The 126,230-nt window shown below is 38.7% G+C and overlaps 6 protein-coding genes, 2 long non-coding RNA genes and 2 pseudogenes across 11 annotated transcripts in view; 5 read left to right on the top strand and 5 right to left on the bottom strand.

Moving 5' to 3' along the window:
• The window catches only part of LOC143885076 (uncharacterized protein At2g24330-like), an 11,396-nt gene extending 7,840 nt beyond the window's left edge, over positions 1–3,556 (top strand). Inside the window, 4 exon segments of the mRNA XM_077389046.1 lie at positions 1,392–1,501; positions 2,372–2,443; positions 2,446–2,797; positions 3,127–3,556. Of these exon segments, the coding sequence (XP_077245161.1) occupies positions 1,392–1,501; positions 2,372–2,443; positions 2,446–2,797; positions 3,127–3,362 (770 nt within the window). The 3' untranslated portion in view covers positions 3,363–3,556.
• Positions 3,557–9,687: 6,131 nt separating this feature from the next.
• Positions 9,688–11,101, top strand: LOC143883538 (AP2/ERF and B3 domain-containing transcription factor RAV1 pseudogene; annotated as a pseudogene).
• An 8,716-nt stretch (positions 11,102–19,817) lies between these two features.
• On the bottom strand, positions 19,818–21,179 carry LOC143885077 (AP2/ERF and B3 domain-containing transcription factor RAV1 pseudogene; annotated as a pseudogene).
• Positions 21,180–24,549: 3,370 nt separating this feature from the next.
• LOC143885078 (uncharacterized) lies at positions 24,550–25,584 on the bottom strand. Its single transcript, XR_013253135.1, has 2 exons — positions 25,204–25,584; positions 24,550–25,124 (listed from the first exon to the last, which is right to left on the bottom strand). It is a non-coding gene; the product is annotated as an uncharacterized LOC143885078 (long non-coding RNA).
• A 16,826-nt stretch (positions 25,585–42,410) lies between these two features.
• Positions 42,411–70,066, top strand: LOC143885079 (uncharacterized). Of its 3 annotated transcripts, XM_077389049.1 has the most exons (10): positions 42,411–42,593; positions 47,483–47,656; positions 52,467–52,628; positions 52,743–52,869; positions 53,358–53,632; positions 53,867–53,935; positions 54,051–54,107; positions 67,451–67,503; positions 67,641–67,716; positions 68,808–70,066. In XM_077389049.1, exons 1-10 carry the CDS (start codon positions 42,550–42,552, stop codon positions 69,826–69,828), a joined length of 2,058 nt encoding a protein of 685 aa, XP_077245164.1. In that variant the 5' UTR covers positions 42,411–42,549; the 3' UTR covers positions 69,829–70,066. The 3 variants fall into 3 exon arrangements, with proteins under 3 accessions (XP_077245164.1, XP_077245162.1, XP_077245163.1); XM_077389047.1 differs by having other exon boundaries at positions 42,412–42,593; positions 52,467–52,869; XM_077389048.1 differs by having other exon boundaries at positions 42,414–42,593; positions 52,467–52,869; positions 68,811–70,066.
• Positions 70,067–83,540: 13,474 nt separating this feature from the next.
• LOC143882861 (uncharacterized) lies at positions 83,541–84,450 on the bottom strand. Its single transcript, XM_077386257.1, has 3 exons — positions 83,982–84,450; positions 83,689–83,861; positions 83,541–83,576 (listed from the first exon to the last, which is right to left on the bottom strand). The coding sequence occupies exons 1-3, from the start codon at positions 84,448–84,450 to the stop codon at positions 83,541–83,543; spliced, it is 678 nt and encodes a 225-aa protein (XP_077242372.1).
• Positions 84,451–91,395: 6,945 nt separating this feature from the next.
• LOC143885080 (Leucine-rich repeat protein kinase family protein) lies at positions 91,396–98,546 on the bottom strand. Its single transcript, XM_077389050.1, has 3 exons — positions 96,846–98,546; positions 93,064–93,715; positions 91,396–92,012 (listed from the first exon to the last, which is right to left on the bottom strand). The coding sequence occupies exons 1-3, from the start codon at positions 98,341–98,343 to the stop codon at positions 91,835–91,837; spliced, it is 2,328 nt and encodes a 775-aa protein (XP_077245165.1). The 5' UTR covers positions 98,344–98,546; the 3' UTR covers positions 91,396–91,834.
• Positions 98,547–107,575: 9,029 nt separating this feature from the next.
• On the bottom strand, positions 107,576–119,695 carry LOC143885084 (uncharacterized). Its single transcript, XR_013253136.1, has 2 exons — positions 119,618–119,695; positions 107,576–108,213 (listed from the first exon to the last, which is right to left on the bottom strand). It is a non-coding gene; the product is annotated as an uncharacterized LOC143885084 (long non-coding RNA).
• Positions 114,109–116,290, top strand: LOC143885083 (Tetratricopeptide repeat (TPR)-like superfamily protein). The gene has a single exon (XM_077389053.1). The coding sequence runs from the start codon at positions 114,171–114,173 to the stop codon at positions 116,139–116,141; it is 1,971 nt and encodes a 656-aa protein (XP_077245168.1). The 5' UTR covers positions 114,109–114,170; the 3' UTR covers positions 116,142–116,290.
• A 4,888-nt stretch (positions 119,696–124,583) lies between the features above and the next one.
• BGAL8 (beta-galactosidase 8) overlaps positions 124,584–126,230 on the top strand; it is a 50,052-nt gene continuing 48,405 nt past the window's right edge. Inside the window, exons 1-6 of one of the 2 annotated variants that reach the window (XM_077389051.1) lie at positions 124,584–124,720; positions 124,913–124,985; positions 125,078–125,173; positions 125,692–125,804; positions 125,907–125,973; positions 126,085–126,177. In XM_077389051.1, the coding sequence (XP_077245166.1) occupies positions 124,599–124,720; positions 124,913–124,985; positions 125,078–125,173; positions 125,692–125,804; positions 125,907–125,973; positions 126,085–126,177 (564 nt within the window). In that variant the 5' untranslated portion in view covers positions 124,584–124,598. Of the gene's footprint in view, positions 124,721–124,814; positions 124,986–125,077; positions 125,174–125,691; positions 125,805–125,906; positions 125,974–126,084; positions 126,178–126,230 lie in introns of those variants that run through there. The other variant, XM_077389052.1, reaches the window with a different exon arrangement.

Raw genomic sequence — 126,230 nt, forward strand, 5'->3', positions numbered from 1 at the left:
CTCTAGCTATTTTGGAAGCCACTGGACTAGCCACTAGATGATGGTAGAACGATTTGATGGTAAAATCCTCAGACGTATCCCAGATCCATACCCTCTTATCATCCCCATCCTGCTTGATATGTTTCTGATAGAATCTCCAACAACCTTGCAATGGATGAAGGCTCCCCATCGAAGAAATTCCTTTGAAACTGCATAGTCCACACCACTTTAGAAACCTTTCACAATTTGATATGCCAAGAACCTCTTTACTCATGTTAGATCTTATGGTACTTTAGAAACCCGGGTTGACTGAAAAAACTGAAAACCTTGTTTTTTTTAGTCATTGAGTTTGACTTGCAGGGACATAGCAAGATCTGTTAGATAAGAATTGATTTTGCTATGAATGCAGCTTGTATTGATCAAATATTTTTTACATCCATACAGACTAATATTGAATATATGAAATGCAATATTTGCAATATCAGATTTGCCTAATTTTGCAGTCTACTTTGTGAACTATGATGCAATTAACATCTTTTTTTTCTAAATGCTGCAATTAATATCTTTCTGCATACACATGTCCAAATATTTTTGTTCTTTAATATTTAATTGCATGATGATGGTCATATGGTCTCATCCAAAGACGGATCAGGACTAACAGCTCCTATTTTTTTTAGTGTGTGTCTGACTGTCTGTCCGCGTGTCTGCGCGCGCCCGCGCGTGACTCAACGGACCTACCCCTGGAAATATGGAAAGGGGCATAAGAACATGAAAGAACCAGGGATAGTGCGTGAAAAAGGAAACTCCCGAACTACTTTAGTGAAGCCCCGTCCAAGATCAATATCTTTCAATTTGAAGATCATGTTCGAGTTAATGTCAATGGGGTCCCAGTCATGAGTCATTCTCGGCAAGGTAGACTCTTTAGTTGAGTGCGTGGTACTGGTTTTCTCATCTCATTATAATTTCTCTGTGGAGAGCAGTTTATTATGATCCAGTTACATATGGTTTGGTTTGTGAACTGTAAGATGTAGCGGACCAACTTCATGCTGTTGTATACATATGAAGTGCCAGTTTCTAATTCGAAGCAACGAGATCCCACTATTATATGGTGTTTTTTTTTTTTTTGAGTGGCACAAAGAAATATAGAAAAAATGGCTCAAGCAGCCGCAAAAACTAGCCCACTATTATCTGTTCACATATGTGACATTGATTATTGGTTTTTGACATCTGCAAAGGAATATATTATATTTTGGTGTAATGCTATATATTGTTTGTGTCTAACATTTTTCATGTTCATCTATATCTGCAGAGATATGTTAAAACTCAATATGATGTGAGCCACATGTTACTTTGTAGTATGATGTGAAACTCTGCACATTAAAACTCAATATTGTTTATTTTTATCTCTATAGGTGATCGCAAGGACCAGAAAACACTTGAAAGATTGCGCGATGAAAGGCAAGCAAAAATCGACGAGCTTAAAGAGAGAAGAAACTACTATATAACACAACAGCTTATTCAGGTTTAAAAGGATGCCTTTAATTTTGTTTTGTACTATAGATTTTACCAATCTGGCTTGCTCTTCTGGTAGTGTCCAAGCTGGTATCTTGTATTTACCATTGAACTCCTCTATACTGCTACTGGTGATTTGGTTCCATGCATGCATGGGTCATGTTCCTGCAAGCTCATGCACAAAGGTGCAAGCTATGTCACAAATATCGTTCTCGGGAATTTCTTGGCAAGGGAATATCTCGGGATAAATTTTTTTTTTTAAATTTTTCGGGTTTATATAGGGAAAAAAATGATAAAATAAAATTATCGCCAGGTCAATATAGTAGTTCAACGGTTCGGGAGGCGGGATTTGTGCCCACTTCTCCATGGCTCGGTCCCAACCAAACCTTACTTGATAGTGGAGGTGACTAACAACTGGCCACTCTGGTTTTACCCGGATGCTGCTTGCTCCTGCATCAATGCCCATGCTTCTGCCATGTCTAGGTAGTACCTCCACCCAAATGATCTACCTACCTCACTGGAGCCCAGTGAGTTCTGACTCGTTTTGATGGATATTTCTTCCTTCCGGATATACTGTTGGACCGGCTCTGCAGGCAGGAGATCGTGATATTATCGCCGTAAAATTATATAAATATACATAAATTAAGAAAAATTTTAAAATAAAAAATATCGTAAAAACATCGTGATATTATCGCCATAAATGAAAATATCGCTATATTCTTTTAATTCTCAGGATTATTTTGGGATTTTGCCGTTTTATCAAAATATCGTGATAAAATCGCTATATTTTGAAAATATCAATGATATTTGTGACATAGGTTGCAAGTGCATGCATATGTGTGCATGCATGTCGTACTGATTGCCGGTGTGTCATGTACAGAGATATGACCCAGATCCTGCTGCAAAGGTGGGTGCCGCAAGTGTCCTGGCATCAAAGTTGGGTGCCTATTCAGGGTTGGGTTGAAAATATATTTAGGAGATGAGCCTAAACACAATATGCCCCTCGGGAAAAGCAACGATGTTGAACTGGTGCTATCTAATGGGCTCCGGAATCGGAAACAATTTCAAACCAGAAATAGTAGTACAGGTAGTGGCACAATGCACCAACTCGTTGAGGAAATGCCACAGGATTACGGCCTTGACAACCCAGAAGTTCCAACACAGAATATGGCAGTTATTGTCGAACACCATAAAGGATCAGCTGCTAATGATGGAGGATGGATTGCTCGTATTGCGGCCATGCTTGTGGGTGAGGATCCGACACAGTGCTATGCACTCATATGCGGCAATTGCCATATGCACAATGGTGAGTGTTTGTTTCTTTTTCCCCTGGTCCCTACTCCCTACCATAGATCTTTTACATTAATTGTAGATAATATGATTTAGCTATCTACATTTTAAAATAACCAAGGCACCTCTTTCTTGTCATTCTATCTTTAACTGCTATGCAGAGTGCTCAATCACATCTTTTGTAGGGTAGTTGCTTTGGCTCCATTTCTTTCAACATAAAATGGGTGTCAAGCAAATTTTACACCCATTTTTTCACTTAAAAATGAGCGTAAAATTTATTTTACGCCCAATTTACATCTAAAAAAACAGAGCCTTTAAGAAAATAAACAATTTTTTTGTATGCAGGACTCGCAAGGAAAGAGGATTTTGCATATATAACTTACTACTGCCCGCACTGCCGTGCACTGAATGGTTCACAGCCATCAGAAGGCCTTGGTTCAAGTGCCATTTCTAGCAAGCCAAGCTCTCCAATTTCAGCCAATAGTGATGGGAAGATCACTCCCAATAGTTCTGAGGTCACAACTGCTTCGGCAACCGTTATGGAGACGGCGGGGAAAGATACTGCTGCGCCAGCTAATTAGAATTTTGTCTAATTACTTTTAATTTAAACTTTGTTTGCCTTGTGTAAGCCTTGTGTGTTGGGAAGAGAATAGTTTTTTTTTTTCTTTGTTTGGATTTTGTAACAAAACATGACTGTACCTTTTGTTTAAAATTCTGTTTTCCTTGTGCAAGCCTTGTGTGTTGGGAAAAGAACAGTTTGACTTCTTTGTTTGAATTTGTAACAAAACATGAATGTACCGTCTTCAAAACAAAGGAAAAAGGAATAATAACTATTATAGAGTATGCAACCGCAACTGTGTTTTTATTATTGTTATGCAAGGGATTTGGTAGAATGGCTAGACTCTGGTTGTTTTTTTTTACTCAAAAGTAAATGTATGATGAGGTGGACATCAAGGTGGACATGGGGGATTGGGCGAGATCGAATGATCCCACATCTCCCTATTAATCGGCAGACTTATTCGAAATTCGTTGGAGATTATTTGGGATAGAGAAGGTTAATACCCGCCCTGCTCCCCAGTGGAAGCCCCCCGCCTTCGGGTTGGCTAAAATTCAACTTTGATTGTAGCACCAATGGGAAACCAGGTCCTGTAGGGATTGGAGGGCTGATTCGTGATTCAGAAGGAAAGATTTGGATGTCCTTTTCCGACCCAATCACTGTTTGTGATTCTAATGAGGCGGAGGCCAAAGCCCTGTCATGGGGGCTCAAGTGGTCCGCATAACATCTTTCTTATCCCTTGATAGTGGGGGTTATTCTGTTAGAGTTACTGCCCTAAAAGCCAATTTATTTTGTATTTCCTTTGACTTAAGTATCAATAAAAGTTTTTTTTCATGACATATATTGGGTTTTATACATTTAAATGTGTGTGTTGTGCTTGTTTTATGACTTATACTCATAATCTACTTGAGAGAGATAGAGACTTAATTTAAGCATTCATTGTGCAAGCCCCAAAGGGAGGAAATGCAATCTTCAATATTTGTGAGCTATCATTGTAACGTGGAAAGGGCACTGTACTTAAAATCCCTTGGAGACATTGTAAGGCGGTCTCAGGTCCTTGAGCGGATTTGAATAGTGGAAGCCCTTAAGGAGAACTTGAGAAGAGTGGATGTAGGCCCTTGGGATTAAGAGACCGAACCACTATATATCGGTGTACACTTTTCTCTCTTATCTCTTTCCTTTATTTTCATTTTTGTTGTTTTTGGATTTCATCTTTTATTTACTATGCTAACCACATACGCAAGATTACTAACAAGTGAATTAGGTTAAAAGTAGTTATCAAGTTTTAAATTTTTAATCACCAACCAATTCACCCCCTCTTGGCTTTTCTAGTCTAGATTTCAACAATGAAGAAAATGACAACAGTAGAGTCCGTCCGAATCCACTTCGATAAAAAACTTAGCCGAACTAGATATGATGCAATGAAGAAAATGACGAAAGTTGAGTTCGTCCAAATCCACTTTGGTCAAAAGCTTAGCCGAACTGGATATGACGCAATGAAGAAAATGACAAAAGTTGAGTTCATCTAAATCCACTTCGGTCACAAACTTAGCTAAACTGGATATGACGCAATGAAGAAAATGACAAAAGTCGAGTTCATCCAAATCCGCCTCAGCCAAGGATCAAATCGAACGGGATGCGATGTAATATAGAAAGCCGTAGATTATCAGTTCGGTAAAATCCACCTCGGGATTCCTCTCAGCCGACCATAGCACGGCCAAGTAATTCATGAAGAAGACAGCGCAAAAGCAGACCACAGACAATTAGCTCGTCACTACCCCCCTCTTCTACTTCTTGCTCAGCTTAAAATCGACCTAAGGAAGTAGGGGGCAACTGATGGGGGCAAAAATGATAGCCTAATCACAAGCTGACATGTGTCCTAGGATAATTAAATAATCTTAACCAATTTGGAAGGTTCTAGAGTGGACCCTTGCCCAATTGCAGGGTGACACCTATCCATGGGTATTAGAGTAATCTCATCCCTAATGCCTCCTAAGCCTACAACTGTAAATAACCCCCTCAAGCTCAAAGGTAGAGTTTCAATTCCCAAAATTTACTATTCATAGTGAAAAGCTTATTATCTGACTTAAGCATCGAAGGGCCTTCCCGGAGAATCTACTCCAGATAGGTCACCTGACCGTTTGTTCCCATGTGCAGGCAGATCTCATCTCTTCCAAAGCCACCTCAGTAGATCACCAATTTTTGCCGCAATACGTATTATTTATGTTACAGATGGCGAACATTAGACTTTATTCCGCGGGATTGGGGAGTGAGATGGATTGGCATTAGGATTATGCTACTGTTACTGAGTTATCCAGTTAGAGGCAATAACAGACACTCAGTTATTTATTTAATTATTCTTCTTGTCTCGATTGGACATCAGATTAAATTTCACATTAGACCTCTATTACATGTAAGGGTGGCAACGGTTTGGTTTCAGTTCTGTTTGACCCCAAACCGAACCACCGAACATGCTTACCTCCAAACCGAAACCGAACCGAACCAAAACTGAAACCGAACCAATGAAAAGGGGCGCATTTATCATTTTCCTATGAAAAGGGGCGCATTTATCATTGTCCAAACCGAACTAAACCGAAAGCAAACCGAAACCGAACCGATCATTGGCTTTGTTCTACCGAACCGAAATTTGAATCGGTTTGGTTTAACCAAACCGAAACCGAATTTTCGGTTTGGTTTCAGTTCGGTTTCGGTTCGGTTCAGATGATTTTGCCACCCCTAATTACATGACAGATTTATTAGAGTATTTATTTCATTTAGATCTGCTCTGTTTATTACTGAATTGATGAGATACCTTGTATGTCTATGGGCTGAGGCTTGTGGTTGTACGGTGCTGTCACATGTCTGGTGCTTGGGTCGGGTGCTTGGTTCTGGGCATGACATTAAGCTTTTTGAGTAATTGGTTATTTCACTAATAAGGATTATACTATAATCCAAAATAACTCTTGGAGGAGAGTGAGGGAATAGTTAGGGATGCAAGAGAGAGAAGTAATATGTTAGAATCGATAACGACGTTGAAACAAGGCACCGTGCCTGTCCCTCCCTTGTTTCAAACCTCTGCAGTAGAGTTGGCCGGACAGTGCCACCAATATTAGTATGGAATATAAAATCTGATATGAAGAATCATTACAAAGTATGGAAAATGGAAATATGTCAAAAAAAGCAAAAGATCTCATGCCTTTGCTTTTAAAGTTGGGCACTGCCACCAGCAAAAGCATGGGTGACTGGTAAAAAAGAAGAAAAAAAAGATATAATGATGCATAGAATATAAAATCTGATATGAAGAATGAATAGAAAGTATGGAACCATACCAAAAAAAGAGAAATACTGATCCTATCTCTCATTATCTACGTAGGCTTTCAAAACACTGTCATGTCATGGACAACTACTTGGGATAAAACCCAGATAGTGATACTTATTATAGGAAATTGAGCCAAATCAAATTTATTCATCGACATAGTTGTAGAAGATAAAGAAAGGTGAGTTCGACCCATTAATGTTATCCCCACCTTGATCATATGGATTGCTTAGCCTCTTGATCTATTCTGCCTTGTTTAGAGTTTTGCTAAGGCCCTGTATGTTTTGGATTTTATGAACCCACTGTCAGACCCAACTGGTTATTGGATTTTATAAGTACAGTAATCAGTTTTGGACCCGCAACCAGTTCTGAAAATCCAAAACAAACTGGATCAAAGAGAATCTAAAACATTGATTTTCCTAGGCCTTAATCTCATGGATGGATACCCATTCATCATGGGACGGTCCATATATGCCACAGTGCATATCATAAAGGCACATAAAAAAGGAATGGTGTGCACTGTTTTCTGGAAATATGTTTTGTGATGATCATTGTATTCCTTGGAAAACAAGCATCTTTTGGATGAAGAAGTTTACCACGTGTACAATGATTTAGCCCAAAGATACTATTGGCCATTACAAATTTGGCCTATTACCCTTTATTGCACTCTAATTGGATGATTCTAGAACTTTAAAATGTCTTTAAACATTGATTTTTGCATGCCTCAATCCTTTTTGCTACATTGATAACTGCACACCATGCCACATAGTGATAGCATATCCTTTCTAGAAAAGCATATCCTTTCTAGAAAACAGCCCCACAAAACCACTAATTGAAAATTTGAAAAATGTTGCTATCCACAAAGTATGCATAAGAGTGGTCATTAGTGCCACAAATTACCTATATAATTAAATAATGAGATGGATCACCTTATCTTTAAAAAGAATTCTCTCTTTTTGGCACTTTCTTGCTCTTTCCCATTAGAAAATCGAAACATAACCATATTAATGGATATGAAAATAGAGTTAAACTTTCCTTTGATTCTATATAAAACAAATGCATGTCTATCCCTGTCACTCTCTCCATATCAGTATAAAACAAGGCTAAATAACAACATTTTCAACTTTTCCCATACACACACACACTACCATGTTTTGCTAATTGAACTAAATCATCTTGTCTTTTATTATTCGAGCAGTTGTAAAAGGTTATTACAGTTCCAAAAAAGATCTCAAGACCCCAATTTAAAAATAAGGGGTTTTTGCAAAAGAAGTTTGCTACTTCTTTTTATTTGCAAAAAGAGTCTTCTTGTTCGACATTTTACAAATAGAGTCGTAACGTTTGAGAGAACTTTGCAAATCAGGTCATGTGATTGGTTTGTGACCAAAATGCCCATTGTAGATTTCTTTACTCATAAAAAGACCAAAATGTCATTGTATTTAAAAAGACAAACTACCATATAAAAAGACAAAAATTCCTTCTGTAGATACTAGCATTCTTATACATGAAACGACAAAATTACGGGCCCTATTATATGAATGGGCTCGAGTGGAGATTGTGGGACCTACCCAATCATAGCATTCTTGGCCTATGCTATGCATAGGTGTAAAAACAATGAGCCCACCCTATAACAACATATGATGTAAAATTGTGAGCCCTACTCTATACATAGGCTCTACCCCATAACTCCATAAGAACATAAGGGAAATTGGTGGACCCCACCTGATGCATGGGTTTGAGTTGATTTGGTGTGACCTGCCCTATCAAAACATATCCGTGAGCATCATGGGTATTTTGGTCTTTTTAAAAGATAATTCCATCTTAGATGTAAGGACATTTTGGGCTTGTTAAGAGTTAAAAAAATAATTTACGACGGGTATTTTGGTCATAAATTGATGGCATGACGTGATTTGCAAAATCCACATAAAAGTGATGACTCTATTTGCAAATTGTGGAACTAGAAGACTCTTTTTGCAAATAAAGCAAAGTAGAAGACTTCATTTGCAAAAATCCCTAAAAATAAAACACAAGATGAATTTGTTCAACTATCAAAACATGGTAGTAGCCTGTATATATACTTGACTTGGTTTATATATTTGGGGTTTTTGCAAATGAAGTCTTCTACTTCGGTTTACATATTGGACAGACTTATTTGGTGTGTCATATTTTTTAAGGGTGTCTACATTAGTTAACCCCATACATGGGTTCTTATTGGCTGGTTGTTGGTGACAACCAATAACGCATCAAATTATTGAATTGCAACAAGAAAAAAAAGGAGTGGCGATAAAGAAAAAAGAACCCACGCGGAAAATATCAATGCCAAAACCACGCGGTTTGAGCCCCTAGATTCAACGGGGTTTTAGCAAAGTTTAGAGGCTTCCTCAGAGAAGAAAAGGGGGCTGGTCGTACGGTGATCTGGTCTCTCACTCTCCCTTCTATTATAACTACAAGTTGTACTTATTGAAGACTTTGAACACATAGAATAAGACAAACCCACAAGTGGGGAGCTGACCAATGCACAAATTCCACGTAAGTTCTAAGGCAAATTCATATTGGATGAGCCAGTTCGAGTTTATCTCCTCTCCACCTACTTCCAAACAAAGTTTATAAAACCAAAGGCCCCACGGGCCCACCTCCCGTCTCTTGATATAGAACATCTTTTAATTGGCGCATTAAAGCCTCCAAAAATAATAGAGGTCGACTAGATTTTTTTTTTTTTTTTTTTTATAAGTGAGCTGGGGGTCGACTAGATTTTTGATTCGTGATAAGATACTCAGAAAATCAGTAAATAGAATAAGAAAAAAATTAGAAAAAGAAGCCAAGAAAGATAGAATTAGCAAGAGCCCACATAAGCTAAAGTCAGCAGCATAGCTGAGGGGGGTATGAACTTACAAGCACACATACACGGTCCATAGTCATGTGAATTCCATCAACTTGCTTCATGTACACCATCCACGTACACAAAATTTTCTCGTACATACTCTATATTATATACTGTATAGATAGAGGGATCTATCCATGAATCTTCCCACCGTTTATTGAGTTGACCCACCTCAACAAAAAGAAAGAAATTAAAAAAAAAATTAAAAAAAATTAGAAATTTAAGTATAGTATAAATATTCCATACAAATCTCTCCTGTCTTGCTATTACAAACCCATCTCTTCTACAAAAGAAAGAAACAGTCTTTTGTGGTGGCCGTGGTGATAGTTATCTCAAAGGAAATTAAGATGGAGTGTAGTTCCATAGATGAGAGCTCGAGTAATTCCATCTCGGCCTCACCGCCTCCGCGGTTGGAGAAGAGGTGTTCCGACATTGGAGGAAGCATAGTGAGTGTGGTGTTGGACTCAGAGAACGGAGTCGAGGGTGAATCTCGAAAGCTCCCTTCTTCTAAGTACAAAGGGGTGATCCCCCAGCCAAATGGGCGGTGGGGCGCCCAAATCTACGAGAAGCACCAGCGCGTCTGGCTCGGAACATTTATTGACGAGTATGATGCTGCTAAGGCCTATGACATAGCCGCCCAGAAGTTTCGCGGCCAAGATGTTGTCACCAACTTCAAGCCCTCCTCCTCCGATGCTGGAGACCATGTTGTGATCATCAACTTTCTCAATACCCACTCCAAAGCCGAGATTGTGGACATGCTCCGAAAGCACACTTATGAAGATGAGCTCCAACAGAGCAAGCGAAATAATGGGTATGAGGGTGAGAGAAAGAGAATTGTGGATTTGGATTGTGAGAAACAGAGAGAGCAGCTTTTTGACAAGGCAGTGACACCGAGCGATGTGGGGAAGCTTAACCGGTTGGTGATACCGAAACAACACGCGGAGAGACACTTTCCTTTGCAGATTGGGACTGCTTGTAATGGGGTGTTGTTGAATTTCGAAGACTCGGATGGGAAGGTTTGGAGATTTAGGTACTCTTATTGGAATAGTAGCCAAAGTTATGTTCTTACTAAAGGGTGGAGTCGGTTTGTGAAGGAGAAGGGACTCATGCCAGGAGATGTGGTTAGCTTTCAACGGTCGATCGGCCCTGAAAAGCAGCTCTACATTGATTGGAAGCCTCGGAGCATAATCAGCTCTACTTGTGGGGTGGGTGGTGGTGGGGCCTATTTGGCCGAGCAACGGGTTCAAGTGGTTCGGCTCTTTGGGGTTAACATAATAGAAGTCCAGGAAGTGAATGCAGTCGTTGTTGTGGAATGCAAAAGTAAGAGAGAAGGGGAATTCTTTCCATACCAGTCTTGTAAGAAACAATGCATACGAACTTCGTAGGAGGCGCTTATTTTTGTTCTTGTTTTTATTTCTTTCTCTTGTAAAGATAAGCAAAAAGAAAGATAGAAAAAATCCTTAATTGGGTGCTTTTGCTAATTTACAAATGTGATGGGTATATCACAGTTATTAAGTATGAGCTATGTTACCTCTGTTTTAAAATAAAAATAATCTCTCTCTCTCTCTCATTTCTTCACCTGTCATTTTAAACTTCATGTGGACTTCATCTTTCTCCTCTTGATTGGGTAGAGGTTGTAATTATTGTTGTGGATGTTGGGATCGCTCCAATCCCATGAAGCGATTTCATAAATCTACTGTGGATTCAAATTCGCTTAAGCCACGTTTGGATACCTCATGCTTTGTATTTGAATTTGGACATCACATTTGCAAGTCAGCAAAACCATCCCTAACAAAACTCATACTTAATAACAAGGATATACACATCACATTTGCAAGTCAGCAAAACCATCCAGTTCAGGATTTTTCTCTATTTCCTTTTTGCTTTCCTTCACAGGTGGAAAAAATTGAAACACGAACACAAAAAGGCAGATGCAAAAAATGACGCAACTGTTGGAAATCTCTTATACATCGCTTCTTACAAGACTGGTATGGAAAGAATATGGAAACTCCGACAATTCTCAATCTCCGATAGCCCAGAATGGGCTCCGGGTGTATCAATAAAAGCTGATATTATCATTGATTGGAGAATCGTCCAATCTAAGTAACTATCGGTCTAATACCATTGAAAGTCGGTGTGGGAAGAACTACGTGGCAGAAGCTTTGAGTAGGTGAAAACGAAAATTTTTCTTCCCATCGGACTTTAACCAAGACCATAGTTACTAGATTCTACTGGTGATGAATTTAAATTCTGGAATTAAAGAAAACTTTACCATAGATTATCGAAAGATAATCACTGATCGATCCACTCCTCGCTTGGTGATCGACGTTTCTCAAACCCGAGTACTCAAGAAGTCGAAGTAGTGACTCCACATTGCACGTATTGAGGAGAACAACTTCTAAGATCCAATCCCAGACTAGAACCTAATTCCTTTTCGGCTTCTTACTTAAAGAACTAGAAGAGAGAGAGAGAGAATTTGAGAGAGAGAGAGAGAGAATTTGAGAGGGGGGAGAGAGGTTGGACGTTCAAGGATTAAGAGAGTAAAAAAATCCCATATAGAGGAATTCGTTTCCTCCTAGAACTCCAATAGGCTTGGGAAACCTTTTTTAAATAAAATTCTTTTATTTTGAAATTTGCAAAAAACGAATTTCCTATCTTTGTAGAAAACAATTTTTCCTTATTGTTCTTTTGAAAATTAGAAACCTTTTCTAATTTAAATCTCTCTTCCTTTTAATTCCAACCAATAGGAATCAAGATAAAAAAACTAGCCAATAGGACTCCACATAACTCCCATCCAATAGGAATTACGCATTAATTATGCACATGTCAATTAAACATGCACCCACCATAAGAATGGTGTATCTCCTCTAATAAAACAGTACACACCAACGACCTAAACGGGTCAAGCAAGTCATGAGTGGGATCGATGCAGGGATCCGAAGGTTGATCCTACAAGACCTACAATGAGCCCCACTACGATCTCATGCAAGCAAGGTTTTAAATTTCGGTTTCGGGAGTGATCTAATTTTCAGCCGAAATCCCAAAATTTCGGGTGATATCCACAAAATAAAATAAAACAATATTTTATTCTTGAGAAAATTTCGGACGAAATCCCTGAAATTTCGGTAATTTAGGCTGAAATTTCGGGAAAGTATTATTTAAGAATAAAGAAACTTCTTTTTCCGTGAAATCCCTTAAATTTCGGGGGAAATGAAATTTTATACCATTTTGGGTATACCTGATTTCGGTTTCGTTCTCGTCCAACTACGATCGCATTAGGCTGTGGCCCCACTAGGACATTATCTTGAAGATAACCATCAGATCCATATACCGCCAATCACATCCAATGTGTAAGTCCTTCCTCCAATCCTCATTTAGCGGGTTGGGTTCTGCTATGGGTGGATATCTATTACCCCCTGAAATCACCCAATGGTATATCTTTCAATCTATCAACTCGAGCCCGCAAATGCACTTGCAAACACCATTGAAAACAACCATTGCTTTTCGAAAAACCTTTTGATAAACAATTTATCAAATTGGCTAGGCAGCCATTGTTTAAAGGTCTGGCTAAGATCAAAATCATAAATGGCTTTCCTCTGCAAGAGAGATGGCAGATTCCTTGTTGGGCGTCACTATTGATCCCATGAGTTATCCAATGACCCAACACTACCCGTAAGCAATCTCGGTCCGAGGACTACTCTAAGATAGAACAAAGCCATAAGGCGTGCCCACATACTAAAACAACCCCTCGGGTCTAAGGACATGTTTAAAGGGTTCTGATTGATAGAATAACTCTATTCATATCCTCGTTTACATGCTATTTTGTAAAGTGATCCGTTCAGTGCATGTTCATCACACCCATTCTACCTGCGTAGGGTCTACTACCCCAGTGACCGAGATAAGCCACCCCAATGAGTGTATGGAGGCAAATGATGCTAGTTGTGTACACCTGTGAGTTGTCCAATCTGAACCCCACTAGGAACTTCTAGATCTGTGAATAATCGGAAGGTTGTATCTCCCCACCATATAAGATCCATGTGTATGACCAATCCTACGATGCTACCTAAGGACAAACATGTGCCAAAAACCACATCAGGCAACATGCTTTTAGGGCATACACTCTAACAATGAGGTTTCTGATAGATAAAGTTGTGAGGGTGTGTACGGTGAGAGAGAGAGAGAGAGAGAGAGAGAGAGAGAGAGAGAGAGAGAGCCGGTTGTGGGCTTCACAACCATGTTAAAAGGGGAAGGGGGATGAATTTATCCTAGTATGGGGTGAATTTATTGTTAGAGTCAAGCAAGGTTGCTTGAAGCATTACACCCTATGTATCTAGTTTGGAATACCAAGTTTGTTGCCTACAGCCCCTATATATAGAGAAACACTAGGGTTATTGACTGGTTAATGGACTCTAGCTCATATAGGCCCACTACACCGGTCCATTATCTTGTTGGGCTTATATTAGAACATACATGGGTTATATCATATACCCAACAATCTCCTTCTATGTTCTACATATAGCAAAATCCAATAGATAGATAATGTGATGTTCAAACAAAATATTGAATCATCCATATCACCATATCAAAAAAGATATGTAATCTAACTGAAAACAAGAATACTTTTAAGAATAACCAAGAGTTTTAGAAATAATCTAAACTCAAACAAAAACAGTTTTACATGTAAGTAAACTATTTATTCAACTGAAAAGAAAATAACAGTTTCCTCATAGCTCTATAAGGATTCACTCATCAAGTAAGTCATCATCATCAAAATCCAAATCGAGGCTAGCTCCTCCACTTTCGCCAATTTCTGTAAATTACCAAATATGAATTTTATTAAAAATGAATCCAATCATTTGTGTAAATTACTAAAAGTATCTAGTTCTACGAAAAGAACTTAGTACAATTTCATAATGGCTAAAAAGCAAATAACAATATCAATAAGCATCAACGTCAAGTTTCAAGAACAAGACCTAAATAGTTTCTTTTGCAAAGAACCATTCCATGTTTTTATTTAAAATGTTACAGCCATTATATCAAAATTGAGTTAAGTTGTATTATCAAGTTTGGAATGAAACAACCTTCCCAAGAAAGACATATCTTCAAATGTGGAATGATATAAAGACAATTGAAAACATCATTAAAACATATCAAGTGCTTATCTTGGCCAAGATAGGGAGATTCAAAAAATTCAAAATAACATAGATGTAAGTTAAGACATGTCTACACAGTCTTTAACCCCATCTCCCCCACAGTTTTGAATATTCGATCTTTGTTCAGTCCTTTCGTAAAAGCATCGGCCATATTATCCTTCGATCTCACATCAACCAAAGTGATAATACCTTGTTCTATAAGATAATTCAGCGTGGCATGTTTCAGCCTGACATGTGTCCTCTTACCATTAAAGAGTGAGTTTTTTACAATCGTAATTGTAGCTTGCTTATCACATAACAAACTTAAAGAGTTAATCTTTAAACGGGTCAATGAAATGTCCATGATCAGATTCCTTATCCACTCTACTTCATCGTTTGCAGAAGCTAGAGCATAAAGTTCTGATTCCATAGATGACAGAGCAATGCAAGTCTGTCTCTTTGACTTCCATGCAACAGCTACTCCACTCAGTGTAAATATATAACCACTGGTAGATTTATTGTCTCATAATTTTGAGCCCCACGATGCATCAGAATATCCTTCCAGATAACATAGTGCATAACCTTGAGTACCCTTAAGGTATCTCATCAGCCTCATAAGGGCATCCCAGTGCTCATGGCCAGGATTACTAGTGAAACGACTCAGTATGCCAACTGTAAAGGCTATGTCTGGTCTAGTGCAACTCATCGCATACATGAGACGACCGATCAGTTTAGAATAATCCAACTGATTCATGATTGCTCCTTTATTTGGTCTCACAGCTTTTTGGTATAATCAAACAATGTCTCAATCAGTTTACACTCACTGTATCCCCATGTAGAAAGTAATTTCTCAATTTAATGGGCTTGGCTAAGAGGGATCCCTTGCCTATCAAAACTGACTTTCATACTAAGAATGGTGTCTACCACACCAAGATTTTTCATGTCGAATTCATTGATTTCACGTCACTCACTACAGAGAGATCGGAACCAAGAATCAACATGTCGTCTACATACAAGCAAATAATTGCAACCTTATTCGACATAGAACGGAAGTAAAAGGCATTTATCTGAGTAATTGATCTGAAAACCAAAGCTCTTTACTACCTTGTCAAATTTTTATGCCACATTTTAGGTGCTTGTTTAAGACCATACAATGATTTGTTTAACTTACAAACTATGTGCTCAAAACCTTATATGACAAACCTTTCAGGTTGGTTCATGTAGATTTTCTTTGTGAGGTCTCCATTAAGGAAAGTCATCTTGACATCCATTTGATGCACAACATACTACTAAATAGATGCCAAAGCAAGAAGAATTCTTATCGTTGACAAATGACAGACCGCTGAGTAAACATCAAAGTAGTCTACCCCACTGATTTGAGTATAGCCCTTAGCTACTAAACATGCGTTATACCGAGCTATGGATCTGTCAGGATTAAGTTTCTTTTTTAAAATCCACTTACAGCCCACAGTTTGAGCCCCTTTTGGCAAATCGACTAGCTGCCAAGTTTGATTTTGTAACAGAGAGCTCATTTCATCATCAATAACTTCTGCCCATAACAAAGAGTCACTAGATCTCATCGCTTCCTTATAGGTTGATGGATCATTCTCTAAATGGTAGGTCACAAATTCCTCACCAAAGTTCTTGGGTACTCGATCTCTTGTAGATATTCTTAAAAGTTCTGAATTAGAAATCAGTGTGGGACAGGTGTCAGAAATATTATGTTCAGACTCTACATGCGATTCTGTAACCATCTCAATATCGCCAGGTATGGTCAAACCATCATATCTGAGAAATTTATTCTCAATGAACACTACATCTCTAGATTCTATAACCATATTGGTAGATAGATCCAAAAACCGATCAGCAATACTATCTTCTGCACCACCTAGATAAACACAAGTGTTGGTTCTAGGTCCTACTTTAGGTCTCCGAGGGTCTTGTATAATCACATAAGCAATACAACCCCAAGTCTTAAGAGTGTCATATCTACAAGGATGTTTATGCCATAACTCATAAGGAGTAGAGGTCAATTTAGAGTGTGGTACTCTATTCAGGATGTGATTCGCAGTTAAAACTGCTTCTCCCCAATAGCTAGTAGGCATGTTAGCTGTCAATAACATAGAGTTTAACATTTCAGTTAACATCCTATTCTTACGTGACTGAAAGATAGTCTTTTTGGCCTCCAACTTGGGTTCACTTGTAGGTGACTGGGATTTTCGAGGAAATTTCTTGGGATTTTTTACCGCGTTAGCAGCAGACTGCTGTTGTCTAACTATCTCCAAGTTATTCCTTGCTCGATTCTCATCTTCGATTCAAATGAATCATTTGAGATCATCTAGTCTCACTTGCACATTTTTCCTATACATTTCAGTTTTAAAAGAGTGCCATGCAGATGGTAACTTATATATGATTACACCCACAAGAAACAAATCACATATAACAAATTTCCCATTGTTTAATTTAGATCTCAAGTTCTCAAGATCAGTCACTTGAGGGGTGATTTCTTCATCTCTTGAAAATAAGTCTCTAAAAACCGTCCAGCAATAAAAGGGTCAGCAGTGTGAAGTGTGTCAATATAAAAAAACAACAAATCCGTGGCGAAATCTTCCAATTGCAATGAACAAAAGCAAAAACAAAACATCCCCACCAGCAAGAAAGGCAACACGAGCCCATGAATTCAACGGCGAGGATAACTGGGTTTTCTCGAATTGAATCACTCCTTCTAATGGAATGTCTTTTTCTTCGACTAAAACTGTCTCTTCATTGCCAAAAGGTTGGGGAGATGCCAGATCGAAATAAACCCACAAATTTCAGCCACCAAAGCAGGAGAGATGGATTGCCCACATCCAAATCATTTTTTTAAAGAAAGGCAGACGCCAACGCCCAAATCGGTTTCTTGGGGAGAAGTTAACCAAACGCCCTAATCGAAAACGATGGAGTTAGAGAAAAGCCATGTCGAAAAACGATCCAAGAATTAGGATTTTTCTTAATGCTTCAAGATTGTTAGAGTCAAGCAAGGTTGCTTGAAGCATTACACCCTATGTATCTAGTTTGGAATACCAAGTTTGTTGCCTCCAGCCTCTATATATAGAGATACACTAGGGTTATTGACTGGTTAATGGACTCTATCACATGTAGGCCCACTACACCTGTCCATTATCTTATTGGGCTTATATTAGAACATACATGGGTTATATCATATACCCAACATTTATCACCACCCAAAATTCAATTGTATATCTTAAAAGAATAGGTGGTTATTTAAGACTACGCCATTGGATTGGTTCTTTTCTAAAAACCCTTTTAATTATTTATGGATAATTGTGAGCAACCTGGGATGAGAGCATCCTCAATGAAAATATCTAATCAAAGGAAAAACAAATAATAAAAAATTGCAGCAAACGTGATAAGGTTGATGAGATAACAAATGACTCTTAATAAAAGTATGCTTCTCAAGTGTGCCTTTTCATTATCCTCAAGAGACTTTCAATCAATCACCTACAGTAAGCCTAACTTTCTAGTCTCTATCTCCTCACCTCCCACTTTAATATACAAATGCCAAACGTGGAGGTCGACCACTTTCGACTTTTATCTTCAAACGTTCTTCATAGCTAAAGACAATTCAGTCCCACTTCCACTCTCACTCGCTGCAAATAGACTCGCAACTCATGCCCACTATATTTGCATATATTTCGAATGAAAATGATATTTCCACACCATTTTAACCCCTTCTTTTCGGGAAGTGATATTTACGGCCCTTTTGATCATTAGAGACACCCACCGTCAGTGTATCTATGGCAAAAAGGGGCTAATGTAATCCAGCGGCTTTGATTGCAAAGTACACTGGAAAATGGGTGTCCTGGTGATAAAAGGGGTGTAAATATCACTTCCCTTCTTTTCGTGTTTTCCTAATAATCAGGCCTAAAATTGCAGCTTGAGTAAAATATCTGCCTAGAAAACGGGAGTTTGGAAACTCTGAAAATATTTTGGGGAGAAAGACACATAGGAGGTCGATTTAAGATATTTGGGGGTCGATTTATCACTCCCCTTTTTTGTCTGAAATCCATGAGAATCAAATTTCCAAGGTCTAGTGACCCATTTTTTATGAAATTTTTTTTCTAGTAAACATTTTCATCAAAAGTCTAGTGGCTTTGTACATAGCCAATCCGAAAATTGGTAACTCTTGTATGATTTTATAATTCAATGAACATTTTGGTTTACCTAAATAGAATACTTTCTCCTTTCTATTTAGGACAAAAAGAAGAAACAAACGAATAAGGAAGGAAAAACATTAAAGTACAGATTCCTAATATCTTCACAAGTATTGATTTTTTACTAATTAATAATCAAATGTTACTTTTTACTGTTATTGGCCTTTGCTTTCTTACCCCTACAACTACCATGCTATCTGTACAAAAACAAAACTGATATTATGAGGACCCACTAAAAAGGGAAGAACAAGTAGAGGAATGAAACAAAAGAAACAATTAAGAGAACAGAAGGTACGACGACAAAAGGGAAAGCAAGTTGCTGATATTTCCTCCATAATGATTTCTTACTTTCCACTTGGTTCCCACTCTTTACAATGTATCATATTTTCACCTTTCCTTTTTACTCCTCTACTTTCTCACCTCCTTTGTCTTCAGACATTTAAGAAAATTTGAGAAAAAATTGAACACTGAATAGGATGCACTTCGGATCGATCGACCTATGTCATGGTCACGATCCGTTTGGATCCCTTATCGGTCGATCCTTTTCAAAGCATTTTTCGGACCCTACTTTGTGAGTCTGGGTCATGATCCATTTCGGATCAGACCGTCCATCCGTGTCATAGGGTTATGGAAGGGAAGGGAAGGAAGAAAGTCGAGAGAGGTCAATTCTCCAATATTGGATTGTGTCTGTGTCTTTCTCATGATCAAATGTAATTTCAAACCTTAGGATATGGATCCAATGGACATGGTCTGGGATCCATTTTTTGTGCCCAAATCTTTTCCATTAATGTTGGGATCCTTTGGATTAATTATCTGACTATCTAAGTCCATTGAGAACCCTACTAGCAGACAGTAAAAGTCAAAGAAAGAAACTTAACCCTAAAATAACTCATACTTATAATATTAACAACAAGGATAAACACAAAACATTTGCAAGTCGGCAAAAACATCCAATTCAGGATTTTCCTCTATTTTCCTATTGCTTAACTTTACAAGGGAAAAAGATAAAAACAAGAAACCAAAAAAACCAAGATGGAAAACAAAACAAAACAAAAATTACAAAGCTCCTATGCATTGCTTCTTACAAGACTGGTATGGAAAGAATTCTACTTCCCTCGACCTCTTGCTTTCAACAACAACAGCATTTACAGCCTCTACTTTTAAAATGTTGAACCCAAATAGCCGAACCACTCGAACCGGGTGCTCGGCCACGAACCCATCACCACAAGCATTAGTAAAATTGTTGTTTATGTTTCGGGGCTTCCAATCTATATAGAGCTGCTTTTCTGGAGTGGTCGACCGTTGAAAGCTAACCACATCTCCTGCTTTTAGCCCCTTCTCTTTCACAAACCGACTCCACCCTTTAGTAAGAACATAGCTTTGACTACTATTCCAATACGAGTACCGAAACCTCCATACTTTCCCACCACCATCTTCAAAATTCAACAACACCCCTTTACAAGCAGTCCCAATCTGCAAAGGAAAGTGCCTCTCCGCGTGTTGTTTGGGTATCACCAACCGGTTAAGCTTCCCCACATCGCTCGGGGTCACTGCCTTGTCAAAAAGCTGCTCTCTCTGTTTCTCACAACCCAAATCCACTATTCTCTTTCTCTCACCCTCATACCCGTAATTATTTTGCTTGCTCTGTTGGAGCTCATCTTCGTAAGTGTGCTTTCGGAGCATGTCCACAATCTCCGCTTTCGAGTGGGAATTGAGGAAATGATGAGTGTCAATATCAGTTGTCAAGAGCTTGAAGTTTGTGACCGCATCACGGCCGCGGAACTTTTGTGCGGCCACATCATAGGCCTTGGCCGCATCGGATTCCTCATTGAACGTACCGAGCCACACCCGCTGGTGCTTCTCGTAGATTTGGGAGCCCCATCGGCCGTTCGGTTGGGGGACGACTCCTTTGTACTTAGACGAAGGGAGCTTTCGTGATTCCGCCTCTACTCCTCCATTATCCAAGTCCAACACCACACTAGTTCCGCTTCCGACTCCGATCTCCGAAGGCCGAGGCCGAGAGACTGAGATGGAATTACTCGAGCTCCCATCTATACAACTACTCTCCATTTTCTCTTCTTTCAGGGGGGGAAAAAAAAAAAAACTACCACCCCGCCTACCAAAAAAGACTGTTTCTTTCTTTTAGTGCCAAGTCGTGGCTAAGGAGAAGAGATTGGTTTGTAATAGCAAGAGAGGGGAGATTTGTGTGGAATATATATATAGTATAATTAATCATCTAATATTTAGTGATTTTCTTTCTTTTCTAGAAGTGGGTCAACCCAAGAGATGGGAAGATTCATGGGTAGCTCTCTTTCTGTCTTAGACTATGTACGTGACAATTTCTTTAAGTGTATGTGGGTGGGGTCCATGAAGCAAGTGGATAGAATTCACATGACTAAGGACGTGTGTGTGTAAGTTCATCCCCCCTGAGCTATGCTGCTGCTTCACTAGGAGCATGGCCTCTCTGCTCATTCTATCTTCCTTGCCTTACTTTCTCTAATTGTTTTTTGGGAAATGATATCAGCACTACCCTGTTTTTATATTTCCACTAAAGCATCTTGTCTTTTAGTATTTAAAGAGTTCCCAAAAAGCCCTGAAGGTGATTAAAATAGAAAAGACAAGTGGGACGTGCAACTATTAAAATATGATTGTGCTCATATCAATTCCTTTTCTTTTCCTTTTCTTTTGGGAAATGTTATCAGCACAACCATATTTGATATTTGCACAGACCCATTCATCTTTTTTTCTTTAATCGGCTTGTGAGAGCTTTTGGGGAAATATAATCACCTTTTTGACAGCTTTTTAAATACTAAAAGACGAGATTTTATATAGTGTAAGGGCTTACAACAATACGGTAAGGGTACGGCCTTGATGTTTGATCCACCAGCAGCTCACTTTTTGAGGAGTTGCTGTTGGATCAGATATCAAGGACGGTACTTACACCGTAAAAAGGCCTTATCGTTGTAAGCTCTTCCACCATATAATTTTGCCTAAAAGACAATATGGTTTGTGAAAATATCAAAGTATGGTTGTGCTTATATCATTTCCCTCTCTTTTTTGTGTATTAATTAATTCATAGAAATATCGATTATCTTATCACCAAATCCGAAATCTCATCCTCCTCTACTATCTTAGGTGGCTTTAATGCCCAAATTAAAGGGTCTTCTCTAGAAAGAAATGGGAGGTGGACCCCAGGGTCTTTGGTTTTCCAAACTCGTTTGGAAGAGGGTGGGGGGAATGAGATAGACTCGAACCAGCTCGTCCAATATAAAATTTACACGGCAGTTTTTCATTGGTAGTCTCCCCACTTGTGGGTTTGTCTTATTGGCTGACTACCCCCAAAGTCTTCAATGACTATATACTTTAATACAAGGGGGAGATAATGACCAGATCTATTCATATTAATTACTAAATAATAAGGATTCAGGCGAGACCAAATCATCGTACGGACCTGAATCTGGGTGCTCAAAACGCGTGGTTTGGGCTATGTTGCTTTTAGCGTCGGTCACATTTCCTTCATTTGATAATGTCACTCCTCTTCCTCTTCAATTCAACCTCACTAATTTGATGTGCTATATATATAGGTTTGTTACAACTCCCCCATAAGATTTTGTCCTCTATCTAAAATGTAAATCGAAACCAAGTAAAACAAACAAACATAGTGCTGCAGACCTACTGCATTTAAGTGAAGTAGGAACATAGAGGGATAAATAACAACATTTTCCACGTTCCCCCACCTTTATGGAGTGGAAAATGCAAAGACAGTTCAAGCTAAAATAAGACATATTTAAATATAAATTGATTTGCTAGGCAATTTTGCGGAAAGCCATTTTGCTGCTCACTTTTGCATAAGAAAACAGCCACAAATTTTAGCAGATTTTGTCTTATTCATTTAATTCATCCGAGGAGCTGTTATCTACTGCAAATGTGAGCTGCTTACTGGCTTTCCCTGAAATCAATTGATAATTATATATATATATATATATATATATATATATATATATATGAGGAAAGTGTTTCTAGTCCGGCCGACTAGAGATCATTCTCTAGTCCACCACCCAAAAACACATGGGTCCCACATATTTTGTGGTGATCTAAAGCATTCGCCGGACTAGAAACACTTTCCTCTATATATATATATATATATATATATATATATATATATATATATATATATATATATATATATATATATATAGAGAGAGAGAGAGAGAGAGAGAGAGAGAGAGAGAGAGAGAGAGAGGGAGTTGCAGTTTTTAATTGTATCAAGGGAAAGGTTATATCTATTTTTGTATCCATTGAAATTTAGATGGTTATGTTTCTATTTTCAAGTGGGAAAGAGCAAGAAAAGTGTCAAAAAGATAGAATTCTTTCGTACAGCTAGCTAGGTCATCCATTTCAATACTTAATTATTTGTGCGGGTTGTGGCGGTAATAAATAAACTTGTTCTAGTGACGACCACCATTATCCAGGAGTTTTTTGATAACATGTTTTTAAATTTAAATTAGGGCCCGTTTGGATGCCGAGAAGATTTTGATTTGGAATTCTCACATTTGCAGCCCTTTTTGCATTGACATTTGGATCCCGATCAAATCCTTGAATTTCCAATTCAGCGACTCACAGTGAAAAAAAATCAGATTTGTCCCGAAATACCCAAAATACCCCCATGTAAGATTTGTCCCTTCTTGCTTTAATGGGAGTTTTTGTCCATGCATTAATTTTAGATTTAGAGTTTCCTAAAACAAGTATAAATACGTAAGTGGGTTGATTTCTGTAGAAACATACCATTCAGACATTCGAGGACATACTGAGGTTATTTGCCATTGATATGAAGCAGTTTTGGGATGATCACCTACCTATGGTAGAGTTCACCTATAACAATAGTTATCAGGCAAGTATCCATATGGTATCTAATGTGGCCTTGTATGGGAGGAGGTGTAGATCATTGATTTGCTGGGATGATGTTGGAGAAACGAAGATTTTAGGTCCCGATATTGTGCAACAGACAGTTGAAAATGTTCATTTGATTAGAGAGCGGCTTTAAACAACTCAAAGCCGACATAAGAGTTATGCAGTTGTCAGGAGAAGGGAACTGAAATTTCAAGAAGGTGAACATGTCGTTTTTAGAGTATCTCCCACTAAGGGTGTCACGAGATTTGGAATTCGGGGGAAACATAGCCCTCTGTAGTTGGACCTTCTGAGATCCTCGAGATGGGAGCTTCAAACCCGTCATCTGAACTCTCATTCGGTGATTCATTTTGGGATACGTACTTGGTGAGGTCGTCTATTATAGAATCATTAAGGGTTAGACCCATCCTCCGATATACCAACTTTTTATTTTACTAAGTAATGTGCCAACTAGGCAAAGGGAAAGTCCGACCATGCAGGGTCAATATCCAGCACTGTATTGACTATGGAGGGCCTTCGACGTGTGGTATGCTACCCATGCTCTAGAAGGAAAGCCTCTTTTTACAAGACTGAAGACCAAAATGGGACATTAAAAAGATTTGTCAGATTGCCATGCTTCTATTACCATGCTTCCTAAGCTCTATGTGTGTATGGAGCTGATCTTAATTGATACAAGCCATTTATGTGGCGACCTCACATTAAATATTTTAATTCTGAAAAATCATTATGAGTTGATTATAAGTATCCAATCAAGAACCGTAGAAAGAACACTACAAAATATAAATTTATAATACCCCAAATTGGGCTACCTATAAAGCCATTGAGGAGATTGGTTAAAATGGTTCTAAGGTAGAACCTATCATGTAAATGGTTCATCTCCATTACTGGTGCAACTTGGACTGGGCCAGCCCCCAACCTGACGAGTTTAATTACCTGATTTTCAGCTCAGATTGGCTTGGCCTTCCCGCTGGTTGATTGGGTTAGCGTTAGGAAAGGTCAACCCAATTTAATTAGGGATCACGGTCGAGGCCTTGGGCAGCCTGACCTGAACCCGACATCCTCCTCATAATTTTATTGAAACCCGAACCCAAACCCAATATCCATTTTTTGTATTTTTTTCAGTTTTTGCGTCAGGCCGACCTGAACCCAAGCCAAACACATCCCAATCCTTTTTTGCATGCTCTGTGGATGTGAATTAGACCATTACCGAAGCCACTGCATAACTAGTATAGGGCTCCTCTGCTTTTTAGGAAGAATTTCATTTGTTTATGATAGTTCAACCAAAATAAATAAATCCATCCAAGTGAGGGATGAGATTGAGGGTGTCATTCTCTACCTGTCATGGGAGTTAGTCCAATTCAACCAACGATCAACGAATGCGAAGAACAAGTACAAAAGCACGTAGGAAATCTCACCTATGCTTCTTCTAGCGAAAAGAAAGATGCTTCCATGTAAGGTACTGGTCTTGCCAAAATTGGCCGACATCGATCGTTGCATTTGGGCAGTCTATTGTAACTGCAGATCGGACGGCTTTGGATATGGTATTGATCTTTCCATGTTGCACCCTTTCTCACTTCGTTCACATGTATCTTTGACCTTCCAGATATGATTTCTTTGGTCAAAAAATGAGGTCTTGATAATTGATTATAGAGATTTGATTAGATATCTTAAGATTTGACCAAAGTTTACATGGCAATCAAAAACTGAGTTGTAGGGCCTCTCTAGATACCTCTGAAAATTATTTGCATATACAATAATCTTACATGCAATTACCCATCAAAAAAAAAAAGAAAAAATCTTACATGCAAAAGGGTTTTAAAGTTGAATGTGGGTATTAACAAATGATGTTTATAATAGTTTTAGAAATGATATTTTCAGGACCTTAATATCTTGCATATAATATTAAACTAAAATAATCATATTTTTAAATAAAGGCAAATTTTGGTGGCATCCAAATACCATGACCAGTGGGAGTGGGTTAAGTAAACATCAATAACATAGATATTTATTATATTAAATATTATAAAAAATAATAATAAGAAACTAAAAGTATATGGTGTTCTGGAAGCTATGACTTATCACCTAAGAATCATGGACTTGACTAGATAGACTTTGACAAAAAAAAAACCTATTTTGTAAGGCTAAGGGTCTAGATCATCTGATCAAGGTGTTCTCAACCATGGTTTTAAATTTCGACCGAAATCATAAATTTCGGTTGAGACCGACACCGAAATCAATCAAAACCGAAACGGTCATTTATTTCAATAGAAATTTCAGAATTTCGGTCGAAATTTTGATTTTTCAGAAATTTGACCCAAAAATCTGTTTTTTTAATTAAATTAATATTTCACGGAAAATTCGACCGAAATTTAATATTGAATAAAATATTGTTTCAGTTTTTGTACCAGATTTCGACCGAAATTTTGGAATTTCATGGGTCTGAAACCGGAATCGAAACCGAAATTTTAAACCTTGTTCTCAACAGGATTGAAAAGAGGCATAAGTGAGGCCCAATAGGAGCCCTTCTGTTTGGAAATACACAATGGACCCCACTCTATTAACATGAAGCCTCGTATTTTGTAAGTGGGCTAGTGAGTAGTACTGTGTTTCTAGAAAGTCATTGATTTTGTCCTTTTGATTATACCATTCTCCTTCAATAAAACTCACTAACAAATAACAAAACCCATTTTTCCAATTTCTTTGGGGAATCAATTTGAAGACCTTTCTCCACACTCTATTGATTGATTCAAATTAATTTCTTTCCTCGTGCTTTAATATTTCTAACCTATAGAGGGCCAACCAACTAGAATTCAATGTCGACATGAGGCTCCCACAAAAGCCATAATTCGCCCATCCCACTTGCCACTTTTGCACATATGACTTACACTATGATTTCTTCTGTTTTGGATGACCTCCCTCTCTTAATTTCTTACTACTTTTTGTCAGACACGCCAGATAATAATAATTATAATAAAAAAAACAAAAAAAACAAATGAAATTGGGCAGTGATAAATCGACTCCCCAAATGGATAAATAGACTCCCCATGTGTCTTTCTCTCTCCTCGAAAGGGCAGTGATAAATCGACTCCCCAAATGGATAAATCGACTCCCCATGAAATTTTGTATTTAAATTTCAATCGGAGAAAGCCATGGACTTGCCATATATTTCGAGGTCAAGCAAGTCAACAAATATATATAGATTGAGTTAGAATTCTATACTAATATAGCATATGATTGGTAATAATTTATACTATTTTGGTCTAAGTTTTTCTAAAGTAATGAATAAATTCTGGCGTAACTGTCACTGTTTGTACAATGTAAAAATATTATTTTGCTTCGTCATTTCAGTCTGCATAGTGTGAATAGGAGAGAATGGTAGGCTGTTCTGGAAAGTCTACATTTCTTCCCCCCTTCTAGTCTTGACTTGAGTATTACTCTAGAAATATGAGACTTCATTGTAGTCTTTGTAGAACAATAAAGTGCACCCACTTCTACATATTGGAAGAATTAAATTAAATTATGATGATGATTTCAGCACCTCTTATTTTGATTAATGACAAAAAAAAAAAAAAAAACACTTGAGAAATGATATAGGCCCTGTTTTGATAACGGCACTGCCCCTTTGCTAAACACTTTTCTAATTGTTTGTTGATAGTTTTTTTTTTTTTTTTTTTTTTTTTTTTTTTTGAATTATTCTAATTTTCAACGATAGGCCTAGGAAATTAAATTGAATAGAGTAGCATTAGTAAAATATGGGAGTGTGGATATCATCTCCAAAATATATTAGGTATGTTATTAAGGACGCGTGTTACTCTGTAAAGCTTTTTTTTTATTGGTAAGCTGGGATTAGGAGAGATCTCGACCAGATATATTAAATACATAAGGGAAAAGTCTTAACAGCTAATTAGAAAAGACTTTAAAGTTCTTAAAGCTCTTAACAGCTAATTAGAAAAGTCTTTATTAGTGAAAGGGGTGCCATTATCAAAACAATAGAGTGACGATTTCATTTTCCCTATTATTTTGGCAAATGCAACTTTGCCTGTGTGTAGTTTTTGACCATTCATCCTCTTCAAAGTCCCATTTGGCCAAAGGATGGGACTCATTATATAATAGAGAAGGTATCTTACCTTATTATAGTGCTTTTAGCCTTGGCCTAAAAAGTCTCTGATGAAGTGAAGTGAAAAAAGAATAGTCAACTCGGATTTGGTGGTGCCGTTTTATGAATAATTTATTTCACTAGTTCGAATGACTTTCTATTCAATGGTCATAGTGAAGACCAACTTAACACAAGGTGGTGAGAAATTATTGTAGACCCCCCAAGTGCTTGTTTTTGTTAGGCGTTTGGTTTGTAATGAGAAGGAAACAAACAAAATGGAAACATTCTTTTTCTTTATTCAAACTTAGTAAACTGTTGTCAAGCATCGATCTAAGGGTGTGATGGCAATAAATAGAGTTAATGAAGAAATTTAATGGAATTGACGAATTCAAATGAGCTATAGATTGAAATGATGTAAATTCTAAATGACCCATACGATTAGTTAGGTGGAAATTACAATATGTCACGTTTTTCTTAATTAGTGGAGAAGGAAAGGAGGGTATGCCTGTGTATTAGAAGAAGAAGGATATAGACCTGGCAAAAGTGACCCGTGCCCGCGGGTCGACCCGGCCCACCCGCAAATTTGCGGGCACGGGTCTAAGTTTCCGTGACCCGTCAAAAACCAACCCGCGGGTGACCCAACCCGCAAAAACACGGGTCGGGTCGGGTCAACCCGCGGGCACCAGCATTTTTACAGTATTTTTTAATCTTTTTGAGAATGTTATCATCACTGGTGTTTGTTTTTTATGAGTAACTCCTCACTTTATAAAAAGTACGGTATGTCCTGCACCGTAGGATTATCCAAAGTTCCAAACCGTCCATTAGATGGACCATACCCTAAATAGGTTATGCCCCAAAATTATTTCCATCGGTTGATTCTAACCCTCCGATCTATAGAGGGTTAGGATCAACCCTCTAACATTCAGATTGGAGGGATAGGATCATCCTATGGAAATGATTTTTGGAGCATAACCTATTTAGGCTATGGCCCAACTAATGGATGGTTTAGATCATCCTATGGTGTGGGCCATCCATAAAGTGAGAGTGCCCAGTAGTGTTGATAACATTTAAATGTGGTTTTTATTTTATTAGAATTTGCTATCAAGCTTCTCCTTTGGCAATTTCTCGGCAAGTGGCATTTGTGTATGCAAAGATGCGCGCATCCGAATGTTGCTAAAATGTTCCTAGAAAGTAATCATTACACCACAAAAAGTAAATTAGCTAAATTATAAAGTTTTGAATGAAAAATTACCTAGAAAAGGTTATAAAATTTTAAAATTACGAAAAAAATACCAAATCATATATAGGAGGTTATGACAATTACGGGAAAAATAGAGGCTGTAAAATCAAAATAATTATTACAATCCCATATTTGGGGCATATTTGCGGGTGACCCGCACGTAAATTTTGACCCGCCAAAATGTGGGTCATTTTCTCACCCGACCCGTGGACCCGCACCCGCATCACCCGCGGGTTGACCCGGCCCGACCCACCCGTTTGCCAGGTCTAGAAGGATATGACAGTTGGTTTTTAAATGGAAAATAGTGTTAGAATATGTGAGATCCACCGTTGGATTAGGTGTAGATCTCACTGTTAGATCTTCTTGTGGGAGATTAGGCAAGTTGGTTAATGAGGCAACCCACTAGAATACGCAGCTAGATTTAATTAGTAAGTAGATTAGATTAGAATATTCCATCATTATCTCTTTCCATAGTCTGCTTGATCTCTTTCTATGTTTATCATGTATGTGCTCAATATAAGCACACCTGGACCTCTATTGTAAATCATCCAAGATTAGTGAAAGTCTCCAAAATTCTTCAAATAGATTGTATCTTTAAATACGAAATAGAAGATGATTATGGATGGATTAAATACAGGTGAATTTGGCGAGTAGTAATTCATGTAAGTATTACTTTGTAATTTCCAATGGCTTATGCTAATGAATAGTGTATGAAATTCAATAAAGCCCCATCTCTTTAATTTGTACATAATTAATTATCCCATTAATATATACAATCAAATAATAATTCGCACTAGATTTTTCCCTGCTTGTTTTGGATTTTGCATGAGACCCGGCTGTGAGCCCAAAACTGATATTGGGCTCAGAATCGGTTGTCAAAATCCAATACAAACTGGTTAAGTGTACTCTAATGCTGAATAATAGGAGTCCTTTGTTAAGTTTATCTAGAAACCATCTTGTTTGATATTCACCAATTTTGTTTTGGTAATTTTTTTCCAAGAACAAAGGTTGTCGTGGACAGATAGTCAACTCAAAAAACAGCTTATCTAGGGATTTCTATCCTCTTGATGTCTGTAGAAAAAACTGACGCGGAAAAAAGGATTGGATCACAGGAAAAGTAATACAAAAGAAACAAATCACAAGTATAGACAGACCAATATTTTACATAGTTCGGCCAGGATGCCTCCATCTACGGGCCAGAGCACGATCTTCCACAATGAGAAAACAATAAAACGGGAGTACAATGGTTTTATCCCAAAACTGCAAACAACGACGACTCTTCCCCATCTTCTTCATCCTAGGCTGTTCACAAAAAACAGAGAGGAAAAAAAGAGAGTTCCTCTCAATTTCTCACCACAACAGAAATACCCAAGAAGAATTCTATATAGAATTTCTTCAATCCCAAGACCTAGTTCTAGTCTAACTGGGAGGCCATAGACCAACTCTCTCCTTTCTCTCTTAGTCTACGTCATATGCTCCACAACAAGCTTAGTTACACCGGGTTCGAAACACAAAAACAGCCTCTCTACAAAGTAGGGGTAAGGCTGCGTACGGTCGAATTGAATTGGCCGCATCTGCCTTCCCACTTAAGGAATCTCTAAGGGGTCTAATTAATCCAATCTCTCAATCGTCTGTGCATTAACATCGATTTCTTCTTTTTCAAAAACCTGATCTACGACCACCCTAGTTTTTCTCTTCTCGAGGAGTGGCTAGCTCATTTCTTCATCCACCATTGAATTGGAAGTTGTGGAATCACCCATGACATCTAGCCCTCCCCAGACCCCGCAATGGCGGGAGCCTCATACTAGACCGCCCTTTTCTTGTCTCCTTCCCTTTCCTTTTCTAGCACAAGAAGACACTCACGTAGAGTACAAAATAAGACAAAAACCAAACAATATCTCCCTTGACTAACCATAAGATTTTCCATGGGGTCACACTATGCTCCATAACAATCTTAGTTTTACTAGGTAACTGACAATAGGAAAAAACTCACGTAGAGTGGAAAATATGACAAAAATCCCACAATCTCCACCTTGGCTAAATTGAAGATTTTTCATGCGGTTACCACCGGTCATCTGCCATCGCAAACCACCGTTGGCCTTTGGAAAGACCGCTACACCATTCCATCCTAGATCTTATTCCACCTGATTTGATCAACATAGCCAATCATGAATAATTGCATCGAGTGGACTCACCTAGTTGACTCTGGAGAGGGACCTAAATTCGTCCTTCATAGCAATGGAAATTAATTTCTCCCCGTTGTCTGCAACTTGGAAAAATCTGCCTTTGCACTAATTGCGAAAGAGACCTTACGTGTGAACACGCCAATCAGTTTCCAACTTACCATCCAAATCAAATGAAAACTTTTAGAAAACGTATTCCTTAGGAAATGATAGTCTTCAACACTTAGCTCCTTTAATCAAAACTATACAGTCGCATGTAATTTTCATGGGTCCACTTATGGTTGATTATCTGCAACCTTTGGAGTCCAAGTAGCCAAGAGACACTAGATTCTTTTGCATATTTAGGGTGTGTTTGGCGTGCCGTTTGAAATAGCGTTTAAAACGCTGTTTTGCAAAATGGCGTTTTCATATTTGGTTGGCCAGATCAAAACGGCGTTTTAAACGGCAAACGAAGGTATTGTGTGTTTGGTTGCAAATGCCCCAAAACGGAGTTTTAGTGGTAAAATGACCAAAAAGGACATTGTTTGGTTGGCCTAAATGTAACTCAACTACTCTCTCATTAGGCCCAATATTAAAAGGTCATTAAGATCTCATTCAAACACTATTAAAATTAAACATCATTGCCAAAACAAAAAAAGGCTATACCTTTGGGGTTCTTCTCCTTCTTCTTCTCAACGGCCGGATTTGAAGGATTTGACAGACGAGTGGAGGCGCTGAGGCAGTGAGGCGTGAGAGGGTTTACAACTTTGCAAAGTAGATGAAGAAACTAGGGTTTCTTTTAATTCTTTTCTCTTTAAAAAATCAAAATTAAGAGATCATATAATGATATCAGCAGCCCCTTGTTTTGAATCAAATATTAACAATTTAACAAATTTGTGTCCTCAAGAATGATATTAACACCCCCACTTTTTTGGTATTTGACGTAACGCATAAAATCGCACGCATATACGTAAAAATGGATTTTTGGTAAGGGCAAACATGTAAAAACCCACAGCCCAAAAACTCCGTTCAAAACGGCGTTTTGCAAACGGACCTCCCCCCCTCCGTTTGCAAAACGCCGTTTTGAGGGTTCAAAACGGTGTTTCAAACAGCGTTTCAAACGATGGCTGAGCACCCAAACACTCCCAAACGGCCGTTTGGCTCCAAAACGGTGTTTCAAACGCCAAACGGTGTTTTAAACGGTACGCCAAACACACACTTAGTACATATGCCACACCACTCAACGTACAAACAACTTCTTGAACATCTTGATCTTCATTGTCCCAATTCTCGTAACATCACAGGTGGATCCATCATCCAAGAGCACAAGACCTACCATTATCTCTTGGAAAATATCAAAATAATCTCTTCAAGAGCATATATTAACGGAGCACCGTGACTCCATAATCCACTCATCATGGGTAGTGTGAACGTGAGTCACCACCGACTCTAGAGAGTCCTTTTTGGTTTTGAATTGTAGCTAGTAGCTATTAGCTTTAGAGTTTGATTTTATCAAAATTAGGCAGTGACGTTTATCTTTATTATTTTATTATTGTTTAGAAAGAAGAATTTGTGTGAAACTTGGTTGTTGTTGCCAAGTCGAATAAGCTATTGATGTCTATAAAGTTTGAACGTGAATAAAGTTAGAGTGGTGCTTTCATGTTTTACACAGTGCATTGACGTTCCAAATTTTCCTTGTGTATCTCATAGCATATTTCTTTCTCTTGTTAATTCCAAGAGTTTGTTTTCTTCTTCTAAGATAACCAAAGAAGTTTACAAGTGGTATCAGAGCAGGTGTTCGATCTGAATACCGGTTTGTTCTTGGATTTGCTTCGAGATGATATCAAGGTTGGAAGAAGAGATGGCAGAAAGTGTTGGTACGTTGGCAGGGATTGAAACGCTCAACAATACCAATTACATCTATTGGAAGTCGTGCTTGGAGTCGCATCTTCGAGGCCAGGATCTATGGGAGATAGCGAATGGCAACGACACCGAGGCACCAGAAGAGGGAGCGGATACGTTACAGAAGTGGAAGATCCGTGCCGGAAAAGCGTTGTACGTATTGAAGGCGTCAATACAGAAGGAGTTGATTGAGCATATTAGAGATGTGAAAACTCTGAAAGAAGCGTGGGAGACACTCTCATCTCTCTTTTCACGGGCGAACGATGCACGATTGCAGTTCTTGGAGAACGAGATCAGCTCATTAACACAAGGTAATTTATCTGTTTTTGATTATTTTATGAAGACGAGGAGTCTAAGATTAGTGAAATTCGGATGCAGAGAATGATTATCCGCGGCTTGAGGCCTAAGTTTAGCCGTTTTATAACTGCTATTCGTGGTTGGCCAACGCAATCGTCTCTCCTGGAGTTGGAGAATCTCTTGATTAATCAAAAGATGTTGACAAGGCAGATGGCCGGATTATCTGTGAAACAAAGTGAGGAAGCGCTTGCAGTGAATAGCAAGCGGAAGTGGCAGAAAAATAAAAAGCCGAAGGATGGTTATAAGAGAGATGATCGGGCTAATAACAATAAAAAATCACAAGAAAAACGTGACTTTTATTGTTATCAATGTGGCAAGCTTGGTCATATTAGAAGAAATTGTCGGGCTAAGACTTAGACCGATGATGGGAATTTTATCGTCGAATCCAAAGATAAGGAGGATGATGACCATGGTGAATGGGATATGCAAACTTCTTTTGCTTATGATGTGGCAGTGGAAGAGATTGCTACGGATTATGACTTTGAGGGGGAGGTTTGCTTTGCACTGAATGTTGCAGAATCTCCTATTGTGAAGAGTCATGATTGTGAAACAAATTTGGTTGGTGATCAAGAGACACTTACAGAATAGTGTAATGTCTCAGAAGATCATGAGGTGGAAGAGGCGCTTACGGTAGATTGTAATGTCTTAGAAAGCCGACTTCTTTTGAAGAGGCAAAATACATCAATGAGTGGCAAATCGCTATGGGCGAGGAGATTATTGTCTTGAGGAAGGATGAAACGTGGGATCTTGTCCCACCTCTACCGAATGTAAAGCCTATTTCTTGTAGATGGGTATTCAAGGTGAAGGAAAAGGCGGATGGTTCAATTGATCGAGATTTTTCCCAACAATACGAAATTGACTTTGATGAGACGTTTAGTCGTGTGTGGATTGCATTGGCGGCAAGCAAAGGATGGAAATTGTGGCAGATGGATGTAAAGAATGTATTCTTACATGGTGAATTGGATCGAGAAATTTTCATTGAGCAACCTAGGGGGTTCGAGAGTAGCAAGAATTTGCAATACGTGTGCAAGTTGTGGAAGGAGGCTCCGAGAGAGTGGAACGGTGAGAGATTGAAGTTTCATGATACTTTTGAAGGGTTGAGCTATAAGAAGTTTGTGAAGTTTCGAGAGGAACTTGGCGTGACTAGTAGAGAGTCGGCGCTGAAGGGGAGTGCTAGAGTCACTAATGATTCATGCATGGCGTCGGAGGGACTGGGCTGACGAGGTTAATTCATAACGAATTTGAGTAGTTTGGCGAGTCGGTGTTGAGGGGGAGAATTGTGCACGTGAGTCACCACCAACTCTAATGAGTCATTTTTTGGTTTTGAATTATAGCTAGCAGCTATTAGCTTTAGAGTTTGATTTTATCAAAATTAGGCAGTGAAGTTTATCTTTATTATTTTATTATTGTTTAGAAAGAAGAATTGGTGTGAAACTTGGTTGCTGTTGCCAAGTCGAATAAGCTATTGATGTATATATAGAGTTTGAACGTGAATAAAGTTAGAGTGTTGCTTTCATGTTTTACTCAGTGCATTGACGTTCCAAATTTTCCTTGTGTATCTCATAGCATATTTCTCTCTTGTTAATTCCAATAGTTTGTTTTCTTCTTCTAAGATAACCAAAGAAGTTTAAAGGGAGAAGTTTGATTACATGTAGAGACTGTGAGAATAACTCAACTCTATTTGTAGCATCAATGTCTGACTTGTCAGATCGCTTCAAAAAATCTCTCTTGATGTGATCGTATCTTTGCAACAATATCATTGTACGCCTTTACCACTGACTCAAGATCTTGACCTGCCTTTTTTTGGGTCTCCTGTCAGACATCTTTCTTTTCAATTCTCCACACCAACAATCAAATCAAGTTCTTAACCAACATCTTCATCAGGCCCCCTCCTAATCTCATATGATAATAGCGTTGTCGTGACTTCTTCCAACTTCACAACTCTTTCATCTTTTCTTAAACTTTACAAATCTGATCCACAAGGCCCTTGAACACAATTATGTGTTCCAAAAGATTCTTGCATTCTTGCTTCTTCAGCCTGTACAACTGTCGATTTAGATACAGTCATTTGGCCAAATTTTTTGACATATAAAGCTTTTCAACTTCTACCATAATACAGGCACTAATTCTTCTTCCAAAATGTCATCCTCGAGACACAGTTGAATTGTGCTGACCCCCTTCAATTAAATGTCTTCCGCACTCAACAACTATTAGCCAAGCCTTGTAAACAAGGATATCTTTCACTCTTCTCTGCCAAAGAGTGAATCTCCCATTTCCATTAAATTTTCAATCTCAAATTTGGATGTTAAGCCGAGATGAGCCTTAAATGCCCAACTATAGTTAGCAAAACGTGATTCGGCAAAAAAACGGGACGGTAAAAATTCGAGTTTAATACGGCATTGATTAAAAAAATGTATTAAAAAACGGAAATTCAAGAAAATGAGTTCAGAATTTTGTCATTTACAAAATATGGCGGGGGTAAAATTGGATGTCGGCCAAAAAGCTTGTTTAAAACATTTAAAACGCGTTTTGAACATGTTTAAAACGTTTGCCAAAAAAACGGAGTTTCATTTGTTGTAAAAGTTTCAAACGGAGTTTTAAGTGGCGCACCAATAAAACACATTTTTTTTCAAAAAAAATAAATGCCGTTAAAGGAGAGTTTTGCCAACTATGGCCCAACAAAGCTTACAAGGTTTTTATTATTATTATTTTTTTTTTGTGTGTGTACTGGCTTCCAAATTCATTCATTTCAGGTCACAGGGAATGCAATTGGAGAATTTCACCACCCTCATTGGGTTGGTAGGCTCCTTCCACTTTGTATGCATTTGTGATGGAACGGTTTGTTTATGGGCACCTAATGCTTCTCCCTCGTGCTCATGGGATACGACAAGAGGGGTTTGTTTCATTCTTTTAGGAGTCGACCCTGGTTCTCTATCTGAAAATGGACATTTAAGGCCATGTTTGGCAACCATGGATTTTCTTTGCATCGAATATTAGTTTGTGAGATATATAGGGTGCGCGGAAGATGAAAACTATTCAAAAAAAGGGGTGGGTGTGGGACGTGAAGAGTGTTGAGATTGCATGACTAGGGTGAAGGTGAGTGGCTAAAAAGAAGGAGAAAATAAAATTATATTTTGATTAGAGTTTTTTTGTTCCTTTTTCAGCCTCCTCTCACGCACTCCTCACTTGTACTCCCTCTAGTCTCTCCTCCCACCCTCCCTAGCCCTCTCTCACCAGTTGATAAACTAGAATTACATTGAAAAAATTTCCAGGGCAGCCAAACATGGCCTTAGCTTATGGAAACTGACAATCGTCTGATTGGCAGCTTTAGTAGTCGACCCTGGTCCATGAAATGTGACATTTGTTGTTCTCAAGCAACAATCTTAGCTAAGGTTAAACATTTAGGCTGTCCACCCGAGAGGCATAACTTACATCGACTCCCACCAAAAATTACATTACCCAAACAATCTCCACGGACCGTCACAATTACCCTTGGCCCACGACATTATGTTGGAAGGATCACCTTCCACTTCAAGACTAACCTCCATCTAGCATAAGAAGATGATCAATCCCGGTGAAAGGCGCAAACCTTTGCCTCAAAAGAATCAGTTTGACTGATCAGGCAAGCGAAAAAAAATCGTTCCCCAATTCCTAACAATTATATTAACAGATTAGCCCAAGAATGATTTGTGTTGCAATGCACATGTCACCATTGTGAACATGATTTTCCACGCTAACTATCTAGAGAGGGAACTCTTCGAAAATTGAAGATAAGGAGCCTCTCAGATCAAGAGTAGTGTCCAGACTCGACAATCAGGTTGAACCTGAGAAATGAAACTGTCTTGCAAGCTGCACAGGATAGTAAAATATAAATTTTTGGGGTCTTTGAGATTCCTATAGAACTCTTGACTCCCAAACCAAAACACTCATAGACTCTGGCATCTTTTTTCCCTGCAATCCTAAAAAGGCTCGGGAAGACATAAGAGATGAGACACCTAACCATACGATTCCAACCCATCCCCATCTTTTTTCCTTTCAATCCTAAAAAGGCTCCAGAAGACATAAGAGATAAGACAAAGGAACACCTAACCATATCATTCCAACCCATCCCTTGTTTCCCCACACCTGCTTTAATGACTTTTCTACACAAAGTGTCTTTCACTTTTCAAAAATGACACAACCACTTCCCCAAGAGAGCTTTGCTCCTTCTAACTACATTTCCAATACCTAAACCTTCTTCCCCTCTTTGAGAGGGATACACGCTATTTACCTTCCCATCAGAAGTCCCTTTTGATGTTTTTCTAGCTTTATTGCCACAGTTTCCAAAATCTTAAACAGTGACATAAAATACACAGTAAGATTGGGAAGGGCAGCTTTAATTAGGGTAATACAGCCACGAAAGAAAGGACTTCTTCCAACCCACAAGCTTATTTTCCATCCTCTCATTAATCAAGTGATACACATACCTAACAGCATACCAAGGTAGAGAATCGGAAAGGAGAACGTCAAACATCCCATCATTTTAAACCAGCTCTGCACATAATTGTGATCCATATTACAACATACGAGAAAGCTTTTGTCCAGGTTAACATTCAAACCATCCCAAATGGCATGAAGATTGTGAATCTGATTCGACTGGCTTTACTTTCTCTTTTGGGACAACACCTTTCAACTCCTTCACCAATTCCTAAGAATTATCTTAACAAAGTAGCCCAAAAATGACTAGTGTTGCAAGGCACATGTCACCACTGTCAACCTGATTTTCCATGCCAACCATCTAGGGAGGGAACTCCTTGAAAATCAGAGTCCAGTCCCAACGATCAGGTCGGACCTAAGAGATGAAAGTATCTTGCAAGCTGCAAAGAAGGATCAGGAAGGCATGAGACAAAGGAACACAACCATTTTAAGACGATCAACTATGACATTTGGCAAGAATCTAGTACATATTGCTAACGAGATTGATAGGTCTAAAACCTTTCACCTCCTTGCCCTCCACCTTGGGAACAAGGTTTAAAATTTCAGTTTCGGTTTCGATTTCGGTCGGCAAGAAACAGAAACATTTCAATTTTGGTGGAAATCTGGTTAAATCGCGGAGTATGGAAACATATGCAAATGATGAAATGTATGGAAACATAAGCACAAATACATACTTAGAAACCATCACGTAAGCATCAATACCGTCCAATATGGCTTAATGACATCGAACACCTAGTGACATGAGTTGTTGCACATATCTAGAACAGTAAAGTTAATAAAGAAGTACAATGCAATAAAGTATAAGAAAGTATGATGACTATTCTCCCCTCTAAGGATCCGAACTCTATGTCAATACCACATAGAGTTACGAGTATAATTGGTCCCGTGCCGATATGGCATCCCATGCATAAGATACGGTTACTTTGTTGTGTGGTTCAATGATGTTGTCTACCAAATATCATTCTTTACATTAATGGAATGAAATTAAATGCAAATAATAACATCTTTCTATTATTCTATCGTTCCGACCATTTCGGTTGAATTTTGGAAATTTCGGTCTAATTTTGGAGATTTCTGTCAAATTTTGATAATTTCGGTCAAAATTTTGGGGAAAACATGTAGATTTCGTTTTGTTGGGGATGGAAATGGAAATATTTTGGTCGTTTCGGGAAAATCTTAAACGATGCTTGGAAATAAAAGAGATAAAGTGGCCTTTAAGCTTTGAATTTGTTTTCACCTCCTATGAAATTCATCAAGCACCATCATAATTTTCACTTTCAAACTCTTCTACATCTCTTGGAAAAAGCCAGAGTGAAGTCATCTGGCCCAAGCACTTTGTTTCGTCCAGGGACAGAGCCAGGAATTTGGTAAAGCGTGGGGATGGGGGGAGGGGGCGCAGTGATTGGTTGTTATATTAGCCAATCTCCACAAACCCATGTCTAAGGTGGGACCCAATATTTGCTACTCATATTTTGGAGTTTCTATATGGTTTATGCGTGTATGGTCATTGTTTTTCCAAAAGTACTGTACAGCCGACACAATAAAATGATCGAAACCATCCATTTGATGGTCCACAACGTAAATAGGTTGTGCCAAAAAAAGTCATTTCCATAGCAGGATCCCAGCCCTCCAATCTACCGGGGAGCTGAATATCATGGAAACATCTATAGATTGGAGGGTTGGGATCATCCTATGGAAATGATTATGTTGTGGCCCACGGTTTGGATCATCTATGGTGTGGGCCGTACAGTGCTTACTAGAAAAATGCTCAACTACAGGGACCTACATCATATAAAATCTTCATATTTTGTTGGAGCCGCACATTAGTTTATTCAACAGGGGAGTGATTTCGGTTGCTTGTATGTAGGGGTGCAAGTTTGGCCATGTCCACCATGACCCGCCCTGAGCCCGAACAGGGTCTGGGCTAGATTTTCCAACCCTGAGCGCGGGTCAGCGCTCATTTTTTAGGCTCTGACTCAGGGTCGGGTAGGGTCGGGTTCATGGTTAATACCTCGGGTCAGCCCGCCCCGCCCCGACCATAAGTTTTCTATTATATAATTGAACCATCTGAGCATGTTTCTTTTGCTAATGTTTTCTATTATCTTGGATTAATGTTTCTTTAGATTATTATTATTAATTGTCCCTGCTGCCCGTTATGTTGTTGAATTCATATTGTCTTATTTGTTCCCTTTCTCTGTTTATTAATCATTTTGTTCTATATGATATGTGGTTGCTTTATTTTTGGCACTCTTAACAGGTATTTGCACTAGGTCAATCAGGGCCAGCCTGGCCCGGCCCGACCAAATTAGGGCCAATCAGGGCGGGTCAGGGCCGCGCCGAGCCCTGTAGGCTGGGCAATGGATTGAGGTTTTTCGGCCCTGACTCAAGATCAGGGCGGGTTAGGGCCGAGATAATGGGATCCAGGGTTGGGATAGGGTTTTGAAAAACCCGACCCAACCCAACCCTGTTGCAGCCCTTCTTGTATGAGAGGTTAAATGGCAAATCAAGTGGGGCAAGGCTGGCAATTTTTATTTTCAGGGAGACAAGTTGTATACAGCAAGTCAGGGGATTAATTTTAGTTGCTTGTATGAGAGGGTAAATGGCAAATCAAGGGGGCCAAGAGGGGCAGTTTCTAGTTTCAGGGGGACAAATACTATACGGGGAGACGGGGGAGTCAGGGACATTAAGAAAATCTAATTGTGAGAGGCTCCGTCACTTGTCCTGTCCATAGCAAAAACTGTTTTCTAAGCTTCCTCTTTGTCTAATACTTCTTCTAATCTCGAATGTTATCAGTTCCGGTAAATAGACCAATTATAAAGTGCCTACTGTCAAGTCCCATGTGGGCGGTACATCAAAAGCACGGCCCTTGATATTTGAACCAAAAGCAGCCCCTTAGAAAGTGGGCTGGGCTGCTGTTGGATCAAATATCAAGGGCGGTACTGCACCCATACAGGACTTGACCGTCGGCGTACTGTGTAAAAGGTCATGATTACATATCGGAACCCATTGACCAAAATATATGCAAGCATCCATTTTGTACTTGTTCTAGTAATAGCTATAAAACCCATACTATATCAGGGATTTGCTAGGGACCATTGTAGAAGGCATTTCGCAGGCTGTCTGTTGCATGAGAGAGCAGTCATGTAGGCTGACTTTTCAACAGATTTTGTCTAATTCATTTAATTCATCTGAGGTGGCTGCCAACTCATGCAAGATTTTGTCTAGTTCATTTAATTCATCTGAGGTGGCTGCCCACTCGTACAACCACTGGCCTGGGAAATGCCTTTTGTGATGGTCTCTAACAAATTCATTATTATTATTGATTTGCTAGTTAGGGACCATCCCAAAAGGCATTTGGCGGACCGGCTGTTGCAGGAGAGCAGGCACCTCAGATGAATTACTTAAACAGTACAAAATCTGAGCCTTTGTAGCTGCTCTATCATGCAACAACGTGTCTGCAAAATACCTTCAGCGATGTCCCTAACACATCCCTTGTTATTGTTATTGTTGTTGTTGTTGTTGTTGTTATTAGAGGAAAGTCTTCCTGGGCTCCAGCTCAGATGAGCTTATCAGAGCTCGAGCTCAAAATCACATGTGGCCTCACATTTTTTTGGTGATCCAAAGCATTCATTTGGAAGGCCCTTCCATGGGTATGATGTATACCAAAAATCAATAGGATCTTCCTATCACAATCAAAGGTGGAGGGGAAAATGGACAGACATTGTGTGTCCATGTTTCTGCCTATTTTTTCCCTCCACAAATAACAGGATTAGGATGATCCTATAAGACTGATTTTTGGTACACACCCTATCCATTGAATGACCTTCCAAATGAATGCTTTTGGATCACCCCAAAAATGTGGGGCCACATGTAATTTTGAGCTCGAGCTTAGGAACACTTTCCTCTTATCTGAGCTCGAGCTAAGGAACACTTTCCTCTTATTATTATCATTAGAGAGATGATTTTTTACGTCAAATCATGTAGAAAATGGGGGCGAAAAAATCATCGCCCTTATTATTATGGGATTTGCTACAATCCATTGCAAAAGGCATTTCGTGGCTGGTCTGTCGAGTGTCAAAAAAAAAATTGCTAGCAAAAAAAGGATCAATACAATCAGGCAATGTGAAACATTCGATCAATGAACAAATCTAGACCATCGAGTGCCTTTGTTCCTAATTGTACATATATGGGCCACCCAATTGGACAGCATCCATATAGGGCCCACTAGCTACAGCCAATCACACACAGCCACAAGTAGACTGTGAAAACAATCCCCAGCCCAAAAGAATGAGTGAACCGACTAAAGTACGCACAATAATAGACTTGAGATAGACTTCTGGGGAAACGAATATCAACCACTAACGGCATTATTCGTGAGCCAGAAAAGAAAGCCTTGACCCTTTACGTGGCAAACACGCAAAAGGCCTCTCTTTTATCTTTTCCCCCCCTCAATCAACCCTTGTGTCTCCTTTGCCCTGTTCCGCTTTTTATTCCCTTCCCTCACTTTCTTTTAATTTCCCATGAGCCTATGATGCAGAGATTCGTTGATAATATTCTCGCCATCACCAAAGAGTATGTCAGATTTTCTTCTTAAGTTATTAACCAAGCTTCTCTTTTGTTTCTGCTTTTTTAGTTAGTTTTTTTTTTTTTTTTGAATGGTTTTTTTAGTTTGTTCTTCAAGATTAGAATTCTTGTACATCAATCATCTGGGTTGGATGAAATACATTCTATTTCGTGAATAAGAAAGGCGTTTTTCGATTTTTCTGAAATGGGATTGTTGGGTTGGCTTGAATTATTATTATTATTAGTATTATGATAATTGATAGGGTTTGGAATTCAGTCTAGCATTTGATTGATTGTATTCCATGCTTCAATCTTTGACTAGAAGTTTGAATTGTTATGTAACAGCCCAATCTGTAATTATCTAAGGTTATTATGGATTGTCTTGAACCTTGTTTGAGTTGCTATTTATGGAGCGATTAGTCGCATAAGGTAGCTTTTGTAAGTCTCGTTTTACTTCCAATGTATGTTTAATAGTTGACTTACTTTTATTGGGTGCTCTTTGAGCGTCCCAATTTAGTTATCAGATGATCCCCTGTACATTCTCTTGGTATTCCAACATTGGGTTATCTGTGATTTTCCATATTTTCTTCTTCCTATGTCTTCACCATCATACATAGTCTTGGCTTTATTCTTTCTCCAAGAAGGCATCGATTGGATCTTGTGTCTCCTTTATTAACTAAATAGGGCAAGAAACTTCATCATGCCGTCGTCCTATCTTGGGCATTTATCTCTTTCATGTATTCTTTAAAAAATTGGCTCATTTTCTGATTGATGTTATATGGAGCCAAGACATCGGGAAATTAAGGAGAAAGTAGACGTCTGTCTTCAATCAAATGTGTTGTGGCATAGGAGAAATGGTTTTGCTATTCTTGAACCATGAAGTTGGGTCGTCACTACCATTATGATAGAATATTTGTTGAAAACCGAGATATTTCTAATCTTTCAAAATCAACTACAAGATGAGAGTAATACTGTTTCGATTAGGGTTACACTTTCAAAAGCAATAAAATACAAGATTTATGTAGTTCGAGAGTGTGCCCGCGTCCCACGTCCTCAGGAGAAGCGAATAATACTATTTCGATTAGGGTTACACATTCTCTTTTATTCGTATCATCTCAACCAATAAATGCCCAATAAACTCACCCATAGCTCTAATATGTGGCTTATATATTGATGCCACTACATCAAGAATTACCAAATACCCTTATAATGCAAACCGAATAGTTAAATTTTCCTTTCGAGGCGCTGCCCTCCTGTATCCAACGAGTTGACAGTGCAACTCGACCTGCATATGCGTCACACACATTAGTCTGCCAGAGTAATGAATCATTGTCAGAATACAAGACATCTGGATAACAATTCTAGTGAGGAAGATGGAATGCCTAGACTAACAATGGAGAATTACCATTTCAACTATTCTAAACACACTTAACTGATCCTTACCAATTTCCATGGCCACACCCTACAAAATTCTTTATAATCTACCATTATTGAGCAAGAATATTACTGCATTATTTTCTATTCCTTTTCTTCCACAGGGGGTTCTAGAATATAGGAAGGGATAAGTGTGAAAACGAAGGGTGATGAATGCCGGTTCAATATTCTTTTTAACTTTTCACATTTTCCATGCCAATGTCAGGAAGGTGATACACTGCTCGTTAGGGGAGTCCCTTTACAAATTTCAGCTCAAAACTTATTGGAGATATTCATTTTATTCTCAAGAAAGAAGAGTGGAAGCTCTGTCGATTTGATGCTATGTTGCAGGGCACAAGAACAATTTAAGGCAAGTGAGCAGCAATTGATGGTATGGGACCTTATTTTCAATATCAGCTCCTAATTAAGTGGACTATTGTCAAAGAAATGCCATCGACAATTCCAAAATATGAGCAAATTCCCATGTCCCAAATGCAATGAGCAAATTCCCATGTCCCAAATGCACTTGGATTTGCGAGTTTTCGTCGAATCAGATATAAACTGTCATGTACCTAAATGCCAAATGGAATGAAGTTCAAAGTAGCTTTTTAGTAGATCGTTACTACGAACTTTTGACATTTCTGTAATCTGCAATTTGGAGGTGTTTAATAAGTTGATTTAGAAAAGAAACTAGATGGTGCCGGTAGACGGGATAAAAAAGGTGTTGTACAAGATCATTCCCTTCAATCAGTCTGCTATCATTCAAGGTCTGCAAGTCATGAATGGAGCTTTGATAGCTAATGAGGTGGTGGAATATTACTCAAAAATTTGCGTAAGAACATTGTGTGTAAAGTGGAAATGGAAATGGCATATGATAGAGTAGACTTGAATTGCTTAGACTTACCGAATGGGACAGATGGGATTCAAATCTATATGGCGATCATGGATAAATAGATGTGTATCATGAGCTTGGTTTTCCATCCTAGTCAATGGTTCTCCAAATGAATTGTTCAAACCCTCTAGGGATATGCGACAGAGCGATCCATTTTCTCATTTCTATTTACTATAATGGCTGAAACCCTATGTAAAATTCTTGATAAGGGAAGGAGTTACTTTCTAATTGAAGGATTTAAAGCGGGATCCCTGGTGTGGAAATCATTCACCTTCAGTATGCTATGTTGGTGACACGTTGATTTTTAGTGAGGCATAGGAGAGTTTTGAAATTGAAAGTCATCCTTCGATGCTATGAGGTTGCATCTGGGAAAATAACCAATTTTGGAAAATTAAAGTTAGAGGACATTCACCTCTTTGATGAAGAGACAGATGCAGAATTACCTGGGCGTTTCGTGGACCACTTTCCTTCCAAATATTTAGGCCTCCCTCTATGAGAGGGTGGACCAAAAAGTGTTTTTTTTTTGGGTGAAATGGACTAATGCTTATTAGCATGGAAACGAAATCTCATCTCTCTTGGGGGCAGGATTACTCTCATCTCTCTTTGGATTTGATTATCGAAAAAACTGGACAAATTCTTATTGGTGTGGAACTGAAATCTTATCTCTCTTTGGGGTAGGATTACTCTCATTAAGGCAGTTTTTGCCACCCTCCCTATTTTCTATTTCTCATTGTTCAGGTGCCCGATTGGAGTTATAAAGCGCATTGAAAAGCTTTAGAGAAACTTTCTTTAGGGTGACACAATTGTGAAGAAAGAGGTTTCATTTGGTTAAGTGGGACGATGTGTGTAAACCCAAGTCAGTATAATGGATTAGGTTTTTGCAATCTCGAAGTTATGAATAAATATTTGCTTGGAAAGTGGCTTACGAGATTTTGGGAGGAGAGAAACCACATGTGTTTGTTGATGATGAGCAAAAGTATGGGGCCAACCATGGTAGATGGATGCCAGATGATAAGTATAGAAACAACAGTGTGACGGTGTGGAGAGATATACTAAAATAGAAGATTAAGTTCGTGGAAGGAATTAGATACAGAGCATACAAGGGAGACAGAATTAAGTTCTGGAAAGATAGATGATGCTGGGAGATATCTCTTATGTAAATCTTTTATTTTCCTGTCCAAATCAAACTATGTTTCATTTCCTCTCAAGCACCATGATTCACCTTCTCTGGAGTTGAGTGTTTGGAGCTACTAAGTCTGTCATATTTGATAGAAGTAGAGAGTTGGGCTAGTTATGTATTTCTCCTTCTCTTTCTCCTACTATATTTCTTTCTTTTTTCCCTCTGAACCAGCGCCTCCATTGGTGCACCCTCAGTTTTCCAGGTAGACAAATGCTCTGTAACCTCCCTTTCCATGCCTTCAAATGAAAGCCCTAAGAATTGGCACGCGTGCAGCACAATGTCCCCCACCCACTGAGATATTATTGATACTCTCTGTATGTAGCAATCTAACTCACTGATGTGACCTCTTTCATCATTGTTTCTGATCACAGAGATCAACTTTATTTGGGGCGGACCTTCTCCTTTGTTCTTTGCAACAATCTAATCTCCCACTTAGGCACTTACTGGCACTAGCCACCCCTCTACTTCTTTTATTTTCATTTCTTTAAGATGGCTCTCACCGAGGTCTCAACTCACTTCGCCTCGTCTTCATACCTATGCTTTTACTGGTTACCACATACATCTTACGTATCATTGGGCGCTAAGGAAAACCTTATCTGGCTGGTTTGGGAGTATCACCCATTCGTTCAAGTCCCTTTTTAATCATTGCCTACACCTGTTCAGCTTGGACACCACATCCTTCATCTTTGCATTTCTTCTGGATTTGCACCTGTGAGTTTTTGCTTTGATATTTCCACCCACTGCTTCTAATTATCTTTCTCTCCCTCTGGTGCAAACTGTTTAGTCCTTTTGGTTCTTGATCCATTAATCAGTTATGCACTCCAGTCCCTATTCAGTTACAAGCCTTAGCTCATGCATTGGCATGCTCCCACTTCGAAATTTTATGCTTTCTCTTCTTGGTACAATGTCCAACCTTATCTGATTCGAAGGCTTTTTCTCCCCTTAAAACTGTTCTGCAAGGGATTTTGAAGACCTGTCTCATGTAGGTATGAAAGTGTCACAGCTCTTTCCCAAAATATGAACACTTTTACCATTCCATTTAAATTCTTTTTATGGTCGTACCATGCCCAGCCCAGCTTTTCTTCCCCCCTGACCACTTGTGTCGCCTAGTTTGTGCCTTTGTGGTCTTCAACTGCATGAACTTTTATTGTCGTGTCCTACTCTGTGTAGAAGAATGTTCCGAATTTATGCATCTTTATTATGATTTTTTTTGTACTTGAGAGTATGGGAATCATCAGCCATCAATTTTTTTAAATTTTCATATTGTATTCTTTCATAAATTTTATTTTGTGACCCTAGCAATATATACCTTGGATGCATACAATTGTTTCTCACTTTTGATTTCTTCTAGATATTGTTTGAATAATTAGTGCATATCCAATGACACCAAGTGGACCATATTGTTATGTGCAGGTCCGTTAAGACAGTCACTTATGAGTCATTGAACAACATTACGAGGGTCATAAATGGCTTGTCAGCACTTGTTTTGGCTGTATTGCCAGGAAAGACCACCATTCTTGAGGGCATTCATGGCTGGGAGCTCAGACCCACATTCCGTGGACCTCGCCTTCCTCGTTGGATGGAGAAGTAAGTTTGATGACTGATATTTTATTTTTATTAAAATATTTTATATTCAACATTTATCTATGTTATTATTTTTCATGTAAAATGACTTTTCAGATGATAGGTATGGCATTTACATGCCCTCCACTGAGTAATGAAATGAGCTGGATATAATATATGCGTGCAAACAAAAAGATTTAAGCCCTAACAAGCAAAATACTACCTAATGAATTCCTAGTTGACCGTTCGTAAGAACCGTTCTAAAGATAGGCTGACCTTATTGGGAAATATATTTTCTCTTTTCATGTTTGATCCTATATGTAAATTGGTTATATAGTGTAAAAATTAAAATCTTTCCTCTGTATAAATTGACCTCATGGGTTCTACCCAAGTAGACCACTAATCTTATTGGGATGTGCACTTTCATTGGGAACATTTGGAAGGAAAAAAGTCAAGAGGGAAATCCAAGCCAATAGGTGTGTTAAAAAGTATATTTTTTAGCTTCATCATACAAACTCTTCTCGGGCACTTCTCGACTGGATTTCCACCCCCTTGCGATTATAATCGCCTTAGTGTGGCTGATCTCAATTATCCTTCCCCTTGTTGCCGCCCTCATCAAGAAGGCAAGGTTTTAAATATGGGTTTCTAAGTCGCTACGGAAACAAGAACTTTGCAGATTCAGTTGGAACCCTCATCAAGAAGGCAAGGTTTTAAATATGGGTTTCTGAGTCGCCGCGGAAACAAGAACTTTGCAGATTCAGTTGGAAATTTTGGTGGAAATCTTATAAAATCACGGGAACATATGCAAATGATAGAATTTAAAATGCACACAGGAAGGTCAACAGGATATGTGTCGCAATGATTAATAGATTGATATGTTATCGGAGGGATTAAGAATAAACCCTCTGTCCGTGGATTGAAATATTTGATCTAGCTTCGTTAAACTTTATGGGGTGTGACGAAGGTGGGGTGGGAGAGCCCTATATTAGTAAAGGACCTTGGTTTCTCAGTGTCATTCATTGGCCTCTCGGATATCTACGTGGGTGGGGCTCCAAAGGTGTTAAAATCATTTAAACACTCTTATAAGATTTCACTTAACCATTGTATACAACACAAATTTCGAATTGTCCAGCTAGTTAAGGCTGGTGATTACCTATTGAGCTTTCTGGATCACTTAGCATTTACCTTGTTTTGAAGTCATGAGGTTTAGTTTTGAAGCCCCCCAACTTATTTCCCCTCTCTTCTTGTTCTCTATTTGCCCTCTCTTCTTGTTCTCTTCCCCTTCTCTCCTTTCTATACATTTTGGTTTGGTACTTCATTGTAGTTTGTTTTTCTTTTATATTAACATGAGTGTTATGTGGTGGGTCCTTGAAAGGAAAAAAAGTGCATACTAAATATGTTGACGTGATTAAGCATTTGTACGATGGAACAATAACTAGTGTCAGAACCATGGATGGCACGTCTAGTGAGTTTCCAGTTACAATAGGACTGCACCAAGGATCAGCTCTACGCCCTTATCTTTTTACCCTAGTTATGGATGAGCTTATGGAGGGTATCCAGGATGAGGTGTTGTGGTGTATGTTATTTGCAGATGACATAGTATTAATCGACGAAACCAAAGCAAGAGTAAATGCTAAGTTAGAGTTATGGAGAACTACTTTGGATTCCAAAGGTTTTAGACCGAGTAGGACTAAGACAGAATATATGGAATGCAAGTTTAGTAATGTAAAGGAGGCGGGACGAGGATGTAGTAAATCTGACTGGACAGGAGGTGGCGAAGAGAGATATCTTTCGCTATCTTGGTTCAATTCTACATAAGGAAGGAGGGATTAAAGAGGGTGTTAACTATAGAATAAGAGCAGGTTGGTTGAAGTGGAAGCTTGCCTCAGGAGTTCTGTGTGACCGTAAAATCCCTACCAAGTTGAAGGGAAAGTTTTATAAGACAGCTGTGAGGCCAGCCATGTTGTACGGCTCAGAATGTTGGGCCACCAAGAAGCAGCATGTGCATAAGATAGTGTAGCGGAGATGCGAATGCTTAGATGGATGTGCGGCCACACAAGGTTAGATAGAATTACAAATGAAGACATTCGTAAAAAGGTGGGGGTGGCACCAATTGAGGAGAAGATGTGAGAGCACCACTTAAGATGGTTTGGACATATCCAACGTAGGCCTTTGGATGCTCTGGTGAAAAGAGGATACTCGTGCCAAATTGATGGAGTAAAAAGAGGTAGGGGCAGACCGAAAACAACTTGGGTAGAAACAGTGAGGAAAGACTTGATAGCTAGGAACATAACAGAGAACATGACCTTGGATATGATAGAATGGAAGAAAATGATCCACGTAGAAGAACCCAACTAGAGCCAGGATTAGAGCTAAATGAAATTTTTCTAAAGGATTCATTTAGTCGTTCCCAACTAGTTTGGGACAAAGGCTTTGTTGAGTTGAGTTGAGTAACAGTAGATAAACTCCTCCAAAATTTTAAAGCTTAACTTTGACAGGTCCAGCCTTGGAATTGGAAATCCGGGTCAAAAAATTGGAGGTGTCCTAAAGGACGAGACGGGGTTAGTGAAATGGGCTTTCTCGGGTCCCGTAGGGGTTACATACTCCAGTGAGGCGGAGGTACACGCAGTCCACCAGAGCATCAAACTAATGGAGAGGGACAAAATGGATAAAGTGGTGGTGGAGGGTGACTCATTAATTGTCATCCGCTGGCTAAGGGGCTCTCATGCTTACCCATGAAGATTTGCCCCGTACTTTGATGAGACACAAGATCGAGTGGGAGGTTCCATTGTCTCTTTCCAGCATGTTAGAAGGTTCGCCAATGGGGAGGCTGATAGGCTAGTTAGAGCCGAGGTTTCTAAGGAGGGATTAGAGTTGTTTGATATCCTCCCGCCTTGACTTGCTATTCTTCCTTTGGGAGGATGGCTCCACTTCTCTGTTTTTTCTTTTTTATTTTTTTCTTCATTTGCCGTATTGACCATCTCTATCTTCTTTTCTTCCTTTTCTTTCTAATAAAGCTTGCTGCCATTCAAAAAAAATCTCCAAAATTTTTCATATTAAATTTGACGAATGTTGTTTAAGAAATTTGTGGCGACGAGGGCAGGAGGGAAGGGTGGGGGTGGAAGCTTTTAGGAATGATAAAGGGGAAGTCGTGAAGCTCAATTCCATGACAATTGGGAAAAAAATCTGGAGGGGCCGGTGTGGAAGGGTGGGGGGTGTAAGCTCTTAGGAATGACAAGGGGGAAGTCATGAAGGTCGAGTCCATGACAATTGGCGAAAAAAAGGAAGGAGTTACAACTTATCTTTGAGATTTTTTGTGTTGGTCATGCCATTTTAACACCCCTATTTTCTATCTTATTTGGAACCAAATTTCAAATCGACTTACCCTCAGGAAATCCGCAAATTAGAGTTCGAGTTTCAAGTCATTAAGCCTTACTATATTGAAAAACTATTTCATATAACAGATGCACCCAGTGCATTAAAGCTGGAAATTGTCCTACCATTAAGTCCTTGAGCTCCATTGGGAACTAATAGTAATTCCTCTTATAATTGACTTGATGATAACACCATTTTTCTCTCTTAATTATTGTTTTTTTTAATAGGTAAGCTGGGGTTCGGCGGGGACCCCTACTGGTTTATTAGAATAAGATTCTCAAAGACGATACACTCAGCGCACAAACACTAACCCTATCACAAGAATAGGGATACATACCAAGAGAACAACGACAAGACCTATCCTTAGAAGCAGTATCTAAGGAAAAGAGGAAACACAAAGAATCTCGAGAACCCTAATAACCAAGGGCCTCTATCATCCTCGTACTCAACTTCCTAGCTCTCTGTCTCTTCCGCAAATTCTGGCAGTTCTTTTTACTTGCCTCCTGCCTCTCTTCATTTTCATGGGGTTTTTGTGCTGGAGTTATACTCGGGGAGATGGATGGTGCCTTCTTTTGCAGTGAGGCTCCACTTCTGATTGAGGGTCTTCTTCCTTTTCTTCATTTTCATTAGGAGAAGTGTTTTCTTCTTCTTGAAAATTTGCTGGGATCACATTGTTCTGATCGAGTTGGAAAGTATATGTGATGGGTCTGACTTCTTCTTGATCAACATAATCTAGAATGCTGAAAGGATTGTTTGTGAGGACTTCAAGAGTGTCTTCTTTCTGTTTCTGATTGATTTCTCTTTGTCTTTCATCAACCTTTAGTTCATTCCCGAGGTCCTCCTCGTCCAGAAAACCATTCGGCTTTTTTCTAACTTGAACCCATTCTTGTCTAGTAAACTTGTGACCAGCTCTCACTTGATTTTTGTTTGTGACCGGGCATCTTTCACTGGTGTGGCTGAAATCTTTTCAGATTCTTAATTATTGTTATTCGTTCATTATAACTTTAATTTTAGTCTTCTTTAGTATGCAAACAAATGACTGATATTTTCATCTTTTCATCTTGTATGTCTCTGGTTTTCCATTTCCAGCATAGTAATATTTGATTTTAGTGCTCATTATGTTTGGAAAGCTAAATGATATTTTAATCTTTCACAAATCTCTATTTCTGTCTCTCACCATAATAATATCTGAAACACGTTGTACCTGATATTTTAATCTTTCATCAATCTCTATTCCCATGTCACACCAATACACCATAACAATGTCTAAAACACGATATACATGTATTCTTATGATAGGAGCATCAAGTTGCATCATTAATTCTCAGTTTTATAGTTCGATTGTATGAAATCCATGTCTATTTCAATTCGTAACATCATCTTTTCGTTAAGTATATGTTTCTTAGTACATATGCCAGTTTTTTTCTCTAACATTTCCACCTTGTTTTGGTGATGATAGTGGTGTTTCTTCTTTCAACCAATTCATTCATGAATTTTCTGTGGACTCTGGTACTTCCTCGAGTGAAGATTATTTATCCGGAGAAGAAGATAATGATGAAAAATTACCTTCAACTCCATCATCTCAAGCTTCACGCTTCTCGCGGACAATCAGCTTTAGCAAGTATGACAAACATCAGAGGGACTGGATCAATTGTTTGTTTACATGGATTTTGTTGCCTGTGACATTTCTTTTGGGAATACCATTTCGTATTTATAGTTCATCTGGGTTTTCAAGGTCAGCAACAACCCTTGGTAGTTCGGAGAACCTCCAATCTTCAAATTTACATCCTACCAAGAAATCAACCATCATGAAGGACCACGTTGTTCACTGCACCACTGACAGGAGGCGTGGGGTAGTCGAGGTTGTGACAAGGACTTATCTTTGGAAACTCTATGCATATAGTGATATTACTCATTTAGGGCACATTTGGCTACCATGAATTTGTTTTCATGATAAATTGGTTTCTCCAAGTGGAGATGAGGTGCAAAAAATCAGGAAACCAAATCCAGGAAACTAGTGTCTCTGGCAATTAGATGTGGCTAAAAATTGGGAAAAGGTCAATCCGATTTTGAGTAATTTTGAGTATGAGTTTTTTGTTTCCTGATTTTTAGCCACATCTAATCGCCGGAGACACTAGTTTCCTGGATTTGGTTTCGTGATTTTTAGCGACTTCATCCTCATCTCTAAAAACCGATCTATCATGAAAACAAATTCATGGTAACCAAACATGCCCTTATTGTCTACCCATGTAATATCATGTTTTTTTTTTCTTGTTTCCTTATCTGTCTTGCTAATGTTTCTTCAAAAGAAAAATCTTATCGTCCCATACATGAATGCCATGTTAACCAGGACCTCCAGCTAGCAATTGAGATATTCATAGAAGCCGCTTTTGACATTGTTCACAAGGGAGCACATTATCTTCTTTCCCCATTAGAAGTTGGCAGAATATTGTTTAGATGGTTTTCCGCTCATGAAAGTGGTGACAAAGACATCTCTTCCAATGTATCTGTTCCCACAGCTGCGCTTGGAGATACAGATCCTACTCCAAGAGAAAGGCACTCCAATTTCCATCAGTCCTTGAACACAGACGCTCGGACATGCCGGGATGTAATAACAGAGCTTGGGTAATGTCAAACTACTTGTTCGTCGTCAGTGGATAATTCTAGTTATCTATCTAGCTTTTGTTGGCATCCTCTTGTCATGAATTAGATTGCTAGTTCAGTATTCATGGAAAGCCAATTATATTTCTTCTGCTCCAGTTGTCCCTTTAATAGATTTATTTATTGAGTTCCATTTATTATAATATTCAATTTATCTGTGAAACTCTGATTGAGAGCATTAACTTTCCCCTATTTCAGGTATCCATATGAAGCTATTCATGTGGTTACTTCTGATGGATATGTTCTTCTTCTTGAAAGGATCCCAAGGTATAAATTGAAGTTCTTTAATTCTCTCATGTTAAACCTTTAAAATCGTGACAACAAAATCACTCAATACATATAGGCATGATACATGTAGCAGCGTGTTCTTGGTGTTTTGCAGGCATGATGCGCAGAAGGTCGTCTATCTACAACATGGAATATTGGATTCATCCATGGGGTGAGTTTCCTTGTCATTTCAAGTTTTCTAAATGCACCGTGGTTTTAAATGGTGCTAGTTTTTTGATATTTTACCTTTAGATTTGCAAAACTAATGTTGATGCAGTATGTCCATTTTAAACTGATGCATATCTAACATTCCATTCTCTCTGGCCTGTCCTCTTTACTACTGGCATTTTGGATACATCTGCGAATCTCTTTAAAGTGACAAAAAGCTATTAGAATTTCCTTATTCTTCTAAAGAAGTTTTGCTGCATGATCTTAAGTTGCACTTTTTTACTGTCAAGGGCTGCGAATTTCTTATATTATTTTCTAATGTTTGAATTAATTTTATTAAAATAAAAGAAACAAAAAATACCATGGAGAAGATACTGGTACCAAGAACTGGATTTGACGTCTGCAATAAGATGAACCATTTTGGCAGGCCTCTGGGCTCTGTTACCTTTTTGTGATATAAGGTTGAATTGGTGCTTGGTTGACCTACCTGTCTCTCTTACAACATTATTTGTGGGGTCACTATTATGAATTAGTTCATCGAGGTATGAAATCCCATACTTAGAACCCTGTGGTGAGGATTTGGGGGTTGCATTGGTTATTCACAATGAAGTCCTAATCAAAGCTGCATAGTAGAGACACCAATTGGATCCCAAACACAGTGATTGATTGGGTGGAAATGATTTGGAATATTGCACAATGAGTTCGTACAGCGCAGAAAAACCAAAGGATTATCTTGTGTTGTGTGTGAGAAATGAGTTGCTGTTAGTTAAGCATAGATTGCTTTGAACCAATACGAATACACTATAATGCAAGTCCATCTTTTCGCTATCTTGAAACTCCACATGCCAAGACCTATGAAGCACAGAATTTACAAGACAATGTATAGCCAAGACTGCCAACTGCTGTAAAAATTTTACCAGAAGCTATGGGTTTTATACATGTAGTGATGACTTATCTTTCACAATTTGCTTCTAGAGAATTAGACCTAGAATAGTCTAATGTGATTAGGCAAACCACCATAGCTTCTGCAGAAATTGTGGATTTTACACATGGGGCGATGACTTATCTCTTGCAACCTTTCTATAGTGGATTAAAAACCTAGAATATTCTGTCTCAAAACACAAAACCTATCATGTTGTTCTCTTCGTCCTGAAATTTGCAGGGATGATAATTTCTCTATTCATTTGATTTGATGTCTGCATTAAGGCTTGACTGACAATAATTGAATTAAGTATGAAAAAACATGGGAACGGAAGTATTCCATCTTCAGTTCGCAAATGACACCCTTGTTTTTAGCGAGGTAACTTCTAAGAAAGTGTTGAATTTGAAAGCTGTTTTGCTGTGGTATGAAGTGGTGACTGGGCAGAGATCCAACTTTCACAAGTCTAGACTGTTGTGCATCCGTACTTCTGACATTGAGACAAAGATCTTAGTAGGTATCCTTGGGTGCCTGACTGATCAATTTCTGATTACATATCTTGGGCTTCCGCTCAGAGAAGGAAGGCCTAAGCGAGTGATACAGGACAATACCTAATTTAGGAAAAATATACTCCTAGTGGGATTAAGACTTTAGGACAATTTAGGGCTTTCGCGGAAAACTAAAAGAACACTTAACAACTTACTTAGGGCCTAATTAACGCCTAATTAATCTATGGGCAGCAGCAATAATGAGACTTAAATAGCATAAATAATTGTAAAGATTGTAACTAAGCATGAACTAAACCTTATACAAATCAATCAAATCGATAAGGATTTGTTAGATTAATTGATAATAGAAAGATTAGTCCGAAAATAGGCCTACGCATGCAAGCAATTAAAAGAACTAAAAGCTAATGCAAGTACCAATGAAATAGATGTCACACAAGCATGAAAATAATAATATCCAATGAAGAAAAACAAAAAAATGTCCAGCAGCAGTAAAAGGCTCAAAACAGTTCAGTTTTGAGTTGTAGAAGTATTTTGGTAATTTGGCTGATCTGGGATTTCGGCTTAATATTGTTATCCAAATCTTAGGTTAAGATTTAGAGGGTAAAAGAAAAGTTAATCTATGGTTTAGGCTTTGATTTGGTGGTAGGTTTAGGCCAGGGTTTACTAAAACTAATTTTAGGGCTTGAAAATGGGTGAAAATTGCACTGAGGTTAAAACGGGGTTTAAAGTTAGGGTTCTTAGGTATTTAGGCTGAGGTTTAATCATTAAAACAATCCCTCAAAATCTCGTGACAAGATCTTGGAGAACAAGGGAGATCTATAGATTTTGGATTTTCTAGTTTTAGGGTTCAAGAACAAAGAAAATAGAAAATCTGATTTACTAGCCTTGTTTGTGTTGATTTGTTTAAAGAAATAGAAGATAATTGATGAGAGGAGATGAGAGAAGAATGGCTCCAAGCCACCAAGAGGAGAAGAGAAGAAGAAGTCCAAGCCACAATAGTCTCACAAAAATTCTCAATTCTATTCAATATTCCAAAGTCCCTTACATTGCTTTCATAAGATGTATTTATAAGAAAAAAAATCCTAGAAGATAACCTAAAGTTAAAAACTAATCTCAACCATTCATCTAACCTAAAGCAAAGCTAAATAAAAATAAAAACTTACCTAAAATTGTAATCCCGTAATAGACTTATACCACTTTATAAAAGCACTCATAACTTGCTCTAAACACATCCAAATCATGTGATCTTGGGCCTGTTAGATAAGTAATTGAAAAATCTTTCTAATAGTACAAAAAACACGCCAAACGGATGAGATTTGATGCCTAAAAAGTAGGCTACAATAAAATGACGACAATAGAAAGTAAATAATAAAAAAAGACGTCGATGGTTGTGACCCATGCTAGAGTCCCCGCTATCAGTCTCGTCCGCGTCTACGCTCTTAAACCTTGAATCCATGCCCATTGTTGATGTCCCCGTCATTTCTCCCCGGCTTGGAAATATTCACCTCCGGTGAATTAAACTGCTCGTACTGCTCTAACAAATCTGGATCAAGCTCCTGAAGCTCATCAACTGTAATCCAGGAATCGTCGCTATCTGGTTGTCCTTGCCATCTAACTAAGAACTTCCTAATTCATCCAGTGTGATTGGAGACAATCTTCTCATCTAAGATGTCTTCTACTACTTTTCTTTTCTCAAATCTGGGTATTGGTGGGGTAGAAGGTAGTACTGGAATGGGTGGAGATTGGGCATATTTGGGGTTATCAAATGCATAAAAAGGTTCATGATATGGTGAAGGGTCTTCAACATTGAAAGTGTTACTAATTCCCATGTCAGGTGGTAAATCTAAAACATAGGCATTAGCACTAATCTTTTTAATTATTTTAAATGCTCCTGCGCCACGAGCATGTAGTTTGCTAACTACACGTTTACCATAACGTTCAGGCCTAATTCTTACCATTACCATGTCACCTTCTTTGAATTCTTGAAACCTTCGATGTACATCTACATAAGATTTATATGATTCATTGCTAATTATTATCTTTCTTCTTATTTCTGCATGTAAGTCTAGAATATGCTGCGCAAAAGACTCTGCAGACTCGGAAACTCTAGAACTGGCACTAGCTACAGCAGGAATAAGGTCGACTGGTTTCCTAGGGGAATAGCCTGTGATAATCTGAAAAGGGGAAAGACCTGTACTACGGTTCACAGAACTATTATAGGCAAACTCAACTTGGGGTAGAACTCTATCCCAACTAGAAAGGTTGTCACCAACAAGATACCTAAGGAGATTCCCTAGACTCCTATTATTGACCTCTGTCTGACAATCTGTTTGTGGGTGGTACGCACTAGAAAATTTCAACTCGGTTCCCAATATTTTCTGAGTTAAGATATCTGAGAGCTTGATGGTATGAGTATAACACAAACTCTTGTGGTAGCAGATAGTGTCTCCAATGGCGTAATGCTTGGACTACTGCATAAAATTCCTTTTTGTAAGTGATATACTTTTGCCTAGCCTCATTAAATTTCTTGTTAAAATAGGCAACTAGGTGTCCTTCCTTACTTAGAACACCACCAATTCCGACACTTGAGGCATCACATGCAACCTCAAATACCTTAGAAAAGTCTGCATGCTCTGGCAGTGTCTCATTAGTCACTAAACTCTCTGGCTTTACATCGTCCACATCGTCCATCTCTGATTCTGCCATCATGGACTCCGTATCTGACATAAGCTCGGGCTTAACGTCGATAACGGTCTCATCAACATTAGCATCTGGCTCCTCAATAGTGTTAGCAACTTCCTTGTCCCCTTCTTAAGAGATAATATCATCAACAAGTGGTACGGTTTGAATCTTGTTACTAACGGCTTGTAACTGTCGATTGTGGGCTTCACGATCCATTCTGCTAAGTCGTATCTCTTCGCGGAGAAGATTCAGATCCGCCCTACTGTCTCTAATGAATTGAGCTAACTCATCATTAGATACTGGATTGCTAGAAGTCATCGTGTGGTAATCTTTACCACTTCTTGTGGGCATGCAAAGGGAAACTAAACACAAATTTGGACTCTTTTTTTTTTTTTACTCTACACCCTAAAAGGTTTCCTAAAAAAAATAACTCTGTGCTCTGATACCAAGTTGATGCAGGACAATACCTAATTTAGGGAAAATCCTACACTCCTAATGGGATTAAGACTTTAGGACAATTTAGGGCTTATGCGGAAAACTAAAAGAACACTTAACAACTTACCTAGGGCCGAATTAACGCCTAATAAAACATGGTAGCAGCAATAATGAGACTTAAATCGTATAAATAATTTTATAGATTGTAATTAAGCATGAACTAAACCTTATACAAATCAATCAAAGCGATAAGGATTTGTTAGATTAATTGATAATAGAAAGATTAGTCTGAAACTAGGCCTACGCATGCATCCAATTAAAAGAACTAAAAGCTAATGCAAGTACCAATGAAATATATGTCTCACAAGCATGAAAATAGTAATATCCAATGAAGAAAAACAAAAAAAATGTCCAGCAGCAGTAAAAGGCTCAAACGGTTCAATTTTGGGTTGTAGGGGTATTTTGGTAATTTGGCAGATCTGGGATTTTGGCTTAAGACTGCTGTCCAAATCTTAGGTTAAGGTTTAAAAGGTAAAAGAAAAGTTAATTTATGGTTTAGACTCTGATTTGCTTGTAGGTTTCGGCTAGGGTTCACTAAAACTAATTTTAGGGCTTGAAAAGGGGTGGAAATTGCAGAGGTTAAAACGTGATTTAAAGTTAGGGTTATTGGGTGTTTAGGCTGAGGTTTAATCATAAAAATAATCTCTCAAAATCTCATGACAAGATCTTGGAGAACAAGGGAGATCTATGTATTTTGGGTTTTCTAGTTTTAGGGTTCAAGAACAAAGAAAATAGAAAATCTGATTTACTAACCTTATTTGTGTTGATTTGATTGAAGAAATAGAAGAAACCCTAGAAGATAACCTAAAGTTAAAAACTAGAAGATAGCTCTCACAAAAATTCTCAATTCTATTCAATATTCCAAAGTCCCTTAGATTGCTTTTATAAGATGTATTCATAAGCAATGTAAGGGACTTTGGAATATTGAATAGAATTGAGAATTTTTGTGAGAGCTATTTTCTAGTTTTTAAGATGTATTCATAAGATATTGTTCCAGGTGGACCAGAAAATGCTAGAAAGACTTGTCCCTCATTTGAAATACCCCACCCATCTTGACAGGGCCAAAAGTCCATTAAGCATTGGGTAGGCTTACAACCATCGCCTTATTAAAAAAAAGAAGATGTATTCATAAGAAAAGAAACCCTAGAAGATAACCTAAAGTTAAAAATTAATCTCAACCATTCATCTAACCTAAAACAAAGCTAAATAAAGATAAAAATTTACCTAAAATAGTAATCCTGTAATAGACATATACTACTTCCTAAAAACACTCATAACTTGCTCAAAGCACATCCAAATCATGTGATCTTTGGCCTGTTAGATAGGTAATTGAAAAACGTTTCTAATAGTACCAAAAACATGCCAAACAGATGAGATTCGATGCCGAAAAAGTAGGCTACAAATAAATGACGAAAATAAAAAGTAAATAATAAAAAAAAAGTCGCCAATGTCTGTGACCCATGCTAGAGTCCCCGCCATCAGTCTCGTCCACGTCTACGCTTGTAAACCTTGAATCGCCCATTGTTGATGTCCCCATCAACGAGGTTTGGTATCTTTGGGAGGAAGAATCACTCAGGTTAAGGTGGTTCTTTCTAATATATCCCTATTTATTTTCTGTCGGTCTTGAGATGCCCTATTAGTTGGATTAACTGGATTGAACAGATTCAGAGGAACTTCCTATGGGGCGGAAACGATGTAATAAAGATCCATTTTGTTAACTGGGGAGATATGTGCAAACCGATCAAGGATGGAGGTTTGAGTATTCAAGTATGAACAATTCTCTTTTGGGAAATGGATTTGGAGATTTGGGGAGGAAAGCAATCATCTGTGGGCCAGGATTATCGAGAGCAAATATGGTGTCCTCCCTGGCAACTGGATATGAGACGATCGCTTCAAATATCGTGGTTTGATGGCTTGGAGTGATATATTGAAGATAAAACACAAATTTGAAGAGGGGATTGGATTCAGAGTTTACTCAAGGGATCGAATCAAGCTCTGGCACGATAAATTGTGTGAAGAAGGGATAGTTCTGTCGGTATTATTTCCTAATCTTTATGCGATGGCCTCAGATAAGAACGCTTTTGTCATGGGATGTTTCTAGTGGGAGTACGACATGCTATCTTGGACAAAAAGTTTAGAAGCAATTTCATTGACTGGGAGATTGATGGCATGGCTTGGTTTTTTAACCTTTTGGGATCTCTCTATATCAAAAGGTCAGGAAAAAACAAGAGGGTTTTGGATCTGGAGTTCGCTTGTGGCTTTCTTATTAAATCCTTTTTCCAAAATCTTGTCCATAATATCTCTACTTCTCAATTGGCCAGAGTATGGAGCATTCTAGCTCCTCCTAGAGTCTGTTTGTTTGGTTGGACAGCTCTCCAAAACAAGATTCTGACAGTGGATTTCCTTCGGAATCGATAGATGTTAATCATTGATCATTGCCCATGCGTTAGGTAGATGAGTCAGTTGACCATTTTTTTATCCATGGTAGGGTGGCCTGTGAGATCTGGTGTCGTATTCTTGCGAGATTAGGCATTCGGGTCTTTTCAGCTCGCTTGATCGACCTCCTTGATTGTTGGTCCTTCAATCCGTGAAGGATCAGTGAGATAATTTTGTGGTAAGTAGTCGTGGTGGCATCGTGCACCGAGCCTTGACGCAACGGTAAGGTTGCTCCATTGTGACCTAGTGGTCACAGGTTCGAGTCACGGAAACAGCCTCTCTGCAAAGCAGGGGTCAGCTACGTACGTCTAGCCCTTCCCAAAAGTCCGCATTATTTGTTTATGAAAGTCATCTCCCTCTCCATAGCCTCAGTCAAAATTCTTCCTCGTTTCAGATTTATTTCTAAGATTGACTCATAGAGGTGCTACTTGAGATTTGTACTAGCGGCGTCAAGAAGGAGCTTGCCTGCCCCCTATGGACTCCTTATCAAGGCCTGTTAAAATTCAATTTTGATGGTTTCTAGTTTGGGTAATCTAGGGTCAATCAGGGTTGGAGGAGTCGGATTGGGAGATGACTAGGTGAGCTTATTCTAGGTAGATTGGGATTGCATATTTTAATGAAGTAGAATTAAGAGCGGTCTTAGAATGTATCAAAATCTCAGAGGTGAGTGTCCTAAGAAGCTTGATCGTCGAGGGAAACTTGCTTAATGTGATTTCGTGGATGGATGGTAGCCATCCCCATCTTTGGAGATTCGACGATTTGAGCAAGGAGATTTAGGAGAGAATGAATCGAGGGCTTCCATGTTAAGTGTCACCATGTGAAAAGATCATCAATTGGTGATCCGGATAGCCTTTCCAAGCAGGTGTAGGAAAGGCTGCTTTGTAGATCTTTGATTTCTTGCCTCCCTGTTAGCCAATGCTCTTTTCTTTTACTGTATCTGTTTTTCATGTAGCTTTCACCATCTCGGTCGTGAGCCTTTACTATTTTCTCTAATAAAACTTCTATTCTCCATTCAAAAAAAAAAAAATGAAAAAACATAGTAATATATTAGAATCACTGTTTATACCAAGGTTGCCAAGGCGGGAATCGAAAGCGGGATTCGATTCGGGATTCGAAAGCGGGAATCGAAGGCTCCTGGGATGGTTGGAAGCGAGAATCGTGGGTTTGCCAGAGAGTCGATGGAGATTCGTCGGGGATTCGCCGAGGAATCGCTGAGAGTCGCTGGGGAGTTGGGATTCGCTAGAGATTCGCAGGAAATCGCCTGGGAATCAGGGTTCCTATAAAGTGGGAATCGGGGTTTTCATAAATTGGGAATCGGGGTTCCCCAGAATCGGGGATTCGAATCGAATCACGGTTCGGATTCGCAAATCCCCAACTCCAGGTACGAACCCTGCTTCTCTGGTTTATACGTCAAATCTTTTTATGTTGGCTTGGAGCAAGCACAGAGGCAAATTCTCAGAAGGCATGAAGAAAGAGGGCATGAAAATGAAGACGGTTAGAAATTACTACTTTTGATGTACTTTACTTTTGAAAGATTTATATGAAGATAGTTAAAAATTACTATTTTTTATGTACTTGAATTTTGAAAGACATATGATGAAAATATTATATCAACGCTCCCACGGCGCTCCCAACCTTAGACTAGACCCCCATGCTTCCCCGCCCCCGCCCCCGCACCCGCTTCATGCTTCTATGGTTAGGGCTGAAAAGAATGTTAGGGTTAGGGTTGAAGGAATGGGAATGGGGACGGTGTTTTGTTAGAAATGGAAGAGTTGGTTAGGGTTTGGGATTTGGGAATGGAGAATGGAGAATGAGATTTGGGGATGGATTTTTGTTAGAAATGGAGGAGTGAGTTAGGGTTTGGGATTTGGGGATGGAGAATGGGATTTGGGGATGGATTTTTGTTAGGTGAGAAACTAGAGTGGAGGAAAAATAGGTGGGGTGGGTTTTGCACAAGATGGGTTATGGCAAGGAGGTTGCGCAATAGGTGGGGTGGGTTTTGGAGATTGCGCAAGGTGGAGAGATGGGTTGTTGTGTTACGGATTGGTGGGTGGCGGGAGTGGTAATGTTCTCCAAGGTTGGTCCCTAAGGCATCGGAAACCCTAGGGCTCTGATACCATGTTGCGTGGAAGATCGGAGAAGAGAATAGAGAAAATGACAGTGAAAGCCATCTCCCCCTCACTAATATATATATATATATATATATGAGGAAAATGATTGTGAGCTTGAAGCTCATATTGCTTATATGAGCTTGAGGGCCCAAACACATGTGGGCACACATTGTTAGGATGATCTAAAGCATTCATTTGAAAGGCCCTTACATAGATAGCATGTGTACAAAAAATCAGCTCCATAGGATCATCCTAACCCATCCAAAAGTGGAGGGCAAAATGGACAGACAATGTTTGCCACAAATCTGCCCATTTTTGCCCTCTGCTTTTGGACGGGTTAGGATGATCCAATGGAGCTGATTTTTGGTACACACCCTATCTATGATGGGGCCTTGCAAATGGATGGTTTGGATCACCACAAAAAACGTGGGACCCATGTGTTTTGGCCCTCAAGCTCATATAAGCTATATGAGCTTCAAGCTCACAATCATTTTCCTCTCTCTCTCTCTCTCTCTCTCTCTCTTTCTATATATATATATATATATATATATATATATATATATATATATATATATATATATATATATATATATATATAGAAAGAGAGAGAGAGAGAGAGAGAGAGAGAGAGGAAACTGTTGGTGCGCTTAAGCTCACCAAGCTTATGGTGCGCTTAAGCGCCCAATCACATGGGGGCCCACTTTGTTAGGATGATCCAAAGCATTCATTTGAAAGGCCCTTACATAGATGGGGGGTGTACCAAAAATCAGCTCCATAGAATCATCCTAACCCATCCATTTGTGGATGTCAAAATGGACAGACCTTGTTTGTCCACAAATGGAGGGTTAGGATGATCCTATGGAGCTGATTTTTGGTACACCCCCTATCTACGATACGGCCTTGCAAATGAATGGTTTGGATCACCACAGAAAATGTGGGACCCATGTGATTGGGCGCTTAAGCGCACCATAAGGTTGGTGAGCTTAAGCGCACCAATAGTTTCCTCACATATATATATATATATATATATATATATAGAGAGAGAGAGAGAGAGAGAGAGAGAAAACGGTTTCTACACACATGTGTAGATAAGTTATCTACACACTAGCTTAAAATATAGTGGAGGGCATATTGTTTGGGTAATCCAAACCATTCATTTGATTGGCCCTCACATAGATAGGGTGTCCATAAAAAATCAGCTCCATTGGATCATCCCAACCCTACGATTTGTGGAGGTAAAATGGACGTGTATAAACCTTCACAAATTTGTCCATTTTTTACCTCCACAAATCATAGGGTTGGGATGATCCTATGGAGCTGATTTTTTGTAGACACCCTATCTATGTGAGGGCCAATCAAATGAATGGTTTGGATCACCCAAACAATGTGGGCCTCCACTGTATTTTAAGCTAGTGTGTAGATAACTTATCTACACATGTGTGTAGAAACCATTTTCTCATATATATATATATATATATATATATATATGAGGAAAGTGAAGCTACAACGCCGGCTTAAAATACAATGGGCCCACATTGTTTTGGTGATCCAAAACATTCATTTGATAAGCCCTCACATTGATAGGGTGTGCCCCAAAAATCAGCTAGGTAGGATCATCCCAACCCTACGATTTGTGGAGGCAAAAATGACCATTCTATTTTAAGCCGGTGGTGTAGCTTCACTTTCCTCTATATATATATATATATATATATATATATATAGAGAGAGAGAGCTCCCTGCGCTTTAGTGGCTTATAAAGCCTCCCATTCATCCTTTTTGTGGACCCGCAAAGGTGGACCCACTATACGAACCAATGTGAGGCTTTATAAGCCACTAAAGCGCAGGGAAGCTCCCTGCGCTGCAGCGCAGGAACGCTTTTCTCTCTCTCACACACACACACGTGCGTGCGTGTGAATACAATGACTAAAATACCCTTTAGTACATACACTGTATCTAACAAACATGACAGTCATAGCCCTCTGTAAATGTGGCTGTGTTTGGTGAAGGAGTGTGTTGATTTGATGTGCTGCTACCATGTAGCATAATGGTTTTACGTCCATGCCGAACGCTGATCCTGTCCAGAAGATCAAGGCATGCAAATAATCAATATTAAATTTCTACATAGGACATCATTACCATTGGCCTCGATCAAGGGGCTAGGGTCATTTGATCACTGTGGAACAAGTGGCAACGGGTCGGACTTATGATGGCCCGCAAGATGAGCAAATCTGATCAGCGTACACTTGCCATTGGGCTGTACCCATACACTGCGTGCCTAAATTAATTATGATGGCACTGCTTTCATCTTAAATCTTTCCAAGAGGAAAAAATGGATTTTGGATATATCACAAGTAATTTATGTTTCGAGTCCTTTCCAATGGACATCAAAAGAATGTACATGCGACTGGATTTAAAGCCCGTTACAATCCCTGTAAATTCAGTTTTCCGTTGTAAACTGTTCCAAAAGCGCTTAATTTTTAAGGGGAAGGGCCGTAAACTAAATTCGGCGTTTTCGATGGCAATTCATTTCCAAAAAGTATCACGATTAGGTCTTGCAAGCATTCCCTCATCCCCATCTATTTCTCTTGTCCTTTCCATCTCACCCTTTTCTCCTCTCTCCCTCGTCCGTTGGCTACACGACGTTGCAGTAGAAGAGGGAAACCTCATCTCTTATGCCCCCGCCGCTCTTTCCACATCGTCTCTCTCTGTGTGGGAATCTTCTGTCTTCTTCAGTCGATATCTAGGGTTTCTCCTTCTGTCTGAGCTTTTGCTACTGGTGCTGCCATGGGGAAAGGCGGTCGGCAGTGAGATCGTTGCTGCTGTTGAGAGAGAGGGAGAGAAAAAATCCATGGATGCATACAAGATGTTGCGGCACCCGCAATGGAGCCCAAAGAATTTGTCATCAGCTGTTCCTGTCCTCGATGTGGATGGGCTTGTTCTGCTCTTAAAGATGTTGTAATACTGGCCTTCAGAATGGATCTCTACAAAGAAATCCATGGAGCACCCGTACATTGATGAACAAGATTCTCTCTGAAAAATGACATCCCTTGATGATACCTTAGTGGTCTCGTTCTCGTTTTCTTCTCCGCGAAAGTGCTTCCCTCAAGAAATTTGGGTCTCTTTGGATGCTGTATAACATTTTGTGATCGAGGATGTTTACTTAACAAGATTTTCGATTCAAGCAAACAGGACTTAAAAGTTTCTGATCTTCAAATTGCTCCTTCCTCAAATGCACGCAAATGTCATGTTCACTAACATTTGATTTGAGTGGATAAGTTTTGGAGGTAGTGGATAGGAAGATTGGAGGGGGATTTAGTGGTTGAGGAGGTGGAGATGTTGTTGGGGTTGTTGATGAAAGATGTGCAATATCTGGATGGAAACGTGATAGTGCAGAGTTGATGGGAATTTTTAATTTTTAATTTTCTCTTTTGGAACTTGCATTTATGGTGGATATGATGTGGGGTGTAGCATCTTGTTTGTTTGTCTTTACAAACCGTTCTGGACTCAAAATCTGATTTTCAAAATCCAAAACAAGCAGGGTCTTATAAGTTCCTGTCTATTTAGATGTGCTTCGTCTATACAGTGTTTTGGCTAGTCATCCATCTCCAAATCTCTATAACTCTCTTTCAAGCAAAGAGTATTCATTAATTTCAGATTCTTGGTTGAACCCAATCCCCTACTTATCTTTATAATTGCTCTATAGAGGCTATACTTCAGTGATTTCATGTTCTTCCATTGATGTCATTCTCATCATTGGAGGAGATAAGCCTTGTCAATACAGCGCATAATATGTATGCATAATCTACACCATTCATTAAGTTGTCCCCAACATGGATACACCATGACCCGATAATCTTTTAGAAAAGATGATCCTAGCCCACTGATTTAATGGCCTTAAAAATTGATGGCTCAGGGAAGTTTGAGTTTCAAGCCGTTAAATATGGGTCATTGGATCAACTGAAAAGAAAAACTTTACATTAGAAAAGTTTACACTGTAATAGTTTTACTTGGAAAGTTTTACGGCTGTTTACTGCGATTGGAACGGACCCGTCAGAAATCAATATATGCCTTGAAATTTTGATTTAGTGGATATCTTCATCTTACTCATTTAATGCTTGACTTGTGGCTCTAATGTCATGGGTGTTTGGTATTGTTGCCTACATTTGGTATTCTGATATATTGATTTCCTAACCAGTTGGGTGTCCAATGGAGTTGTTGGTTCACCAGCATTTGCTGCCTTCGATCAAGGTATGTGTTGCTTTTCTTGCAATTGGTTTTCTCTTCAAATTAATTGTGAATGCGGAAATCATGTACAATTAATTTCTGGTACACGCCCAATGTTACATGGTAATTGATCTACTGAAGTCTTACATCTTATTTTGCAGGTTATGATGTTTTCCTTGGGAACTTACGTGGACTTATTTCTAGGGAGCATGTTGACAAGAATATCTCCTCACGGAAGTAAGTACCTATTTTATGACTTATCCGTATATTTGTGCTAACTGAAATAAATTCTGGGGTTGGGCCTGTAGCTCAATGGTTGATGCTTTGTTTCTCAACCTTAAGGTCTCAGGTTTGATCCCAGCTTACCTACCCAAAAAAAAGTTTCATAATATGATGACATCATATTGTGTTAAATCTAATGAGCAATGTTTTAGAACCATACCGAACTGGCCTGTCCAACCCAGTTCGACAAAAATCACGCACTTTTTCTGCTCGGTTTAATCAAACCAGCATAATTTTAAAAAAAGGAATGAACCACACAGTATTTTAGTTAGACCACTCGAACCATTTCAACCGGTCGGTACGGAGCTAACCCTGCGGTTCATTTATATGCTAAATTTAGCCTCTTAATTACTAAATAAGCATTAAATCTAAAAGAAGTAAAAATTAGTACTTACCATTTAGCAAGTTACCGTATTAATTAATAGAAAATCTAAATTAAGGCTTTTGATTTCATGATTTTCTTCTAACTTTATAAGTTTGAATTTAATTAGGATTTCAAATTTTAGGCTATTGTGTAGTTGTATTATCAATATAATGACTAAGTTAACTCCCCTTAGTTATCTAAGTTAGAAGTTTATTAATAAAAAATAATTAATCAACTTTTTTAGGGAAAATTATTAATTGAAAAGTTAATGTCATTCAACACATTCCTCACGTCCAACTTTCCTCGATAAAAATAAACATGGAAATTTCCATTCTTCTAACTTTAAAATTAATAGAAAATTTATGTCCAAGTTAATTATGAAGGGACAAAAAGTTTTTTCTGCTTAACCAAATTAATTAATTAACTTTGAACTTAAATTACCAAGTCACCTACCTACTTAACATATCATTCCCTTTTTTTTTTTCTTTAAATCATTTTTTTTAATTTTAAAATTCAATTGTTAATAGCATCACAGTTTAACCCAGGTTAAACCGTGGTCAGACTTGTTTGGACCAAACCGAGACTTTTTCTGGTTCGATAATCATTCCAGTTTTAACAGCATTGCTTAGGTGTAATAAGTTTGTCGCTGTTGAATTGATTTGCTTAAGATGCTCATACAAAGCAGGTATTGGAAATACTCAATCAATGAACACGGAACCCAGGATATACCTGCTATGATTGACAAGATTCATCAGCTCAAAATGTCTGAACTAAAGAGCAGCCAACCCGATTCTGATGATGAAACCAATGATCAGCCTTATAAGCTTTGCGCAATTAGCCATAGTCTAGGTGGAGCGGTAATGCTTATGTACATAATAACTCAGCAGATAGAAGAGAAGCCCCATAGACTCTCAAGGTTAATCCTATTATCACCTGCTGGCTTCCACGAAGATTCCAATATAGCCTTTTCATTAGTACAACACCTAGTTCTTGTGCTGGCTCCTATCCTGGCTCCCTTTGTGCCAGCTCTGTATATACCGACAAGGTTCTTTCGAATGCTGCTAAACAAATTGGCAAGGGACTTTCAAAACTACCCTGCTTTGGGAGGATTGGTTCAGACCCTCATGAGTTATGTTGTTGGTGGTGACAGCTCAAACTGGGTTGGGGTGATTGGGATGTCTCACTATAACATGAATGACATGCCGGGAGTATCATTATATGTTGTTCATCACTTGGCACAGATGAAGCGTGCGAGGAAATTTATAATGTATGACTTTGGGAACAAGGCAGCCAACATAGCAGCATATGGGTCGGCCTCGCCCTTGGATTTGGCAGAGTATTATGGACTTATTAATGTGCCTGTTGATTTGGTCGGCGGGCGCAAGGATAAAGTGATCCCTCCATCAATGGTTAGAAAGCATTATAAGTTGATGAAAAATGAGGGTGTGGAGGTTTCCTATAACGAGTTTGAATACGCCCACTTGGATTTCACGTTCTCGCACAGGGAAGAACTATTGGCCTATGTCATGTTGCGCTTATTGCTTGTTGCACCGGCGGTGAAGAAGAAAACAGATACTTCTCAGAAAGTTGAGTCAAACAGCAGAAGGTTAACCAAACCCAGCAGAAATTCGTCATCCCTGGCATCAGAAGAGGAGAAATCAAATACAGGAACCAGTGAGATTGAGTCTTTGGGGCATGAATAGCAGAAGAGTAGTATTTGGTGCTCTCCTACAAGCTTTTTTTTTTTGTAAGTATGTTGTACACTTGTTCTGTATATGAATTTAGATTTGTTGTATCTTTTTTATCCCATTGTAATTTTGATTTGGGTTTTCTACATCCCTACTGAGAAGATGCCCATTTCTCAGGCTTTTATATACTTTGTAAGCCAAAATAGTAAACCTTGAGGGGCTGAGTCTATATTAAAATGCTTGGGTCTTCTCCTGTGGCTTCTAAACTGTAACTAAATTTGCACCTAAAATGTGACTGGGAATTTAGGATGCACTATTGCACTTCCAAACAGACCATAACTCAAGGGGGAAGCTGATATTCCTGCTCTCTTCTGCCGCATCAACTTTTATTTTAGTATCGAATACGATATATTCGTCCCCTTTTCTTCCCTAGACAACCCCCTTGTGGTGTGAAAACAGTATTCAAAATTACACTAGAGAGAGTTGGCCAGAGGAAGAAAAAGGGGGCAATAGGGAATTAGAATCAACATCCCATTCTTTTTCTACCCATTCAGGCGTTTGGATGGCACAAATGTGCCAAAAGAGGACACCCGGAGCGGTAGAGGAATTTTTCGCAGAAAATGAAAACCCATCAACTCCCCCTCTCCCATGAACCTTAGGTGGGGCCTAACAAATTAATTATTCAGATCTTTGAAAAACGTAGGCCCCACCCATGCTTATTCTTACAACCAGTACTCTCTCCTCTCTTTGATAACCCTCAGTGTGGCTCATCAATGAATGATTTAGATCTTTGAACGCGGACACCATAAAATTTGTATTTTTTTTGTTTTGAAAAAAGGTCACTTGGGCTCACTTTGTTGGAAGATCCAAACCGTTCATTTGTTGTATCCCGATCGATGTCTTGCCCGAAAAATCATCTCCCTGAAATTATACTAATTCTTCGATCCATGGGCAGGGGCGGAGCCAGGAATTTTCTCTCACGGGGGCAAAAAATAGTTGTTATAAAATATTCAAAAATTATTATAAATTAAAGAAATTAAATTCACACTTATTCCAATTCAAATTACTTCCGATTTTAAAAACATTTATATTTTTTTGCCTACAGAAAATTCGCTCAATTTTATTCGGCGATTTTTCATGTTTTGATGTTATAGTTATAAAGATTGGATCTGCGAATTATTAGGTGAGACGAATGCTTCTAGAACATATTTATGAACCCTTTTAAAAAAAAAAACATATTTATGAAGTTGTTCGAAGAGTATTAAGAAAATTGCACGTATTTCTCTATTTAACACATATTCTTAGTAGTTAGTAAAATGTACTTATTTTTCTTAATAAATTGTAACTAAATAGTGGGCCCCGCTACATACATGGGTTTGGGTGGAGATGGTGGGCGGAGATTGTGGGCGGAACACCATGAATACATGGCATGAAATGATGGGCCCCATCCAAGCTATGCATAAGGTGGAAAAATATTCTGCAATTGGAAAAATTCCAAAACTGAGGCCAATAATGTTAAGAGTCAAATCAAATTTCAAAATTTGTTGGGTATCCATTTAGCGTGGTACCAAGACCATCTGGGCCATTGGAGGATATTTTTACAAGATCAATGGTCTTGATTTCATATACATACTTTTCCTCTTTAAACCCCCAGAATTCTTTTTTCTTCTACCGTTGATCATAAAAATTAAAAAGTGGACTTTGAAGGGCAATTTTGTAGTTATTGTTACAAAATAATGGCAGTTTATCAATTGCAAGAAAGTTAAAGGAAATTTATCTTTATCCTCCTAACTCTACCGCACAAACCCTTCCCCTGTGCTCCTAAAAGTTTGAAATTTGACTTTTTTTTTTTTTTTTTGGCAATAAAACAGATTAAGGAGTGATTTTGTATTAGAAAAGACCAACTCAAGGGGGGCTGCCCCCCTTATGATACATGTGGCACCGCCCCTGTCCATGGGGTCGTCATATTAGGTAGGATGGTTAGGGATAATTAGGGGTGCGGGTCGGGTTCGGGTTGAGGCCAACCCGAACCCAACCCGAGCAACCATTTACTCAACCCGGACCCGACCCGAGCAACCCTTTTTGCCAACCAGAGTTCAACCCGATCCGACCCGAGATTTTAAGCTTAAAAACTAAAAAAATTATTAAAATTTTCAGGTTGAACTCGGTTCGGGTTGCCCAAGCCCTCAACCCGAACCCGAACCCGACCCGAACTCAACCCGGGTTGAGAAAACCCAACCCGAACCCGACTTGAACTCAACCCAACCCGAGTTTTTTCCAGGTTGAATTGAGCCCGCCCGAGTTGCACCCCTGGGGATAATCTGATGGAGATGATTTTTGGGGCACAGCCTATTTGCGTCGAGGCTGATAACTTTTAAGTCTTCGAACAAAGTGGCTGCAATGAATTTTCTAGAAAAAATGCACATAATATAATGTATGCACATAGTTGTTATATATTAGGTGGGCCCCATGTATAGTGCATCTGTTCATAGGTGAGCATATATTTTGAAAAATATAATGAAGCCCACCTTGTTCAAACTTCGAAGATCCAAACCATTCAGTTGTTGGACCCTAATATTACTAAACTGTGTCCCAAAAATCATCTTCATTAGATGATACTAACCCTATAAAATCTAGATAAAACACACCATATGGAAATCTCCATAGATCATAGAGTTAGGATCATCCAATGGAGATGATTTTTGTGGTACAACACATTTACATTGGGGCCTAACAAACGAATGGTTTAGATTTTTAAACAAGGTGGGCAGTCTATTTAAAAAACGTGCTTGTACGTACATGTACAGACACCATATAATGCATATTTATTAGGAAATTTATTGCGGCCCACATTATTCCAATATCCAAACTGTTCATTTGAAGGGCTCCAATGTAAATAGGCCTTTCCCCAAAAATCATCTCTATATGATGATCCTAACACTCCAATTTGTAGAGGTTGATCAATGGGTTTGGATCACGGGCAACCCCTATTTACATTGGGCCCAACAAATGAACTGTTTGGATCTTTGAACTAGGTGGACCCGAGTGATTTAAAAAAAAAATGTCCACTTTCTTCCAAGTTCTAAACCATTCATTGTTGGGCCACCAAGGCTTTGTACTCAAAGAGAGAAGACAGTGAACTTGTGGTGGGATTAAGTACAGGTGGGACATACCTAGTTCAAAATTCTAAGTAATTCAATTGTTAGGCCCCACTTAATGTTCATGGGGGGAGAGAAAGAGAGAGAGAGAGAGAGAGAGAGAGAGAGATCTAGAATAGATATGTGCACCGTTGATCTTAAAAACTGACTTTCTGCCAATAATGGGAGAGAAGAAATCCAGCCACAACAGTAGAAAACTAATTCTTCTCTTGCATTATATTAAAAAAAGATACTTTTGTTCGGGGTCAAAGCCAGGGACGAGCAAACATCGAACCTCTTCTAGAATTTTGTGACCCAACACTCTCTCTCTCTCTCTCTCTCTCTCTCTCTCTCTCTCTCTCTCTGCTGTCGGCACTCGGTGCTTATAAATAAGTTTTGCGGTCGCTATCCAAACCAAGCTTCATAGTAAAGATGATTTCTTTTATTTCATTTTCAATACGTTTAAGTAAGTACATAAGCCGGAAGGAGCGGGGTACGCTTTGATAGAAAAGGAGCCCTTTGGTTGTTTATTTGTAAATTCACCGCAAAAAAGGGGTCTATCTTTTGGCATCATGCACCACCATAAGTATTTCATAAAAGGCTATCATTACCGTATCAAGACGTTTGTGTGTTTGAAGATTTTAATGGCCACTCTTCCTTGAACGGCAAGGAAGTTTCATTGGAAAAGGGTCGACTCTTCTTCCCTCTCTCACCATCGACACCACCAAAGAACTCCCATAAAAGCCAATTAACTTACCATAATAAAGGAGTCATATGGAAGCAAAAAAAAAATCCCTATTCCAATTCAAAACCCACCTTCACAACAATTCTTATGTTGGTCTACAATCGAATTCAAGCTCTCAACAAAGTAGTCTAAATCCCTCGATCTAAATCTCATCTTTGTCTGTCCCTCTCTCTCTCTTTATCCTTACTCTCACCCTCCTTCAAATCCATGCTTCCTCATCTTATACTCATTTATCTTCTTTCTCTATGGCTACTAGTAGAAAGATATTATTCCGTCTAATGGGAATTCTCTTATGGGTATGTCTCCTTTTGTGTTTGATTCAGGGGTGGACTCATTTGAGGTCTTGGAGCAATCTCTCTCATCCCACTTTGTTCTTCAACAAGAAATCATTGATTTATAACAAGGTTGAGTTCTCTTCATTCGAAATGCAAAGCAATTCCGCTCATCCCACATTGATCTTCAACAGAAAGTCATTGATGAACAAGGTTGAATTTTCTTCATCCGAAACTCAACGTCAAAACCGATCCGAATCCACGATCGTGGTGGTTCCCGAACAACCACTAGGGCTGATTAACGACACCGAGATCGATCCCCGTTACGGCGTCGAGAAGAGAAAAGTTCCGACGGGCCCAAACCCATTGCACCATTGATATTTCCTCAAAGGAGGTGTTTGTTCACATGGAGAAAATGGCTGGTGAGTGTCATATATCACTTGCATGGTCACATTCATTTTTTCAATGAAGGAGAGAAGCCAAATTAAGATCCATAAGCTCTTGAGATGTATGTTTAATGAGTAAAAATTTGTATGTAATGTGCAAACTACTGTTAAGTTTTAATTAAGTAAATGATCTTCTTCGCTTTGTTTCATTTCTTGGAACCTCTGGTTGAAGATGACAAATTAAAGGGATGATCATTTTTTTTTTATTATTCAAATTTATCTTTGGTGAAATGAGTTGGGTGTTGTTATTATTATATTTTATTCGACAAGAGTAGCTGCAACGGCACTCCACATCACGGGAAATGTAGTTTTAGCCATACGAAATGTTTTTATTAATGGTGAAGATAGTGAGTTATGTTGGAGCTATAGTTTGTATTATCTTAGGTATAGGTAGAGTGTGGGATAAGAGGCAGGAAAAAAAAATTTATTAAGCTATGGGAATGTGGTGTTGTTAGTGATGGGGTCGAATACGCTCCCCTTTTAGTGGCCATTTTCAACCTCTTTTTGTGCATCTTCACAAGCGACTGACATTACTGAAGTTAGTGGCATAGACTTCGGCAAGGGTGTCTGGAATAATGTTTATTTGACTAGAGAGAGGCCATAGCAAAAGTCATATGGCTACTTTTCATATATTAATTAAGGGTAAGGTTTTGTGCACTCTTTACTTTGTTTGTGCACTCTATACTTTGTTTGACTAGTGTCACTTAATCTTTTTTTTTTTTCTTTGATTATTTTGAGATTTCCTGATTGATTTTTAGGTGGATCTCTATCTCTCAAATAAGAGATTTTATATGAGTACTGTAAAAAAGGAAGGTACTGCCCTTGATATTTGATCCAACAGCAGCTCACTTTTTAAGAGGCTGCTGTTGGATTAAATATCAAGGGTGGTACCTTTAAAGTATGTACCACCTTGGCTCTACTTCACGGTCGGGCACCATATAATTCCTCCTCAAATAATATCATTTTATAGAAATTTATAATGACTCAATATCCACCTGGCAATTGTGCTTAGTGATGGAGGGATTGTTTATCTGATGGGACATCACATGGTGAGCTAGTGTGGGTCCAGGTCAATCAGAGAATGAATATCTTAGACATGACATGAATCATTTTAAAGACATTCAAAAGACCACTTTTTTTTTTTATCAACTTGATCTAGGGTCTAGAAATATCCAATGAGGATGGGAGGAAGGCAAATAGTCCAGACTTATAATGGCCAACAATATTCATGAACCTGATCACACTCGAGGTTTTAAATTTCTGTTTCGGGATGCATTTGGGTCCTCCCAGAAACCGAAAATTCAGCCGAAATTTCAAAATTTCGGACGAAATCTATCGAAATCAGATGAATTAATATTTTATACCATACCAAATTTCGACGAAATCTCTGAAATTTCAGGATAATATTAAATATTAAACAAAATCTTTAATTTTTCATAATATTCCTTAAATTTCGACTGGAATTTTGGGGAAAACGAAATTTCGGTCGAAATTTTGTAACGTTTCGACTTTACACATTTTAGAACCTTGATCACACTACGATGACCGGTTTCCTCAACAAAAGTCATGATAATTCAAAAAGATTTTCTCTATACATCTCATTTAAAAAATGTTCGTTCGATCGGTATCATCATTGTAGAATCAAAACCAATGTTCAGCCTCATACCAAGCAGCTAAGAAAATAAGGTGTAAAATGCCCTTGCTGGTGACACATCTTATTTCAAAAAACTTCAATAGAAGGTAAAGGATAATTTGTACCGGAGTCACTAGTTTGTACCTATGTCACATGTTTGGTAGGTTCGCTTAGTTCAGGTTCAGGTTCGCAGTTTGCCACTTCTGACAGAACCCGGTTTGTTAGGGGTAGGTTTTGTTTTTAGTTTGTTTTGCTCCAAATCTGCCATTAGTTTTACTTAAGAAAACCATTCAAATCCTCATTAAATCATTTGTATAAATAAGAGGTGGGAGTTAAGACAAGTGGGAAGTAAAAAAAAAAAATGTATTAGAGTTAGAAATAAGAAAGAAGAAGCCAAAAGCTAAAACGACAATATCAGTTGTAAAACATTAGCCTACCTTTTGTTGATGCCGAAAAATGGACTCGAGCATTGGGAAAAAGCTGTTACCGAGCTCGGCGGCTTGGGACAACCTGTGAGCACATAGAGAACTCATTAGAGGCTTAGAGGGCATGGAGTTTGGACTCCGGGAGACCCTCCGTCGCTCAAGTCAGAACAGAACACCAAACAGGAGAACCGAGGATTAAGGATAGTAAGAGCTAGAGGAGAAATTGAGAGTGGGTTGTGAGATGCATACATTGGAGTTTGGTCACCTCTTTATAGATTTGGAGTCCTAGGCAGTTTAAGAAACTTGCCCTAGTTGGAGTCCCTAGTTGGAGTCTTTCCAGTTGGCCGACTTCCCTATGAAATCGGTTTCCATATTTATCCTTGTCATCGGCACAATAGTCATTCATTCGAGGCTCGGTTTCTAATATTAGGGCTTTAGGGAAAGGTGCAAAGTGGGCTTTGGGGAGAGGTGCGAAGTGGGCTTTGGTTAAGACTCCGAGCACTAGCAGAGCCACATGTCGAGCTTCAACTGGTGGTCAGATTTTTACCCCAACAACACCTTTCATGCTGGTTTGTATTTCTGTACTTATGGTAAATTATTGCAACCTATAATGAGCATAGGCTTGCATGAATGGTTCGCAATATGACATATCATCGAGCAAATTAGGTTGGTCCTCCGCTTCTCATGTGGTGTCTTGAATAAGCCATTTTTGCAGAGCCCATCATAGATAGATGGGCCATTACACAATAAGGGTGCAACTTGGATCAGGTCGGGTTGAGCTTTTGCTTAAAAAATAAATTCACTCCTAATTACTCAAAAGAAAACGATATAAAGACCTGCTTATTAATCTAAGGTACGTCCACCTCTCATGCCCAATCGTATATCCTGAATATCTTAAGGTGGACCATAAGGGTAACATGGCTCAAGCCATGGTGACCCTGCTACGTTCCCCGTTCCACGCCTATGGGTGTTGGCATACCACATTGCTTCATGTGTTAAAATCAGATCTGTTTGCAATCATAGAGTCCCATATATTGATTTCATAAGCATGATGAAAATGAGACTGATCATGGGTTTGTTGGGATGTGATTTTTACCTGACCAAGAAAGACCATTCTCTTTTAATTGAATTATTAAAGGGGTTTGTACCTATAAATCAATGATTTGTAAAATATATAGAGATTAGTCATCAAGAATCATGCTTTAGCCAAATGTTTAATATTTAAAAAAAAAATGTTTTCAAGAAAGCCCCTAAATGTGGATCATATTAGCATACAATAGATACTAAACTCTTTTTTTTTACCAAAAATACCCTTCGTGTGATTGAAGACACAACTCTTTTTTGTTCAGAATTTTTTGGTTGTTGTATCCCTATAAACTTTGTATAGACACCCCACATTTTGCCTACATTTCCAACATTTTATATGTAGGATAAAAAGCATGCCCAAAAATAATAATTAGGCATGAAGAAGAATAGGATGTATCCGAAAGGTACTCGATAGGTTTGGGGAAACCAAACCAAAAGTAATTTTTCAAAACCAACGGCTGAGACCCACAAGTTTGACACAAAGGACTCTTGGAAAGGATAGTGAGGATTGATTCATCTGATAAAATGACCATAGACCGATTAAAGAGAAAATCAAGCACATGAGAAAGATAAATCATCAAGGGCACATGATAGGGCCAAGCTTTTGTTGGTGGTAATGTCAAGAGAATAGAATTTGTAGAGTTGCTTCAAGGCGCGTAAACGCTTTCTTTAACACAAATTTTGCCCCCACCAATTGTTTGATGACGTTTTGCACAAGCGAAATCAAACCCAAAACGCCTTTCAAGAACTTCAAGCCTTAGCGAAAAACACTAAAATTGTTTATGCAGAAAACAGTGTTTAGTGCACTGCTTTATAAAAACTAAAATAAAAAACAAGAGAGAAGGGATTGAGAGAAAAGCTACAGCAATAACTGTTTTCTGTGTATTCAAAAGACAGATTTATGCTCTTTTTATAGAGCATTTGATGTCTATTCATTAAGAGAAACATCTCCTCAAGACATCCATTGGATTGTTTTGAATAATGACCATTCGATCGCATCTCTTTACGATCTAAGTGCTTTGGATCATCCACAAAGTGTCCCTTGTGTTTAAAAATCATCCATGACTGTTGGGAAGCAAAAGACATGAAAGAAGGTTGAAGACGGAAGTGAAAAGCCATGTCCAATTTCTCCCAACGGATAGATTTTCGAACCGCCGCGATCGACCGGGCTACCGCAGTCTCCTCTCGACATGCTTCTGGTCTTTTTTATTTTTTCCGATCCAAAGAACCGCGGTTGACCAGGCTAGCCCAAACCTTTCTGGAAATTGATTATGTTTTCAGAATCCAATCCGCGGTCGCCCGGGAACTTCCGGTCGACCGGCCCTATCTGAAAATTATTTTTTTCTATTTTAAATATCACTTGTAAAAATCCTTTTAATTTTCAATACTATTTTGAAAATCTCTAACAATCCCCCCACCATTTTCAAAATGAAAATAACTTTCTCATCAGGCTTGGAAACCTTATGCATAAATGAAGATATCTCTCGATTTGAACCTTCACTTAGTGAAAATACATCAAAGTTAGCCAGAATTACATAGCAGACGTATCTTTGAACTAGCTATTCTATTTGACTAACCGGACACATCTTCACACATAAGATTTCGTCTTTATAAGCAGTTTCTAAGAGCCGACACATGTATTGGCCTTTTGTCTATATCTTGGTTTCACGAGTACTCTAGAGACTAGCCAAGTCTCATAGGAAGCGGCACCACTCCCACACTCACATAGGTAGACTTATTAAGCGTGTCCCTGTAACTAAAGCACTCCAACACTATGTTATAAGTCTATTAAGAGCTCATTTGCTCATCCTTACCCTTATAAACATTACATGTACCAAGTCTATCAGTGCTTGCAATCAGGAACGAAGCTAGGAATTTGCTCTAGGGGGGCAAAGTTGCAAAGAAGGTTGTTATAGCATGTTGAGGCCCACCATTCTACACTTCATGTTTGATAGGTAGGGCCCACCATCTCCCCCTAACCGATGCATAAGGTGGAACCCACATTTTACACCTCAAATTTTGATGTAGTAGGGCCCACTATGCATTGCCCAAGAATATTGGTGATTTAATAAATTCCAAGACCCCCAAGAGGATCACTTTCTACTTTGAAAATCCCAATAATATTCGAGATTTTATATTTTGCGTGCACGTAAAGTCAAGCATTTTTCAAAAAATACTATGGGGCCCACTTCATACGATGATCCAAACCGTTCATTTATTGGGCCACAACATAAATAGGTTGCATCACGTAAATCATCTCCATAGGATGATCCTAACCATTCAATCTATAAAGGTTTCTATAGCGGGCAATCCCATTATAGATCGGAGGGTTAGGATCATCCTATGGAGATTATTTACAGGGTGCAGGCGTGCAACCTACTTATATCGTGCGCAACAAATGAACAGTTTGGATCATCTTATGAATTGGGCCCTACTTTTTAAAAAATACTTGACTTTACATTCATACAACATATAAAATCTCATAATTAACTAGTAGAGTTTTCATATGTATAGTCCAGTATTTTTCAAAAAGTATTGTCCAGGCCATGCCATAGGATGATCCAAACCGTCCATTTGATGGGCCACAACGTTAATAGGCTGTGCCCAAAAATTCATTTACATGGGACGATCCTAGCCCTCTAATATATATAGAGGTGTACATCATATTATGTTCCCACATAAATGAATTTTTGGGCACGACCTATTTTCGTCTTGGCACATCAAATGGATGGTTTAGATCATCCTGTGGTGCAGCCCGTACAATACAATTTTTCTAATACGGGCTTACACCATGTAAAATCTTGTGACTCCCTTAATCAAATGGACGGCTTTGATCGTCTTGTTGTGTACTATTTTTCAAATACAGGCCTACATCATATACAATCATGCAGATAAGGTGCCATTCCCCTCAGCAAATCAGTTGAAACAAGAGAGGGGGCATTGATTGATATTGAGAGAGAGAGAGAGAGATATAGAGGGGTTATCTAGGTGGAAAAAGGGCATTAATAGGTGACAAAATCCTATAATATATGGAAGATTCTGGATAGAGTTAATCTAGGAGGAAAAAGGCATTAATTTGGTTGGCAAAATCCTATAAGATAGGGAAGATTCTGGATTTTCATAGAAGAGGGGCAACTTTATGAAAAACTCTTAATCCTATAGATTTTGAAAATTTTCTAGATTTCAGGGGGGGAATTGCCCCCTGGACCTCCTTGGCTTTGTCCCTGTTTGCAATCACTCCATACGATGTACTTGGAGTCATTGAACTCGAGACTTGATGTTTTTTCAAGTGTTGAGTCGATTTTCCATCATTTGTGACTATTGGTTAATGGCTTTAACCCCATCCCTACTAATGTTTTACACATCAGATCTCTTACAAGAGCTTTAGTCAAAGGATCAGCCAAATTTTGGCTTGATCTCACATAATCAATGGTTACAACCCCATTGGTCAATAACTCTCTTATAGTAAGTACTATGTTTAAGTCCTATATGTTTGGACTTACCATTATAAGCATGATTATATGCTCTTGATAGTGTGGCTTGACTATCACAATGAACATAAATCGATGGCGTTGGTTCAGGCCATAACGGAATTTCCAATAAGGAATTCCTAAGCGATTCTACATCTTTACAACATGCAGCCAAGGCTATAAATTATGCTTCCATAGTAGAAGTAGTATAGCATGTTTGCTTTTTAGAGGCCCAGGAGACGGCTCTCCCACCAAGAGTGAAAATCCACCCACTGGTTGAAGCATGGTCTATACACTCAGTTATCCAACTAGTATCTATGTATCCTTCTATCACTATTGGATATCCACTATAACATAAACCATATTCCATAGTCCTCTTTAAGTATCTAAATATTCTATATATTGCATTCCAATGCGCAAAACCAGGACTACTGGTAAACCTACTAAGTTTACCTACTGCAAAAGCTATATCTGGTCTAGTACATGTCATAGCATACATGAGACTACCAATAGCACTAGCATACTCTAGTTGGAAAATGATCCTACCATGATTAGGATATAGCCTCCCACTAGAATCAATAGGTGTTGAAACAGGTGAACACTCAAAATGATTGAACTTTTTTAGCACCTTTTCTATGTAATGAGATTGGGTTAGAATCAAACCATTGTCATTCCTTATGATTCTTATTCCCAAGATTAGATCTGCTTCACCCATGTCTTTCATATCAAAATTTTGAGACAAAAATGATTTAGTACTTTGAATATATGCAATATCTGTACTAAATATTAACATGTTATCAACATATAGACATATTATAACACCTTTATTACCTTCAAATTTACTATAAATACACTTACCTGACTCGTGTATTCTATAGCCATTTGACACTAAAACTTTATCGAATCTTTCATGTCATTGCTTAGGGGCTTGCTTAAGGCCATACAAAGATTTGATTAGTTTATAAACATTATGCTCTTGTCCTGATAGTATGAAACATTCTTTTTGTTCCATGTATACTTCTTCATCCAATTCATCATTCAAGAATGCAGTTTTAACATCCATTTGGTGACTATGAAGTTTGTATATGGAAGCAAGAGCTATCAAGACTCTAATGGTAAAAATCCTAGCAACTGGTGAATATGTGTCAAAGTAATCAATACCGGATTTTTGTGTTAGCCCTTTGGCAACTAGTCTTGCCTTAAACTTCTCTATTGATCCATCTACTCTCATCTTCTTCTTGAAGATCCACTTACAACATATTGGTTTTGACCCAGGTGGTAGGTCAACTAACATACAAGTCTTATTTCCCATTATAGAATCCATTTCATCATTAATTGCTTCATTCCAAAAGACAACATCTTATGACTTTACGGCTTCTACATAGGTTTGAGGATCACTTTCTATGTTTAAGTCTAACATGATCGAAGTATGAAGTTTTTCTCTTGTTCCTTCTACTGGATAAGTAACAAAGTTAGGACCAAAACTCTTTTCTTTTCGATTTCTTTTACTTCTTCTTATATCACTAGTTTCACCGACTTCTTTTTGAAGTTCTAGAGGGGGTTCCATGGAAGTACTAGACTCAACTTCCTTTGGAATAGAAGTAAATCTATTTCATAGAAAATAGCATCTCTTGACTCAACTATAGTGTTTACCTCAAGAAAATCATTGGGTTCTATCAATAGAAATCTATAGGCCTTACTATGAATGGCATATCCTAAGAAAATACCTTCAATACCCTTCTCTCCTAACTTTCTTAACTTTGACTTAGGGACTTTAACTATAGCCCTACAACTCCAAACTTTAAAGTAACTTAAGTTTAGTTTTCTGTTCTTCCAAAACTTATAAGGGGTTATATTAGAATTCTTACTTGAAACTCTATTCAAGATGTGACAAGCCGTAAGTAAGGCTTCACCCCAAAAACTCTTGTTTAAACTAGAATTTACAAGCATTACATTTACCATTTCAATTAAAGTCATATTTTTCCTTTCAGCTACTCCATTTTGCTGTGGAGTATAAGGGGCAGTAGTTTCATGAATAATGCCTTCCGATTCACAAAAATCAAGAAAGTAATATTCACTACCCCTATCGGATCTTAAACACTTAATATTTGATCCACATTGGTTTTCAACTTCAGTTTTATATACTTTAAACTTTTGTAAAACCTCATTTTTGTGACTAAGGAGATATACATAACAGTACTTTGAATGGTCATCAATAAAAGTGACAAAGTACTTTTTGCCTCATTTAGTGGGGACACTATGTATATCACACATATCACTATGAACAAGGTCTAACAAGTTATTATTCCTATACACTTTAGGAAATGACTTTGTAATGATCTTAGTTTGCATGCATATTTTGCATTTATCTACCAAGTCATGTTGATACTTAGGAATCAATTCTAATTTAACCATATCATTCATTTTCTTAGCATTAACATGTCCTAATCGACTATGCCATAAAGATAAAGAAGAATCAACAACATAAGTAAACATATTCACTTTATTAATATTCAACTTAAACATTCCTTCATACATATATCCCCTCCCTACAAAGGTACCCCCTTTAGAAAGAATAAATTTGTCAGATTCAAATACAAGTTTGAAGCCATTCTTGTTAAGAATGCTTCCAGACATCAAATTCTTTCTAACTTCTAGTACATGATAGACATTGGTTAGATTGTGACATTTGCCAGATGTGAATTCAAGTTCCACCTTTCCTTTTTCTTTGACTTCTGCTGTCGACGAATTGCCCATATAGAGTACACTTCCATCTTCAACTATTTCGTAGGTTGAAAAGAGATTCCTGTCTATGCAGACATGCACCGTCGCGCCTGAGTCAATCCATCAATCATTGCCATCTTCAAGCACATTTTCCTCTAAAATCATGGCCACAAACTTTTCTTTGTCTGTTGGTGCACCCGACTTCTTATCTTTAAGAACAAGGCACTCACTTTTGTAATAGCCAGGTTTGCCATAATTGAAACAAGCCCATTTTCTTCTCTTGTTCTTATTGAACTTCTTTTCGAGATTCTTATTTCTCTTCTGATTGCCTTTCCCTTGTTGGTTCGAGTCCTTTACATTTTTCACCAAATAGATTTTAGAGGATAAATGTTCATGCTCTTCTTTGTTATCTCTTATCCTTGACTCTTCCTCAATCCTGAGGCATTGAGCCAAATCTTCAAGAGACATTTTCTCTTTCTTGTGCTTAAGACTTTTTCTAAAGTCTTTCCAAGTTGGTGGAAGTTTATCAATTATCGAAGGTACAATGAAAGAGTCATCAAGAAGAATGCCTTGCAAATGTATTTGACTTACTATATGTTGAATTTTATGTAACTGATCAATGACTGATCTATCATTTACCATGCGGAAATTCAAAAACTGACTTACAGTAAACTTCTTGCTACTTGCATCTTCCGCCATGTATTTGGTTTCAAGTACAGTCCAAATCTCACTTGCCGATCCCATAATGTGGTTATGTCGAAAAGTGTATCCGACATAGTGTTGAGGATGTGTCATTTGCAGATGTAGTCATCTTGTTCTCATTTCAGCCTTGCACGAGCCTGCGCTAGAGTCTCATTTTCAACTGCCACCGGCTTTGGGGTTGTGAGAACACGAACCACTTTGAGTGAAGTGAGAATGAAGTGCAACTTCTTCTGCCACCGCTTGAAACTCTCTTTGTCAAAACGTTCAAGTTTGACGAATCGAAAACAACACCATTTAAGCACTCAAAAACAACGAGAGAAATTTGTCTTAAGATTGTTGGTGGGAATGTCGAGAGAATAGAATTTGTAGAATTGCTTCAAGGCGCGTAATCGCTTTCCTTCAGACAAATTTCGCCCCCACCAATTTTGTGCAAAGGGGATCCGCGAATTGCCTCTAAGATACAATGAAGCCTTGTAGGAAGATTTTATAAATGTTTGATGACGCTTTGCACAAGCAGAATCAAACCCAAAACGCCTTTCAAGAACTTCATGCCTTAGAGAAAAACACAAACTGTTTCTGTAGAAAACAGTGTTTAGTGCACTGCTTTATGAAAACTAAAATGAAAAACAAGAGAGAAGGGGATTGAGAGAGAAAAGCTACAGCAATAACTGTTTTTCTGTGTATTCAAAAGACAGATTTATGCTATTTTTATAGAGCATTTGATGTCTATTCATTAAGATAAACATATCTTCAAGACATCCCTTGGATTGGTTTGAATAATGACCATTCGATCGCCGATTTAAGTGTTTTGGATCATCCACAAAGTGTCCCTGGTGTTTAAAAATCATCCATGACTGTTGGGAAGCAAAAGACATGAAAGAAAGTTGAAAACGGAAGTGAAAAGCCATGTTCAATTTCTCCCAACGGATAGATTTTCGAACCGCCACGGTCGATCGGGCTACCGCAGTCGCCCGCCGACATGCTTCTGGTCTTTTTATTTTTTTCCGATCCAAAGAACAGCGGTCGACCGGGCTACTCGCGGTCGCCCGCCCAAACCTTTCTGGAAATTGATTATGTTTCTAGAAACCAATCCGCGGTCGCCCGGGAACCCCTGGTCGACCGGCCCTGTTTGAAAAAAAAAATTCTATTTTAAATATAACTTGTAAAAATCCTTTTAATTTTCAATACCATTTTGAAAATCTCTAATAGCTTTCGGTTAAACATGAAAAAAAAAATCAATGAAAATGGGAGTTTTACAGAATTTGCAATGAGAAAAGCTGAAAAGGGTATTCTGGTTATTTTCTATTTATTTCTCATCTTCAATGAGATAACATATTTCGGTTATTTTCCATGACATAGGGCATTTTGATAATTTTCCTTGACATAAAAGTATATTTAGGATTGTTTCCTTTTCTAGATATTATTTATACTTTTATCATATTCCATGAGATAAGGGTGTTTTGATCATTTTTCTTGATTGGTATTTTATGAGTTTTTTCTTTTAAAATAAGTTTTTTTGTCTTTCAATTTTCTCATTTTTCATGAGATAAGGGTATATGGGTCACTTTTTCGTGAGGGGAAAGAGCTGCTAATTATAACTTTGAAGTTCTAACCGTTTGAGAAGGATTCTTGGGTGAGCGTTAACTAGAGAATGGTTGAGCTGTGTTTCTCAACCTTGAGGTCTCTGGTTCGATCTCGGCTTACTAATACACACACACATAGTTTGGCTTTGGCAGAGTCTTTGGGTTTAAATCTCGGACCTTCCAACTAACTCGATCGTGTTTTCAGAGTGGAAGCTAATAGTCGGACTGAGACTAAGGCGATACTCCTGAAGTTCCCTGGACTTCCCAAAGGTCCAACATGAATAAATACCCTATGAGCGTGATTTATGTATGGAATGAGATAAAAATGATTATATAAAATGGCAAGTATGCCCATTTTCAAGGATACAATTTTAGAAAATCATCATCTCAACCACTATTTCCATCAACTACGGAAGACTAGCGTCGCCTGGTGTCTCACTGCCCATCCAACATGACACAAGAGAGGCCTAAGAGGATAAGGTAGTCTGTGAGCCAAAAAAATGGATCTAATTAAAATCTAGGGAACTCTCTTTTCACTGACCAAACTCTCCTCCAGTGTCGCATTGTGTCACGCCCCCGACCGCGGGGCACGTGACAGGCGTCGCACGCTTACTAGGCGAATCTGGCAAGCGTGCAAGGTTATTGAACGTGTAATCATTCCAGATAAGCATGGTAATGGACATAATATCCACAGACATGTAAAAAAGATGCAAGTAGATAACTTATCTACTCCGTCAACTTAAAATAGAGTGGGGGCCCACATTGTTTGGGTGATGCAAACCATTAATTTGATGGGCCCTCACATAGATAGGATGTGCCCAAGAAATCAGCTCCATAGGATCATCCCAACTAAGGGTGTCAATTTTGGCTCGGGCTCAGAAGCTCGCTTGAGCTCGGCTCGAATCCTTAACGAGCCGAGCTAGGCCAGGCTCGGCTCGGCTCGGCTTGTTAAGGCTCGTTAAGATTTTAATATATTTAAATATATATATTATATATTAATATACACACTAAAAGGGTTGTCCAAGGAGTGAAAGGGGGAGGCAAAATATGTCACTTTTTTTTTTGGAACCCCATTTGTTACTTGGACCACCCCCCCCGTAGTGTAAAAAGAGTGGTCAAATTAAACTAAATAGGGTTGTCCAGGGAAGATCAGGGGTGTGAACTTAATATAACCCGAGCTCGATAAGGCTCGCGAGCCTGGCCGAGCCTGACCAAGCTGAGCCGAGCCGAGCCCGAGGGAGCTTTGAGCTTAACGAGCCGAGCGTCGGACGCTCGTTTCCACCCTTAATCCCAACCCTTGGATTTGTGGAGGTTAAAATGGACGGGTATAAACTCTTTTCTCCGTATAATTCCTCTGCAAAAAGAAGATGAAAAACCCTACTCGTACAAAGAAAGAGGGCGTAGTGAAAGAACATATCTTTGTGATAATCCCTAGAAGGTGAGAACAAGCAGAAAATCTAGCAGAAAATGAAATCTATAAACGGATCAGTCGTCTCTTCCAATCCCATCTCTCTCAAAACAGCCACTCGCACTATCTCTCGTTCCGTCTCCACCGAAACCGGAGCTTCACAAGCCGTTTCGGCCTACCTGGAACGCTCTTCCGTTTCCTTCAATGACCTTCTCCGATTCCATCAAGAAATGAAAACCCTGAATAAATCTAAACGCAAGCACAGAGAAAATACCTTCTTCGAAACGGTCAAAAACTGGTCAATTGATCAAAAGGCACAGCATAGGAAGAAGAAGAGGAGAAAAAACCAGGGCCACGATTAACCACTGATAATTTGATGCAACGGTGTGTTTCGAAGAAAAAAAGGGTTTTTTTTTTGTTTTTTGTTTTTTTTTGCATATGCTTCTTATCATCATTTTTCTGTAATTGAATGGAAGTGACTACAGATTGTCACATTGATGTTTTCTTTATCTTGCAAATTAGAAAGGAATTGTTCTTGCTTTTAAGCCCAATTTTGATTAAAAGAAAGGGAAAAATACAGATACACCCCCTCTAATTTCTGACACATTCAACTCTAAAACTTTCAAAACATGACAAGTACACCCCCTGTAATTTTATTTTTTTATGTGACGGAGTAGATGGCGAGGCGGAAATGACCAAAATGCCCTTGTCTTCCCCAATTGAAAATTAGGATTTTCAGATTTGAAAACTGAAAAATTAGGATTTGATTCAAACCCTTGTTTATTTATCATCATAAACCCTAGATTTAGGAGTTTTATTTGTCTTCATTCACACCATTATAATGATTTGCATATAAACCCTAATATTTTAGGGCTTTTTTTTGTTTTTATCAATATTTTTTTCTTGAAATGTGGGTTTGATGTAGCCATGGGGTGGGGTTTCATTGTCTGTGGTGGAGGTGACGGCAATGGCCGGAGATGGCGACGGTGGCGGTGGAAATGGCGTAACCTTATTCCCTCTGCAAATGAGGGTATTTTTGTCCTCAAAATATTAACCGTGGTTAGTTTCTGTCTTTCCGTCAGGTTAAACTGACGGACCGTTGACGGAGGGGGTGTACTTGTCACATTTTGAAACCTCGGGAGGTGTACTTGTCACGTTTTGGAAGTCAGGGTTAGAGTTAAACGTGTCAAAAACAAGAGGGGGTGCAAATATAATTTTAGTATTCTAGTGGAAATTTTTTCTTGAGAATTTTTTTTCCTATCCTCGATTTAGAGGGAAATGATATAGTTATGGTGGGATTTGCTAGGGACCATCGCAGAAGGCATTTTCCCAATGAATCAGATACCGAAATCAAAACGAATCATTAAACCAATACTGTAAGGCCACGTTTGGATGCCGCATGTTTTTGTATTTGGATTTGGATTTGAGTTTTGGATACAAAATACATCAATCATCCTCATGCTCATGTTGTACAAGGGAGTGAGGGAGGGACATCTTGCTGTTGCTACAGCAAGGTCGAGGAGCAACGAGGGGTGAAGGATCGCAGGAAAGATGAAAATCAGATTATTATTATTTTTCACTGTTGTAGCTGATTTAACAATCAAAGGATCCGATCCAGATTCACATCTCAACTGCAAATGTGAGAAATCCAAATTTAAATCTTTGGGTGTTTAAATGTGGCCTAAGTGTATTTGTGGTATAATATGCCATTATGTATTACATAATTATATTTGTATGAATTACATAAAAATGTGGTGTGTGTATTATGTAGAAATGTTTAGGCGAATTATATGTAAAATTTCACATCTTTCAAAAAAAAATATATATATATATATATGTCAAATTTCATATGTACTAGATCAGACATGCACTACAACACATGTCACTAAATTTTCGATGTTAAATCATTATGGGCATTTTTTTATCTGATGTGATGGTTTTTTAGTGTACGTTTGTGCTCATTTTATTGTTTCCATACGTTTCCATAATTGTACTGGATTTTTACATAAATTTCAATTCAAAACCGATTTATTTCTATTTCTGCCACGATCAAATCACATGCCGAAACCTGAAACCTTGATTTTCGAAAAAATATTGAATGTAAACTCAGCTTGTAAGAAGGTGTGTTCCCACCTAGGATTGCTCCAAACAAGGCTACAAAGCAAATTCCCAAGGCTTCGGTTTTCAGCTTCGGTCTGCCCATCGTATGGACACTACCAAAAGACAGAGTGGTATAAAAAAAATTTCAAGGACTTCTCGAAAAATAACTTATAAATTTACGATCACTATAAGAAGTAATGGAACACTCCATGCAAACGAACTATCCCGTAGAAGTATAAAGAAGTAATATGCGATGGTCTTGCAGCAAGCTACAAGATGTGTCACTTTTGAAATCTGTCTATAATGACAAATATAGAATCTCTATCTCTTTGAGTTCTTGGAAGACCCTGGACAAAATCCATGCTCATATATGTCCATGGAGCTTCAAGTATAGGCACTGCTGGCATTAGTAGTAGTTTCTTTGGAAGTTTGGCATGCACAATATTGATCAACCAACCTAAATATCTCCTTGTGCATAGATGGCCAAAAATAATCTTTAGAGACAAGTTGTAGGATCATATCGCTTCCAAAGTGCCCTTCATGGGATTCTTGCATAATCTAATGTCGAAGAGAGCTTTCTGACACATAATTGATTCCCTTTCAATAGGAAACCTTCTTGAAGACAGAAGTCATGTTATTTTTCTTCACCTAACCCCACTTTTGAACCATCCCAATCTGCTTCTAAGAGCGGATTGTGTTGGTTGGGTAAGGCCAATGTCGGGGTACTGATAAATGAGCTTTAATTTTGCAAAAAGAGTGACTTGCTTCCTGCGTCCTGAATCTCCTGATAAACTTGACACGCATGGAGAGAGCCCAACATGGTGGCGGATTTTTTGTCTAAAAGAGACAGCAACTGTAAGGGTTTTGATTACCCTCTTCCCCTTGACACGCTTGAGGAATTCCACACAATGGGGCCATGATAGAACTGAAGTGATGAATAAAACGATGATAAAAAGAAGCAAGGCCATGAACTGATCAAACCTCTCTCTCTCTCTCTCTCTCATTTGTGTTTTGACCAATCCTTGATTGGCTTCACCTTGGATTCATCCACGTACACACCTTCAAAAACAACAAATCCTAAGAAAAGGACTTGCGGAGTCATGAAGTCACTTCTTCACTTGAGCATAAAGTTGTCTGTATACGATGTAGTGAGAACCTCTCTAAGGTGTCGCACTTGTAGAATCAGGTCGGTACAATAAACTCATATCATCAAAATATACAACAACGGATGTACCAATGAAAGGCATCAACACTTGATTCATGACTCACATGGAAGTGCTTGGTGGATTGGAATGACCAAATGGCATGGCCAACCATTCATATAACCCTTCTCTCATCTCAAAGGACATTTTCTATTCATCTTCATGGCTTAAAAGTATCTTGTGGTATCCACTTCTTAGATCAAGTTTACAGAAAATAGTTGCTTTCAAGAGATGATCTAGCATATCATCCAACTAAGGTATAGGAAAGCGGTATTTCACAGTCATTCTGTTATTTGCTTGCCAGTTTGTACTCATTCACCACAACCATCTTTCTTGGGTGTTAACAAAGTTGGTACAACACATGGATTTAGAGTCTCCCAGGTATATCCCTATTCCAACAGTTCATTCATTTGTCAGTATAATTCATCATGCTTTTTTTGTTTCATTTGATAGCGAAAGCGATTTGGTAAACTTGGATCAGGGTCCAAATCAACTTGATGTTGTGTATGTCTGAAGGGAGTTATACCAGGTGGCAATTCTTTTGGAAAACATTCCTAGAATTCTTCCACAATTGAACATGTAACTTTTGGAAACCAACATTCTTCACGATCTGTGTTGTACTATCAATCGTTGGCTAAGCTGTTCATTTAGAAATTGGTCTTTCGATTGATGATACATACAATTTTGAGATGAAAAGTACAGCTCTAAGATATTTTGACGGTTTCATCAAATTTAGCCATCAAAAGCAATGTGATACCTTCACCATTCTTTGGTTTTTCACCAATCTTTTTTGATGAAGCTAAAGTGAGTTCCATGTTTTCTGTAGTGAAAGAATAGGTATTCCGTCGACCATCACTTGATATTGAACTAGAAAATGTAGAATTGTACTTTGCTTCCGCATTCAAACTAGTGGTTGACACCCACTAGTATGTCAAGGTACACATGAGTGTGGAACATTGGGATACGAGTTGGGGCGTGACAGACTGTCCATAGGCTAATGTAGGGCTGCTGTGATTGCCCGAGAGGCAACATGATAGCTTTTAGAACCGTGTCTTGGGTTAGATCGTGCCTCATGCTCAGAGTCTGTATCAAGTGCGTATCTTGATGAGTGTTGTGGTTGGTCTTCCTTGGTGCCATGTGCTCAGATCCTTTAGCTTCTCTTTAGTTCCCAAGGGCGATGTCGCTGTTGATTTTGAAATTTGGACTTCACTCTCAAAAAGCGAACTGTGCTGAGCGGAGCTGGCGCTCGGAAAGATGACCTGTGACCTACGAACAAAGAACAACTTTAGAAAGAGGAACAGAGTTGGCCTCAGAGAGTCCTCTGATGCCTAAGTCAGACGCAGCAAGAGTATGAACTTAGCTCTCCGTGGGCTCAGGAATATAAAAGTTATTGTGAATGAGATGTGCACAGTGGAGTTTGATCCCCCTTTTATAGAGTAGAGTCCTAGGCATGATATGAATCTTAACTTTTCTAGTGTCTCGATTAATTAAGCGAGTTTCCCAGAATTTCGGTTTCCAAGTTTATCTTGCTTGAGGCGACTATCAGGGTTTCTGGAAGAGCTATGAATTTACCCTTTTGCCCCTGACCACCTTTAAGTATGCGCGTGCCACATGTTGGCCTCTGATTTGGTTGCAAATTTTACATCCAACACCAGTTATATATGGTTTTCTAACGATGAACAAATCCGTCCATCTCTCCCTTTTCTTGACAACATAAATCTATATGGGGTTTTCGATTTGGTGTTTGGGGGTTTTCGATTCTATGGATATGGGGTTTCAATTGTAGATATGGGGTTTCCATTTGTGGGTTCTGCTTCTTTGACAGTGAGGAAGTCAGAGAGGGATAAATTAACAAACAACAAAACAACAGATTACCAGGTAAGTTCCAGGTAGATAAATTCCATGTCTCCTATCTGTTAACTACTTAGATAAGGCTTATACCTGCATCCAAACAATCAGCCCAAGTGGTACTGCTCATAGACTCAACCAAAATACATGTGTATCGAGAGGGTAGCTTTTTTTTCTTGGAAAATCTTATGCATTGAAAACTATATCTTGCATTGGTAAACTATTCCCATACAGAGTTTGCTCGACTCAACAAAATATAAGACCCAGTTCCAAAACCCCCCAAAAAAAAATAATTAAACAAAAAATAGACCAAATCTGAAAACTTCAAGGGTGGTTATCCCATATGGGCACAAGGCAATTTTAAGCAGATAAATTCTTCGGAACTTGCCCAAAAATACAGTATTAAGATGATACAAAAATTCGATCCCCCTCAAAAATTGATGAAACAATAGTAAAAAAAAAACCTCACCCCCCAATCCTCTCGAGATTTTCCGAAACAGTCTTCAACCTTGGCCTTAACTCCGGATCCGTCTCAGTACATGCAAGCCCGATATGAAACACTGAAAGAACCTCCTTCTTTGCATGTACCTCCTGAAGCAATGCCGGGTCCACCATTTCTGACAATGGGTTTTCATCCTCAAACCCTTTCCTCACCCATCTCACCAATTCCATGGAATCCGTGGATGATGAAGTGGATGCTGTTGGAGATGGAGAAGAAAGCTCTGGAGATTTCCCAGTCAATAATTCAAGTAAAATGAGCCCGAATGAGTATACGTCCCACTTCTGAGTGGGCCTACTACCAGGGACTCGGGCCTCTGGGGCACGGTAATTGTTGACCCGTTCGAGCAAGATGGTTTTGGTAGAGGGAAGGGAGGATCCGATAAAGCCTGCGGATGAGGCAGCTGAGTCACCCCCTGCAATGCTGATTAGGCGGTTGAGGCCAAAATCAGAGATGTAGGGTTGGAAGTCTACATCGAGGAGGATGTTTGAGGGCTTTATGTCTCCATGTACGAATTTTCTTGGGCTGGACTCGTGGAGATATGCAAGCCCACGAGCTATTCCTTTGGCGATTCTTAACCGAGTCGACCAGGTGAGACTCGGTGAGGGTTGACCCGAACGACCTGCGACACGATAAAATAAACAATTAACCAACAGTTTCTAGGTAATTTTGCAGGTTTAAAATGGGAAATGATATACCCATGCCCTCAATAGTCAATATAATAGGGAGATGTATTTTCACCCCCACATTAGTCCGCATTCACCCACTTTATAACGTGAACAAGGCAAGTTTAACGCTTTTTTGACGTCAAGTGGGGGGAATGTGTTACGTGCCTAATTGGGCCATAACACAAATAAACAAAAAGAAAATAGAAAAGAGGGGCAAAGAGGTTGATTCGAAGCAACCGGACCTCCTAGTGGCTCAAATCGAGAGGAATCATGACTCTCAACTTCTCCTCTCATTTCATTGAATCAAAGAACTTAAATACAAGCACAAAGGTGTACCACATCACTAACGCATTTGCCCACTTTCATATCCCACTACCCACAAACTTCACCCACTAACATGACACATAATGAAACTAACACCTACAACCTTACATAAGTAACTACCTAATAACTTCTTTGCAACTACAACATATACACTGTAAAGTGGTATATATTAGAATGCGTAGTGAGGGGGGTGAAAATATCAACTCCCATAAAAATTGGATGAGGGCACTCCTCACTTTATTAAAAGTACGGACCGCGCCATAGGATGATCCAAACCGTCCATTAGATGGGCCACAGCCTAAATAGGTTGTACCCCAAAAATCATTTCCATAGGTCGATCCTAACCGTCCGATCTGAATGTTAGAGGGTTGATCCTAACCCTTTGTAGATCGGAGGGTTAGGATCAACAAATGGAAATGATTTTTGAGCCACAACCTATTTAGGATGTGGCCCATCTAATGGACGGTTTGGATCATCCTATGGTGTGGTCCGTACCGTACTTTTAATAAAGTGAGGAGTGCCCTCATCAAAATACAGTAGTGCTATAATATTTCCCTAATGCTCTGTTTGGTTGGCTATTTTTAAGGAGATTGAGGGATTTTGGTTGGCTATTTTTAAGGAGATTGAGGGGAGAACATCTTCTTGAGATTGTTTGGTTGCCTTTTAAGGTCTTTGACCACTAGCACTGTCAGGCGCCGGTCGGGTGATTTGGCGCGCTCGAGATCTTCTCTCCAAATTTCTTCAAATCAAAGAAATTTGTGGAGAAGATCTTGGGGAGATCTTTTTGCCCTTGTCCCAAACCCCCCTAATATTTGCAAGACAAACCAAACAATGTTTCTTTCTTCCACCCTTAATCTCCCCGTTGACTGATCCGCTTTAGATCTCCCCTTTAATCTCCCCTTTGACCACTGGGATCTCCCAACGAATTAATGGCATCCAAACAGAGCATAAAGAATTCAAATAGAAGATAATTGACATTGTCCATCGGTTCCCCTTATGAGGTATCCAGTTAATGGGAGATGATTTTCTCGCCCCCCTCCTTTATGATTATGCGACGTGAATTGTGGACAGACTTTAACACTTTTTACGTCAAATCACGTCAAAAGTACGCATGCCCCCCATTATAACGTGATTTGATGTCAAAAAGCGTTAAAAGTAGACCACTGTTCAAGGCAAAATCACGTTATAAGAGGAAGAGGGGCGCATGCGTACTGCAGGGGGTGAAAATATCACCTCCCTAAGGTTATCGGGTTATAAATTATTGATTCCCCCGAGATGTCAGAGCTGTTGGGATGATAATTGTGGCGGATAAAACCTTACTAAAAGATGCCTCTTTTAAATAAATAAAAAATTTATCAACGGCCTACAATCATTTGATCATGACAAATCAGAGGCTCTGATCCAGACTTTCAACCCACGTGAACATGGGCCCCAATAATTATATCCTCACAGCCATAGTTTGATAATGGCCACTTTGTTTTACACTTTTTAAATTATCTGGCTGTTAATAATATCCTGATAAAAGTGTAAAACAAAGTAAAATATTGTAGTGCCATTATCAAAACATGCTAGTCGCAGATATTAGCTCTAGAAAAATAAGGAATCGCATCATCTCAACGGCTTGTTTAAAGTAAAAAATTGGAAGTTAAAAAAGTATAATTGTGGTTATTTTTTGGCAAGAGAAGATCTAATGCAGTACAACTGTACAAGTCAAATAAAAGGTTTATATCATTCAAAGGTGGGACCCATATGCTGTAGGAACCGTGCCTCATTGTGAAATTACGCCCAACTGAAGCTGGAATATATTTAGGAGCGTTAGGATTGCCGGAATGAGCAGCTGGAATCGGGATCTGATTCCAGCTGCTCAATGGAGAGAGACGTCTTTTTTTCTGAACCATCTTCTCCTTTATTCTAATTTACATTACTTGGTTTTTTAAATGTGGAATCGATATCTAACTTGATTGTCTAAGTGGTTTCCCGCTGACCCTTTCTCTGTGCTGTGCTCTTAGGTCACAGGTTGAAGTTTCATCACCTCTCATATCAAAGGAATCACATTTCGCCCCTTCATCCCCCATTTAAATGAGAACTAGAATAAGAATCCAATTCCTACCCGGTAATAAGAATCCAAAGACAGCCTTTTCAGAGAGAACTTTCTCTCAAGACAAAAGCTAAAAACTTATTAGGTTCCATAAAGCGAGAAATTGTTTGGTGTGAGGGCTTACAACAGTAAGGCCTTTGTAGTTTGTACCACCCTTGACATTTGATCAAACAACAGCTCCTCAAAAGTTATCAAGGGCGGGTACCCCTACGGTCTTGTTGTAAGCCCTTCTTCCACCATATAAAATCACCCGTAAAGCTAGAAACTTTATTTATGACTTTAGTTATTGCTTCCCTACTGAGTAGGGTGAGTAACATGCAAATGCTTTAAGCCATAAATAAATGGAAATTAAGGGTCAAAGTCAAACAAAAGATACCTAAATTTCCTTAATCTAGGGACCTAATTCATCTTCAGTAGAAAAACCAAGCCCCCCATCCAAACCGTCCATCTTATTAGACAGTCTAGAAAACAATCCTAGCCGTTGGATGGAAGAGTCACACAGAACGAACCATGAAAATGTCCACCACCGTGGGCTTTTTGGGACCCTCCCCCATCCAACAAGCGAGGGACTGTCTTCAATTGGACGGTCCAGATCGACCAGATTTTATTAATAGCTTTAACAGTAAAAAACAGAGAAAGGAATGAAAGAAGAAGAAGATTACCTCGAAGAGCAGTGGTCAAATTGCCATTGGAAATGAAATCACAAATGAGAAGCTTCTCGTCAGAAGCCCAGTAATAAGCCCTTAATCGGACGATATTGGGATGATTAACCCGTCCGATCGCCTGAATCTCAGCCGCAAATTCCTTAAATCTCTGCCCTCCACCTTCTCCCAACCTCCTCACAGCCACCGGAATCCCATTCCCAAGAACAACCTTATACACAATTCCCAACCAACTCTTCCCCAATACATATGCTGAAGCCCTCAAAAGCTCATCCAATTCAAAACTAAATCCCCTATCAATCGCCACCAACTCACCTTCTCCCCCTCCTCCTCCTCCTCCTCCTCCACCTCCCTTGTCCGATTCCAATTCCGACGAATTCCCTGAAAACCCTTTCAAACATGAACAGAAGAATAATCCCTCATTCCTACCTCCACCCCCAAGCTTTCCTTTCCCTGTGCAGCTGCAATTCTTTGAATCTTTTCGTTTCCAGTAAATATATACTACAATTAAGCTAATCAAAGCCACTCCTGCAGCATTAGCGACGGAAATTAGGATAATCAGACCTGGTCTCAGTCCTTTCTTCGCCGGAATGTTGGATTCCGGTTCCGGATTCTGATTTCCAGATGAGTTTTGAGGGGAATTCCGGCAAGGTTTCTGGAGAGGAAACCCACAGAGGGAGGGATTGTTGAGGAATGCAGTTGGACCTTGGTTCACAAAAGTTCCAGTTTGAGGAATCTCACCGCTGAGATCGTTATACCTTAGATCGAAACTCACAGTCACAGGAAGTTTTCCTAGTGACTGCGGTATCTTGCCTACGAACTTATTGAGGGAGAGATTGAGAGTTCCTGACAACGATTTCAGCTCGCCGAGATCAGACGGAATCGATCCGTTGAATTCATTAGAAGAGATATCAAGCTGGACAAGATTCTCCAACTTAGGCCAGATTCCGAGAGGGATTTCACCGGAAAATCTGTTCTTTGCGAGGACAAGCCTCTGTAACTGTACACAGTTACCTAGATCAGGAGAAATTTGGCCGGAAAGGGAATTGTTGGAGAGATCGAGGTTTTGAAGGTGTGGGAGGTTGCAGATGGAAGGGGGGAGAGTGCCAGAGAGATTGTTGTTGTAGAGGAAAATGCTGTGAAGGGAGGTGGCATTGAAGAGTTGAGTAGGGATTGAGCCATAGAATCTGTTGCCGTGGAGATTGATTCGCCGGAGGAAGATTAGGGTTCCGAGCTCGGAGGGAATGTATCCATGGAGATTCTGGCCGGAGATGGTGATTCCGACGACTCGTGGATCGGGAGATCCGGTGACGTTCATGCAGGAAATGCCGGACCAGTGGCAAGGGTTGGAGTCGTTTTCGTTCCAGTCGGAGAAGGAATTGGTGGAATCTACGGCGGATTTGAGGGCGAGGAGAGAGAGACCGTCGGGTGTGAGAGAGAAAGTAGGGTTAGGGTTTTGGAGGAAAAGGAGGAAGAAGAAGATGAGGAAGAGATTCATTTGGCTAGGGAAGTGCAGGGGATTTCTGGTTTTGTTTTTCTCCACAGGCTTTATTTTTGTCTGGTTTAGGAGGAGGGGTAGGGGAAGATATGGGTGGCATTTAACAGGGGAAGAGAGAGAAATCTGATTGTGGGTCCTACCTCCCGCCAAAAAGACTTCAACGGAAAGGGAGTAGAAGAAAAGCAAAGGAAAAGCATACTCACTCCACTCGAGAGAAATGATTTGATGCTGGAAAGATTATTTTTAAGGAGCGAAAACCGAGGGGGTGCCTGGTATCAATAGGGGGGATAAATATTAGTTGTTTCTGTTCTGAGGAATTGTAAAATTAAAATGGGAAGTGATATATTGGCACCAAATTTTTACTTGGGTCAGCCGCCTCTAGTCTGGCGTGTATATGACTACTACTCTTTTACTACACTAGATTGGACTGTGTCACAGACTCCCACGAATAAAAAAAAACGAGTGAATATATCATTTCCCTTTATAATAGCTTATTAATAGGGTGATGATAAATTCGCGCCCACTGTTGGATGATTCACACCCTTTTGAGGTGAAATGACGTCATGAAAGCATCAGACTTTAACTCTGTTTTTATGCTAGGGTGCCAATTTATATCTCCTCTCGAGAATTTATATGGTGCCCAACCGTCAAACAACAAGGGCAGAGAGAGAACCCCCACCCTTGATTTCCTATCTAGCAATAGCCAACTTTTCTAACTTTTTGCGGGATCAGAAATCAAGGGCGGAGAGTTTTTTCTTTCTCCACCCTTGTTCCTTAATTTCTCGGGCATCATGTAATTTCTCCTCCATAAGAATATCTTGAGTTTTTATGTAGTGTAAGTCCAGTCCTGTCATTTTTCCAAAAAGTACATGGAACACAACTTAACTCGGTTGAATTTTGGGGAACAACCTAGTTAAGTTGTGTTCCATCATATGGACGGTTTGGATCATCTTTTAGTGTGGTCCCTACAGTACTTATAGAAAAATGAAATACAGAACTATAACAGCTTACACCATATAAAATCTCGAACATCATATTCCCACTAACACCATCCATGGGTCAGATCACAACCCTTTGATTTGTGTACATTTGAATGTTGAATATGGACTGTTGATTTATCATCAACTTACTGCCGCAAGAAAGGTTAGGATGAAGGGCCATACATGGCGGAGTGGACACTGAACATGAATCGATTAGGAGGCAAACTAGAGTTGCTCAAGGGTTAATAGATTAAACAACATTAAGGGTATGGCGCACAGTCACACGATTGGCATGTTTTCGAATAGATAGGCTTTACATACAGAATTTCAAAGCAAAACAAAAACAGGGTATAAATTTGCAGGAATACCCTCCAATTAGCAACATGCAGACGTAAAGTTCCTTTAAATAGCCAGTGCCCCAGAGACCCATAAATCCTCTGAAGACTCTCGAACCTCGAAATACTCTCTACCTGTAGAAAATGCAAAAAACTCCCCAAAATATTTCAGCCTCTATCAAATTTCTCGAAAAGAGCAGTATGGACAATCTCTGGAAGAGTAGCATGGGCAGTTTCAGATGGAGCTTCTTCTCATAAAAGTCAAGGGCAGTTTTGTCTTTTAGCTCAAAGTTGGCGGTCCTTTACTGTAGCCCGCTGGATTATAAACATCTTAGCACTGTCCAGTGATAGGGCAATCACCACTGTTCACTTGGCGGCCCCACCTTTGATATGAACAGAAGTGGGGGTGCAACTCGGGACGGGTTTGGTAGGGTTGAGGCCAATCCTAGCCCAACCGGAGATAGCATTTCCTCAACCCTAACCCAACCCGCCTCCAAATTGGGCCGGGTTGGGGTCAGGTTGAGTTAGGTTTGGTTCAGGTTTATCTAGGGCCAAAGAGAAAAATACATGGAAAAAAAAGAGCCTAGCCCTAGAAAATAATGAGAAAATTAGAGGACGGAGGTCGGGTTAGGTTGCCAAGGCCTCAACCCTAACCCAACCCTGAATTAAATTGGGTTGGCTTTTACCAACCCTAACCCAACCCAACCTAAGCAAAATTCGGGTTGAATATGTCACATTCGGGTTGGGCCTGACCCAAGTTGCACCCCTTTAGATTGCGTTTTTAAAGCTTCTCATTCTTCTTTTCCGGAATGGAATTGTGCAGAAGCTACTCCATTTCATTCCGACAGAAACATTGCCCCAAGCTCTCTTCTAGATTAGCAAAAACAAGCTGGGTTAAAAAATTTCAGTGTATTTTTTTCAAAAACAATTTTATTCTCCCCGGTAAAAAAAAAAGTGTACTAGCACTCAGAGAGCACTATGTTCAAGGAAATAGAAAAGTTATCTCGAGCCAATTGAAAGGACCAATACTGACTAGCAGTCTCTCCATTGGGCGAATACTATAATAGTAGAGCTTGGACAGCTGAAATAATGTACATTAGCAGTGAAAAATTAATCTAAAATTTAGGGACAAGTCAAAAGGCCAATTTTGGATCGGATCCACTTATGTCTGGGTCGCGATCCACTTAGACATTAATCAAAAAACTCCATAAATCCTACTCGATGTTTGAATCTAACTTTGTTTGGATTTGAACTATGATCCAATAATAAAATAAAAAATAATTTACTATTAATAGATAAATTATTCAATGTTTGCTATTACCTTATGCAATGAGTGAATATTTATGTATTTTTTTAAAAAAGGGACTCAAATAACTTTGTAATATATAATAAATTGTGTTAAAATATACGAAATGAAACCAGCACAACAATGTTTTTATAATTGCACTAACCTGTCTTGTTTCTTATTATTTAAAGAGCTGTCAAGAGTTATTACACTTCCCAAAAAGCTCTTGCAAACCAATTTAAAAGGAAAAGACAAGCGGCCTTTGTGCAATTATTAAAGAATGGTGTGCTGATATCATCATTTCCGTAAAATATGTATTAAATGACTGTAATTTTTACTAAACCACAGAAAATATGTTAGGGCATTTTATTAAGGGGGCGTGGTTCGTGAGCTTGAGCTGACCATGAGCTAGAGTTCACAAACCACTTCTCTCATAGTTGTTTGACTCATCCAACCCATTCATTTTATAAGACCTCACATAGATAGGATGTTCCTAAGAAACCACCTAACCGTCCGATCAATAGAAGCTCATTTTCTAACCATCCATTATAAACCCCCACAGATCATAACCATAACTATAACCTATAAAACTAATGGGTTGGATGACGAAACCAACTATGGGATATATGGTTTGTGAGCACTAGATCACAAACCATATATCTTTTTAATAATCTATCGAAATCATATTTGACACTTTGACAAATATGCAGATCTCGATTATGGATTCATAATTTTTCAAAACCTAACTGGATCTTGATAATCTATATATAAAGGACCCCTCGTATTAAAGTTAGGGAAATGATACTAGCACTACTATTTTTTAATATTTCCACTAAAGCAACTTGTCTTTTAGTATTTAAAGAGCAGTAAAAAAGGTTACTACAGTTCCCAAAAAGCTCTAATGGGACAATTAAAAAAGAAAAGACAAGCAGGGACAGTGCAACTACTAAAACATGGGTGTGCTGATATCATTTCCCTAAACGTAATGTCCTAATCCATTTTAAATGGGCTGGATCTTGAGGATTCGTCTGGGTCCATTGACATTCCAACTCAAATTTGAATTCTTTTTTCGGGAAATAAGCTGGGATTGAGCTTCAGACGTCAAGATTGAAGAAGAAAGCCTTGACCATTGAGCTAGAGACTCAATTCCAAATTTGAATGTTTATTTACGGGACCTGCTAGGCAATTTCGTAGAAATGTGCATTCCCGCTCCCATTGGTTGGTACAGAAATCCATTTGGGCGATGTTTTTTTCTAAGAAATGTGGGATCTCAGCATCGGGGATTGGATCCTTACTTCTGAGTAGATTTCTCGTAAAATCGGGCATGAACTAGATCCTACCATAAATGACTACAGTCGCTACCTAGGAAGGGGCCTAAGACCCATATGGATTTTGCATCATTGTACTTTCCCAAGGGATACGTATTCCGGTTTTACAGGATTAGAAGGTTTTAGGCACTAATCTTGTACGACTAAAGTCAATCTTTACTTGAAAATGGTGGTCCACGTTGAGATCATGGTTGCGTAATCCTTAGAGAGCATGCACTTAGTGAAATGGCCAGCAGATGATGCAAACATTTCCGCCCCCTCTTGTTTGTCTAATCCTTAAAAAGCGGGTTCAATTGCAGTTAAATGTAATAAAAAAAGAGGTGTGAAAAAGGTCATATTTAAGAAAAGAAAAACAAAAAGTAAGAGAAGATGCTAGGGGGTGGAAATATCATTTACCGAACCGATCTTACTCGAAATTGGATTCGTGGGTGAGACCGAGAAATTATGGAGATATCCCTTTCACGTACCCAACTCCACCCTCTACGCTCTGTAATCATTTAAATTTGTTCCCTCAATGATTTTCTCGTCAATTTCTCTTTTGAATAGAAATTAACATATTTCAAGCAGTGATATATTCGCCCTCTTTTCTTACTTTGGACAGCCCCACTCTACTGTATTTATGACTACTCTTTTTTACTAAAGTGTGGCTGTCCCAAGTAAAAAAGGATGCGGATATATCATTTCCCTTTTTTTTAAATAATAATAATACTAAGTGTTCCAAAATAAATAAACAAAAAACATATGGGTCTCTCACCTTTGGTTGATCAATGGCCCAAAGGAGGAATGATAGATACAAGGGAGCCCTTGCATACAGATCCCCAGAAGGGCTCATGATTGGATCCACATCATCAAATGTAACTGATTTTTCTTTTTCAACCGATTTTAAAATGCAACTGAAAATGGCGTGTGGATCCAATGAAGAGCCCTTATGCTGCTCTTTATGCAAGGGCTCCCTTGTATCTACCATTGCTCATTTACATAATACCAACAAAGTAAAGTCATAAAATCAGTATGTTTTTCTATAATTCCACTAACTCGTGAGAAAATGGGATGGTTTAATGTCTTATATCAAACCCTGTTGGAGATATTTTCCATATTCAATGACAAACGTAGAGGAAGAATGCATTTATTTTAGCAATCATGAAAATCATGCTTACAAGCTACAACTAGAGAAACAAATGCATAATTTTTTCTAAGTTGATGATCATCTTTTGGTATGTTACCCATTAGGACCCTCACTTTTTATCTTGTTTAGTGTTTTTCAAGTATTTGCCCATGATTACGCTAACCGTGTTTGGATTTTTGCAAGAAAAAGATTCCCGGCCGATAATTTTTGCACGGAAATTTTTTCCTTTCCACGATTTAGAAGAAAATGATAGGATTATTGTTAATTTATAGGGATCTCATCATAAATCGAGGTCCCTCTAAACAAAACTTGTAGGCATATGCCAAATTATGGAACGTGGGATCAGGGGCGATGGCACTTGAAAGGGAAGGGAGACAATTGCCCCCCTTTTTTTTTTGGGAAAAAAAAAATTTACCTTTATTTTTTTCTACTTACCCCCTTTTAAAAAAAATATGCCCCCCTTTCCAATCATCCCTAAGATAGAAAAAAATTACTATAATTTTTGTCCCCCTTGTGCAAAATTTCTGGCATCGCCCCTGCGTGGTATCATTTGTCGGGTGATTCTGAACCTATATGGGGTCCTAGCCTGTATAGATTATAATCCAAAGATCATATTGGTTGCGTATTCCTAACTGTATAAATCTGACTTCAAATAGACCTCAAGAGTCCCCGGATTGGATAGTTAAGATTGCCGGTCAGTTTGTTATTCCAATGATGATACAAGTGGGTTGTTCTCCACGGGGATACATATTCTTGGATAAGAGATCCTGGGATTGATTATCCTATTTGGATAATTTTATCGTGAAATCATCTTGTCCACTGTTCACCAGCTCTGTTAGGGTAATATTTTTTTATCTAAGAATAAAGGTCGATGTAAACAAGATAAGAAGCCCATCCAATGATAAAATAAACACTGGCTTGATATACCGTGGAGAACACCCCGTTGCAGGGCATTTTGAATGAGTAGATCAGATCTTGAAATAAAGAAAGGATAAAGAGTTTTATATGGTACATTTTTGTTTTAAATGACTATGGAATTATCGTTAGTAAGTAAAATCAATCATATCAAGAGAAAGGGAAATGATATAGTCAACCCCTTTTCTTCCCCGGGCCACCCCCTTGTAGTGTAAAAGAAGTGATAAACAAACTAAAGAGGGGTTCCTTGGGGAAGAAAAGGGCATGAATATATCACTTCCCATATTAATATACTAGTAAAGCACCCCGCGCTGACAAGAAAAAAAACTTAATGGTGATAAAAGGACGCCTTAATACAAAAAAAGTAATGCATTGATTATAATTATTTCAATCCGAAGTTAGTTTTGATTCAAAGAAGTTAAAAGGGAGCAAGGCACATGATTACAGCTTAACAAAGCCTCTAAAATGGTAATATAAAACTAAAAGAATGAGTAGGATTGGAAATATCCCTCTAAATCTTGGGAAGAAAAGTTTTTCTTGCAATCCAAATAGGGCTGGAAAAGTTTGAAAGAGGAAAAAAAGTTCTTAAATAATTTGTCGGGAAGCTATTTCGTGGGTGGCTTTTGCATGTAAGAACAGCCACCTCAAATGAATTGAATAAAAATGACAAAATTTGCCAGGAAGTCAACCTGTGTTGCTTTTCTCACATGAACCATATTTCTTGCAATCCAAAGGAAAACTAATTTTCTTGAACCATTTTTGCTTTAGCATTTTAGAGCAATTATAATTTTCAAAGAGAATTTTGCATCAGAAATGTTTTGATCAACGTCTATCAGATGGGCAACAATTGAGGTTAAAGAATATTACTATAAGGGCTTACATCATATAAAAGTTTTTGTCTTATGCATTTTCATTCATCTGATGTGGATTGGATGTGGTAATTTAAAAAAAAGTGAGGAGTGTCCTCATCAAAATACAGTAGTGCTGACAACATTTCCCTAATATTATATCCTCTTGATAGCAAGAAGGCTAAATAACATATGGGAGATTATTTTTTCGCCCCAATGTAGGATAATACACCCCCTTGATAAGGTGAATTGTGGGCAGACAAACATTTTTTTGTCATCACATTAAAAGGAGGTTTTTTATCCTACATGGAGTGAAAAAAATCATCTCACATAACATATTTCAGTAATAAGTACTGATAGCTGACGTAAACAACTAATACATTTTGGTTTGGTTTCATATATGAACAAAATCTTTCCTTTTCTCTTCTACCTAAGAAAAAGGTCGAAGAGAAATGCATAAATTTGCTTGTGTATTTAATAGGAAGGGGACTTATCCTACCCTTCCTAGACGCTGCCCATCTTACCATGATTTATGATTAATATTGTACTGTGGGGCCAACCATGATTGATCTAAACCGTTCATGTTGCAATCTCGGATTAGATGGTTATGTACCCACAATCTTGATCGTCCGATCAAGATATAAACATCGAACACTCCATATTCAATGAGCAAAAGAACCACAGAAGAGATAGTTAGATGGCTGATTTGGCTAGGTAGTATTGGATCATTCTATTCAGGTAGTATTGAATCATTCCGGGGAAGAGAATACTTGATTAGGAAATGAAATTTTCATACCATTTGGTTTGTTTTTTTCTGAACTGATTGCACTTCCACTCCTTTTTTTTCTTTTCCTTTCCCTGAAAAATAACTATTCCCAATAAAAGACAATAGAGAGTTGGAAATACTGGGAAAGAGGATAAACTGGTATTAAAAAAGTTTTGCCAGATCAGCAAACAATGGGGTGGGGACTATAGTCCCTACTTTTGTGACACCTAATCCGTCTTTCCTTTTGTCACAAGCCAAGGTGCTAAACTATAGTACCGACCCTTTAAATGTATAGAGAGAGGGGAGCAGGGTGGAGGAATCTTAGTTTTATCCATGACTCCATGTCCTTATTCGTTAGTATTGGATTCTTATGGGCCACTCTTTATAAGGGTTGCTTTCTTTGGAGTCCTAGACATAGAGGACAACTAATCAGTAGATTTTTGTATGGTTACTCTACCACTCTCCAAGACTTTTAACCTTAATCTATAGATGCAGTGTTCAGTGATCAGGGCCATCGATTACAAATGGATAGTCAGTGATTAGATGATTTCACGCATTTGATCGATGGATTACATATGACAAACTCACTACTTACAGTGATCGCATCCGTTCATATTGTTGGCCATCTCCCATCCAGCCTATCGCCCATATACAGTTGATCATTCAATCGAGACCTCTCTTCGGCATCGGACCCAGATTTTCTATCAGATTTACGAGCCCGATCACCAGTGACATTTGTGAGATAGTCTTGTTAGTCAATCTCGGAGAACATCGACGATGAACCGGAAAAAAAAGAAGCTCAAAAGTGGTCACAATCAGATCCACTGATCATGGATCCGAGACCATGTGAGTCGCGTCATGATGATCTATGACTTTACCAAGTGGAATGTTAGGAATGTCCATTTGAGTCACAGCCCACTAGCAGATAAACGGCCAAGATCAATATACAGGTATGCTAAAATTAGGTGTATCGATTGGCCTTTGCCATATACCATTTCTCTGTACATACACGTAAATTCAGTTTTAACTTAACCCAACTTCTTCATGCTGTATGTGAAAGAACAGTAGAGCAGAATAAGAATATACAACCAGAATTCCTCAACCCCTGGCTTTAACTAGGGAAATAACATATTTGCCGCTTTTTTTTTTTTTACTTGGAACAGCACCCTCTAGTGTATTTATGACTACGCTTTTTACAGAAGCCCTTTAATTAATGTGCTTGGCTGCTTTTGATCTGATGGATGCCCTCTACCTAAAAATATCATCTATCAAAGGGATATATCAATACACTTTCCCCTCCCCTCCCATCTCCTGCTACTGACCAGCAACTATCATAAATAAATAATAATAACTATAAGAGTTCTTGAGCCAGAGGAGATTATATGCCATATTTTTCTCAAACCCAAGCAAAAGTATTAAAGGGTTCTGCTTCTTCAATTATCCAAACCTACCGATTTCTGAAGATCTTCCCACTGAATCAGAACCATTGCCCAATTGAAAGCATCAAATTGGAGGGCTAGGATCATCCGATGGGGAAGATTTCGCAGCATGGGTCGATACATTTTGAGGTTCGATGTTTTCAACTTTTAAAGAGAAGAATCATTATATGCTGGCTCATAAATGTTGAGGGTCGACCCATACAAACAATAGATAGTAATGCTAAAATTTATTCGATCCATACAAACAATCTATATCTATATATATAATAAAGAGGAAGGGAGGTTTATTGTTCACCGCTGATGTGGCAGCCCTCCCCTTCCTCCCTCGAGTCTATGTGGCAAATAGATTCCAACGTGGCATGAGGATTTTTGTTTTTGTTTTTCAATATATATCCCGTTTTACACTTTTTCTCCATTCAATACGATTGGTATTCTATAGATTTACGCCAATTCTTTTCCTGTACGTTTTACACATACCATAAAGGGCACTGATAAATCGACTCCCCAACTGGATAAATTGACTCCCCATGTGTCTATCCCTCTCCTCTTTCTCTCTCTAACCTAGAGGAGAGAGAAAACACATGGGGAGTCGATTATCAATTTGGGGAGTCGATTTATCACTCCCCACCATAAATTACCCAGACATTAATATTAACTTTCTAACCTAATATTCATTCTGTACGTTCGTTCAAATCGTTTCATATTCTAGAATTTCAAGGCAGAAACACCCGTTTGAGAGATTCGCGTGATTCAATTTCTCATCTCCCTCGCTTTCTTTCTTTTTTATTTGGAAAATCCGTTATTTTTTCCGTTTCCTTCGTCCAATGCAGAGGAAGATAGTGAAGAGCCTGCAAAAATAAAAATAAAAAAAATCTTTATTTATAATCATGGAGGTTTGATGATGTGCAAATATAACCAAAGGCTTAATTAAATTGCTATATTTATTCCCTCTATCCTAATCCCATGTCTCCTTTTTCAATTTTTCTCAAATTCCTACAAATAGCATCTCTCATATTTCTGTTTTGCGACTTATATTGCAGGCACGACAAGGTTTCTTTCCTATTGCCAATGAGTACTGTAGACAAAATGCAGCCAGTCCACAAGAGGTGGAAGTTGTTATGGGACAAAATTTCCAGGTACATTCTTTGTATAATTTTAATTTCCCATTGTGATTATGATATCTTGTATGCAAAATACACGTATGCATTTGAACTATGTTTTCTTCATATTCCGTTCGGAGCTATTGTTTGGAATACAAGTAAAAGTGGCTAGACGATTTTGTTTTTGTAAATCTTCTAGAGGTCTTATTTGTCATTTTTATCTATGGTTTAGAGAGAGAGTAGGAAAGCTATTTTACTAAGAAAGTTGGTTTATCCTTAGGCTCTGTTCACTTCTTTTCCCCGGAAAGGAAAGGAAATGATTTCATTTTCCTTTCCTTTCCAGGTGACATGGCAGAAGAAAAAGAAATCTAGGGAAATTGTCAAGGAAAAGGTTTCATTTTCCTTAGAAAGCCTCTTTCCGATATATTTAATCGGAAACCAAATATCAAGTAACAGGGAAAAAGTCAATTTCCACGTCATTTTCAGCTATTAAATAAGAAATTCCACATCTGATGATATTTTTCCCTGGAAAAGAAGTGAACACAGAAACTCTGTCTTGTCAAGGTCTTGTCAGGGAAAAAAGAGGCTGTTTTCCAAGAAAAACAGCACTAGGAAAAAAAGAGTGAACAGAGCCTTAGAGTCATGAGAAGCTTGGTTGGAAAAAGTACATAGCGTGTGGTTTTCGGTAATTGTTGGATGTGTGGAAGTTTTATTAATTAGATAAATGAATGTAGATGTGAAAAAATATTGTAACGAAAGAGAATAGAAAAACCCTCTTTTATTCTCCTCTTGCTATGTATTTTTATTTTCCCAAAATTTTCTAAATCATGCTTTATTCATATATTTTTGGTATTTTAGTTATCATTTAAATATTTTTATGAATGTATTCCCCACTTTTTTAAATATTTTAATTCATTTTTATTATTTATTTAGTTTTTTTGGCTGGTTGCCCCACTTGCCCCACTAGTAGATAATAATGCTAAAATTTATTTTGGACATTTATAGAATCTTATCCCCTCCTACCTCTACTGACAATATCTACTTACCAAGTGCGAGGAAATGATGATGATGATGAAGAAGTAGGCAATATTTGAACATATTAAAGCCTCTAGATGCTGAAATTGAGAACCCGTCATGTCCATGCAGTGTTGTGGGACAATTTGTGTTGAATGGCAGTTTTATAATAGGGATTTACTAGGGACCATGACAGAAGGCATTTCGCGGAGTGCCTATTGCATGAGAGCAGCCACTTCATATGAATAAATGAATAAGACAAAATCTGAGGTCTATGTGGCTGCCTCTCATGTAACAGGCACTCTGCAAAATGCCTTCTGTGATAGTCCCTAGCAAAATCCCTTTATAATATCATTAACATACAGTAGTATAAGTACGAGTGTCGCAATCTTAACCCAGAAGGGTGTGGCTCTTTGGCGTAAAGTCATGGGTTTGCTCCCCAGTGATGAGCGTTCGAATCCCCCCTTCTTACCCGATGCGCATGGTTTCCGGGTGACTGCGCATATCAGTAAGGAAATAGTCCTCCCCCGGAAGGGCGTGGGACACCCTTCGTTACCAAAAAAAAAAAAAGTGTCGCAATCTGACATCGGGACCGTGTCAGGTTCGGCAAACCTTAAAAGGAAAGATTCGTGAATTTGCCAATTTTGAAATTAAAATTTTTTTTTTCATAATAAAAAGGTTAGAAACAAGTCATATATATGTCAAGAAATAATAATGCTTTATTTTTCATAATAAGATCGAATATTTACCTTGCTTTATTTTAATTTCTAATTAACAAGGGTTAGGTTTCCAATGGAGAAATCAACACCCCCTTCAAGAGAGGTAATTTTCTATTAAGTCATTTGCTTTTCGTTGATGACTTAATGATCTTTGCAGAAGCCAGGGGCGATGCCACATGTAAGGAAAGGGGGACAATTGCCCCCCTTATTTTTTGGAAAAAAAAATATACCTTTATTTTTTAATATTTTTTTATACTTACCCCTTTTTAAAAAATATGCCCCCCTTTCCAATCATCCCTAAGATAGAAAACAAGTTTAAAATTTTAATGTTACCATTTTTATCTCCCTTCTTTGTGCAAAATTTACTATAATTTTTGCCCCATTGTGCAAAATTTTAGATAGATAAAAAATTACTATAATTTTTGCCCCTCTTGTGCAAAATTTCTGGCATCGCACCTTGCAGAAGCCAGCATCCAAACAACTAAAGGCATTAAATTGTGCCTTCAAAAATTTAGGGATTGCTCAGGGCTTGAGATGAATATCCAAAAAAATGAGATTTAAATTGCTGATGTTTTTGTGGAAATATCAAAACATGATGCTTTACTGGAAATATCAAAACATGGCTGCGGTGATATCATTTCCCTAATATTGAACTCCAAGTTATGTCTTTAAATTTTGTGCACCGCTAGGAAAACGGAGTTTTTATACCGTGCCCCCACTGTCGAGTACTGTAAAAAAGGTATTGCCGTTGATATTTAATCCAACAGCAGCCCACCTTTTAAGAGTCTGCTGTTGGATCAAATATCAAGGGTGGTAACACACCGAGGCAGTTGGCTCTTCGGCATAAAGGCATAAAGTCACAGGTATGCTCCCTGTTGATGAGTGTTCGAATCCCGCATCCGACTTACCTAATACACGTGGTGTGTGTCGTTGCGTGTATCCGTAGGGACTAGTCCTACTCCAAAAGGGGGTGTGGACATCCTCCGTCATAAAAAAAAGGAAAAATGACCAAATAGAAGGGGTTTCTACTGACTATGACATTTGAAGAGGGGTGTTTTGTAAATCACCAATCAAGAGTGCATATGACTAAAATGCCCTTGATTCTCTCTCTCTCCCTCCCTCTCTCTCTCTCTCTCAAATCACCTTTTTGAAATGATTACATTTAGAATACAAATCCCAAAACCCACCTTTTTCTCTCTTCTTCTTCTTCCTCCCACCTACGTACGTATGAAAAACCCAAAAACCTCAATTTTTGAAACCCAAAAACCTTCATTGTTAGATGCCAAAAGCTCCATTCTATTGCTGAAAACCTCATTTTTAGATGTCAAAGCCTCCCTAACTCTTCATTGCATTGGAAAACGCCTCCATTTACAACAACTATTGCAAAAAAATGTTATTAGATTCTGAAATCGCAAAAATCTTCAGTAGAAACCACCATTCCATTGCACAAAGCCTCAATTCAATGGAAATGTGTGTATTTCTAGCCCTCTCCCTTCTCTTTCAATTATAAGGCATGTTTATAAACTTGAATGAAAGTTTTCCATGTTAAACTATTGTTTTCCACTTTATAATCATTGTCATTTTACTGTAAACCACTAATTTCTTAAGTTAAACTACTATTTCACTATGATAAACCACTACTGAAGTGGGTGTTTATAAGTGGTTTATATAGCTTCTTTAGTTAAGAATCCTCAGTAGTGGTTTATAATCATAAGTAGTGGTTTATTTAGGCTTACCAATGGTTTAGAGTGTTTATAATTGGTTTATAAGGATTAACAATGGTTTAAAATGTTTATAAGTGATTTATACAGGGTAAACAGTAGTTTATAAGTGGTTTATACAGGCTTATCAGTGGTTTAGAGTGTTTACAACTGGTTTATATAGGGTAAACAGTGGTTTATGTAAGCCTATCAGTGATTTAGAGTGTTTATAAGTGGTTTATGTAGGCTTATCAGTGGTTTAGAGTGTTTATACATGGTTTATACAGGGTAAGAAGTAGTTTATAGTGTTTATAAGTGGTTTATATAGGCTTATTAGTGGTTTAGAGTGTTTACAACTCGTTTATATAAGGTAAACAATGGTTTATCTAAGACTATCAGTAGTTTAGAGTGTTTATAAGTGGTTTATATTGGCTTATTAGTGGTTTAGAGTGTTTATACATGGTTTATACAGGGTAAGAAGTAGTTTATAGTGTTTATAAGTGGTTTATATAGGCTTATCAGTGGTTTAGAGTGTTTACAACTCGTTTATATAAGGTAAACAGTGGTTTATCTATGCCTATCAGTGGTTTAGAGTGTTTATAAGTGGTTTATATAGGCTTATCAGTGGTTTAGAGTGTTTATACAGGGTAAACAGTGGTTTACAACGTTCATAAGTATTTTATATAATCGTAGCAGTGGTTTAGAGGATTTATAAGTGTATAATATATGGTAAAAATGGTTTAGAGTGTTTATAAGTTGTTTATATAAGCCTAATAGTGGTATAGATTGTTTATAACTGGTTTATATATGCTTAACAGTGGTTTAGAGTGTTTATAAGTTATTTATACAATATAAGCAGTGGTTTATATAGGGGTAAGCAGTAGTTTAGAGTATTTACAAGTGATTTATATAGGGTAAACAATTGTTTAGAGTGTTTATAAGTTGTTTATACAGTGTAAGCACTGGGTTAGAGTGTTTATAAGTGGTTCATGTAAGCCTAGCAGCGGTTTAAAGTGTTTATAAGTTGTTTATATAAGCCTAACAGTGGTTTATAGTGTTTATAAGTGGTTTATATAGGCTTAACAGTGGTTTAGAGTGTTTATAAGTTGTTTATACAGTGTAAGCAATGGTTTATAGTGTTTGTAAGTGGTTTATATAGGGGTAAGCAATGGTTTAGAGTTTTTACAAGTGGTTCATAAAGGGTAAATGGTGGTTTAGAGTGTTTATAAGTTGTTTATACAATGTAAGCACTGATTTATATAGGGGTAAGCAGTGGTTTAGAGTATTTACAAGTGGTTTATATAGGTTAAACAGTTGTTTAAAGTGTTTATAAGTTGTTTATACAGTGTAAGCAGTGGTTTAGAGGATACCGGAGAGAGGTGCACGAACCTGCGGGACATTGTGACCCTCTAATGGACGGTTGGGATCATCCCATGAGAGAAAGAGGGCATTGTGGCCCTCTAATGGACGGTTGGGATCATCCCATGAGAGAGAGGGGCATTGTGGCCCTCTAATAGACGGTTGGGATCATTCCATGAGAGAGAGGGGGCATTGTGGCCCTTTAATGGACGGTTGGGATCATCCCATGAGAGAGAGAGGGGGGCATTGGGGCCCTCTAATGGACGGTTGGGATCATCCCATAAGAGAGAGAGAGAGAGAGAGAGAGAGAGAGAGAGAGAGAGAGAGGGGCATTGTGGCCCTCTAATGGACTGTTGGGATCATCCCATGAGAGAGAAAGAGAGAGGAATTGTGGCCCTCTAATTGATGGTTGGGATCATCCCATGAGAGAGAGGGGGCAATGGGGCCCTCTAATGGACGGTTAGGATCATCCCACGAGAGAGAGAGAGAGGGGGCATTGTGGTCCTCTAATGGACTGTTGGGATCATCCCATGAGAGAGAAAGAGAGAGGGTATTTTTGTCCTAAACCCATGCAAACCAGTCACCATCACTGTATATTGGTTATTTCCAAGTCTCCCCTCTTCAAATGTTATAGTCAGTAGAAAGCCCTTTCATTTGGTCATTTTCCCTAAAAAGAATATCAAGGTTGAAGTACCACCTCCACGGGGCCACCATATAATTTCTTAGGAAAATGAGATTCAACCAATGGAAATGGAATCCCGTTTTCAAATTGCTTTCCTTAAATTTTCTCTGGAAGGTAAACGAATGGCAAAGCAAAAGAAAAGAAAGACATATATTTTAATTTCTTTGTATATATAGATTTTTCTCTCCCTCTCTCTCACCCGCTCTCTCCGAGTTCAAATAATTTGACAACATGGAAGCCGGGGTGCTTTTTTTGTTAAGTACACCCCTCCAATCAACTGGCCGGTGTTCTTGCTTCGGAAAAGCTCCTCTTCCCAGTAACAGTATTAACAAGTGTATAATAACTTCAGCAGCTTCATCCTCCTCTTCTTCTCTCCAACGTCAAAATCAAAATCATCTTCGTCGGCAAAACCATCATCATCAGCATCACCACTACTGGGATCACAGTGTGAACATGGAAGAACTAGTCTCATCATTGAGGCAGAGCTCCACGCCTGAGCAACTCCACATTCTGATGTCCCCATACAAAGGAAGGCAGCTCTCCATTCGTTTCATGGTCTCCCTCATTTCCCGCGAAACCGACTGGCAGCGTTCCCTCGCCCTCCTCGATTGGATGCTCGACGAGGCTTCTTACGCCCCCTCAGTCTTCGCATACAATGTCGTCCTCCGCAACGTCCTCCGCGCCAAGCAGTGGGAGCTTGCCTCCGGTCTAGTCCATGAGATGCGCTCCCGTTCCATCTCCCCTGACAGGTTCACTTACTCCACTCTCATTACCCATTTTGGTAAGGCTGGTCTCTTTGACTCAGCCCTCTCCTGGCTCCAGCACATGGAGGATCATGATCGAGTCTCAGGCGATCTCGTCCTCTACACTAACCTTATCGAGCTCGCCCTCAAGCTTCGTGACTATTCCAAGGCTATCTCACTCTTCTCCAGGCTCAAGAGAGCTGGTATCTCACCAGACCTCGTCGCCTACAATTCCATGATCAATGTCTATGGCAAGGCCAGGCTTTTCCGTGAAGCCCGCCAACTGCTCGACGAAATGCGTGACTCGGGTATAACGCCAGATGCTGTCAGCTACTCCACTCTACTTGGTGCCTTGGTTGAGGACCGAAGATTTGTCGAAGCCTTGTCGCTCTTCTCCACCAGCTGCACCCCACATCTTGACCTCACCATTTGCAACATCATGATCGACGTGTATGGTCAATTGGACATGGCTAAGGAGGCGGATCGCCTGTTCTGGAGCCTTAGGAAAATGGGCATCGAGCCCAATGTCGTTAGTTACAACACCCTCTTGAGGGTCTACGGAGAGGCCGAGCTCCTCGGAGAAGCTATCCATCTCTTCCGGCTGATGCAGAGGAAGGGCATCGAGCAGAATGTCATCACTTACAACACCATGATCAACATTTATGGAAAGTCATTAGAGCATGAGAAGGCCACCAATCTGGTACAAGAGATGCAAGGGAAAGGGATTGAGCCGAACGCCATCACATACTCGACTATCATCTCGATATGGGGTAAGGCAGGGAAATTGGATCGGGCAGCAATGCTGTTTCAGAAACTGCGAAGCAGCAATGTGATGATGGATCAGATCCTCTACCAGACGATGATCATTGCGTATGAGAGGGCAGGACTTGTTGCACATGCCAAGCGTTTGCTCCACGAGCTCAGACACCCCTCGGACGAGGACAACAAAATCCCAAGGGACACAGCAATAGTGATTCTTGCGAATTCTGGGCGCATTGAAGAGGCCACCTGGCTCTTCCGTCAGGCTGAAGAGGTGAAGGACATATCCGTCTTTACATGCATGATTGATCTCTTCTCTAAGAACAGGAAGCATCGGAATGCCATCGAGGTGTTTGAGAAAATGAGAGGAGCCGGATACTTTCCCGATTCTGACACAATCGCCCTCGTACTAAATTCTTATGGGAAGGTGCAGGAATTTGACAAAGCCATGTCTGTTTACATGGAGATGCAGGAAGAGGGGTGTATATTTTCAGAACGAGTGCATTTTCAGATGCTAAGCCTATTGGGTGCCCGAGGAGGGGATTTCCAAGCAGTGGAAGCACTCCTGGAGAGGCTAAACTCGGACCCTAACATCGACAAGAAACACTTGAATCTTGTGGCTGCCACCATTTACCAGAGAGCCAATAGATTGGATGATGCCTCCCGTATTACCAACCAGATAAGCAGATCTACCACTTGAAATTTCAATTCCAATAGTCTCCTATATGCATATTTGTGTATGAAAACAAAAAAAATTTGTACTAAAATTATCTAATTGAATAATCCAAGGTGATGTAAATAAAGAGTCTTGAAGATTTAGAAAGAAATTAGAATGATTTTTAGATAGAATTTTGTGTTTGGGAATTTGAAGGGACATCAACAAAAAAAAAGGGGTTACGGGCATCGTTTGATGCCACCAAAATTGTTCATTATTTCCAAATAAGATTATTTTACTTCGTTCTAGTTTGCAAATCGGACATTAATCACTATTTGGGATCCATTAATTCGGTCGTGAAATTTGTGAGGGAATCCCAAAGGAATGGAGGTCGGGAATTTGGACAAGCAATCTTAACATGCTCCGTCAATGGTCCTAGACTAAGTGCTGCAGAGGCCCACAATCGTTAAATTATAGGATCAGTAAGTCCTACGTCCCACCTAATCGTGACTAATTAGCATGTGGTGAGTACAAGGGGTGAAGCTGGGATATCCAAGTCTAAATCCTAAATATGTTCACTTTGCTATAACATGCCCAAAGTTGTAATGTCTTCCTTAAAACATGATGGATGGAGGACTACCATGATAGAGGAAATGTTTCCCCTGACTACTAATGACACATGGGAGCTCGTATCCTATTCTCTATAATGGGCATTGTTGGATGTCGATGGGTTTTTAAGACTAAACTCATGTCGGATAGTGCGCTTGATCGACCTAAGGTTTGCTAGTAGCCCAAGGAAACAAGCAAAAAGAGAGGGTTGATTTTTAGAATACCACCAGCCCATTCACCACTCTCTAAAGCAGCGGGATTGTTCTTACTATCGCTACAGTCAAAGGATGGCCTATTAGAAAATTAGACTTAAAATGCTTTTGTTCACGATTATCTTGATGAACCAGTCTGTATGGACCAATCTCCAGGACCAATTCAAGCCCACTCATAAATGTTAACTTAAAAGGGTTTTATATGGACTTATGATGTAGAGCGAAAGCAGAAGCAATGGTCGGTTCTGGATTGGTGCGACAAGTGGTCTGCGGAACTCAAGTATGATGTGTATCTTCGGCTACTTGCAATTCACTATCTAGTTTGGAGCAAAATCTTTTTCTTTTTTTTTGGTTAGCTAGGCTGGTATCGAGACCTAAGGGTCAAAGAACATAGCCTTTACCAATTGGGCTAGAGGCTCAACCTCAGAAATTTGCTAATGGGTAAAAAGTGAAGGGCTTTCTGATTATTCTCTAAGCTCAAAATGATTCAACTAGTCAATGAAAAAATCATTATGTCCTCATGATGTTTGGATTCAAGAGTAAAATCTTTGTTTCAAGGGAGGACCAAGGAACACATTGAAGAGTTCTGAATTCTCGGGCTTGAACTGAGTCCAGCTGCAAAAAGTTTTTGGAAGCTGCTTGTTCCAACTCAGTGGAAAAGGGCGTCAAATTCAACTCACTGATTAAAGAGTCAGCTGTCAAATGAACTAATCCTCGGAGGTTCATAGCATGAAGGAACTAAGAACACAGTCAATTAACATTATGGTTCCTTTCAATTCAGAATTGAACTGAATTTGAGCTAATTGATTGACAACTTGATGAAAACTAGGGGAATGTAGAAGATTGAATCACTGATGTCGTGAGTTTGAATGATCTAGGAACAAACACAACAATCTTAAGTAAACAGATCTCCTGCTCTACTCAAACCAAATGTTAAACTTAAGGGTTGTTCAATCTGAGTTATATCTGGAAATAGGATTTTACTATAGAATTCTAAGGTGAACAGAACCTTAGGTAATTAGTTTCAGCAGATAGCAGTTCTATAGCAACCAGGAACAGAAATATGACTATAAAGTTGAATGAACTGCAGGTGACGATTGGAGAAAAGAAATGGAGCAACAAATAGAAGTCAGTTACTGGTATTCTGTAGCTTAAGTAACAGAGAAGTATGGATGCTTCATTTGCCTCTGGTATGATGTTGGCAGTTGACTAATTGTAGCAGAAACATAAGAATTCAGGAAGCAGTTCAGTCATCATAGTTATACAACAACCCTGAACTCAACCATAACTAGATCTTGGTTCTGGTTAAATACAATTGACTAAACTGATTGGTTTTGTTGCAGGTTCGTTGCTGGAAATGAGAATCAACAACAATTCATACATGTTCAGACTGCAACTGTAGGTTAGGATGAAGTAATAAGGCTGACATTTGATGTAGGATGAAGTAACAAGGCTAACGTTTGCTGATTGGATTGAAGCTAATTCGATTTTTTGAATCTTATTAGAGTAGTTTTACAGAAATTCCAGAACAGGTTCTATATCATCACTGAAAGAACGTTGAGAGGTAGATTAGGAGATTAGAACCTTTATAGCAATCAAATCTGAGTTGAAAACTAAATCTGATTTAACCACAAGTCCTCTGTTTTTGTGATGATACAGAATTTTAAATTTTAGTGGCTTTCTTTTGGTTGTGTTCAATTGCTTTGTAGCTTCTCAGAAGATAAAAATCTGGATTGATACTCAAATCTGGGAATGGTTCAGACTTCAGTACCCAGTCCATACTTCTCAAGTGGTTAAAGAGAAATAGGAAGATGCAGATCTAGTTTTCTGCTTTTAATGCAATCAAAAAATAAAGTCCGGGGCACATATTGTTGGATCTGTAATGAAGGTTGCTCTACAATGTGTTTAGGTCTAAGATGTGATTCAAATCCAAGGTGATAACAACTCTTGTTGGTTATTGATGCATGAGCATTCCCTAGATTTTCTACATCGGCCTTCACATCTCCTTAGGGTAGTTTGTTTTTGCTTCATATAGTATCATGTTTGTATTTTCCATACTTTCATGTGTTTTTAGTGGTCATTTGCTTATTAGGGGTAGTTAAGTCATTTCATATTGTCATGGGCTATTATATAAAGCCCCATAGTCTCTCATTTTAGATAGCTCTTATTGATTTACAATTTTGTGAGAAAATTTTTCTTTTATCTTCTTTGTTTTCTTGGGAAATTGGAATTGCAAGCTATTACTTGTAGCTTTTTTTTCACTTTCTCCCATCTTTTCATCCCTTGTTGCATGCAAGGGCTATTGCTAACGATTCCGCGCTTGATCCGATCCCGAGTGTCCCCACGTCCGAAGTAAGATCAAGAACCCTACATTTTTTTTTTCAAAATTAAAAATTTTTTTTACAAATATGATATGATTCGAAGATCAATAATCGCTTCCGCCGATTGCTCTACGTCAGTTATCTAGTTCACATTTTTTTCTTAACAATTGAAAGAATGGTTAAGAGTAGCAGAACTTGAATTAGATTGAAAGAAAGTTGATTCGTGAAGGAAGAATTCAAATACAATTATGAAAATACAAAAAAAAATAAAAATAAAAAATAAAAAATTATCGACTGAACTTGCTGGAAACTACGGAAAATAAGGCTACTTGCACTAGCCAAGAAAAGAAATTTAAAAGAAGAGAGAGAAGGGGCTTACATTGAAGGGACATCGCTACTCAACTAGAGAGGAAGGCTTCCTCAGCTTAAAAGAGCTTTCATAACACAAATTCTTGCATCATCAAAGAATGACTATTAATTACAACACATGGGGTATTTATAGTAGAAGGTTCTAGATCCTTGGCAACCATGATTCAATTGTCATGGTAGTTAATGTCAGCTAATGGACAGTTGATGATGGAAGCTTCTAGATTCTTGCCAACCAGGAGCCAGTTGCTATGACAGTTATTGCCAGTTCATGGGTAGTTGATGATTGAACTCATGGACGCTTCTAGATTCTTCCCAACCATGAGCCAGTTTGCAGTTATGACAATTAATGCTAGATCACGTAGTTGAAGATAGAAGTTTCTAGATTCTTCCCAAACATGGGCCAACTGTTATGACAATTAATGTTAGCTCATAGGCAGTTAAAATATAGCTCATAATGTAATGACGTGGCAGGAATTGCAAGCTAATGGCTAGTTCATCAGATGATGACTTGGCAAAGCATGCCATCCCACATCTTGCATGCTATGGTTCTTACATGGCTACCACCTTATGCCCAAGCCTTCACCTCTTCCCTTTGAAGCTTCTTTAGAGTTTTTGGAGTGCTTCAAGCACTTTTATTTTCTCCTCCTTTTATTGAAAACAAAACTATTTATTCCCCGCCCTTAACTTCCTCGGTCGAATCCCATTTCTACATCAGCTTAAAAAAGCACCACAGGCCTGGTTCAATCATTTTTAGTGATTTTCTACTTGCCAATGGTTTCTTATATAGCATATCAGATTCATCACTCTTTATCTCTCGCCATTATTTCATCACTCTTTAGTTATCACCATTCTTATGGTATTTTGGTTCTCTTACTATACATGAATGATTACATCTTGACAGGAGACAATCTAACGTAGACCGCTATCGACGGAAGCGTCCTACATCCTTCGAATCGAGAGCAATAATTTCCAGATCTTGCTGAAATTAGATCTATAATTATTATTTTTTATTTTTTTAGAAGATAATAAGCATGGTCTTACCACAAGCGAGAGCACGCATGAGGTCGAATCAAGCTCGGAGTCTGTGAATTGAGAACCTTGCATTTAACAAGCATAGATGGGAGAAATGGAAGAAAAGCTACGATCAATAGCTTGCTAATTCCATTATAGCAAGCAAGAGTTTCATGCAGAATTGGAGCTTGGCAAAGGAACATGGTCACCTTTCATAGCACTCATTCTAAAGGCGCGGTTAATCTATCTGACTTTCGTCCTGTTAGTTTCATTGGTTGTCTTTACAAAGTGCTTGCTAAAGTATTTGCGGAAAGATTGAAGAGAACACTCCTCAAGTAATCATTTGGTTATTATCAAAGGAAGATAAATCCTAGATTGTGCCATGATTGCTAATGAAGCAGTGAATTATTACTTCGAGAGTGGTGAGAAAGTGATGCGGGTAAGTGGCACAGGATGCTCTGATACCACTTCGATGCGGCATGTTTGCAAGGATTCAATGTACAATGATCGGCCCTAGTAGAGGACTGTCCGAGTAGTACAGATCAATGCAAATACAAGCTGTTCAGTTCAACCTTATAGCAAGCTACCTTCAATTGAACTCTGTCTCACAGTGGATCTGTTTCCATTTCCTATTAGAACGAAAACGCGAGGACAATTGGAGGTTTCACTGCTCAATTTGCAGCCTTTCAATAGCTCTATTAATGTCTAATGTTTAAGAAATGAAGCTCATGCCAACCACCAACACTTTTAAGTTGCATGCATATTACCATAGTGACAGAACGTTCCATGGCTTATTGTTGCTAGGATTTTATTGCATTTTTAATCCTAATGGCAGTTGGATAACAACAATAAAATTCCACATACCACATTTCAATGAATGCCAAATCTAATTAAATAAGAGCATTCCATTTGTCTTTGGGAATTGAATATCCTCCAATGTGTTTTAAGAGTTTGACTAGGCTCATTTTCAATGGAAGAAATCATATGCCTCCAGTTCTTCACAAGTAAAGCTACCATAGAAATCGAATTTGATTCACCTATGTTTTACAGAAAAGATAGTATCATTCCATTTTTAGAAATTGTATTAGCATGTGCTAACACCGATTCACAATCTCTGTTTTTTTTTTTTTTTCCTTTCTTTCAGGACCTGATGACCATTGGATTAGGCCTTACTCTAAGGAGATCTCAAAGAGGCTTAGTCCATCTCTTAACAAGCAGGAAATGCAACTATTTTCATAGAGATGTTTAACAGGCAAGGACATGGGTTAGGCTCTCTGTGCTAAAACGAACAGCTCGATGAACATATGTCGAATTCTAGTATTTTCCATGACAGATTGTCATCAAAACTGCATTAACGAAATCACTTTGGGGCCGTTTGGATACTCAAATTTTAGAATTCATGATTTCTTCAAAAATGTAGCTAAGAGACAAGAGAAGAAGCAGACCAGCCGTCGTTTTCGACTTCTCACCCTTCTTTCCGTCAGCAAGAGAGTAGCAGGTCCTCCCATATTTCCAGGTTTTAGAAAACTTAGGTTGCAGGAGAGATTTTTAAAACCTGAATTTCTCACTTAAAATCCAAGAAACGCTGTCAGAACAGCATGCAGCAGCTTGATCATGAACACTCTTTTACACTGTTTTCAAACTAAAAACCTGGATTCTAAAATCCAAACGGCCCCTTAAGTTTGTGCTAAACAGGGGATGCACGAATTTAGGAAAAGTGAAGGAAGCTGCTTTCAATTGTATTAGTTCACTCACAGACCTTAATTTCATGAAGTTCCTTACAAAATTTCTGCCAATTCTTTCTTCATGTATCAAGCTCAATGGAAATGAAGATGGATAAGAAGATTTAATAGCAACATAGAGATACTCACTTACAGGTTTGTAGATCAAGAGAAAACTCAGCTAAAGTTTCATGAGATGCACAAATAAGGAGGGGATGCCGAATCCTTCCAATTTGATGAGGAAGACGATGATCTTGTATTTGCAAGATCAATGGCTCCTCTTCACTTAGATGAATTTCCCTCCAAACTAACAATCTCTAGATGTAGATCTAGATCTAAGAGCTAAAATCAAGTTATTCAAATCAAATGAGAGCCAAATTCCCCATTGGGGGAAAAAATGGGCTATTTATAGGAAATTATAAAATGAAATGACGAAACCACCCTTAGCTATTCGAAAATGACAAAAATGCCGCTACCTCTAACAAAATCACCAAAATGCCATTACCTCTAACAAAATAACTAAAATGCCCCTACTAAAATCAAAGGACAATAAGAGACATGTAAAAATGGCAAAATGACTACACTACCCGATCAGCAATGCAACAAAAGAAAATCCGTAGTTATAAGCTGAAATAGGCCGATGTAAACACTAACAATGGGATGCTCCTGCATCATAAAGGAATTGTTTACAGTCTGGGTGTAGAAAAAGCATATGATAGGGTGGAGTGTGATTGATTAGACTACTTATCGGGATTCGGTGTGAAGCATAGGAGATGGATTCATAGATTTGTATTATCGCCTTGGTTCTCTATATTGGTGAATGGCTAGCCATAGCTTGTCGACCCGATTCTACCCCATCATAACATGTTATTTCACATTACTTCATTTTCCTTCCTAGAAGAACAACCAGATAGAGCCCAAGAGACTATAATGATAACCAACCTGTAAATAAAAAATTCCTCTTCTTGTTTTAAAAAACTTAGGAAAATTAACAAAAGAAGGAACAAGTTGTCCCGGTTGCTCTATATAGATGGCTTGCATTCAATGGGGCGGTTGCAAGGACGGCCTTGTAGTTATCATGACTCTTTTTATAGATACGGACATAGAAACAGAGGTGGAGCAGATATCGATATCTTTGGACTTTTCCTTATTGTTTTGATGTCAAATCGATATCTCTGGACTTTTCCTTAATGTTTTGAATAGAATTATCACTTCTTTTTCAACCCCTTATATGATGGATAATTGAATACACCCCCCTTATAACGCGATTTGACATCAAATGCGTTATAGTCTGCTCACAATTCACGTACAAGGGTAATGGGGGTGAAAAAATCATCACCCTTTATAAAATTTCAAAAGAAAGAGAAACTAAATCATGGTTGATGGCTCTCATTCCATCACGAATCACCATCAGGTGGGTGAGACCTTGGTTCAGGACTCTATTTATTACGTAATAAAACACCAGCTACGTCCGCAACGTCACATCTCCTCAACTAGGGGTGTAAACGAGCCGAGCCGAGCCGAGCCTCACTTGTGAGCTTAACGAGCCGAGCCGAGCCTGGCCAAGCTCGGCTCGGGCTCGGCTCGGCTCGGCCAGGCTCGCGAGCCTTACCGAGCTCGGATTATATTATGTTCATAACCCTCATCTTCCCTGGACAGCCCTACTAGTGTAATTTGACTACTTTTTTTACACTATGGGGGACCAATGGGGGGTGGTCCTAGTAACAAATGGGGTTCCAAAAATGAAGTGACATATTTTGCCCCCCCCCCCCCCCCCCCCACTCCATGGACAACCCTTTTAATGTATATATTAATATACAACTTTTACATATTCTCGTCTCTCTCTCACACCCCCTAAAATGAAGGGGCACTTTAGTATTTTCGAATATAAGGGGCACTTTTGTTATTTTAGTAATCAACGTCATTACCGTTGATTGAGCAGGTGGTCAATTGACTAAAATCATCAAACAGTCGTTGGGATTTTAATAGTACGATAAACAGAGATTTTATTAGGTGTAAGCCACTTATTTTCAATAAATACTGTACGGACCTCACCATAGGATGATCCAAACTGTCCATATGATTGGCCATAACGTAAATAGGTTGTGCCCAGAAAATTATTTCCGTAGGATGATCTCAAACCTCCAATCTATAGATGAACTGGAAACCTCTACAGATCAAAGGGCTAGGATCATACTATGGAAATGATATTTTAGGTGGTCTCTTGTAAAAAGTTAAAGTAAAACCAGTCGTGGAGAGATGGGCACCTCATACACAAAAGACAAAGACAGGCAGAGTGGGTTGGGAATGGCGTGTCCCGCAACACGGCTTAGTCTGCCAAGAAAGACAAGGAATCAAAATGGGAATTCTGTGAATTCAAAGTAAGTAGAGAAGGAAAGATTATATGAGTTGATAATGTAGGATAATGTGAACAACGCATCCTCCCCACCATTACCTTAATTTCTTCTTCTTACTCTGCCTCTTTTGTCTTGGGTGATGATGGTGAGAGAGGTTATGCTTGTCTTCTTCTTCTTACTCTCCTTCATCAGCGCTAGCGTTGTGTATGATCACAGGGCGTTGGTGATCGATGGAAAACGCAGAGTTTTGATTTCAGGCTCTATACATTATCCTCGTAGCACTCCCGACGTATGTACGAGAAACAATGATGTTGTTCTCCATTCTTTATCTCTAGTTTTTTTTTTACTTGTATTTACTTTTGGCATTTGGGTGTGTGGCAGATGTGGCCGGAGCTGATTCAGAAGTCCAAAGATGGAGGTTTGGATGTGATAGAAACTTACGTTTTCTGGAACATGCACGAGCCTATTCAGAATCAGGTGCACCTTCACATTCTCTTTGTGTTTCAACTGGGAAAAAAAATGGGTTACTTGATTTGATTTTTCTTCTACTCTTTCCTTCTTTTACTATTTATTTTCCTACTTCAATTAGGTCCTGTTTGAATTTAAGGAATTTTCTGGAAAAAGTTTGGATAGGAAAATGTTTCTAAAGTTTCTTACCTTTTTTCCTTTTTTTTTTACATATGGAAGAAGATGACTTGAACCGACCCCATTCCATTTTTATTTAGAGGGGCCTTCAATTTATGATGATATCCCTCTAAATAAGTCATAGTCATATCCTTTCCCTCTATTTTAGAGGAAGAAAAATTGTTCCCAAGAAATTTTTTTCTAAACAGGGCCTTAAACTTTTAAAATTAGTTTAGGAAATTTGAATTCATTACGAATTTTTTGGCTCGAACTGCTTCTCCATTCATTTTTCATGTAATTTTTTTTTTTGCTATCTTCTATGTAGAAGTGAAGAAATGGCTAATTCAATGATTGGTTTAATTGTTCTACAGTATAACTTTAAAGGGAGAAATGATTTGGTTAAGTTTGTAAAGACAGTTGCGGATGCCGGTCTTTTTGTCCACCTACGTATCGGCCCCTACGCCTGTGCTGAATGGAATTACGGGTGATGATTCTTGTGATCGACTTGCTTTATCTGCAACTTTCCAGCCTTTTTCTTTTTTCTGTTCTTTAAATGGGAATGTGTTTTGGTTTTGGTTATGGTCAGTGGATTCCCTCTTTGGTTGCATTTTATCCCGGGAATCAAATTCAGGACAGATAATGAGCCCTTCAAGGTTGCCTGAGGTCCCTATGTTCTTATGAATTTTTATGTTATATATGATTCATCCTTGTCAATGTCAACCAATGCCTTCTATCACTCATTCATTTCATATGTCCTGTTTCAGAGTCAGATGCAGCGGTTCACTAAAAAAATTGTCGATATGATGAAGCAGGAGGAGCTCTTTGCATCCCAAGGTGGACCCATCATCTTGGCACAGGTTGCTTTTCTGTCTTTCTGATAATTCTTCAGATGAATCCCTTATCAAGCTCA

The sequence above is a fragment of the Tasmannia lanceolata genome, unplaced genomic scaffold, assembly GCF_043159265.1.
Source record: "Tasmannia lanceolata isolate RefF3 unplaced genomic scaffold, GAP_Taslan_0.1 ptg000008l, whole genome shotgun sequence".
Lineage (NCBI taxonomy): Eukaryota > Viridiplantae > Streptophyta > Magnoliopsida > Canellales > Winteraceae > Tasmannia > Tasmannia lanceolata.

Excerpts from the sequence above, each read along its gene's own strand:
- LOC143885079 (XM_077389047.1), top strand. The coding sequence starts at position 42,550 with ATGATGCAGAGATTCGTTGATAATATTCTCGCCATCACCAAAGA. Across the intron at positions 53,633-53,866 it reads GATGTAATAACAGAGCTTGG|GTATCCATATGAAGCTATTC; the intron begins GTAATGTCAAAC and ends CCCCTATTTCAG. Across the intron at positions 54,108-67,450 it reads ATATTGGATTCATCCATGGG|TTGGGTGTCCAATGGAGTTG; the intron begins GTGAGTTTCCTT and ends TTTCCTAACCAG.
- LOC143882861 (XM_077386257.1), bottom strand. The coding sequence starts at position 84,450 with ATGGCGGAAGATGCAAGTAGCAAGAAGTTTACTGTAAGTCAGTTTTTG. Across the intron at positions 83,862-83,981 it reads CAAACCTGGCTATTACAAAA|GCGCGACGGTGCATGTCTGC; the intron begins GTGAGTGCCTTG and ends GGATTGACTCAG. Across the intron at positions 83,577-83,688 it reads ATCTAACCAATGTCTATCAT|GGAGGGGATATATGTATGAA; the intron begins GTACTAGAAGTT and ends GTACCTTTGTAG.
- LOC143885080 (XM_077389050.1), bottom strand. The coding sequence starts at position 98,343 with ATGAATCTCTTCCTCATCTTCTTCTTCCTCCTTTTCCTCCAAAACCCT. Across the intron at positions 93,716-96,845 it reads TTTGACCACTGCTCTTCGAG|GTCGTTCGGGTCAACCCTCA; the intron begins GTAATCTTCTTC and ends ATCGTGTCGCAG. Across the intron at positions 92,013-93,063 it reads AATCTCGAGAGGATTGGGGG|GTCACAGGTCATCTTTCCGA; the intron begins GTGAGGTTTTTT and ends CTTTGTTCGTAG.
- LOC143885083 (XM_077389053.1), top strand. The coding sequence starts at position 114,171 with ATGGAAGCCGGGGTGCTTTTTTTGTTAAGTACACCCCTCCAATCAACT.